The sequence below is a fragment of the Mixophyes fleayi genome, chromosome 10 (assembly GCF_038048845.1).
Source record: "Mixophyes fleayi isolate aMixFle1 chromosome 10, aMixFle1.hap1, whole genome shotgun sequence".
NCBI lineage: Eukaryota > Metazoa > Chordata > Amphibia > Anura > Limnodynastidae > Mixophyes > Mixophyes fleayi.
Genome location: NC_134411.1, coordinates 40,990,735 through 41,134,090, shown reverse-complemented (window position 1 = coordinate 41,134,090; position 143,356 = coordinate 40,990,735). Strand labels below are relative to the sequence as shown.

The 143,356-nt window shown below is 41.6% G+C and overlaps 1 protein-coding gene, 4 long non-coding RNA genes and 32 other non-coding genes across 38 annotated transcripts; 36 read left to right on the top strand and 1 right to left on the bottom strand.

Moving 5' to 3' along the window:
* Window positions 1-7,813: 7,813 nt before the first annotated feature.
* On the bottom strand, window positions 7,814-18,988 carry SLC3A2 (solute carrier family 3 member 2). 2 transcript variants are annotated; one of them, XM_075188539.1, is made up of 10 exons: window positions 18,808-18,988; window positions 14,998-15,435; window positions 13,617-13,790; window positions 13,227-13,330; window positions 12,974-13,045; window positions 12,818-12,882; window positions 11,900-12,080; window positions 10,355-10,495; window positions 10,049-10,156; window positions 7,814-8,619 (listed from the first exon to the last, which is right to left on the bottom strand). In XM_075188539.1, the coding sequence occupies exons 2-10, from the start codon at window positions 15,431-15,433 to the stop codon at window positions 8,272-8,274; spliced, it is 1,629 nt and encodes a 542-aa protein (XP_075044640.1). In that variant the 5' UTR covers window positions 15,434-15,435; window positions 18,808-18,988; the 3' UTR covers window positions 7,814-8,271. The 2 variants fall into 2 exon arrangements, with proteins under 2 accessions (XP_075044640.1, XP_075044639.1); XM_075188538.1 differs by lacking the exon at window positions 18,808-18,988 and adding an exon at window positions 15,680-15,788.
* Window positions 18,989-44,480: 25,492 nt separating this feature from the next.
* LOC142104722 (small nucleolar RNA U25) lies at window positions 44,481-44,546 on the top strand. The gene has a single exon (XR_012679663.1). It is a non-coding gene; the product is annotated as a small nucleolar RNA U25 (small nucleolar RNA).
* A 501-nt stretch (window positions 44,547-45,047) lies between these two features.
* On the top strand, window positions 45,048-45,117 carry LOC142104675 (small nucleolar RNA SNORD26). Its single transcript, XR_012679622.1, has one exon. It is a non-coding gene; the product is annotated as a small nucleolar RNA SNORD26 (small nucleolar RNA).
* A 1,225-nt stretch (window positions 45,118-46,342) lies between these two features.
* LOC142104674 (small nucleolar RNA SNORD27) lies at window positions 46,343-46,413 on the top strand. The gene has a single exon (XR_012679621.1). It is a non-coding gene; the product is annotated as a small nucleolar RNA SNORD27 (small nucleolar RNA).
* A 447-nt stretch (window positions 46,414-46,860) lies between these two features.
* On the top strand, window positions 46,861-46,940 carry LOC142104738 (small nucleolar RNA SNORD28). Its single transcript, XR_012679670.1, has one exon. It is a non-coding gene; the product is annotated as a small nucleolar RNA SNORD28 (small nucleolar RNA).
* A 173-nt stretch (window positions 46,941-47,113) lies between these two features.
* Window positions 47,114-47,240, top strand: LOC142104703 (small nucleolar RNA SNORD22). The gene has a single exon (XR_012679646.1). It is a non-coding gene; the product is annotated as a small nucleolar RNA SNORD22 (small nucleolar RNA).
* Window positions 47,241-47,557: 317 nt separating this feature from the next.
* Window positions 47,558-47,627, top strand: LOC142104687 (small nucleolar RNA SNORD31). The gene has a single exon (XR_012679633.1). It is a non-coding gene; the product is annotated as a small nucleolar RNA SNORD31 (small nucleolar RNA).
* Window positions 47,628-47,778: 151 nt separating this feature from the next.
* Window positions 47,779-47,844, top strand: LOC142104737 (small nucleolar RNA SNORD29). The gene has a single exon (XR_012679669.1). It is a non-coding gene; the product is annotated as a small nucleolar RNA SNORD29 (small nucleolar RNA).
* A 182-nt stretch (window positions 47,845-48,026) lies between these two features.
* LOC142104682 (small nucleolar RNA SNORD30) lies at window positions 48,027-48,100 on the top strand. Its single transcript, XR_012679628.1, has one exon. It is a non-coding gene; the product is annotated as a small nucleolar RNA SNORD30 (small nucleolar RNA).
* Window positions 48,101-48,694: 594 nt separating this feature from the next.
* LOC142104694 (small nucleolar RNA SNORD31) lies at window positions 48,695-48,763 on the top strand. Its single transcript, XR_012679639.1, has one exon. It is a non-coding gene; the product is annotated as a small nucleolar RNA SNORD31 (small nucleolar RNA).
* A 9,129-nt stretch (window positions 48,764-57,892) lies between these two features.
* Window positions 57,893-63,236, top strand: LOC142103463 (uncharacterized). Its single transcript, XR_012679363.1, has 3 exons — window positions 57,893-57,953; window positions 62,955-63,004; window positions 63,185-63,236. It is a non-coding gene; the product is annotated as an uncharacterized LOC142103463 (long non-coding RNA).
* Window positions 63,047-63,117, top strand: LOC142104673 (small nucleolar RNA SNORD27). The gene has a single exon (XR_012679620.1). It is a non-coding gene; the product is annotated as a small nucleolar RNA SNORD27 (small nucleolar RNA).
* A 615-nt stretch (window positions 63,237-63,851) lies between the features above and the next one.
* Window positions 63,852-63,978, top strand: LOC142104701 (small nucleolar RNA SNORD22). The gene has a single exon (XR_012679645.1). It is a non-coding gene; the product is annotated as a small nucleolar RNA SNORD22 (small nucleolar RNA).
* Window positions 63,979-64,294: 316 nt separating this feature from the next.
* Window positions 64,295-64,364, top strand: LOC142104686 (small nucleolar RNA SNORD31). The gene has a single exon (XR_012679632.1). It is a non-coding gene; the product is annotated as a small nucleolar RNA SNORD31 (small nucleolar RNA).
* A 151-nt stretch (window positions 64,365-64,515) lies between these two features.
* On the top strand, window positions 64,516-64,581 carry LOC142104736 (small nucleolar RNA SNORD29). The gene has a single exon (XR_012679668.1). It is a non-coding gene; the product is annotated as a small nucleolar RNA SNORD29 (small nucleolar RNA).
* Window positions 64,582-64,763: 182 nt separating this feature from the next.
* LOC142104681 (small nucleolar RNA SNORD30) lies at window positions 64,764-64,837 on the top strand. Its single transcript, XR_012679627.1, has one exon. It is a non-coding gene; the product is annotated as a small nucleolar RNA SNORD30 (small nucleolar RNA).
* Window positions 64,838-65,433: 596 nt separating this feature from the next.
* Window positions 65,434-65,502, top strand: LOC142104693 (small nucleolar RNA SNORD31). The gene has a single exon (XR_012679638.1). It is a non-coding gene; the product is annotated as a small nucleolar RNA SNORD31 (small nucleolar RNA).
* A 9,100-nt stretch (window positions 65,503-74,602) lies between these two features.
* On the top strand, window positions 74,603-79,967 carry LOC142104079 (uncharacterized). The gene is made up of 3 exons (XR_012679507.1): window positions 74,603-74,687; window positions 79,686-79,735; window positions 79,916-79,967. It is a non-coding gene; the product is annotated as an uncharacterized LOC142104079 (long non-coding RNA).
* Window positions 79,968-80,582: 615 nt separating this feature from the next.
* LOC142104700 (small nucleolar RNA SNORD22) lies at window positions 80,583-80,709 on the top strand. The gene has a single exon (XR_012679644.1). It is a non-coding gene; the product is annotated as a small nucleolar RNA SNORD22 (small nucleolar RNA).
* A 316-nt stretch (window positions 80,710-81,025) lies between these two features.
* Window positions 81,026-81,095, top strand: LOC142104685 (small nucleolar RNA SNORD31). Its single transcript, XR_012679631.1, has one exon. It is a non-coding gene; the product is annotated as a small nucleolar RNA SNORD31 (small nucleolar RNA).
* Window positions 81,096-81,246: 151 nt separating this feature from the next.
* LOC142104735 (small nucleolar RNA SNORD29) lies at window positions 81,247-81,312 on the top strand. Its single transcript, XR_012679667.1, has one exon. It is a non-coding gene; the product is annotated as a small nucleolar RNA SNORD29 (small nucleolar RNA).
* Window positions 81,313-81,494: 182 nt separating this feature from the next.
* LOC142104680 (small nucleolar RNA SNORD30) lies at window positions 81,495-81,568 on the top strand. Its single transcript, XR_012679626.1, has one exon. It is a non-coding gene; the product is annotated as a small nucleolar RNA SNORD30 (small nucleolar RNA).
* A 596-nt stretch (window positions 81,569-82,164) lies between these two features.
* LOC142104692 (small nucleolar RNA SNORD31) lies at window positions 82,165-82,233 on the top strand. The gene has a single exon (XR_012679636.1). It is a non-coding gene; the product is annotated as a small nucleolar RNA SNORD31 (small nucleolar RNA).
* A 9,100-nt stretch (window positions 82,234-91,333) lies between these two features.
* On the top strand, window positions 91,334-96,698 carry LOC142103462 (uncharacterized). The gene is made up of 3 exons (XR_012679362.1): window positions 91,334-91,418; window positions 96,417-96,466; window positions 96,647-96,698. It is a non-coding gene; the product is annotated as an uncharacterized LOC142103462 (long non-coding RNA).
* Window positions 96,699-97,206: 508 nt separating this feature from the next.
* On the top strand, window positions 97,207-99,233 carry LOC142103461 (uncharacterized). Its single transcript, XR_012679361.1, has 7 exons — window positions 97,207-97,250; window positions 97,670-97,698; window positions 97,897-97,935; window positions 98,107-98,183; window positions 98,391-98,427; window positions 98,755-98,785; window positions 99,085-99,233. It is a non-coding gene; the product is annotated as an uncharacterized LOC142103461 (long non-coding RNA).
* Window positions 97,314-97,440, top strand: LOC142104698 (small nucleolar RNA SNORD22). Its single transcript, XR_012679643.1, has one exon. It is a non-coding gene; the product is annotated as a small nucleolar RNA SNORD22 (small nucleolar RNA).
* Window positions 97,757-97,826, top strand: LOC142104684 (small nucleolar RNA SNORD31). The gene has a single exon (XR_012679630.1). It is a non-coding gene; the product is annotated as a small nucleolar RNA SNORD31 (small nucleolar RNA).
* On the top strand, window positions 97,978-98,043 carry LOC142104733 (small nucleolar RNA SNORD29). Its single transcript, XR_012679666.1, has one exon. It is a non-coding gene; the product is annotated as a small nucleolar RNA SNORD29 (small nucleolar RNA).
* LOC142104679 (small nucleolar RNA SNORD30) lies at window positions 98,226-98,299 on the top strand. The gene has a single exon (XR_012679625.1). It is a non-coding gene; the product is annotated as a small nucleolar RNA SNORD30 (small nucleolar RNA).
* On the top strand, window positions 98,896-98,964 carry LOC142104691 (small nucleolar RNA SNORD31). The gene has a single exon (XR_012679635.1). It is a non-coding gene; the product is annotated as a small nucleolar RNA SNORD31 (small nucleolar RNA).
* Window positions 99,234-113,239: 14,006 nt separating the features above from the next.
* On the top strand, window positions 113,240-113,310 carry LOC142104739 (small nucleolar RNA SNORD27). The gene has a single exon (XR_012679671.1). It is a non-coding gene; the product is annotated as a small nucleolar RNA SNORD27 (small nucleolar RNA).
* A 734-nt stretch (window positions 113,311-114,044) lies between these two features.
* Window positions 114,045-114,171, top strand: LOC142104697 (small nucleolar RNA SNORD22). Its single transcript, XR_012679642.1, has one exon. It is a non-coding gene; the product is annotated as a small nucleolar RNA SNORD22 (small nucleolar RNA).
* Window positions 114,172-114,490: 319 nt separating this feature from the next.
* Window positions 114,491-114,560, top strand: LOC142104683 (small nucleolar RNA SNORD31). The gene has a single exon (XR_012679629.1). It is a non-coding gene; the product is annotated as a small nucleolar RNA SNORD31 (small nucleolar RNA).
* A 151-nt stretch (window positions 114,561-114,711) lies between these two features.
* On the top strand, window positions 114,712-114,777 carry LOC142104732 (small nucleolar RNA SNORD29). Its single transcript, XR_012679665.1, has one exon. It is a non-coding gene; the product is annotated as a small nucleolar RNA SNORD29 (small nucleolar RNA).
* A 178-nt stretch (window positions 114,778-114,955) lies between these two features.
* On the top strand, window positions 114,956-115,029 carry LOC142104677 (small nucleolar RNA SNORD30). Its single transcript, XR_012679624.1, has one exon. It is a non-coding gene; the product is annotated as a small nucleolar RNA SNORD30 (small nucleolar RNA).
* A 602-nt stretch (window positions 115,030-115,631) lies between these two features.
* On the top strand, window positions 115,632-115,700 carry LOC142104689 (small nucleolar RNA SNORD31). Its single transcript, XR_012679634.1, has one exon. It is a non-coding gene; the product is annotated as a small nucleolar RNA SNORD31 (small nucleolar RNA).
* A 14,754-nt stretch (window positions 115,701-130,454) lies between these two features.
* LOC142104696 (small nucleolar RNA SNORD31) lies at window positions 130,455-130,523 on the top strand. The gene has a single exon (XR_012679641.1). It is a non-coding gene; the product is annotated as a small nucleolar RNA SNORD31 (small nucleolar RNA).
* Window positions 130,524-143,356: the final 12,833 nt, after the last annotated feature.

Below are 143,356 nucleotides of genomic sequence, written 5' to 3'. Positions count from 1 at the left end.
GTGGGTGTCCCAAACTTCTGACCAACATTTTTTGGTTATCCAACTTAACCAACAAGTCCATGGCCCAATATAAAAAAGTCTTATTGAAGCAACATAACAGTGCTGCGAAGGTCTCCTCTCCACCATCTATAAAAGAGTGGCTTGAGGAGCTGGATTATTATGAGCATGGATGAATTGCTTCTATCCACCAGAGATAAATTTTATGAATACTGCACAATATGGTGTGATTGGATAGAGTTAAAAGACACTACTCTACAACAGAAAGTAAAAGTGGTGATACCCATATAAACGCACCAAAACAACACATCCACAATACCGTCTTTGCACTAAGTTTTTTTTGCCACTAATCCCTGATTCCATGCTCATACTTTTTCTATTCCCTCTCACCCTCCCCCTTCCACAGTTTTTATTATAATTTCTTTACACTGGTATAAGTGTTTTTCTATATCTACACTCACTGTGCAGACTTTTCACTGTTTTGTTTCTATATTACAGTGATTTGCTGCTGATTGTATTATTTTCCAATATTTACAAAAATGTTCTTGTGTTGCAAAGTGGTATGTCAATTAAAATTGATATTGAAAAAAATAATGACATTTAAAATTATTAGCTCATTTTCATGATATTGTACATATCACTGAGCGTCTTTTGCTTAGAGGATATTTGTTGCCAAGTCACAGTTTGTGTGGCAACACTGCAGCCATTTTCTGCAGAGTCACTCTATTTCCTGTTTAGATTTGTTATTTTTGCATCAGTGAGAGCCAAGCATCAGCTGCAGTTTAGTTAAGGCCATGGATCAATATGGACCAGCTTTAAACTACCTCATGGGCAAATTTCTTTGACTTAGTGAGGCCAAAATAAATTAAGGTATTTGTATTGGCCCATAAATATGAGAACTTCTGAAGGACGAAAACACTTTGTTCAGATCATCCGGGATGATGAGAAAATGGCTTTGGACGCATTCAAATATTTAGCAACCAGCTTTTTGGGGAATAACAGGGCAGATAACTATAAACATCTTGTGAGTAGCCAACTGCTATCTTATAAAAAATTAGGCTGCTACATGTCCTGAAAAAAGAGAATTTTTATACTTACGATAAATCCCTTTCTCTGATTTCTTCTGGGAGACACTACTACCATGCAGGTCCATCTTAACAACATTATGGGCTCCCGGGCAAAGGAGTGCACCGGGGCCCCTAGATATAGATATATAGATGTATACAGATACAGATATAGATATAGATATAGATATATAGAGATAGATATAGAGATAGATAGATGTACTTGCTCAGTGACCCTTGAAGGTTTTTTTTGCAGGTTTTTTTCTTTTGCAGGATTATTTATTCTCATTAAGAGCCTATGGGGCCCCCAGGCAACTGCCCATCGTGCCCAATGGAAAAGATGGCCCTGCTACCATGGGATTGTAGCTGGGGAGTGTGGAGTTGGCACTTAATTAGTTAATCTGTGGCTGCTGACAGACCCCTCTCCTCTGCAACCCCCTGTATCTAGTCAGTGTAATTCTAAAGCCCTCAAGGAAAGGAAGTCGAACAACCAAGAAGCAAACACCAGAAGAACAAAAGGGAGGGAATACAGTGTCCCCCAGATGGAATCAGAGAAAGGGATTTATCGTAAGTATAAAAATCCTCTTTTCTCCTTCCTCCTATCTGGGGGACACTGCTACCATGGGGATGTACCAAAGCAGCTCCCCTAAGGGAGGGACCGTCCTGGAAGCCCAGCTTGTAGCACGCTACAGCCGAAGCTAGCATTTGAGGACACGAACCCACTGAACTGATAAAATTGATGAATGTGTGGACCGAGGACCATGTGGCTGCTCGGCATAGCTGATCAGCCGAGGCCCCATTACGCGCAGCCAAGGAAACCCCCACAGACCTGGTGGAGTGTGCGGTAATGTGGGTAGGCACAGTCCGGTTAGCCTTATGATACGTCTGTTTTATTGTAAAGGTAAGCCATCTAACAATGGTTTGCTTAGAAGCTGGCCATCCTGTTCTTTGGGTATCAATTAGGACAAAAAGAGGGTCCGTACGTCGAATATACGAAGTTCTTTAGACATAAATACGTAATGCCCTGACCTCATCTAAATATAAGGAGGAACCTGCGGAAGCATCCTGGAACACTGGAACCACTATTTCTTGATTAATGTGAAATCCGGAAACTACTTTCGGTTGAAAGGAAGGGACAGTCCGAAGCACCGCCCTGTCATCAGGGAAGACCTGCAGGAAAGAGCCCCAAGCTCTGACACTTGTCTAGCCGATGCTATGGACAGAGGGAACACCACCATCTATGTCAGAAATCTACGGTCCGCTGACTGTAAGGGTTCAAAGGCACTTCCTGAAGCATAAATAGTACCAAATTCAGATCCCAGGGTTCCGCGGGAGGAACAAAGGAAGGTTGAATGTGCAGGACCGAAGAAGCAGATCTGAGGGGGCTTCGATCAGCAAGTTGTCGAGATAGGGCACTATGTTCACCCCCATAGAACGGAGACGGGCAGCCATTACTGCCATGATTTTTGTAAATACTTTGGGCACTGTGGCTAGGCCAAAAGGAAGTGCCCTGAATTGGTAATGGTCCACTCCTACTGTGAAGCGGAGCAATAGTTGGTGCCCTTCCCAGATAGGTACATGAAGATATGCGTCCCGAATTCTCTCCCCTCCAATCCATTTATAACTGAACAAACAGACTCCATTTGAAACCTGTCTATTTTTAGGTATAGATTGAGACTTTAAGTTCAAAATTGGATGGAAGGGACTGTCCAGCTTGGAGGCCAGAAAAAGGTTTTAATAGAATCCCTGTTGTCTCTGATACTCTGGGACCGGGCAGTTTACTACTTGACTTAAAAAATCTATGATATATCCCCTTGCCATGATCCCCTGAATCCAGGGATCTGGAGAGGATTTTATCCACTGTTCTGTGAAGTTGCAGATGACCCCCTACTCCTGCGGCCGCGAGAAGAGGTGGGTGTAAGTCAGACTGCCGGTTTTCCCGGGAGCCTGACCTGATGCCTGCTACCAGATGAGGACCTTCTTCTATGGGAGAGATCTCTAAACCCAGAAGACCTACCTCTACTTGTCTGACCTCTAAAAGCGTGGGCCTCCCCGAAAGGGCTGGTGAAAAGAGCTAAACCTTGGTGTACGAGGCTTTAACACATTAACGGGAAAAGGAAAGTACTGTTCCCCCGTCGCCTGGCAGATAATGTTATCTAACTTTGGTCCAAAAGGTACCGACCCCAAATAAGGAAGAGCCTCCAAGGTCCTTTTAGATTCTGCGTCAGCTTCCCAGGACCGAAGTCAGAGTTCTTCTAGCTGCCACCACTGCAGTTGACATAGAAGATGACAAGGATGCTGCGTTCTGCGCTGCCTCATACAGATACCCTGAAGCATCCTTCAGGTGTAAAGCCAGGAGAAGAAGGTCCGAATCCTGCAATCCCTTTGCCAGTTGGTCAGCCCAAGTTTCCATCGCCTTAACAACCCATGCAGAAGACAGCATGGGTCTAAAGGAGGCTCCCGCTAATCCATAAATGGATTTTAAAAAACCTTCCACTTTACGATCAGTGACATCCTGAACACTGGTGGTGGCTGGCACTGGAAGTGTAGTGTGGCGCACCAGTCGTGCCACCGGTGTATCCACTCTAGGAACCCGTTACGAAACTAACCTCTCCTTGCTCCAGCGTTGCTCCATCGGAAGCCGCACTTCCAGGTTCGGTGGTCACATGACCGCAACTCAGGGCGGGAAATTTGAATTCCCCAAAACTATTTAAATCTCGCTCTGACACTCGGTGAGTGTCAGAGCAACTTACCTGTTTCCTCGTGGATTCCTGTGCTTCCAGTCAGCCTTCTGTGTATTTATTCTGCCTCTCCAGCCCGTGTACCGACCCAGCCTTTCTGACTGTGAGCCTGTCCGCTGATTTTGTACTATGTTGCCTCTCTGTTTACCGACCCGGCTTGCTGACCTCTCTTCTGATTCTGGTGATCCTGTGTCCTGATCCGGCCTGTCTGACTACGCTTTCTCCTGGCTCCTACTCCACTACATCTTGGTGAACCTGAGGACAGCGACCTGCGACTCCTGGAAGCGAAGCCCATCCCGCCTTGCAGCGGTTATTGGTGAACACCGGGGATATCGTTAGACTCCGCCCCTCAGGTAAGCCAATGCCAATCAAGATTAGTATTATCATCAAGTAAATCTGTTACAGAACCTGTTCTCAGCGTGCTAGGTCATCAGGCTGCAATGGGTACAGGGGCATAAACCTACGTGGTACCACCATTTTACGATCGGGCTGTGACCAGGCCGATTCAACAATCTCCCTTAATTTAGAAGGAGAAAAATAAATCATGGGTTTTTTAACCTTTTTGAATAACCCCTTGTTAACTGGTCTAGGCTCGTCAATGTCTACAAGGTCTAAAGCCCGCCATACTGCCTGAACTAGATCCTCGATACCCTGGTTTCTGTTTGAGTCATCCAGGCCTAAGACCCGTGTCTGGAAATCTGACTCATGCTGAAGTTCCCCGTCCTCCTCTGATAAAGCCTCAGAGTCAGAGACGGAGAAGAGAGGATGGCTCACTCTGTGTCTCTTGTTTCTAGACCCGATGATCCTGGGTAGTCTAAAAACCGGTTTAACTTATCTATACCGCTAACCAAGGCACTGGACCAAGCTGGTCCCCCCTGGGAAAGGCCTGAAGGAGTTAATGAGGATGGAAGGCCACTTGGACCTACCCCTGCATTCTCCTCTTGTTGAGACAATAATGCCATCTGGGCTACTCCTACTAATGAGGTAAAGGGGTGTTTCGCCACTGAAGTACCTTTCGGGCGGCTTAAAAGCTGAACCAGACAGTCTACAGACTGTTGTAAAGACATTGCCCACCTCGGTTCCTCCATGGCTATAGGAGCTGAAACCTGAGACTGCGTGGCCTGGGACCCCGCCTCACAACCCACGCAGAGGACCCCCGGGTCCTGTTGTCCCACCGGTAATTTTATTTCACATTTTGAACAAACAAAATTTAGCTTTGGTAGATTTTCCCTTATCAGACATATTACTGAAAAGGAACAATACCGGATAGAAAGTATAGTATACAATCACATACAGAGTGACCCCTTAGAATACCACTGATCCCTTACAAAGTCACTAGTAGTATCTCAGATTTTTCTTTTTTTATAATCAAATTATATATGTATACATTTTAGTGAGTAGAAAACAATATATTCAATTATGTAACTACAACACTATCTCCTGTAAAACACAATATACCTCCTCTTTTATAGCAAGTACAGTGTAATATAAATAAAGAATAATATTTAGCCTATCGAGGCTAATGTATAGCAGAAATAAAAAAGAAATAAGTCAGCACAACTCCTTGGGCACTTAGACCCCTCTCCTCTGCAACCTCCTGTAGTTAGTCCTGTAGTCTGTCAGCAGCCACAGATGAACTAGTTAAGTGCCAACTCCACACTCCCCAGCTACAACCCCATGGTAGCAGTGTCCCCCAGATAGGATGAAGAAAAATACACTTCCTACCGTATGTTTTTATGTTCTCGATTGTATTTGTTACATTGTGTTGCATTTTCTACCTTAATAAAATGTATTTTAAAAAAACAAAACAAATACAGTTCCTTCCTTCTCATCTGGGCTTTTTACCAGACAACTGTGTTGCAGTGAGTGAAGAGCATGGCAGGAGATTCCAGCTGTACATCCCAGCGAGAAGAAATATCAAGGCAAATGGAACTGTACAATGCTAGCAGACTATTCCTGGACTGTCACAAAAGATGCTCCAGATATGGAATACAAACAACAGGTGAAGAAGAAGCCTAAGCTTTGAGTCAAGTGGGAGAATGAGATATTTTTGAAAAACGTGAGCCAAATACTTGTCTTTTATAAAAACTAACAGATATTGCAATAAAATACTATTTTTGTTTTTTCATTTTAAAATATTATTTTTAAAAACTATGTTTGGATCCTGTTTATTTGTCCCCTTGCAGGTTCATGTACCTTAAATAACACTATAAGATAGAGTGGATACTTTTGCTACTTTAGAACTCAACAAACCAAAATCAATAAAGGAAAAACAAATTCATCAAGGAAACAAAAACAAAGAAATTGTTGTTGACCAGTGCAATCTGTGTCAGCGACACACCATCAAACAGGAACATAGTTCATTGCTGAATTATCAAGAGATCAGAATCATTTCTAGTGCTATTGGCGTTCCTCTTCATTACATCACTGCATTGGGTGATACTTCCTTAGGGCAAGATCAGTTTAATCCAAAGGTTAATTTCTCCTCTTCTGACTAACCCTCATACAACCATTTAATACTGCATGTGTGTGGCCTCAGTCTACTGTTGAGGCAGTCCTTTATACACATTTGTACATGTCCCTGAACATACTCTTGGAAAAATTCTCTTTGGCATCTTCCCATCTGTCTTTCTCTAGGATCTAGTCACCCGTGGGCCCCAACTGTTATTGAATAAGTTAGAAATGCGAGTGAAGCTCAGCGGGTCATAAAGCAGAGATTAAGACTGAACCTGCATTATGTGACCTCCTCTGCACATAGCAGGGAGGTTGCTCAGCACCACCAGCATATCTAAGATCAGAGCAGGAGGGAAGTGCCTCTGCCTGTACTGTTGGGTCTCCTTTCTTCTTCTGTGGTAAAGAGCTCCGCGATTCCTGCTTATGGCAATAAAGTTGGCGGTCACTGGTTCTCCCACTGACAGGTCTGAACTTTGAAATGTGGGGAAAGGAGGTTCGGGTGTTTTAGGGCAAATGGGAGATATGAAAGGTGTTCCGGGGTAAATGTAGATCTAAAGAGCATATGGGGTGTTTACTGGTGAGTGGGGGGCTTGAGTGACATGTGAAGAAATATGAATGGTGGAAGGAATAGATGTGGGATCTATTCAGATTTTCCTACAGCCTATGCCCCAGGAATTTAACAGGAAATTCAAAACAAAAATCTCCTTTTTTTTTTTATTGTGTGCACCTTAAACTAGCAAAATACAGCACCAAAAGATATCCTGGTGTTCTGCAATATATTCCCAAAGATAGCAGAGATCAATTTCTGGATCCAAAAGAGCAGTCTATTGTATAGCTTGTACATGTATACACAAGAATGTTACAAGGTGTAAGTTTTCTCAGTAAACAGATCTATGACATAAATATGAGACAATATATTCCAACATGTGCTGCAATCATTTTTTCTTCAGTTTTCCTTAAAAAAAAAAAAAAGCAGCAGTGACTTCAGTCAGTTTGAGTTATTTTTTTATCTATTTTCTCAGTGAGACAAGGGAGGGGAAATTGCTTAAAATAGATGTTAGTTTTGCCTCTTTAGTAAACCCCTCACATACTAGGAGACCTCAGTGGTGTCCTCCCCTTGTAACGCCCTCCATTATCTCAACCTTCATTAAGAGAAGAGGAAAAGAATTGTCAGTGCAACATAAACAGACTGGGTAGGAGATTCAATTGCCTGAGCTTGAGGATGAATTTGGTAACTGAATATGCATGATCCAATCTGGTCACTGAAAACACCAGAACTTTGCTGTCAAGTGTGGCACAGTGGAGTCTCAGATTGTGTTGCTCATATTGGGTAGGGTTTGGGAGATTTTGATAGTATATATTTTATTGCATCACAAGTTATGATAAAAGTGGAACATGACATTAGAGACAATAAAATCCTTGCTTATTTATGAAATATACATCCAGTGCACATGAGTATCAGTATGCATACGAATGTAATGTCTGCACTAGGGTCTTGGAAATACATTTACTGTACTGTAAATAAACAGTATAATAATCACACACCACAACATCAGGTCACATGTACACTACGTTTATTAAAAGGAATATTTTCTGACCAGAATGCTTTGCTCCCTTTTACTATTCCCTCCCCAAACACCCAGATACCAGCAGCAGAAACTCTATATTAAACACTTGAGCGGTAAAATACTAGATTATTTGTATGATATCATCACACATACACAACAGTGTGTGCATAATTTTTAGAGCATTTACTGTTCATAACAAAAAACCAAACAAACCCAAAGCACACTTCACTTATTGCTGTTAACGCGTTTAAGGAACTTCTTGCGTGATATGTCTGGACATTAATGATGGCGTCAGTGCACATTAACTCTTTCACTGCTATGGCGGGATGAAAGAGAGGGAGGAGTGAAAAGGTTTTGGTGAGGGCTAACACTGTGCCTCTTGGCATAAAAAAAACGTATGGCCAGAATATGGAATGTGAAAGTGACTCTCCCCTAATGGTGGGTCGGCTAACCGCTGTAAGGGTATTTCAGTAGTAAGGCTTCCCCTGCCACTAATTTTAGGTTCTTTAGGGAAATACTGCTCCCCTCCTTTCGTTCTGGGTTTGAACCCAACACCACAGAACACTGCTCTGGCAGGTTCTCCTTAACTATGGTCACCTCTGCTTCTTTCTCTGGGTGCAAGTTCATTACAGACACAAATCTTTCATTTTGGTCCCAGCTGCGCTCAAAAGCCAGTGATGTGTCAGCGTGGTGTAGTAATGTGAAATTGCCATGGAGAAGTGACCGCTCTTTTCCACGTAGCTCACTCAATCGTTTATAGAGACTGAGTAAGGAATTCTTATCATCTTCCTGATCCTAAAGATTAAAACAGAGATTAAACATATAAAGACAAAATGTATTTTGTCATATTAGAAAGCCTGTTTTACAAATGTTCTACTTTACAATTCAAAAAGATTAAAACAAAGCAAACTTGGGTTTAATCTTTAGTTATGCACTAAATAGTTTTTGGATTCTGAAACTTGGTTGCTAAGTAGAGCAAAGGTCGTTGGCAGGAGCTGCTTAGACAGGATTTTCTGAGAACAATAAAATCAGCTGAGTCAGGAGGCGATAAAGTCCTCAGGGAATGGAATGCCAAAGGCCTATAAAACTGGTTGGTTGGCAGATTTCAGTTAGGGGGCGAAGAGCACTGATCGTACAAAGATACAGACAATTGTAGGGAATAAAGGTCAGAAATGCAACAATTTTAATCACATACTAGTTTAAATCAATTTCATATTAAAATAACATTTTAAATCCCGCACAGATTAATAGTATCAGCAACTTTCAACTGTTTACTTTGCTCGACATTAGTTCAGTTCCTTTTGTGAAAATAAAACTTCTTGTTGTGCCTTTACTCTGATAGGGTGGGGATCCCTCCTACTCCACAAAAGGCAGAGTATACAAGTCATTCTCTTTTTGTGATTGATTTTAAACAGACATAAGTCAGCATATAACCTGTACAGAACAGAGCATTTTGCTACATGCATAGGGATTAGTGATGCCGACACTGATACACCTGTGTTATCAGAAAAACTGAAGAGGAGAAAAGATTTCGGTTGAAGCACAACGCTCTGCTCATTCTGCTTGTGTAGAGCCGGCTCTCTCTTTCAATTTCAACCAAACTTGTACCAAGATGAAAAATCCAGATGTTCTGAGCACATTTATGTGCATTAGAACAGCCGCATAATGACCACATACATAGTCATTTCCCAACCACACCTACCATTAGGTACAGAGCAGTCTTTTTTTTCATTTGCATTCAATTAGGTCATACAAATTGCAGTGTGCATGGGCACATGAAGAGTAATATTATTATTCTCCATTCCAGTATCTTGTTATGATAACAATCTTAGATTTAAGCTTTTAGTTTACAGTTTGGAGAAATTGTGATACAAACTATAGAGATCTGACAAAGGGCATAAACAAAAAGCAACTTAATTGAAATCTTTGCTTGACTCTTGGGGGGGGGGGGTATTCAATTGTTGCTCGGGGCGCAGCCGGAACGAGCGCGTTAAAACTATTACCGTTTATACGGTAATTACTCGCTCAATTTCAGCTCGCAGCTCCCTGAGCAGTGAGCTGAAATTGAGCGAGTAAATTACCGTATGAACGGTAATTACGTGCAATATTACCGTATAAACGGTAATAGTTTTAACGCGCTCGTTCCGGCTGCGCCCCGAGCAACAATTGAATACCCCCCTTTGAATAACATACAATTCTTCACTCTACTGGAACCCAATCTCACCTTAAATGTGATATTGTTGAGGTTATCGCGTACGGGTAATTCAGCATTAGAAAATCCATAGTTCTTCGTATTATCCCACTGCATATATGGGATACTGGACAATGCAGGCTGTGGAGTAAACAAAATGTAAGTGACAGTGTGTAGAATAGTCTAAAGTTGCTGAGGACAGAGCTAATCTTCGTGTATATTTCTAATTTAGCACAAATTAGTTCTTGCTTGGGCCTGTTTATTGCTGCCATCTAATTTAATCCCGTGTAAGTGGGATATTATGTTAATAAAACCTAAAGCTGTAGATAGATCACTTACCTGCCCGGGCAGGTCTTTAAGTCCAATCTCATCTCCATACAAAGTTAAAGGTGTGCCCCGAAGAGTGAAGAGTAGCAGTTGATAGACACGCAACAACTTCTCATGCACCACAGAAGCCATGTGACCGAAACGCGGTCTGACCTGTAGGAACAAAAATATTACATATAGTCACTAAAAATGATGGCTACACTTTAAATCTTTAATCTATATGCTATATGTTAAGACGCCGAAACGGGAAGATCGGAAACCTTACACAATATTTATACCCAATACAATAAAGATTAGTTGGCATTGTTTCTCATTCTTTCCCCACAATCTTCTCTCAAAAACCGTTATCGGGTTTATTCAGATGTAATAAATGTCTCACTATACAATAATTTAGTGTGTGACCAAGTGACAAGGGATCTGTGTGACATATAGGGGCGGCATAGTGGCTTAGTGGTTAGCACTTCTGCCTCACAGCACTGGGGTCAGAAGATTGATTCCCAATGATGGCCTTATCTGTTTGGCTTTTGCATGTTCTCCCTGTGTTTGCGTGGGTTTCCTCTGGGTGCTCCGGTTTCCTCCCACACTTCCAGAACATACTTGTAGGTTAATTGGCTGCTATCACATTGTGTATGTATGTGTGCGAGAGAAAGAAAGTGTGTGTGTAATTTCGACTGTAACCCCCAATGGGGCACGAACTGATGTGAGCGAACTCTCTGTACAGCACTGTGGAATGCTATATAAATAGCTGTTGCTGATGAGGATATAGGTATGCTCTTTGTAGCACGGCCAGATTTGAGATACAACTGAAATATGACACAGTTTGCTCATTGCCTGCATTGAAGGACAGCATAGCTTCCTTTGTGGCTTGCCTGGAATCACCTCATACTGAAAAAGGAGAAGATGTCAATCCAGAACTGTCACAGACTGATTCACACCCTGCTAAGGGTTTACTCCATCATAGACAGTCCTTAGGAAGAGGAGTGTTAAACTCTTCTTATAACTATCTTTCAATAAAGCTTTGGGCCTATGATTCCCCCCCTCCCTAACCTTCTTCCCATTTCACCATCACATCACTTGATCTTTGTTGAAAATGTCCAGTTTATGTGATGAATGAATAGTGCAGTACATGATGTAGAGTATAGGACAGTGATGGCTAGCTAACCTGTGACACTCCAGGTGTTGTGAAACTACAAGCCCCAGCATGCTTTGCCAGTTATCAGATAGTTATCTGCTGGCAAAGCATGCTGGGGCTTGTAGTTTCACAACACCTGGAGTGTCACAGGTTAGCCAACACTGGTATAGGATGTCACATCACATGCCATATGTCCTGTATTGTACTAGAATGTTTGACCGATTGATGTTCGATGTTTCGGCTGCGGTGCATTCAAGTACAATTGTATTGTCTTAAACGGTTTGTTTTTTGCATGCCAATAAAGTATCATTTTTTTATTTTTTTTTAAATCACAAATCAATTCCCTTGCGCTAGGCACAATTAAGAAAAGAACATTTTTGAAGTTACTGTCCTTCCCAGAACTTTCCCTCTGGAGCTGTACTTACCGCCCACAGTATCCTGTCCTGCTCACTAGCAGGCTGTTGGTACTGCTTGATTCGCTCCCCTAGAGATTCAACACTTTCATTGTTAATCAAATAGCGTGTGGTTAACATGCCGGTAGTAGTATCATTGAGGATCGTCAGCACGCTGTCACTGTGAGGATCATTAGCAGAGGCAAGCAGCACCCTATTGTGAGAGTCAATTGAAAGGTAAGGGTTAAAACAAACACCAACATTTGTTTTAAAAAGGTAGATTACAGTGTGTGTGTGTATGCATATAAATATATAACAAGTTATACAGTAGTTTGGTGTTGTAAAAAAAAACAAAACAAACAAAACAAGTGTCAACTGTATGCAAGAAGCAGAAAATATTTGAGTCTTTTGTCCTATTTATAGGTCTTTTGCTTTGTTTTTTTTATTATTTTTGCAGTGCAAGTTAGTTTTATCATGTAGTGTGCATGTTTTAATTTTACAATATAGACTAACGTTTAAGAATGAACTATTCTATTGCTACTATGGCACTGCAAACTATATCTTGTAAGACAGCAGCAAATGGCACATGGAGCAGTCATTAAAGCTGCACGGCCACACCTAGTATAAGATTTTACCAAGGTGCCCCTGCCTGTTGCTGGATCTCCAGGGGCTGCTCTGTGCAGTCTCTTCTCCAGACCCCCCCCCCCCCCCCCCCCGGACAAAAACCCGGAGAAGGGGGGTGGGCAGGAAATTGGGCCTCTGACTGGTCCTCCAGCTCACATCCCAATCGCCACCATTTAAGTTGGTTGACCTAATGGTTTGTAATACAGTCCCAGGTAGGGGGAGGGGCACCTTAATAAAAATATTTTATACTGGTAGTTTTAAATGGAAAAAAAGGATATTGCAGGATGCATATTGTAATATACAGTATGAGGTCTGCATACTACTCACCTTTCTTTCCCATCGGAGCTGTGGTTAGCAGTGATATTTCTGAATTCTGCAAGGAGCTCATCTGGCTATAATGTCAGAGAAGGAATAATAAGTTATAACACTTATAAGAAGCTTGTTAAAACAAAAGAAAACGTGAAGTACTGAAATACCACTTACATTATGCATATTCTCAATCCCATTAAAATAAATTCCTCCAATACCAAAATCTAGCCAAAAATGCATGGCGTCCTGCAGAAAAGAACATTGAATAGTGTTACTTCATAAACTCATGTAATCTGTCAACAACAAACACCATTAATTTGTTTCACAATGTATAACTTCTCTTAATGACTATTGTTTAAACACAGGGCCACCGATTGAAAGTAACTTATCTTTCCTTAAGAAACTCACAAATAATAATGCTCATTACCTTTACTTGCTCTAGCAGCGCACTCTCTAGTGCCGTCTCATTCTTGCTAAACCAGACGTTTTCACCATGGTAATTTGGAGTGAGGTCTAAAATGATCTGAATGCCTGAAGAAGGAAAATAGGTCAGTTTTCTCCAATGACACAGCTGCTTCCAGCAGTGTACAACTATGTTTTGTGAATCAACATAAACAATGCAATTTAAAGTGTAGCTGTCACCTTCACACAGTGTAGGCAGCCATTTTGTGGGCGGAACCAAACCCCAGGCTATCAGCTCGCTAACAACTGGTAACATCTCAGGGGATGTCACTTGTTCCAAGTAAAAGAACATAGCACAGAACCTGAATAGACAATAGGCTTACTTAATAATATGATACACAATCAAGGCACTTACTCTTCTTGCGAGCGGCTTCTAAAAGATTTTTGAAATTGTCAATTGTCCCATAATTTTCATCAATTTCCTTAAGTTTAATTTCTGAAGGATTGTCTATAGCAGAGACATGCAAGGGCCCAATCACCAGACCCTTCACTTTCAGGCTGCTGAGTTCATCCAGTCTTTGTTGTATTCCTGAAAAATAGAAGAATGTAAGATCAAGAGCAGTTAAAAAGACTGGTTACACTTTTGTTATTATCCTCAACCCCCAAATGTACACATGTGCCTTTTACAACTTCACAAACTACAATGAAAAACTAACATGCAAGGACAGCATGCAAACAAGTGCAGCATTCTTATACCCCCTTCACTGTATATCTTATGACCTAAGGAAACAAAGGATTTACTTGGATATAAGAAAAGACTAGTCTGGGCAATGTCTAATGCTATGCTAAAAGGCATTAAAGAAGTAACAGGCCTATACTTAAAATACTAGGATGACACTTAAGGAAAAACAATAAACACAAATCATCAGTATGAATATGATAAGTACATTAGTAGTAGACAATGAAATACTGTAAACCCAGTTTCAGTATCAATGGAAATAGGACATTATTTTTTTCTCCAACTCATATTTTAGATAGATACATTGTCATGGAGGTGGAAAACAAGCCAGATATCTCCAATTTTCAACCTTTTATAAAATGGTCTCTTTATAAAATCAAACAAAATAGAAGTAATGTGGGATTTTTTTCATCTACTCATAAAGGATCATAATGTCTCTCTATGTTAAGCAATAATATCTGATAATGAGATGTTTATTTCATTAAACTACATTTTTACCAATAAATTATTATTGTGCTAGTCAGATTTGATCCTCTCAATTCACAGCATAAACAGTCCCATGACTATAACAAACAATGCCTGAAAGCTAAATACACAAAGAAATATGGCTATAAAGATATTAATCTTTTATGAGTAATTACACACATGTAAATTTATTATGTAGCTTGTTGGCTGTACTTTTAGGGATTTCCACTGCATTATTAGCTGCACAAAAGAGCTGATGCAATCAGAATTCAGACCAGCTCAGACTAGTACAGAACAGCTTCCTGTGTGATGCAGGTCTTCTGATGCAATCCTGTGATGCTGTGTCATTCATAGATCAGCACAAAATTAGGACAGTCTTACTTACTAGTGCAAATGTGGGTAAAGGGCTAAATGTAATGAAGTGAAGCAGTGACAGACATGTACAGGGTTCAAAAATGTGCTCATAAGCTTACACTCATCAAACTTTTACTAGCTGACATAAATAAAAAGGGCTTCATGTTACATGCACCTACAGTACACATCAATCTGCCCACACTTCAAATGGGATCATAAATTTTCTTTTCATACTTACCAGCAATGTCACCAATTCCATTATTGTCGGAGTCTTGGAAGGACTCAGGGACTCCAAGCAGGTAAAGAGGTCCCTTATTCCACCACTCCATTGCAGGCAATGGATGACAGCGAGGGGCTTGGACAATGATTACCACCGCTCCTGCTAGCATACCTGCCCATCCTAACCAGAAGAGAACAAGCAGAGCCCAACGGACTCTTACCCAGCCTGGGGTGCCTGCCACCTTCAGAAGCTCTTCTTTGGACAGTCCAGTGAACTTCTGAGCCCGGCTTCCAATTTCATCATCTTCATCCTCCAGCTTTACTTTAACTACACCATTCTTCTCACCTCCTCCTCCAACTGGAAGGTCCTCTGCCTCAGCAGCCATGGGCTGCTTCTCTGGGTCAATTTCATTCAACTCAACGTCTTTCATATCTAGAGCTGTATCTTGCGTCATGTCTAAAGGAACATCACAAATCAATAGGGTTAAAGTAAGAACAAAAAATACAGACTAATAAAAAGCCATAATAATAAATTATACATATTTGTTTAAATAAATGGTGAATATATACTAAGTGTAAATTGTATATCTTAATGATAAGCAGTCCTGTAAAGAGTCATAAGAGTAAGAATCTAGAGTACATCTATGTGCACATTTTTCCCAGATATCTGATTACAACAAACACATCTATAGCTGTCTCACCAGTCTCTGTGTATTCAGGGGAAAGCAGTCAGGTAGTGTTTGCTAGCTCTGCATGTCAGAGACTGTTAAATAGATCCTGTGTCCCTCCCCTTTAGTGCAGGGACTGCCTCCTTATTCTCTTAAGGAGGAACTGTAACCCACTTTGTTGCTACAGTGTATTTATTGAAAGCAAAAATAAAAGGATTGACATAAAACAATCTTACTGATTAAAAATATGGACATATTTTTGTGTAATAGTTCTTTATTAGGTTTTAACAAACAACAACAACAAAAATACAGAAAGAAATGTCAAAATAGCAGCAGAGAAACAAAGGACAATGAAAGTTTGTAAAGAATGGAACATATAGTCAATATCACAGTCATTAGACAGACGTCCCAGCACTGAAGCAACTTAGTAAAACACTGTAGAAGAAACTTATAGTCATCTACCATGCATAAAGAAATAACTAGCAGGGAAATACTTTTAATGGGTATCACAAAATCTAAAACAGAAAAATATCTCTGTAGAGAATTGATATTTGTTACTGTAGACATGGGGGCACTAGAAAAAAACATTTTAATTGTACCAAAACAAAACATCTGTTAAGTGGTGATGCTAATAGTGGAAGTGTCATTTAACATACACTATGTGAAAAGGTACTTAAAATTTAGATACATTTTAGCTTGAAAATTACAATATATTATATTCATTATTAGAAATGTATCAGGTTAGTGAATTTTGGAAATTGCAATTAGTCTACCACAAACCTATACATGTTTAGGTGCTAACACATGTGATAAAACACCCACAGTAGGCTCCCTTGTAATGTAGACATAAGTTGTCAGAAGGATACATGACACAGACATACACAACTTGAGCTAGCTGGATGTAATTACTAGTTCAACTTTATTATAGTTAAGAAACCTAAGTGTCAATCTATAAAACGAGAGTAAAGTTTGTTTATACAGATGCAACTCTGCTATTAAAGCTTCCTACACAGCTGTTAATTTAGTTTTTAAAGCTCCGATAGTCCAAAACATTAAGTTATAGAATGGATCTGTGCAAACACACTTTGACATGCGGTCACTTCACATTCAAAAGCTCAACACTTAATGAAATACAACGATGTTCAAAGGGAATTCTTAGAAATAGTGTTTCCCAAACTCAGTCCTCAGGTACCCCCTCCTAACAGTGCATGTTTTCCATCTCTCCTTGCTGGAGCACAGGTGCATTCATTACTGACCAACACATTATAACAAATCTAAAGGTGTTATAATTATAATGTGTCGTCAGTAATGAATAAACCTGTGCTCCAGCAAGGAGAGATGGAAAACATGCACTGTTAGGGGGTCCTTGAGGACTGGGTTTGGGAAACACTGGCTTAGAACATAAAAGCCTATGTTGCAGAGAAGATTGCACCATAGGGTTGCATAGATTTCAATGAATATACCATTTACACCCGGCTGCATTGAGTTATAGTTATTTGTTTACTACATTGTCTTGTAATACCATGTACTGTTTTGTTGTTTGACCTATGTACAACGCTGCAGACCATTTGTGGGGCCCTATAAATAAAGGAAAATAATAATAAACTGAGGTGCACTACTTCTAACACACTGGTAAAGCAACGACAAAGTACAAGGTTTTGTCTATGCTTTTCACTAATGTTGTTTTTCAATGCCTGTGTGCATGAGCCCTTAGGGATTAGTGCTGGGAACTGGCACATAAAACACATTTCTATTTGGTAACTTGCTGGTAACAAGAAAAACAAAACTCATATCCCCCTGGAGGAAGAGATACAAATCAAAACCTGTTTGTTCAATATTTACTTCGATTCAATCCTTGAACAGTAATTATGTAGCAGGGACTGTGTAGATTACAGATAAGCCTTAACTACAATGCTGTGTTCAAAGGCAAATAATTTATCTCTGAGTACAAAGTTACCCTAAGAGCTGCCAAGTATATTGTTTGTAAGGAGAATAGAAGAGCTGTAAATGTGGGAGAAATGTTTACAGGGCATTGGAATGAAAATTGTAAAACTATAACAAGATTAACCACAAAGAAATAATAATTCCCCCTAATCCCACCAGGAATGCACATTTATTTTGGGAGTGGAAAAAAGTGAATTGCAAACTCACTTCATTATATTTCAGTCCCATACTATTACCTTTTCTGGGAGATCTGTTAATATTATTTGTAGATAGTGTGAACTTTATACACATTATAGTGCACAGCAACTACAAAACAAAGATACAGTAAGGTTTATAATGTGGGGGTGGAAATTTTAAGTAAAAAATATCAGTATCGGGGAGGTCCTATAGCTTAGTCAGCAGTGTCTGAACAAAATGTATAATATGTAGTATAATATTTATACGTAGTCTGTGCATTTGTTGAGTACAGCAGGATATGTTAGAATCTGCATTAGAGTATCTACCATGAGGTCATGTATAAACAAGTTTTTTTTTTTTAATCGTTTTATTTACAAGAAAGGGTGGGATACAGAAAGGAAAAAGGAGACATTTGGTATTTACATTGAAAATTATACATGACCTCAAGAATTATAAACAAGTTTTTGTCTGTGCTGGGAGTCTGCCAGCAAACACAGTAAACATGTTCCTGGGATGAACTCAGGAATCAGATTGCAGGGCAATGATCTATAATAAGGCGTAGTACTAGGAAAGTGCTTACTGATGGAAAATACTGTGTATGGAGAAATGTGTTCTGTCTGTAATAGAAAGGTTACCTGACTACAGCCCTTATTAATAGAGGCTTATTTGCACCCAGTAGGTGTTTGAATGACTTAATTAGCGGTGTTCTGCCATAAAATGGGTTACAACCCTCGACAGAGTGCTGCTTCTCAGCTCAAACAAGCATTGTGCAGCGATGCAAAGATCTTTAGGAGAAACGGGGGTCCTGTGTGTTATGTTCCTTAATGTGGGAAGTGGGGACCTAATCATGTGAGCACATAACCAACACGGTGGGGGGAGAGAGAGAGGGGGAAGTCGGGGGCCTGTTAAGGAGGCTCTCGCTGAACACAGGGTGGAAACAAACACAAGACTGGGCCGATCCTGCTGTGCTGTACGACATCCAGGAATTCACATAAGAGCAGATGCAGGAACACAGTAACATGTCTGCCCTGTGGAGTTACCTTCCTGGGATTGATAGAACAGAATGTGCAGACACACAGACCGCCGCAGCCCGTCCAGGGGGGAAGAGGAGGACGGACACTCGTGTTGTCAGTAATGATAGACTAGGACAATGCACTCTCCGTGGAAGACACGGACCCACGCGTATCATTACGTGAACAGTCGCTCTCCTATTTGCAGGATCTCCCGCCCTGTCTCATATCACCACGCCTGGTGTAGACCCCTCTCTGGTAAGAAGTCCTGTGATTAGCACAGCGCACAAAATGGCCGGGTCTGTGCACGAAATGGCGGCGTCATGTGTTATAACTTCGCAACACTGCATATCATCAGTTTTAGCAAGTGCTACTTTTCGAAAGTAAAACAGGATACAAAAATGTGGCTAATAAATTATAAACAAACGTTATGTTCTATTTGTGCACTACATCCAAACATAACACCTAACACCCAGTACATAGCTCCCAACATGTCCGAGCATGGTATCACGGTGCTCCCTGCCACACTTACCACCTGACCTCCCCTTGGTAACAAAAGTTGGCGAGTATAAATCAAATTTGTAGGTCTATCATCATCTATTTATTTATATACCACCACTAATTCGGCAGCGCTGTACAGAGAACTCATTCACATCAGTCCTTGCTCCATTGGAGCTTACAGTCTAAATCCCCTAACATACACACACCCAGACCAAGAGAGACTAAGGGCAATTTAATAGCAGACAACCTACCAGTGTAACCTACTATGTTTTAGGAGTGTGAGAGGAAACCAGAGCACTCGGAGGTATGGAATTGAATAACTGATGACAGTTATTCACTTTTCACTTCCATAGCAGATAAGCCTTATTTTTATTGTACTTTGGTACGCGGTCATTTCACTTACTACCTTCATTTACACAGGTTTTTTTTTTATTTACACTATGTTTGGCGCTTTTGCCTTCTGTTTTTGTTGTTAAGTTTTGCATCTGCAATTAGGTACTATAAGATGTGAAGTAGCCTATTGTATGTGTTGTTTATCTTATAGTATGCACGTTTTTATTTCAAGCGCAGTTTAGTCTATTCACTGTTTTTTCATATATATATATATATATATATATAATTATTATTATTATCTTTGACTTATAGGGCGCCACAAAGGGTCCGCAGCGCCGTACATTACATATACAGAAAACAGAACCAAGACACAACATGATACAAAAATATATACAAACACAGGTGACCGGGTAAAGTAAATCAGATTATATCTGACAGATAGTGAAAGGGATGGTAGAAATCAGCAAGAAGAAGGCCAAAGCTTAAGAAAACAGGGCTAGCGAAGCAGGCCAAGAGGTACAGAGGGTGAATGAGCAGTAGAAGGAGCACACAAGGAAAGAGGGCCCTGCTCATGAGAGCTTACATCCTAAAGGGAAGGGGGAGACACAAATAGGGTGGTACTAACTGGGGAAGAGAGCCAGGACAAGGAAGTTAGGAGGAGGACTGATAGACTTGAATAAAGAAATGAGTCTTAAGAGCACGCTTGAAGCCTTTGAGAGTAGATGCTAACCTGATGGAACGTGGAAGATCGTTCCACAGCAGGGGAGCAGCCTGGGAGAAGTCCTGAAGACGAGAGTGAGAGGAGGTGATCAGTGCAGTAGTGAGGCGGCGGCCACAGGCAGAGCGGAGGGGGCGGGTAGGAGTGTAGGTAGAGATGAGATTTGAGATGTAGAGAGGGGAAGATTGACTAAGAGCTTTAAAAGTGAGGGTGAGGAGTTTAAATTTAATTCTGTAGGGTATGGGGAGCCAATGTAGTGACTGTTGGAGGGAGACTGCAGATACAGAGCAGCGGGAGAGAAAAATGAGGCGGGCAGCAGCATTGAGGATAGACTTAAGAGGATAGACTTAAGAGGATCAAGGCGAGAATCAGGTAGGCCAGAGATATGAAGGTTACAGTAGTCAAAGCGAGAGATAACAAGCAAGTAAACAAGGGTTTTCGTGGCTTCCGTGGTGAGAATGGGACGTATCTTAGATATATTCCGAAGGTGGAAGTAGCAGGATTTTGAGAGTGACAGAATGTGAGGCTTAAATGAGAGGGAGGAATCAAGGATGACCCCAAGGCATCGGACTTGGGGGTCAGAAACTAGGGTAGAGTTATTAACAGAAATAGAGAGGGGGGTGGAGGTGGGAGAGTCCTGGCAGGGGGGAAGACTATAAGCTCGGTCTTGGAAATATTTAGTTTAAGGAAGCGTTGGGACATCCAAGATGAGATGGCCGAGAGACAGGAGAAGATACGAGACAGAAGGGAAGGGGAGAGTTCAGGGGATGAAAGATAAATTTGGGTATCATCAGCATAGAGGTGGTACTGGAGGCCAAAGGAGCTGATGAGGACACCAAGGGAGGAGGTGTAGAGGGAGAAAAGCAGGGGGTCAGGAACGGAGCCTTGAGGAACACCAACAGGTAGGGGAAGAGGGGGTGATGTAGAGACTGAGAAGGAGCGGTTGGTGAGGTAAGAGATAAACCAGGAGAGGACAGTGTTACATAGGCCTATAGATTTGAGAGTTTGCAAAAGGAGTGCGTGGTCAACGGTATTGAAGGCAGCAGAGAGGTCAAGAAGGATAAGAAGGGAGTAGTGTTTATTGGATTTAGCGAGAAGGTCATTAGTGACCTTAGTGAGGGCAGTTTCAGTGGAGTGGAGGGGGCGAAAACCAGATTGGAGCGGGTCAAGGAGTGAGTGAGAGGAAAGATAGGAGGTGAGACGGTTGTAGACAACCCGTTCAAGGAGTTTGGAGGCAAAAGGAAGAAGCGAAATAGGGCAGTAATTAGAGGGACGGGATCAAGGGACAGTTTCTTGAGTATGGGGGAGACAAGAGCATGTTTAAACGAGGAGGGGAAGATTCCAGAGAAGAGGGAGAGGTTGAGGAGGTGTGCAAGGTGGGAGCAGGCTTCGAGAGAGAGGGAGCGGAGGAGGTGGGAGGGGATTGGGTCCTGTGTGCAAGTGGAGGGGGGAGAGGGAGAGAGAAGGGTATGGACTTCATCTGCAGATACCAGAGTGAAGGAAGAGAAGGAGGGTGAGCTAGTAGGAGGGGAGGGGAGAAAGGAGATAGCAGCAGCAGAGGAGGGTGAGAAGGGGGACAGAATGGGTATGGAGAGGGTGGGGTAAGAAGGGACTGCTGGGAGATGTCATGACGTATAGACTCAATCTTGGAGGTGAAGTGGGTAGCAAAGTCGACAGCAGAGAGCGTGGGTGGGAGTGGGAGAGGGGGAGGGGAGAGGAGGGAGTTGAAGGTTGCAAAAAGCCGACGGGGGTTGGAGGATTGGGAAGAAATGAGAGCTTTAAAGATTGATTGTATAGAGAGGGTTAGGGCTGAACTGTAAGAGGCAAGCATGAACTTGAAGTGGAGGAAGTCAGCATGAGTGCGTGACTTTCTCCAAAGCCGTTCTGCACTGCGGGAGCATTTTTGAAGATAGTGGGTAAGTTTAGTGTGCCACGGTTGCTGCGGGGACCGGCGAAGCTTGATGGTGACAGCCGGGGCGACAGAGTCAAGTGCAGTGGAAAGAGTGTGATTGTAAAAGGAGACAGCCTCGTCGGGGCAAGAAAGAGTGGTGATGGGGGAGAGGAGCGAGCCCAGGGAGGAAAAGAAACTGGTAGGATCAACTGTGTCAAGATTACGCCTGGTGAGAGTAACCTTGGGGGACGGGGATGATGAGAGGGGTGGAGAGATGCTAAAAGAGAGGAGATGGTGGTCTGAGAGAGGAAAAGGTGAACTAATGAAGTCAGAGACAGTACCGAGGTGTGGAAAAAAACAGATCTAGCGAGTGGCCACTGCGGTGGGAGGGAGAGGAGGTCCATTGAGAGAGACCAAGGGAGGAGGAGAGGGAGAGAAGTTTGGCGGCAGCAGGGTGTGAGGGATTGTCTATAGGGATATTAAAGTCCCCCAAGATGAGGGAGTGAAGGTCAGAGGAGAGAAAGTGAGGGAGCCAGGTGGCAAAGTCATCAAGAAATTGGGAGACAGGACCAGGAGGACGGTAGATAACAGCAACACAGAGGTGGACTGGGTGGAATAGGCGGATAGAGTGTACCTCAAAGGAGGAAAAAGAGAGGGAGGGTTCAGGGAAAAGAACCCGAAAAGAACAGCAGGAGGAGAGAAGTATGCCAACGCCACCACCTTGCCGTTCCCCAGGTCTGGGTGTGTGGGAAAAGGACAAGCCTCCGAAAGAGAGAGCAGCTGGAGAGGTAGTGTCCTCAGGGGATAGCCAGGTTTCAGTGATGGCAAGCAGGTTGAAGGATCTAGAGATAAAGAGATCATGGATAGAGGTCAATTTGTTACAGACTGATCTGGCATTCCAGAGACCACAGGATAGTGGAAGGGAAAGAAGAGGAGAGATGTGGATGAGATTGTTGGGTTTGCTCGTCTGCAAGGGTTAGTATGATAAGGAGCGAGGGGAATGACAGGAAGAGAGGGTTGGAATTGGACGAGATGCAGAAATAAGAGGGGATTTGTCAGCAGACGGGAGACGAGGGGCAGGGGAGCAAGAGGTAGGGGAGGAGTGGAGATGGCGCAGATAAGGGGGTTTATGAATGGGAGAGGCAGAAGGTAGGAGTGACGTGAGGGAGAAGATTAGCTGGGGGGAAAGAGAGGGAGGTGGTAGGTAGGAGCAGACTGACGCTGAGAGAAGAGCAGCGAAGGGGACAAGAGGGAAAGGGTGTGAGTGGGGAAAGGGAGGAGAAGGGAAGAGAGGGCAGCATGTTAGATCAGGGGCCCAGAGGCACAGAAGAGAGGAGTGAAATAGGGAGGGGGATGGGAAGTGAGAGGGGGGAGTGAGGAGGAGGAAGAATATGGAATGGTTGGAAATAGAAAGCAGGGGGATAGAGGGAGAGGACCAGGGCCAGACTGGCCATCTGGCACTTCTGGCAAATGCCAGAAGGGCCGATGGCCGGATGGGCCGGTTACTAGCTGGCCGGCCCCATCGCTCAGCACACAGACTGTCATGCCAGAATTCGGCATGACAGTCTGTGTGCTGAGCGGTGGGGTCGGCACTACACTTACTTCCTGGTGTGGCCGTGCCTCCCCTCCTCCCCTCTCTTCTATGAATGGCTCTGGAGATGTCACATGGGACAAGCACCATGTGTTAGGAGAGACTACACAGCGCGCCGCGGAGAGCACAAGGTAAGAGGGAGGGGGGTTAGTTTGTGTGACAGGGGATCTATATAAGTGACAGGGTAGCTATATGAGTGACAGGGGAGCTATATGAGTGACAGGGGATCTATATAAGTGACAGGGGATCTATATGTGTGACAGGGGATCTATATAAGTGACAGGGGATCTATATGTGTGACAGGGGATCTATATGAGTGACAGGGGATCTATATGTGTGACAGGGGATCTAAATGTGTGACAGGGGAGCTATTTGTGTGACAGGGGATCTATATGAGTGACAGGGGATCTATATGTGTGACAGTGGAGCTATTTGTGTGACAGTGGAGCTATTTGTGTGACAGGGGAGCTATTTGTGTGACAGGGGATCTATATGTGTGACAGGGGATCTATATAAGTGACAGGGGATCTATATGTGTGACAGGGGATCTATATGAGTGACAGGGGATCTATATGTGTGACAGGGGATCTATATGTGTGACAGTGGAGCTATTTGTGTGACAGTGGAGCTATTTGTGTGACAGGGGAGCTATTTGTGTGACAGGGGATCTATATGAGTGACGGGATCTATATGTGTGACAGGGGATCTATATGTGTGACAGTGGAGCGATTTGTGTGACAGTGGAGCTATTTGTGTGACAGTGGAGCTATTTGTGTGACAGGGGAGCTATTTGTGTGACAGGGGAGCTATTTGTGTGACAGTGGAGCTATTTGTGTGACAGGGGAGCTATTTGTATGACAGGAGAGCTATATGTGTGACAGGGGATCTATATAAGTGACAGGGGATTTATATGAGTGACAGGGGATCTATATGTGTGACAGTGTGTATGGGTAGCTCTTAATATAATATGGCAGGTAGGCTGTTAATCTAATAGGGAATTGCAGGTGGGGGCTAATTATTGGGTGCTATTCTATTTGTGGGGTGATGGTGGGGGCAATTTAATAGTGGGGCCTATCAATTTCAGATGGGGTGATTGCATTTTTAATTTAATGCCGGGGTGCTTTGGAGAGAGGGAAATAGTTTTATTTATTAAATGGGAATACTATTTAATGTCAGGGCTAGTTGGAGGGAAATAGATGTATTTATCAAATGTAAAATACTAGTATTTTAATGTTGTGGCTGCAGTGACGCCTAATTTTAAAACATGGATGCTATATTGATTTAACACCAGGGCTAAATTTCAACTGCTCATTTTTTTCTCCAAATAGAGCATCCAACATTCCAGGATCCAGACAAGCAGCAACTGATCTAAAGACACCAGCAGCCACAAGTGGTGACCATGACAAAACAGGTAGGAGAGACCAGGACAGTCTGCCAACTGTTCTGAATTTGGTGGGTGACTGTCCCACTTAGTCAGGATTTGGTCTGACTACAAGGACAGTTGGGAGATATGTCCTGCTTCACACTGTACTGCTTGTTAAGGCAGAACTGCGTCCACCTAACAGTAGTGCACACAGTATTGCCTTTGTATTTGTCAAAAATTTGTCTAATAGCCAAATTACATCATAGGAGCCCCCCTGACTTAAGTACCCGGGCCCCCCGAGCCTTAATCCAGTTGGTCAGCAGGAGGATCATTCCCTGCTCATTCTACAGGAATGTCAGCAGCATCAGAAGCATAGATAAGTACAGTGGGCTGGGGGTGTCATAATGTATCTGGGGGGGTGGTGTAATGTGGATGGGGAGGGCCTGATAAATGTAATGTTTTATTATAATGTATGTATCAACGCACCATTTTGACCACGCCCCCAACATAATGTAGCTACGCCCTTGGCGGCACCGCCACTGCACTGCGGCACACATTTTTTTTCCCTGCTAGTCAACAGAGGTGGGCCTGTGCGCTTTAAATGCCAGGGCTGATTTTTAGTCCCAGTCCGGCCCTGCAGAGGACAGAAGTGAGAGAGGAGTAAATCATGATAACGCTAGAGAAGGTGTGGAATAGACAGTAGAAAGAATTCAGAAATCAAGAATGGTAACGGCTTACAAGTGGAGTGAGGAAATGGTGAGAGCACAAGAGGTTAGTAAAATGAAAGAATGCAAAGGTAGAAGGAGAGAAAAGAGGGAGAAGAGATGTAAAGTACGAGTCAGGAAAAAAGAAGCAGAAAGGACAGCAGAGATACCAGATTGGGTGTGTTTAGAAAAAACAGTTAAATGAGACAGTGACATCAGGCATGATTGGAAGGCAATAGTATAACATATGGCATAATACAAGGTGCACTGAGCTGGTTATACAAGTCCACAGGACAAAAGGGAGCCAGTTCAAAGTTCACGCTAAGTTGAGCAACAATGTGGCTTAAAGTGGGAATCCAAGCAGCATAAGAGGAATCACCAAGTGATAATACTACAGCAGGCCTGAATAAGTGTGAGAAACAGTTCAGCAGGGAGAGTCCAGGCAGTTAACAATCCAGGTGGTGAAGGATATCAGAGCTCAGGGCTGATTGTTGAATGTTGTCCTCATGTACCAGTGTTAGCAGGTAAAAGCTTCCCCTCCTGTTCATCTCTTGTATATCTCTAACTGTACTAGTTAATACACTTGGAAGAATTTCACTAGCTAACAGCCTAACACTGCTGTTTAAATAGGTTCAAATAGCCATGTGACCACTTTCATGAGTTAACCCCCACTAATCACACACTACAAACAAAGTAATAAAATTCTTAAACAAACAAATAGAGGGTAACCATACCATATAACTACAATCTGCACATATGATCTTTTACAGATAGCTTGAGCAGTGCTAGAAAATATATATATATATATATATATATATATATATATATATATATATATATATATTTATTTATTTATTTATAATACAAAAAGAGACAGGGGGCGCCACACATAGTGTATTACAAGTGATAAGCAGTGTAAAAATATCTCCACAGATAGGAAATCCCCGTACCAGATATTCAGTTTATTAGAGCCAATATAGAGATCTTTCTGACCGTACTAGGGATCCACATCAAGTCTGGATATCGGGAAGTCCCTCCAGTCATGAACCAATTGGCAAGTGAGGATCTGCGAACTCAAATATAGCCACAATAGTGTGATACCATAGAAAAAGTTTAATAGCTGCATATAGTAAAATCAATGCCCGTACATTAAGCACAATAAAAACAAGCTTATCTGTCCTCTAGCACAATCAAAGATATTGAGGGTAACAGCAAACACCTCAGACATCCAGCAGTGAGCACAGGAACCAGGTAACTCCCCGACGCGTTTCGTCTTATAAGTAAGACTTTATCAAGGAGTAATGAATCCAGCATGACCACGGACTCCTATATACTCGAGTCCTCCTGTTGAAAGGCCAATACAAGCACAATATCGTAATGTGTGCGGTGATCTATAACTCCCGATACATCACATCTGGCGCTTCACTTCCGGTATAGCGATTAATAGATAAACATCTAATCTTAGTCACATAGATTTCTCCACATAAATGGACATACAAAGACGTCTAAAAACTAAAACATCATAAGAAACCAATCCAAACACGAGACCGGAGTGTGGGCGATGATCTCTATGTCCCAATACATCACATCCGGTTCGTCTCTTCCAATATATCGATTAAAGATAAATAATCTTAATCACAGTAACTTCTCAGCATGGATTTATATAGATAGAAGCCTAAAAACTACACATCATAAACGATATAGAGGCTCTATATCATGAACAATAAGTTAAAGAATGACATCACATCACTATTTAATACAGAGTCCGTCTAACTAGTCAATATGAATACAAGATGAGCTAGAATTCTATAAACACATCGAAGCAATCCCAAATCACAAGTGAGATGTAAATACATAGCATATCTGAACAAGAAAATTTATTACAGCATACACCAAATAAGGTAAGTATAAGCTAGCACCCCTAAAAATGGGTGAATGGACCATATTATATACATATATTAATACCCAAAACAGTGGGCTCCAAAAAGGATATTAAACTCTATCGAATACATAGAGATACCTAGACTAAAGATCACTAATATATTAGTGACAAAGACCTATCTGATTATTCCATAATAGATACCTAAAAGAGAAAACAGCGTTACTACACATGAATTACCACATCCTTAGACCAAAAACAAAGCCATTTCAAATGCTTCGTTAATCTTTTGCACAGTCACAGATTAGGAAGGTGATGGGTCTATATGAATCACAGTGTCAGGTTCTTCTCTGGCTTATGCATGACAATTATTAAAGCCTCTAGCATAGAGTCAGGCCAAGTAGAGAGCTTGTTTGATTGGTGTAGAAGTTTACCTCGCCCGATATGCCTCCATTGTTTTACTTACCTTGCTATTGCCTTTCTCTCTTTTGTATTCCTCTTTTCCGGTCTTGTCTTCCTGTCTTCTTTCTTCTCCGGCCCGCTGCTGCTCTCTCCACGCCCCGACATTCAGTAGGAGCAGAGAGGAGGAGAGACTGCCGGGAGCAGCCGCGTGATCACGTGACTTTTTTTTTTTTTTTAAATCTGTTTCCGGCCACAATGAGGACTAACCGAGGAGGAGAGAGGAGCATCGCGCTGGAGAAGAAAGAACTTTTTATTTTTTTAATCTGTTTCCAGCCGCAATTTGTTTTATTATGCCAGCGGACAAAGGGGGGTGGCAGGCAGCCCTGGGGGGGCCCTCTGGGCCCTAGGCCCTACAGAATCCTGTTCAAGCTCCTCTCTCTCACATACAAGGCCCTCGCCAACTCCACTGCTCCCTACATCTCGAACCTCATCTCTATTCACGCTCCATTCCGCCCTCTCCGATCTGCCAATGACCGTCGCCTTTCCTCCCCTCTGATCACCTCCTCCCATGCGCGTGTCCAAGACTTCTCCCGCGCTGCCCCCCTTCACTGGAACAAGCTCCCTCCCTCCATCAGAACATCCCCTAATCTGTCCAGTTTCAAACGGGCTCTAAAAACCCACCTCTTTCTCAAAGCCTTCCAGTCTCCCACTTAACTTCCTACCTTTTTCTGCCTCTTCCCCCTCCCCTGACTCTGCCCCCGTTCCCCCTTCTCCCCCTCTCATCCCTGTGTCTCTCTGTCTGTCTACCCCTCCCCTTAGATTGTACGCTCCCTTGAGCAGGGCCATCTCTCCTCCTGTTTCCTTCACTTCTAACTCTGCTCTCCAGCTACCTTTTCCCCCACCCCTCTGGGGGTCTCCCCGTCATCCGTGCCCTTCCTCTTGGGCTCCAGCGCTTGCTGGTCTTCCCTCCCCCTCTCTCTAGCTGTGCTTTGAGCTTACTGAGTTACTGTGCTTATTGTTTCCTGTACCGTGCTGTCCCACCTTGTATTGTACTTGTTTGTCCCTGTACGGCGCTACGGACACTTTGTGGCGCCCTATAAATAAAAATGAATAATAATAATAATAATAATAGGCAGTTGCTTAGGTTGCCTAGTGGTAAATCCGGCCCTGGTTCCAAACGCCTCACTACAAGTCATGTGTGCCCCACTAATCTTGCCAGCCAACTGCACAGTGTTCTCCTGCAAACCAAAGGCAGCACCAGCCGCAGGGTCATGACCCTATGGACGTCACACACCATCGGGTCTGCACCAGAATCCGACCTAGCGAACAGAGCTCACGCACCACGAAGCTTCACATAACATCGGGTCTGCAACAGAGCCCGACCTAGAGATGGGGGGTGCACCTCCCTCGCCACCAGCAAACCAGACGGAGGGCAAACTCCAAAACCAGCAGACGGGAATGGGAAGGAGGGAAGCTTTTTCTGGATCCAAGTGAGCAAAATCATTCCTCCATGGAACTTTATAACCTTTCCTTTAACCCTTCCCCTCATGTTACCCACGTTGGGCTTCACTGGTTTTGTTAACCCTTAGTGAGGTCCAAACTAGTTATGTACACAAACCTCAGCTTTTCTTACCCTCTGGCTTATTCCAACCCTCAGTTCTACAGAAATCCACTGGCAATTGACAGGGCAACTTTCAGAGCTCAGTACTGCATACAATTTTTTAGGGGATGTGAAATCCTTGTGAAAATTCCACTTTAAATGAAAGCCGATTAAAAGAAATCCTGCAAGGGCATTACAAGGTCAGTATTAATAATCCCCAATAATTCTTCCAAGGTGTTCTTTAGCTAAGCTGTGTTATAGTGGATAAAAATTGTGTTGCTACATAAGAAACTACTGTCCCTTACTAAATGGCAATGTTGGATCTGACATAGCATTTTATCTTAAAGTGATTTTACCAGTGTACCAGTAATTATCCCACCTGTTTTCCAGACGGAAATCCTGAAAACATGACCTGTTGGTAGCCCTTGAGGTCTGAAGTTGTGCACCCCTGCTCTAAGGGTTTCTTGTATTTTTAAAATGTGGGCAGGCAACATCAGATACCTGTTAGGGCTTTGAATAGTTTAAGTTCCAAAGAAACCCTGCTGGTGACTTTCAGTTATCCAGGACTTGACATTCTTAAATAATTTTGAATAAATGCAGTACTAGTGTGTTGCAGCCATAATTATGCAGCAACTGTAGAGGGAATAGTAGTTAATAGGAAAATAGAGAGTTCCTCAATATCGGAGTAAGGGGAGAGGTGCATTTAGAATTTGCCATTCATTTTTTGTCCAGTGCTTCTAGTGTGCACTTGATTGTCAGCTGAGACTGGCCTATAAGACCTTGGTACCCAATGGGAAGAAGCTGAGACAAAACTCATGCAAAAAGGAATATTCTATAACCATCTATTTCTTAAGCAATGCATTACAGAGCTCCACCATGATATGGCTGGGTTGGACTACCTGACAATACTTATAGACAACTGGAGTTTGTTTATTTATTAACCCTTATAAAATGTATGTGAGCTCATTGCAATCCAACTGTTTGGCATTGTTTTGTATTAAAGGCAGTTAAAGAAAATCACGATTTAGGATAGTGTCACAGTGATAGGGATTTCACATGGTGAACTCCACTTTTCAATGTTTAATTTTTTTTATTATTTTGGAGACCAACTGGCCTGCATTGTATGTCTCTACACTTTAAACAAGATGTAAATGGGGGCAGTCAAATAAATTAGAGGACCACCACTGCTGTTCCGGCACCAGAACGGACACAGTGGGGTAGAGTATTCTCTGGGTCATGAGGGAAGGGTGCAACAGCAGAAATCTGTATCACAATTATGTATGCCTCCATATACTATATGATGGCTATGGAGTTATATGGGCATATTGGATACAAGGAAGCATATTGGCTATCTAGTCATGCTGTTACGGTGCTGGCAGCTGCCAGGAAAGAACCACTTGACTCGAGTGGCTATCAAGGACACACTACGTCCGGCCAAGCCGCTTAGTCGTGAGAGGACTGGTCGTATATAATATATACCATTCTGGCGTTGAGAATGGTATATATTATAGTGTTTTATTTGTATCTTATATTCACACTATAAAGACTTACCGTATATACTCGAGTATAAGCCGAGTTTTTCAGCACATTTTTTGTGCTGAAAAAGCCTCCCCTCGGCTTATACTCGAGTGATGCTCGGGGTGATCTAAGTGAGCGGCATTCCTAGTGGGGAGAGAAGGTGCCGTACCGAGAGCAATGCAGGATGCAGCAGAGCGTGACCTCTGACATCACGTCACACTGCGCAGAGCCACGTCAGGAACAGATGCTGCCCGGCAAAAACACAGATCGGAGCCACCAGCGGGGAAACTACCCAACACTCAGTGCCAGCTCACACACCGCCCGGACAGGACACCGCTGCCCGCCTGACCTCACAGCCATATCAACATCGCTCCTGCTCAGACCGGTCAGCGTCTACCCAACCTACCCGGGACCGCGCACAAGACCCCTGGCATCCACCATAATGGTAGTTTGACCACCATCAGAAGGTAATTGCATACTTTTGTCACATCTGAACGGGATACACATTCACCATTACAGCCCCTACTGTGCATTCCAGGCTGCCAAAGTTAATACAGGCAGAAGCACTATTTACATCCATCTACCAGCGGCACGGACACTCTTATCAGTGCAATACCTACAGCATCCATTAGAAATACTGCTCTGCATGCTGAACACTGTAACATTTACCTCTGTTTAACACTGTGCCATATTTATACTGTCTACTGTTTATATTTGCTTTATACTGTACGAATCCAATACATCTATACTCATTCATTAATCAACCTACTGATGCATCAATCATAATTAATTAATTTTATTGGTATCAATTTTTATTTTTGAAATTTACCAGTAGCTGCTGCATTTCCCACCTTAGGCTTATACTCGAGTCAATAAGTTTTCCCAGTTTTTTGCGGTAAAATTAGGTACCTCGGCTTATATTCGGGTCGACTTATACTCGAGTATATACGGTAATCATATAAATAGAATAATAAAATATGTTAAAAACCTAAACACCAAGCAGGACTAGTTACAGTGGGCCTGATTCATTCAGGAAAGTTAGGCAAAAAAATTGAGTACATTTTGTTACTCAAGTTTTCTGGACAAAACCATGTTGCAATGCAAAGGGTGTAAATGAGTTTATTATTTTGCACATAAGGAAAATACTGGCTGTTGTAGCATACAAATACTTGATAGCTTATTTGCATACTGAAATTTAAAGTTGATCTAGGACATGTTCTATCCCAACTATAAATCTGCTATCAAATTTAAAATTTACCTCCCCTTCCAATGCAAAATGGATTTGCCTTACTTGCTTAACTTTCCTTAATGAATCAGGACCAGTGTAGCTAGAGCAGAAGTAATAAGTATTAAGACAGGAGGGAGGAGGGCCCTACTCGTAAGGGCTTACATACTAAAGGGATGGCAAACAGACATCAGGCACAGGAGGGAGTCAGAGGGGAGGATCAGATGCAAGAGGAAGAGGGACGTGAGAAGAGCAAGCATGGTTTAATGGATGGCTGGTAGGCTTTGCCCGTCTGAAGGTGCACAGGCTAGGGGACAGTCAGGTAGAGTGAGGGAGGTCGTTCCAGTGGAGGGGTGCAGCCTGGGAGAAATCTTGATTTCTGGCGTGGGATGAAGTGGTCAGAGTGGAGGAGAGGCGAAGGTCGTTGGCCAATCGCAGGGAACGGGCGGGAGTGTGACTGTGGTGTGTCGTCTCAGATAAATCAATAGTCTGTTAAGCAAGGAAACTAGATAACAGACTAGAAACAAGATAACAAGACAATTAATGTATTGTCCAAGTAAAGTAAGTGGCCAGCTTTACTGATAAATCAAACCTTAAACCGCTGAATGATGTTGTAGTCTTGAAGTCTGATAGCTGTTAGTTTTCACTCACAGTGTACTGACAGCTTCTCCAAATAACAAACACCTGACCGTTCTTGTGATGTGCAATCTGATAACTGATGTCTCGATCTGCAGTATGCTAATGCCCCTCTCTCCTCTCACTAACGCGTTTCGTCCTTTATGGGGATTTTTTAAAAGCATTGTAGAAGCTACAATAGTGATGAACATATCAAAGTCAAGAGATTGGAGAAGGAAGTAATATAGTGGGTGACGAAGTCGAGGCCGAACGATTGGAGAATGTAGAATTGTGATGTACAGTGAAACAAAACAAGTCTTCTTCAAAGCAGAAAAATCCAAAACAAAACTTTGCTCCTGCAAAGATTTGGTAGAACTGGGGGATTTAATAAAGGCTAAAAATTGATCAGATAAATTGTTCTGATGTTGTGACTTGACCATTTCACTGAAGGATTGATTGCAGATTATGGAAAGCTCTGCAGTAGCCCAGGTGAGGAAACTCGTTAGGTTGCTGTTCTTAGCAGAGTGCTGTTAACATGATTTGAGATAAGGTGTTTGTAGCTGTCCTTGTGAACTGATTACTAACAGTTATCTGGAAATAGTGTTGTGAATCCTCACACATGATCATACTTCCCAAGTTTTTCAGCATGGTTTTGATACACGGGGGCATGGCCACGTCACATTGGGAGTGCCACATTCCACCGGGGGGGGGGGGGGGGGGGTTATTGTGTCCAGTGCTTCTTAAGTGTTGGGCCTCTCCAGTCCCTAACCTAAAAACACCCCATCAAAGCCACACCATACCTGCACTAGTATGCTTGGCATTTAAGTGGCATCCGTTAGCGAGATAACTCCTCACAACTGTCCCGGAATCAGTACAAAAGTCAAAGTCCTCAAATCAGGACTAAATCGGGTGAGTTGGAAAAGTGTGCATGCATGGCTATATGGGAATATGTGGCCATTTTTACCATATATTAGCTATGTGGTGGCATTTTGGCTACATGGGAGTATGTAAGGTTGCATGAAGGCATTTGAAGGGACAATCATGTGTAATGTATGCAGAATTTCTTTTGCCCTGCACATTACGGGCCTGAGTTATTAAGGAGAGCAATTAATAAAAAGGAGTAGCTTTGCACCTGGGCAAAACCATGTTGCAGATGGAGAGGTAAATTTAAAATGTTGGGACAGATTTATAGTTGGGATAGGGCATGTCCTAAATCAACTTTAAATTTCAGTGTAAAAATAAAGCTATCAAATATTTATGTGCACTTATTTGAAAAAAAAATTGCAGTATTTTAACATGTGCAAAGTAATAAACTAATTTGCACCACTTGCATTGTAACATGGTTTTTCCTGGATAACATTTGCGCCTTTCTTTTGCCTTACTTTCCTTAATGACTCAGGCCCTACATATCTACTTTTTTATATACATAATTTTTAACCATAATACACATGCTGAGAATTCACTTCTATTCTGGCGCCACTTTGTTCAGGTAGCTGATGTCTTCCACGTCTTCTGGACATGCTCAGTAATTCAGACACACTGGGGCGAGATATTTGCCCTTATCTACACTGTTTTAAAAACCACTGTTGCTCTAGACCCCGCTTTTCTTCATGTATACCTGACTTCCATTCCTAAACAAGACCAATATCTCTTGGGGCACATATTCATAGCCACTAGAGCAACAATAGCCTAAAACTGGAAGTCCCCGCCTCCCCTACTATTACACGAATCATTTCCAATATTCGGTACAGCTTTGAGATGGAAACAATAGCATGCCCTATTCCACATCTGCATCAGCTGCCATTATGAGATGATTTAGGTGGCATGAATATGGCACATACGGCCCTGGGGCACCCCGGACTCCCCACCATCCCCCTCTCTAGCAGCCCTCATAGAATTCCCCTAACCCAACGAACAGACTACATCCTCCGCCACCCCTGCCAGGCTGGGAGTATTTTCAGATTGTCAAAATGAAGGTTAATGTGTTCTAATGTATACTTGCACTCTTCTGTATGTATATTGCTTATTTTATGAGCCTTGCTTCAACTGAGTGACTCCTCCCCTCCACGTGGGGGTCCCCAATGTCATCCTCCTTGTCTGATTTCCCCTCTTTTTTCTGTACCCCATATATTTTTGAAGTTTCAATAAAAATATTGATGAGAAAAAAAAAAGAATTCACTTCTATGCTGCAATGTCTTTCATAAAACCATGCATGTTAGGTATGTATTTTATTATATATGCATTATATTAATCTTTCTGTGACATCATTGTAATGTGACATTTAGTGCACGGTAATATTTTACAGCATCATTTTGGCCATATGCAGTTACCAGTGAACTTCTAATTAGGGATGTGCACCGGCGACTTTTGAGGTCTCGTGTTTTGTGTTTTGGATCCGGATTTTCGTTATTTTTGAGGTTCGGATTTGTCTCGCAAAACACTTGAGGAAAGGTCTCGGTTCGGATTTAAGGTATTGGATTCGGATTTTTTTTGAAAAAAACATAAAAAGTTTAAAAATCAAGTTTTTGGGCTTATTTTCACTCCTAGGCTATTATTAACCTCAATAACATTCAATAACAAGCATTTCCACTAATTTACAGTGTATTCTGAACACCTCACAATATAGTTATTAGTCCAAAACGTTGCAACAAGGTATCTTTCTGGACTGCGTAGAGGAGTGGGTCACCACAATATATTATAAACCCTGAACTTTTATGATTCGCACCAATAATTGTACCTGGACTGCGTAGAGGAGTGGGTCACCACAATATATATTAAAAACCCTGAACTTTTATGATTCGCACCAATAATTGTACCTGGACTGCGTAGAGGAGTGGGTCACCACAATATCTTAAAAACCCTGAACTTTTATGATTCGCACCAATAATTGTACCTGGACTGCGTAGAGGAGTGGGTCACCACAATATCTTAAAAACCCTGAACTTTTATGATTCGCACCAATAATTGTACCTGGACTGCGTAGAGGAGTGGGTCACCACAATATATATTAAAAACCCTGAACTTTTATGATTCGCACCAATAATTGTACCTGGACTGCGTAGAGGAGTGGGTCACCACAATATCTTAAAAACCCTGAACTTTTATGATTCGCACCAATAATTGTACCTGGACTGCGTAGAGGAGTGGGTCACCACAATATCTTAAAAACCCTGAACTTTTATGATTCGCACCAATAATTGTACCTGGACTGCGTAGAGGAGTGGGTCACCACAATATCTTAAAAACCCTGAACTTTTATGATTCGCACCAATAATTGTACCTGGACTGCGTAGAGGAGTGGGTCACCACAATATCTTAAAAACCCTGAACTTTTATGATTCGCACCAATAATTGTACCTGGACTGCGTAGAGGAGTGGGCACTGGGCACCACAATAAAATATATAAAAAACCTTCAACAGATCTGCATTACACTACACATACGGCTGCTCCTCCATCCTCTCCATCATATACATGTTGGAGTTTTAGCGTGTGACAACCTCTTGTTTTTGATAATGTCAGTGCATTTTGAATATTTTTCAATTTGCCCCACACCACTGAATGTACTTTATCTATGATACGCAATACGCATCTATCTATCTTGACTGCGTAGTGTGGTGGCCCCGGTACACAATTTGGTACCGAGGCCACAATATAATTAAAAAACCCTCCACGTGTCTGAATTCCACCAAACAAGTATCTGGACTGCATAGTGGGGTGGCCCCGGTACCCAATTTGATACCGGGGCCACAATACCTCCTCCAAACATGGTACAGACAATTCGTCATTGAGAGACCCCAGACAGACAGGGTCGAAGTGTTATTGTTTGACTTTGTAAACCCAAAAAAATGTCCCTGTTGCACATAGTCGTGCAATGAAGACTGACTTTTTCATTTAAAGGCACGATCTTTAAAGTGTAGTGTTTGTAAGTCTAAGTCATATTATACTTTTGGTAAAATTGGTTTATTTTGTTCCTCTTTATGGTAATTAATTAGTAATAGAATTAAAGTAGGAAATAGAATTAAAGTATGAAATAGAATTAAAGTAGGAAATAGAATTAAAGTATGAAATAGAATTAAAGTAGGAAATAGAGTGGTATAGAGTTGTAGTGTGGTATAGATAGAGTGGTCCACACAATATAATAATAAAACCCTCAACTGGTCTGAATTCCACCAAACAAGTATCTGGACTGCGTAGTGGGGTGGCCCCGGTACACAATTTGGTACCGGGGCCACAATACCTCCTCCAAACATGGTACAGACAATTCGTCATTGAGAGACCCCAGACAGACAGGGTCGAAGTGTTATTGTTTGACTTTGTAAACCCAAAAAAATGTCCCTGTTGCACATAGTCGTGCAATGAAGACTGACTTTTTCATTTAAAGGCACGATCTTTAAAGTGTAGTGTTTGTAAGTCTAAGTCATATTATACTTTTGGTAAAATTGGTTTATTTTGTTCCTCTTTATGGTAATTAATTAGTAATAGAATTAAAGTAGGAAATAGAATTAAAGTATGAAATAGAATTAAAGTAGGAAATAGAATTAAAGTATGAAATAGAATTAAAGTAGGAAATAGAGTGGTATAGAGTTGTAGTGTGGTATAGATAGAGTGGTCCACACAATATAATAATAAAACCCTCAACTGGTCTGAATTCCACCAAACAAGTATCTGGACTGCGTAGTGGGGTGGCCCCGGTACACAATTTGGTACCGAGGCCACAATATAATTAAAAAAATGGGCATCAACTGTCACCGTTGTTTAATATCTGATACACCTAAATATGAACTGCACAGTGGAGTGGCCCCGGTAGTAAATTTGGTGCCGGGGCCACAATACCTCCTCCAACTTCCAAGTGTAGTGTTTATAAAGACACACAGCGTCGAAGTGTTATTATTAGTTGACTTTCTTAACCCTAAAATTGTCCCTGTTGCAAATATTCGTGCAATGGACAGTTACTTTTCTATTGAAAGACTCAAGCTTTCAAGTGTAGTGTTTATAAAATATAAACAACAATACAGTAGTTTTAGAGCACGTCAATACCTCTTGTTTTAAATTATGACACGGCATTTTACTTTTGGTTTAATTTCTTGAATTTTTTTACATTTGGTTTTACTTTTTGAATATGGCAAACGACTGTTGCTTGGTCATATAATGCAAAAAAAAAAGTTCCAAGATGGAATTGTCCTTGGGCCCTCACACCCACCCTTATGTTGTTGAAATAGGACATGCACACTTTAACAAACCAATCATTTCAGTGACAGGGCCTACCAAACAACTTTGGCTGAAATGATTGGTTTGTTTGGGCCCCCACACCAAAAAAGCTATTCATCTCTCCCTGTACAGACTAAACAGGCTCTACTGAGGCAAGATGTCGTCCTCATCCTCAACCTCTGATTCCTCTCCCCCTACAGTGTGTACTTCCTCCTCATCACACATTATCAATTCGTCCCCGCTGGACTCCACAACCACAGGTCCCTCTGTAGTATCTGGAGGGCAGTGCTGTACTTCATTGAGGAATTGATTATTCATTTTTATAAACATCATTTTTTCAACGTTGTGAGGAAGCAACCTCCTTCGCCGCTCACTGACCAGGTTCCCCGCTGCACTAAAAACTCTTTCCGAGTACACACTGGAGGGGGGACAACTCAGGTAAAATAGAGCCAGTTTGTACAGGGGCTTCCAAACTGCCTTTTTTTCCTGCCAGTAACAATATGGACTGTCTGACATGTCTACTTGGATGGTGTCAGCAAAGTAATCATCCACAATTTTTTCTATTGTGACAGCATCCAATGCAGCGAGAGTAGACATGTCTGCAATGGTTGGCAGGTCCTTCAGTCCGGACCAGATGTTATCAGCATCCCCGCCAGTGCCTCTTTTGGGAAAACTGAGCTTTTTCCTCGCAGCCATAGATGTGGAAGAAAATGAGGGTGGAGCTGTTGGCATGTCACGGTCCTCTTCAGAGGACAATCTCCTGACCAGCAGGTCTTTGCACCGCTGTAGACTTGTGTCCGCCGGAAACAGAGACACAACATACGCTTTAAACCGAGGATCGAGCACGGTGGCCAGAATGTATTCCTCTGACTTTAAAAGAGTGACCACCCTCGGATCCTGGCAAAGCGTACGAAGGGCTACATCCACAAGAGCTACATGCTTGGTGTAATCGCAATGGCTTACCAGCTCCTCCCTCACTTTCTCCAGCTGCTTCTGCAACAGCCTGATCAGGGGAATGACCTGACTCAAGCTGGCAGTGTCGGAACTGACTTCTCGTGTGGCAAGTTCAAATGGCTGCAGAACCTTGCACAACACGGAAATCAGTCTCCACTGCGCTTGACTGAGGCGCATCCCCACTCCTTTGCCTATGTCGTAGGTGGCTGTGTAGGCCTGAATGGCCTTTTGCTGCTCCTCCATCCTCTGCAGCATATAGAGGGTGGAGTTCCAGCGCGTCACAACCTCTTGTTTGAGGTGATGGCAGGGCAGGTTCATGCTTTTTTGATGTGCCTCTAGTCTGCGGTAGGCACTGGCTGAATGCCGAAAGTGTCCAGCAATTTTGCGCGCCACCGCAAGCATCTCCTGCACACCCCTGTCACTCTTGAGGTAATGCTGCACCACCAAATTAATGGTGTGGGCAAAACATGGGACGTGCTGGAAATTGCCCATATTTAATGCCCGCACAATGTTACTGGCATTGTCTGACACCACAAATCCCCATGAGAGTCTAAGTGGGGTAAGCCACTGGGAGATAATTTCCCTCATTTTCTCTAATATGTTGTCAGCGTTGTGCCTCTTATTAAAGCCTGTAATGCACAATGTTGCCTGCCTTTGCATGAGCAGCCATTTTGTAGATGCTGCTACTGATGCAGCTGTTGCTGTTGCTGCGGAAGGGGATGCATCTACCCAGTGGGCTGTCACAGTCATATAGTCCTTCGTTTGCCCAGAACCACTTGTCCACATGTCCGTGGTTAAGTGGACAGTGGGTACAACCGCATTTTTAAGAGCACTGAGGACACTTGATCGTACTTCTCTGTACATTTTTGGTATCGCCTGCCTAGTGAAGTGGAATCTCGAGGGGATTTGGTACCGGGGACACAATACCTCCATCAACCCTCTAAATCCCACTCCACTGATGGCGGACACCGGGCGCACGTCTAACACCAACATTGCAGTTACAGCCGCAGTTATACGCTTTGCAATAGGGTGACTACTATCGTATTTGGTGGTCATGGCAAACGACTGTTGGACGGTCAATTGTTTTGTGAAAGACTTAGCGGTCTTACGACTTCCCCTCTGGGAAGATGACCGACTAACAGCAGCAACAGCAGCAGTGGCAGTAGTAGGCGTACCGCTGCAGGATTCCTCGGATGAATCCCGTATTGAGGAGGACTCAGTCTGGCTGCTGACTTGGGCTGCAGGACTGAATCTGATGGAGATTGTGGAGGAAGTTGACGAGGAGGGTGTTGCTGGTGTGTATCCAACTGGACCACGGGATTTAGGTGTCCCTGTACCGATGAGGGTCCTAGCCCCAGTTCCTGAACTAACCACTGAACTATGAAGGTTATTCAGGTGACGTATAAGGGAGGATGTTCCTAGGTGGGCAAGATCCTTACCCCTGCTTATTTGAGCTTTACATAAGCTACATATTGCCATACATTGGTTGTCTGGATTTGGATAAAAATAACTCCAGACCGAAGAGGTGCATTTTTTGGTCTTCTGACCAGGCATGACGATGGGCTTTTTCATCCCATGGACATCAGCTGTTTCCCCCCCTGGTGCCTCATTTACAATAACCACATCACTATCCTCATCATCAAGTTCCTCCACAGCGCCAGCTACATCATCAATAGCCTCCTCCCGAGCCACCTCTTCCCGTACAGTGATGGGAAGGTCAGGCTTGACAACCACCAACACCCTTGGACTCGCCTTGGGGATTTGTAATAATTTCTCTTTAGAAGGCAGAGTTGTTTGCTGTTTTGTTGCTGACAGCATAACTCTCTTCAATTTTTTGTAGGGGGGGGGAGGAGGAGGAGGGCTAAGATCCGTGGGTGAAGCTGAACCACTAGTCATGAACACGGGCCAGGGCCTAAGCCGTTCCTTGCCACTCCGTGTCGTAAATGGCATATTGGCAACTTTACGTTTCTCCTCAGATGATTTTAAGTTTCTCTTTTTGCTACTTTTTCTTAACTTGGGCTTTTTGGATTTTACATGCCCGGTACTACGAGATTGGGCATCGGGCTTGGAAGACGACGTTGATGGCATTTCATCGTCTATGTCATGACTAGTGGCAGCAGCTTCAGCATTAGGAGGAAGTGGGTCTTGATCTTTCCCTACTTTATCCTCCAAATTTTTGGTCTCCATTATATGTAGCACAAGATACTGCAGAATGTGTGAACTTGGTAATATTGCAGTACCAATGGACTTATACTGCTGGATTGGTTTTGCAAATTTGGTTATAATTATTATATATTTTTTTTTTTTTTAATTTTTTATTTTTTTTTACTTTTTTTTTATTTTTAAAAAACTTGGGAATAGTGGGGAAATAACTATGCCCTTAGAAGCACAGAGCACAGGACACAGCACCACTGGACTGAACAGGACACGGCACAGGACCCAGCAGCACTACGGAACTCAGCAGGATAGAGCACAGGACACAGCACCACTGGACTGATACTGCAGAATGTGTGAACTTGGTAATATTGCAGTACCAATGGACTTATAATGCTGGATTGGTTTTGCAAATTTGGTTATAATTATTATATATATTTTTTTTTTTTAAATTTTTTATTTTTTTTTACTTTTTTTTTATTTTTAAAAAACTTGGGAATAGTGGGGAAATAACTATGCCCTTAGAAGCACAGAGCACAGGACACAGCACCACTGGACTGAACAGGACACGGCACAGGACCCAGCAGCACTACGGAACTCAGCAGGACAGAGCACAGGACACAGCACCACTGGACTGATACTGCAGAATGTGTGAACTTGGTAATATTGCAGTACCAATGGACTTATAATGCTGGATTGGTTTTGCAAATTTGGTTATAATTATTATATATATTTTTTTTTTAAAAATTTTTTATTTTTTTTTACTTTTTTTTTATTTTTAAAAAACTTGGGAATAGTGGGGAAATAACTATGCCCTTAGAAGCACAGAGCACAGGACACAGCACCACTGGACTGAACAGGACACGGCACAGGACCCAGCAGCACTACGGAACTCAGCAGGACAGAGCACAGGACACAGCACCACTGGACTGATACTGCAGAATGTGTGAACTTGGTAATATTGCAGTACCAATGGACTTATAATGCTGGATTGGTTTTGCAAATTTGGTTATAATTATTATATATTTTTTTTTTTTTTAAATTTTTATTTTTTTTTACTTTTTTTTTATTTTTTAAAAACTTGGGAATAATGGGGAAATAACTATGCCCTTAGAAGCACAGAGCACAGGACACAACACCACTGGACTGAACAGGACACGGCACAGGACCCAGCAGCACTACGGAACTCAGCAGGACAGAGCACAGGACACAGCACCACTGGACTGATACTGCAGAATGTGTAAACTTTGTAATATTGCAGTACCAATGGGCTTATACTGCAGGATTGGTTGTGCAAATTTTGTGGTAATTAAAAAATATTAAAGTAGTTTTTGGTATTTTTTAAAAAAACTTTTTTTTATTTTTTTAAACACAGGGGAATATTGGGGAAATAACTATGCCCTTAGAAGCACAGAGCACAGGACACAGCACCACTGGACTGAACAGGACACAGCACAGGACCCAGCAGCACCACTGACCTCAGAAGGACAGAGCACAGCACACAGCACCACTGGACTGATACTGCAGAACACAGCACAGCACAGAACTAAACAGCACAGAACTAAACAGCACAGAACTAAACAGCACAGAACTAAACAGCACAGAACTAAACAGCACAGAGGACCACCTAACACACCCTCCCTCTACCCTGATCAATGCCCGAGTGAAGATGGCGGCGACTAGCGGGGAATTTATAGGATCCGAGTATCGCGAGATCCGACAACGGGATTATGAGTCAGAGCCTCAGTTTCACTTTTGAATTTGGCGCCAATACCCGGATCTGTCTCGGATCCGACTCGGATCCGCAACGTTCGGGTGGGCTCGGATTTCATAAATCCGAGTGCGCTCATCCCTACTTCTAATTATTTGCACTAGCAGCATGTTCATCAACTAGTTTGCTCTAATAGATACTTGCCAACTCTCGGAAACAAGTTTCCGGGAGAGGGGCGTGACTGGAGGGCGGAACGAGGCCAAACGTGTCATTTTGGTCCCGCCCCCCACAAAAACGTAATTTACGTTGCGGGGGGCGGGGCCAAAATAACGCGATTGGCCTCGTCCCCTCCAAAATGGCGTCAATCACTGAGAATCGCGTCATTTGACACGATTCTCTGTGAAATCCAGGTTGCGGGAGAAATGCCAACGAGCCCGGGAGACTGAACCGAAGAGTTGGCAAGTATGCTCTAATGTAATACATTAATTTCATACAGTGCCAATGTAAAATGTGTATCCTTTACTTTCATGTGTGCCATGCTAACTTGCTCACAAACACAGACATGAATCCTTTGAATTTTTATTATGTAAAAATACAATTTTCGACAAGTAATTAATCTTCAGACAATTACAATAATAAACTAAGAGGGAAATTCGGAAGCAGATAAGTTTATAATGTCTGGAAGGGAGGTCATGTTCGAGAATCCGTGTTGTTTCCTCTTTATAAATTCCAGGTTAACAGCTAAAGACTATTTGGTGTAGTAGTTAATCTGGAATGATCACTATTTTCGTCTGACAAGAATTATTGACAGCGATACTCCAGTCGAACTAATATAGCATATTATACCTACAGCTTAGTCACCCACTCACTTTTACCTACAAGTATGGTATTACTTATTGTCGCTTTTAATTAATGTCTTCGTGACAATAAAGTGTATTGAAAAAAAAACAACGTAAATTGGCGCGGTTATCTAGGAGCGCATGCGCAGATAAATTCCCAGAACGCATTGCGATATCTTGCGCTATAAAAACCCCTGTTTCGGCAGCAATCGGCCATTTCGATCTCCTGGTCTTCTGAGCGGGTGAGTTGTAATCTGCTGCCATCCTAATGATCGGACTGTCTGGGGGAGTGTCTGAATATCATGCTTGTGCTGTGTGATAGTACACAGACATGTGGTTATACTGGTGTGGGTGATGCATGTTTATTTCTGCTATTTATTGTGCAGTGACCCGCATGTGTCTCACATGCTCTCACTTGTTAGTAGGCGCTGCTTGGCGAAGATTTATTATGTGCAGCTCGGGAAATATCTAAAGCTTATGTGTATATATTATACTGTGTCTATGATGAGACTTCACAGACCTGTTCTGAAATATGTGAGGACAGCTAATGTCTCTGAGCCGCCAGCTTATCAATGCTCCCTGTAATATGGAAGGCTGAAAACGTTTTAGAAAACTAGATTATTGATTATAGCAAACTTTTCACTGATCTATATTAGTGACTTAATGTTTTATTTATGTAACCATGTAATGTGTTTATTCCATAGGTGCAAATTATGCCTGGCCATGCTGGTAAGTGTTTACTTTATTTAGTGAAGTTGTGGTTGGAAGCCTTTAAATATTGTGTTTTTAGAATGGCTTTTTTTTATTGGTTAGGTACTGAATTTATAATACAAAGCTTCCTACTGAGATCTTCTCAGGCCCAGAACCAATAAGTGTGCATCCATCAGTAAAGACAGGATTATGATGTTTTGTCTTTACTGATAAATCTTCCCTACTACTAACTGCTGTAGTATGGAAAGTTGTCTTTTGATTATGCACAAACCTGCATATATTTTGCCTTGTTCAATACCCATCTGGCAATAGGTGACCAATTAAGACCTTAATTGATTATATTGTACATGTGCCACAAAGATGATACTTGGAACTCTCTCTTCCTGAGTTGACAGTGGAGATAACCTCACTGGCTGAGTGGCAATTGTACTTTCAATTCTTCCTTGACTCTTAAGGTGACTCTTAACCAAACTTTTTGATCTTTACTTAAAATATGAACTTGCATTGTTTGCTTTCTGTAGCTGTCTTGTGTGGCCTACATGCCAGTGGCAAGGTGCCTCATTAATTGCATGAGGTGTAAACCAGGGTTCTGTTCATAGTGGTTTTAGTCTGAAACTGCTGCTAACAGAATCGTAGTGCAGCCTCTCGGTAATTTGGCTTGATAGTAGCTCCAACTAATTGTAATATGTGGAGCATGGAGGAATGCAGCTGAGCTTCCGTTGAGCAGTGTCTTGATTAGAAGAATCCTATAGCCCCCCTTGTTTGTTCAAGTTATGTAGCGACTTCTCTTTATAGGCCTCACTTTGTCTTGTATGTTCACACAAGCTAATTTAACCACCCAATTTCTTTGCTATCAGACTGCACCAGGGCCTTCCACTGGAAACCCATTACTGCATAAGCTTTTAGTGTTATCTATGGAATTTGGATGGTATTGGTGGCTGCACTAATCAATCCTTGCATAATATCAAATCTGGTTGGAGCCTTAGGCATACCTCAGGCCTTGCTGACTTAGCTGGTATGGCTTGAACCCTGTCTGGCCTGAATGATGGATTGCATTTTAATAAGGGACATTTATAAAGTGACACAGGGGAGCAAATGATTTGTAGAATGGTGTCGGTTGTAATGTTTTTCATGGTAATATAGATATTAATTCCTAAATTTTCTAAGTTTATCACACCCTTCACTGACTGCTGGGAGGTGGGAAGTGTAGCATTACTATTTCAAAGACAGTTTGTGTCTGTGTAAACACTATCCTACAACATGACTATTGCTCATCTATAATGTGAATGCTAAATTCTAAAAAGAATGTTCAAGACCTGTAGATGGTGTCTTCTATAAATGTGGTGTAACTTTGACATCGCATGTACCTTTTACAGCATCTAGACACTTATAAATGTCCCCCATTTTATGAGTATGTTCTGTCAACCTGCTCTAAATGTATTGCAGCTTTCTGTGGTTTAATTTGTCAGTTTATAGCCTATAGTACACAAACTTGCCAAAATGGTAAATGGCTAAGATGTCGTCTTGCCATATACTAATTTAAATGTTCTTCTAGGATCTCAACCTGTGGTCTTCAAAGGTTGTGGCTAACTACTAAAGATGCAGGTGAGTAATAATCTGATACACCATATGTAGCCTTTGTGCCTCCATCAATGATGATCAATAACAGACAAGCATATGTCTGATTTAGTAGTGATGCTAACTTATACTCTGAGATAATAGGCTGCACTTTCTAAGCATTCACTATGTTCTAGAGACTTGACAGTAACCAGCTTCTCTTTCTAGGGTGTTCGTCAATCCCATTCAAAGCATGTTGGAAACCATACTCATATGGGTAAGTGTCCTGCAACTTAAACAAAATGTAGGCAAAACTTGCTATTTGCATCTAATCTTAGACCTGTCCTTCTGGCTGGGGCGAACAGCTAGAATCTGGGTAGTAGCTGCTTTAACTTTGCTATTGGTTACTGCACAGGCCACCTGAAGGAGTTGTTAAAGGTTTTACTGCCCACTAAAATATCCTTTCTAGCATGAATATGTGCAGCCAGGCAGTCACAGGATATTTCATTAAGGTTTCATTGTCATACTTGGGTGTACAAAAAAAAACATGGTTGTTACAAAGGAGATGGGCTGGAAGACAATACTTCCAACAAGTTCAGAATTGCTGCTCCAAATGATGACCTAATGAAGTCTCGTTCGTCTGATACTCCTTGAAGAATACACATAGCATGGTGGAGTTCTGATGGAGCATGACATACAACATGTACAATGTGTCTTTATTTTTCTAAAGCTAATAGTAATTTGTCTTCCAGGTGAAACATGGCAGAGGCTGAGGAGGCAGTCTGCAAATTGACAATGGTAAGTAGTCTAGTACTTATCCACAAGACTCAGGCCACAGCTCTTCACCTCTGTAGCCTCTTGCCCTAATGATGATCAACCCACATGTCTTACTTGCTGTATGGTGCCAGAGCCTGTAAAGGTGAACCCACTGGTACCTTCAGTAGGGAAAGAAAGACGACATGTTCCAGCAGGAACAGTCTGACAGGGCATCTGTCTGTATTAAGTGCACCACTTAACTGATATGTGCACCAGCCTTTCTATTCCACCTTATCAAACTGCACTGAATGGGAAAACTCGGTGGCACATTGTGAATCCAGTACCTCTGTTTCAGTGCCAGAGAGATGGCATAAATGACTATAAACTTCAAAATGAACACACTATTACAAATGAGCATGATTTTGTAGCCATAGTCTATACTAAAATGTAATCTTTTTCACAGCACAATGGAAATCTGGACAATATACCAGGTAAAGTGAGATGATTAAATCTTTTTTTCTCCTTATAAAAAAAAGCATGTGTTTGTTCAGAACTAGTGATGATTTGTTTACCGCCCCAGTCTGATGATTCGTGACTGAGTGGTATATTCTGAGGTTCTGACTGTGCAGTTATATCCATAGCTACAATAATGTTCTGCTCTGTCCTAAATATCTCTCCTATTCCTGCAGGTGTTTTTGCACAGCATGTAAAGTCACCTCTACATCCAGGTAGGTACCATAGTATTTGAGGCCTTTGTACTTTGCTTTGATCTGCAATGATGAGTCAAACTAGCTCACTTTGAAAGAACAATGAAAAGCATAGAACTCCTGAGCAGAAGCTGTTCTTGGTTCTAGAGCTCTTTCTTTCTCTTGGGTTCTAACTAGTATATTTATTTGCAGGATATTCATAGATGACTTGTGATCCTTAAACCATCACATTCCTGTTTATCTTGGATCTACACTGAAGGGTGTCAAAGGTGAGTTGCATAAAACTTTCCCTCTTAATTCTGCCCTCCCACTGACATGATGAATTTATCTTATGGAATCTCGTTCGTCTGAATAGCTCTGATGAGAAATCTTATTACTGATGGTTTGGAGGGTTGAGTGTATGGCAGGAAGAGAAACTATTGTATATTTTGGGAGACCTATGGATGTCTGTACTGATGCATATCCATTTCTTCTAGGGCACAGACACGTAAAGATCAGGATTGTAAAATTATGGTAGGTATTTGTCTAGTCTGCTATAGAAAGTGATATTTAAAATGGGTCTAATGCATATGAACATGTGCTTAACATGCTGTGGTTTCTAAAGCCAGTTTTTGTTTGAATTGTGTAGTTGCATTTTACCAGTTTCTATAGTGTGGAAATGTAGATTATGTAACTTTAAAGGGGACTTCAGTGATGAATCATCCACTATACCCTGAGCTGGCACTTGTGTTGGCTGTGACAAGGATCGTCGCTATCCTGATGAGATCCCCTCTAGGCACAGCAACAAACCTGTTTTGTGGGACTTTTTTTTTATATATATTTTTTATTCTACCCCCAGCTTGTATGAAGTCAACACGCAAGAAATGCAGGTGAGACTTTACCAAATGTCTTAAAATAGATCTGTGTAGTGGCTGAAAAATGGTCTATGCCATATGACCTGTAACTCTATACTGGTTCACTAATTGTAAGAGACCTCATCCTGAGCTGTGATGATTATACTACCGCCCCAGTCTGATGTCTATGACTGAGTGGTATCTTCTGAGCTGGTATAGTTTCTGAGGAAGCTTCTTTGGAAAGCTTTATTACTGTAACCCCCTGAAAATCTTTACCTCTATGTAGACATGTGTTCAGTCTTCAAACATGAATTCCGTTGTGATCTTCCTTGCAGCATCCAACTGACTTCAATGACTACAGCATTTGGAGATTGCCAAATATGGATCAGCCCAGGGGTGACCTGGTCAGACATGTGAGCTTGTGATGCACACCAGAGCCTTCAATGGTGAAGATGAGGACTTATTCCACATGAATCTGTCTCGTGAGGCTTAAAATTAGCCTTAAATCTTTTCTGAATTTGGTTGTGAGCTTTGTAGAACAAGAACATTATGTAACTGGCAACACAATAAAGCTACTAATAGTGAAGTTTTGTGGTTCTTTCAAAAGCTAATTTGCATCAAGCACTTCAGTGTGTTTCTACAATCTGACAAACTCTTCTATACTAAACAGAAGCATTTCTGGAATCAGTCTTTAAGAGAATTTTATGATTGTTAAAATGGCCAAGCATTCTAATTAGTCAAATGGTTAAACAAGGTATCCGTTTGGTTAGTGCACACAGGTTCTTTCAACACTCATACTATTTTATGCTGTAACATTACTGTTGTATGAACATCAATACAATACTTTCAGGCATTTGTTAATAATACTGCTGTTCCTGTACCTTAGACTTGTGGTTTTATATATTATATGACATCTCTGCCAGTAACTGTCCCAAAGGCTAAAATCCTTGATAACTGCTGGTCTAATTTTGTATAAACTCCAGTAGCTACAGCATAGTCAGATTACAGCACTGGGGTGGGTGGATTACTACTTCCCTAGACAGTAAAGCTTTCTATATGGTGACAGTAGGTAGGTGCTACACAAATGGGAACATGCAGTAGCTTAATTTTGATTGGAAAATGTTATGTGCATGTTTGATAAATAAAACCTATAGTTTAAAACATTGTGCTGAACCCAGAGGGATCCACAGGTTTTTCAATCCAGGAAAAAACAGACAAAATGTATCCATTTGCTGAGTTGTGGGTGGTTAAAGAATACATGTACATGATAAGAACACTTCAGAGTAAGTGGATGCTCCATAACAAACCCCCAACATGGTAATTGCACCAGCAGTTATAGTTTTTAGCACAACATGAGGTCTGCAGCACCATACAGAGGAAAATCAAGACCGTACTTGTTATACAATACACTAAACCAGTGGTTCCCAAACTGCACCTGGGGTGCCTTGGAAATCTCACGGGTGCCTTGGCCAGTGGTAAGCAAGGCAGGGGACTACTTGGTAACTATTTTGGCTTAGGGGTGCCTTGAAAAAATTTGAGACCCCAAGGGTGCCTTGAATTGAAAATTTGGAATACACTGCACTAAACAAAACTCCACCATACAGCTACAGGAGTGCAAGAGGTATATTCAGTGCAGGCTGAAACCTGTGCGTATTGGCATGGGCACAACTAACACCTTTAGGGGCATATTCAATTCTCGGCAAACACAGAATCTTGCAGTCTGCATTATTACCGTTATGTTAATGCGTGGAAAAAGTTAATACAGAATAGTTTTTACGCTGCGCAGGAACGGAAGAATTGAATATGCTCTTTAGAGTTGCCAAAAGGTGCAAAGACAATAGAGTGGAGTAAATGGGAAGAGAACCTACACATGAAGGTGGTGTGCAGTGTTACTGGTGAGCAAAAGTTATAGGGAATGGACCTCTTCTCACTAGTTTACAGTCAAAAACCTTAGACAAACTGACACATGGTACACTAATGTAAGGGGATCTGAGGGCAAGAGTGGGAGAGATAGATGGTGAGGTATACTACTTGGTTAAGTGGATAATTGGTAGGCTTTTCTGAACAGGTGTATTTTCAATGACTGTTGTCACAATGGGCAAAGAAATTGACTTTGGTCTGTTGATTTCTAAGAGTGGTGGCTGAGCTCCACTGTTCAAGAGGCAAAGTTTAATATTGCAGGGAAGGTTACATATCACTATATAGATTACAGTGCAATTTTGATCTGTAAGTGGTTTTGAGATTCATTTAACAATAGATCCACAAGTAGGGGGATAAATCAATCAGAAATGAATATTTCATATTGAGCAGACCACTTCAATACCATCTTTGTCCTTTCAGTTTGCCATTTTGCACTGTAGACCTATGTTTCACAAAGTTTAGTCTATGAATAGCCATGGTATGATGAATGTCAATTCATTCTATGGTGTGTAGGGTAGGATGCTTCACAGTAAAGGGTCTCCAAGTGGACAACAAAGTGAATTCCCTAACACATTACCTAAAACCACTTTCGTCATTGTGACACACAAGTAGCAATGAATGATGTTGTCATACAGATAAAGGTTGCCACAAAAGGTCACATATGGTACCAGCACACTTATACATTTGTGTTCTTGATCCTCCCCCCAACTTTAATCTTATGGATTTGTGTAAGACCTGGTTAAAAAAAAGTACACATTTAATACTTTTGTACTCTGGTGAACCAGCCGACTATATTTTATTAAAGTTCCCTGAGGTGGCACTAATTGTGTAAAAGTATCCAAGTGAAAAATCATTGTAAGTGAAGATTTAAGAAGAAATTCAGAAAATAACCTGAGAGCTTCAACAATGATAAATCCTTCAATGAAGGGATACTCCATATTATTCAGCCATAACTTCATAGTCTTTGAGAGCAAGGACAGAATTCTGAAACGCGTGATCATTCTGAGGGTGGCGTTAGTTGTAATTCAAGCTAGTGGAAAAATACCAGTAGTTAATTTTGTAGGTAATCAGAACAAGCATTTTATTATATAATAGTATATCATATAAATACAGCTAAATTATACCACTTTCATACTGCCGCCCCTGCAATATCCCGGGTTTTTGCAGGTGCTCGGAGCGTCCCAGCTCAGAAACACCATTCATACTGCACCTCGGACCTGGGAATTTCCCGGGTTGACCCCATTCATACTGCACATGTGTGCCCTGGCAATTTGCGAGTCATCACCAGAGCAGTTTTCATTGGCTGAAAAATGAAGACTGGATGCTGCTCCAGTGTTTAAATCCTGGCAGAAAATCAATCTCTCTCTCCCTCCTTTTCTGTGCAACCCGGGTTTTTCCATTCATAGTGCAGGCGACCCGGGAATTACCCCTCGATAAATCCTGGGTTTTTAGACCGGGGATTTTTCACTTGTACCATTCATACTGCACCAAGACCCAGCTCGTTTTAGCTCGACCCAGGAAAAATCTGGGATTTTGGTGCAGTATAAATGGGGTATAAGTAGATTATATTGCAGGATTCTCATCTCTGCCAACTTGTGGATTTATTTAATGGTCCTAATAAGAGGATTAGCCTTCAGTTCCAACATTATCTGGCAAAAAAAAAGTTAAAAAAAAATAAATCGGCTCTTGTTCTGATTTACTATAAATCTGGTATCTTGGAGGAGAAATGAGAGTATTGAAAGAGCAAGTAAAGTCACTACTTGAAATTATTATATATACAAAGATTGGATTACTGAGCTGAATAACATACATGATTACAAAAAGTAATGTTTAAACCCTACCAGATAGTGTGTACTAGGAAATGCATTAAGATATTTTACAGAGGCTATTTATCCCCTTCTTGAAGCCATTTAACTGAATTGTAGGGATGCATCTTCTTATCACTGTCCGTAGGGCTGCTCAACAATAAAAACATTCTGGATCCAAGTCAACTATGCAGTTATACACCGATTAAAACTTTGTACCCCTTTCACCAGACTGGGCCATTCTTGAGATTCCCAACATAGAAGAGTTCACATAAGTTAGTAGAATGCTGTTATTATTTCAGCAGGAGCAAAAATATTAATTCTAAACTATATCTATCCCAGCCGGCCACCACACTATTAAAAAAACAAACTTATTTTTAAGATGAGGTGGCTGAAAACACTTCACAAAGAACCCAGAGTCCAAAACTTTATTTGAAGTTTGGAAGAGCTTCATCAAAACATTCCCCATCTGTATTAAAATTACAAATAAATGCAAAATTAAAACACATGAATGTATAACCCAATATAAGAATTCACATTACTTAGAGTTAGGACAACCCTATTAGCAAAAGCTAAGGTGTGCTGTGGGATTTTTTAGGTAATATAGATTATAATTTCCGCTGGGGCAGGGACTGATGTGAATGACTAAATATTTCCTGTAAAGGACGTTGTCACAGGAGTAGGACTTTAGTAGATTTTTTTTTTAATCAACAAATTAAGTTTCCTCCTAGGAGTTTAAATAGAAGCGAGAATAGGCCCCTGACGGAGCACCGACATCATCAATGACTCAATGTAAAAACTCCAGATCATCATAGATTTAAGCAAAAAAATGTGCATTTCCATCATACCAATAAAAGGGAGTCCACACTGGATTAAGGCCCTACCAAGCTTGAAGCTGAAAATGGCAATCAGACAGTTTATAGTACACCAAAATATGGTTTGTGGGTTTAGTTTTACACAGTCAGTAAAATTTATAGGGTGAAAAATGCAAATTCAAAGAGCTATATCAAAATATAGCACATCTCAATTTAACTAGTATAGAATGAGGAGTCCCATCATATGATGACCACTATCATACTTGGCAACTCTCCCGGAATGTCCGGGAGACTCCCAAAATTCGGCTAGGTCTCCCGGGCGAGCAGGCAAATATCCCGCATATGGCATCTTGCTCCTCAAAATGACTCGATTCGCGGTGAATCGCATCATTTTGGCCCCGCCCTCCGGGACAAAAACGTCATTTTGTCACGGGGCGGAACCAAAATGACGCAAATTACCGCGCCCCACCCCTCCCGTCCTCCAACCACGCCCCCCCCCCTGCCTGAGATCTCCCGAAATTAACTTAAAAAAGGTGGGCAAGTATGATCAATATACTGTGCAAAGTCCATTCTGATTGTTGTTATTAACTGGGTGCTTGTAATGATACAACGTAGTCCACAATAGGTGAAGGTAATACCAGCTTATTGAAGCACAAACACATTGTGGTAGAACATGAAGGATCAATGCAATAAACCAACACAATCCAGGAGTAGCAGGTTATAATTAGAACACAGCCCAGGTTTAACAGACTATGGTTGTGGCTGGATAGAAATAAACAGCCCCTGAACATAAATGGATAAGAGGTAATATGCATGAACAAGGAAGAAAGTGCTTGATCCCGTCCCCCGATTCCTCATTGTGCCTTTTGTCTGTTTTCACTCCCTTTAGGTTGTAAGTTCGTATGAGGATGTCCCACTTGCCTGCTGTCTCAATACTTATTTCTTCTGCTCCAGTTACACTGGTACTGGCTTTGCTTGGAGCTTTTGAAGTCTTAATAGTACTTGTTTATTGTTCTGTGCTGTTAAACCTTGTATGGTCTACTTTCTGTTTGTAATCTGTACGGCGCTGCGGAAATCTTGTGGCGCCTTAGAAATAAATGATAATAACAGCAGCACCTGGTGACACAGAGGTACTGCAGGCCTGATATAGAATAAGAACAGAGTCCTAACACTGATGACTTATATGGAGCCCTATCATGAGAAATGTCTAATTCTGGTAACCTGCTTTAAATATAGAGTCATATTCTGGTTACCTTTCTACATTGTAGGGTATCATCTTTTATCATCCTTTTATTCCCATGTCTGAATGTGCAATGAGGTTCTTACCTGGATTTCCACAGCTAGAGTTGTAGATATATAAAGATGTTTTCTGTACACCTTAGTTCTATGAAAACCAACACAATTTTATTTTTTTGCAGGAAAATCTTGAAATAGCCTATGAATAGTGTAAAAAAGCAAATTAAAAACAATTATAAAGTGGTTAAGGTGTTTTTAACCAGGCCATAAGTCACTGCAATTGTGTAAGCCCAACACCCACACTTCATCACCGCAGTACTCCATGGCCCAACTCAACTCCACTACATCCAATAGATCAGTGCTTCTCAGCTAGGACCCCAAGCGTCCATGTGTCTTTGTGCAACAAGCACGAAAGAAACAGTTCACAGTAAAATTTATATTATATCTGAGAATCAAGGAACCAAACATACAGTCCCAGGGCACAAATTGTGAACCTGTTATAGACCAACAAAATAAATCTGCTGCTGCAATTCTGCCATCATCCTTGATGGTCATTCTGATCATCCGCCTCTCTCCTACTCTGTGCTCCTTTAAACGTGCACTCAAAACTCACCTCTTTCTCAAAGCCTACCAACCATCCACTTAACCCCCATCTCCTCCGCTCATTCTCCCCTCTCTCCCATTCCCTCAACTGGCTCCTCTTGTGCCTGGTCTGTTTAACCCTCCCTTAGGATGTAAGCTCGTATGAGCAGGGCCCTCTTCCCTCCTGTCTCCTTACCCGTTCTTCTGCTCCGTGTCTATTGCATCTGCCTGCCTGGAGTTTCTGAAGTATTGGTACTTTTGTTTATTGTTCTGTACTGTTATACCCTGTATAGTCTACTGTTTGTACTATGTGCGGCGCTGCGGAACCCTTGTGGCGCCTAACAAATAAATGATAATAATAATAATAATAATAATCAGAGACGCAGTTTAGGAAGTTAGTGGGTATGTGTGCAAAGTAGTCCCTCTATCCTCATATGAGACAAGGGAAGAATGGTGGGTGAAAATATGTGACAAGGGGAGAATGGGGAGGGCATATGTGCCATAAGCTCTGCCCACTCATGCACGGTAACATTTGCTCTGCCACCATTCTCCCCTTATCACGAGTGACCCAAACCCTCGTTCCAGGTTCCTAAATGCTGTGGTTTCTGCTGGAGGAGGAATCTGGTCTTTGCAGCAGCTCCCACCTCTGCTTCTCCATGTGGGAAGGAACTTGATGTAGAGCGCTAGTGACTCCAACTGATGATGTCACTGGTACTCTGCACAGACTGCCCACATAGAGCAGCAGCATGCGATGTGTAGTGCAGTGCAGCACATTGACCCTGCCTCCACTGGGTCCTGTCTTACAGCTTTCAATACCTGCTACTGCTGGTGTCTTAACTCTTTTGCTTCGTCGCTAGATTCTGGAAAGTTGCGTCCCACTTTGGAAGAGAAACATATACAATTCCCTCCCTAGAAAGCCGAGTGGCGACTGAATATCGTAGGCCTCCGTCTCCCCAACCAGCTCCAACATTAAATCATTAGTACCCACATTTCATGAAAAGATCTCCAACTTGTCATTAAATTATTCGCCTCCACATTTAATATAAATACCACAGATTGTATTATTACCCCTTACAATATATTAAAATACCCGATCAACTTCACATTACATTAATAGCCTCCACATTTAATAAACAGAAACTCATTATTAAATTAATAGTTCCCACTTGCTGATACATTACATGAATAGCACTCACATAACAATAATACTCCCCACTATATTACATTAATGCCCTTATCTAAATTACATTGTTAGTCCCACATTGTATTACTAGCCCCACCAACTCCCACATTATATAAATACCATCCCCCCTCTCCCACACAGAGTAATACCCCATCTAAATTATAGACATACCCTCCACCATGCACATTACATTAATACACCTCCACACCTACCTGATCTACAGAGCTTGAGTGCTCGGAGAGGCTTCTATATCTGCTTCTTGCACGATCATATGTGTCGAAGAGTGGAGTGGCGGATGGCCCACATAGAGAGGTGGGAAGGGGAGGAAACTTAAAATGAGAAACTAAGAGTAAATAGAGAGAGGAAGGAGAGAGGCGGAGAGGAAGATCAGGAGCGGAGTCAGCAGGGTCACCAGAAGGATAAGCCACCTGCCCTCACTGGCTGTGCACCCTGTCTGTAAGCCAAACATCCTGCCCTAGGCCAACAGACAGGTTACTGAAACAAATAGGGAGGGTCTACTAGGCCAGGAGACAAATTCTCTCCTATAACCATGTATCCCTATAACCATTTACCATAGTCAGGTTATGGCCACTACTGACCTGGGCCCTTTCCCCCCTTGACAGTACATCTGTAGATGCAGGTTGAGCACAGAACCTAAAGGTCCAGCTCTGGGTCTCTTTACTCATGGAGCCAGAGAAACAGATAACATCTAAATGCGCTACTGAAAAATGGAATGAGTGTTTGCAATGCTGTTCAAGAGAATACAGGGTGTCCCTCCCTATGCTATAAAAATATAGAAAAAAAGAGAAGGTTCTGGCGCTCTGCTGTTAGTATGTTCTAGTGTTCAAAAGAATACATCACATATGCTAGTACATGTTATAAATGTTCTGATTTTATCCCAGAACAGATAGAGTATATGATCAAATAAAACATATATAAAAAGCTGGTACCACACATGTAGTCACTTAGTGCTCAATGAAGAAAAAACCATAATCATAAAATCAAACATAAAAGTATCACCCTAACCAGCATAAAAACATTCCTGGAGGACAGTTCAGACGATTAAGAAGAAACTGCTCCAGAATTGAAGATTATGTTGAGCAAGCCACAAACATGAAGGAAAGATTTGTTGATAGAAATCGGTGGTAGTCGTTTATACAATTACCACAATTATGACACCCCCAAGACCTACAAATAAAAAATGAATGTATTAAAAATCCAGGCTTTTTTTTTTTTAACACAAATGAATTCAGCTTGGGTTATTATATTATATCATAGTGAAATAATTGACATCTTCAAATTCAGGACACATTGTGATGGGTCATGCAGGGGTTAATATCAAAACCGTAACAATCAGTTTTCACAGTTAACCAGTTGTGGAATGGTACAATGACTTTTATATGAACTTTCTAACAGCAATAAAAGGATAACTCCATCCAAAATGAAAATAAAAATAGTCAGGGAGTCAGGTAATATAAATAATAGAAGATTAAAGGGCTGGGAACATACAATGCTAGTAGGAATTTGAAAAACACCCGTTGTTGCAGGAAAGGGGACTTGGACCATTACAGCCTTCTGGAGACCAGCCAGAAGAGAGGAAAATAAACTGGTTTTATTTATCTTACCCAACTCCACTTACAACTACATTTCTAGTCTTTGGGTGGAGTTATATGCATTGGGGTATATTGCCCTTCCCTTCAGTACCAAAGCTATAACGAATCAGCTTCCACTGACACCTATAAAGTTCCTATCTGTTCCTTCTCTTTAGTTCGCTATGTCCAGCTGGTTGGAGGGAGCAGAGGTAATGATTCCATTATGCTCTAAATACTGCTGGTTAATTGCTGGCTGTGGAGAATGGAGTCAGGTGAGTGGTCATGAATGCTGTATATGTGCTGTGCTGAAACATGGTTAGAGAACACTATTATTACCTAGTGCTGTAATTGTGGTTCTGTCTATAGAGGGTACAACTTTCTGGAATGGTTTTAGAATAATATTTGGATCTGAAAATGATCTACATTGATGTAAGTTGTACTTAAATTAGTGATATTTGGCTTCAATAACTTAATGTTTCCCAAGACTAATGTCCTTGACTTTCAAGGTTCTTGCAAATTTACTCTTTACCAAATTCCCCCAGCTCTACAGTTCCCAATGCAGAAATTTACATGTCAATTTTCCTTTTAAAAGACCATGTAAATTAGTAATTGACATGTAAATGACTGATCTGGGAGATTTTATCAAAATCCATCTTTTAATAGATCACTCCCTCACTGGATGCCTTATCTAATATCTACCTATGGCTAGGTAAGAGTCCATGTCCCCAACCCTTATTATTCTAAGCACAACCTGATGTCCTCTGTAGCCTCCCACAACCTCCTCTCGTCACTCTTAAAGCTAAAGTTTGACCAGTGAGTTGCTGTGTCTTTTGTCTGTCCATGTTAAACAGTGACTTGTTCTATATTATGCAGAAATTTGGCCAAATAAAATGCTAGGCAAGCAAAATGAAACATCTCATCTAAATGAGATGAAAATTAAAAAAATTGCTTTATACTTAAATGCACTTTTTAGTATTGTTTCTTGTGTGGAAAGTCAGCTGTCTTTAACAAGTTATGTATATGCAAATTATGAACCCTTTGTGTAGCTCTCTGCCTATGAAGAGTAGCTAGTGCAGGAACTTTTGCAATGCTAGAAGATGTAATGAAACTCTCATATTCCTGATCTTTTGCTATTCGTAAATGGATAAGAAAGTGCAAACTGCACCACAGGCTAAGCAGTGGAGAAACCAGATGCAAGTGGTCATTTAGTTCAGCTGACTGTAATACAACTAATGGGCCACTTGATCAATAGCAGCAATCGGTGTTCCTGCAAACGTTATTTTAAATAGAATTCTAGTTGTAACACATCAAGCAGGGTTCTGTTCACCTTTTAGTGGACATTAATTTGTTATAATGTGTTTAGCTTGTAACCAGCATTACAGAATATGTTGATGTAGAACATAACCACATGGCATTATCTGAGTAAGTGCTAATACTGCATTCTTATAAATATTCTGCCTCTTAACAGAATGTGACCACTTAAGCTCCAGATGAAGAAAAGGGCATGTACTTTTTATTAATTTTTTATTTTTAAGCGCCACAAGTGTCTGCAGCGCTGTACAGGAACAAACAGTAGGACAGGACAAAGTATAACATTACAGTACAATAAACAAGCATCACAATAGCTCTGAGTACAGCTAAGGAAAGAATGAGGGAAAGTCAGTACAGCAGGAAACATGGTGCGCCCACAAGTGTGGGCGCAGCAACAGGTTAAGAGATTTAGAAAAGAAGCAATGAAAGGCAGGAGGGTGGGCAGGAGGCTAAAGAAGGTGGTGGGAAGAGTAGCTGAGGAGCAGAGTAATACTTGGTGGAAACAGGAGGAGCGGAGAGGGGACCCTGCTCAGAGGAGCTTACAATCTAAGGGAAAAGGCGGACAAAATGAAGACATGGGGACAGGGTCGAACAGAGCCATAAGGAGGAAGGAGGGAGAGGTAGTGACAGGTGGGTAGTTGGGTAGATGACTGAAAGACTGTTAAGAAGAGGTGGGATTATAGAGCCCCAAGACTCCTACACAAATGGCATTAACTATAGTTTAACACTCATTGTTAATTCTGACGGGATCCTCCTAACCTGCAGCAGTGGAGAGCTGCCAATATTTTGCATGTGGGAGGCAATTTCAATAAAGTGGTCCAACAAGCTATGCACTAATAAGTCCATGTACAGTGGTTGGTGTTGCTGCCTCACAGCTTTTGGATTATGGGTTCAATTCTGACCTGGGTCCTATCTGTGTGGAAATTGTTCTACCTGTGTTTGCTCTGGTTTCCTCCCACTGTCCAAAAAATATACAGGTAGGTTAATTGGCTTCTGACAAACTGGGCCCTAGTGTAAGCTCCATAGATCAACGAATAAAGAAAATGTTTACATAGACTCTGTACAGTATTGCTTAATATGATCCTATATAAATGATAGAAATATTGTTGCTCTACACCAGTGGTGGCCAACCTGTGACTCTAGAGCCACATGTGGCTCTTTGAGCTTTGAAATGTGGCTTATGGCCAGCAGCATCAATGAAGTATAGTTGTCCAGGCACTGGTTGGGGTAGATTGGAAAATATTCAACTGCTAAACTGACTGAGAGCAGATGCATTCTGCGTCTTGTGCAGAGGGGTCAGTGTCAGACAGTCCAATCAGGGAAGGAAGAGGACAGTGTAGTGTGCTCTTCCTGCTTCCTCTATGTAGGCAAGTAAGTGGCATGTGACATCTGATAGCATGTGAAGAGGCTGATGGGCATGTAAGGAGATGTGATGGAATGTGTGTAGGTCTGTAGGCATGTGGGGAGGGTTGACTGGCATGTATGGAGCATATGGGAAGATCTGATGGCATATATGGGGGATTTGGGTATAGCTGATGGCATGTGGGGAAGTTAATGGGCATGTGGGGAGATCTAGTAGTAGGTGGGGAGGATTTTGTGATTCTAAATATTGTCTGATATCTTGTGTTTTTTTGTTTAGCAAGATATTGTAAATAGTTATATTTTCAATGTATGTGTGTATTGTATGTTTGTGCATGTTTATAGTGGATATATGTATATGGACACATAAAAGGTAAAGTTGGCTCTTTGCAGGACCTATAGATATTTTTTGGCTCTTGGCCACCCCTGCTCTACAGCTACACATCTAATTTAGTGGTAGTCATATTGCTGATGACTAATATGCAGACACCATTAAGAGACAAAAAACCCAGTAGAAACCTAGCAGGGCTGACCTGCAGGAAATATCGACGTTTACACTCTGTGACATGTATTGCAGCCAGACAGATGACATTCCTATATGTAACCATGCAGACTTAATAAAATGGCAGCAGTGCAATTGACACTGAAAAATGGCAGCATTCACACTGACAACGTAAATGAGAAATAAACACCCGGGAGCCAAGTGACGCATAGACCAGTCTCAAGATGGTTTGTTTCATGTCTGGCCTCATCCATCGGTCATCACATTCCAATCTGTAGCCATTCAAAGTAATGCCACCACAGATCTCCCTGTCACCTGCATCTCTAAACCTGTGCCAGTTTGAGAAGAGGGGTGACTTGGGGTTGTGTATTCTGAAAAACTGGGGCTGTGTTGTATGCTTGTCTGTTATGTATTATATGAAGTTCAACTGGGCTAAATTATGTAATTGGGCTGTATATTTGTACTATATGCTGGTCCACTGGACTGTAATATCCTGTTCAATCAGGTTTATTACCAGATCTATTAAAAGAATACAGTGCAAAGGGATTTCAGTATGTGCTGATTCAGGAGGGCTCTGAATAAGATATGGGACTCTGACAACATATGATTAACTCCTCATTTTCAAGAGCATAAGTCATTCTTACAGTGGCACATACCTGTTACAGAGCAGGTGAGACTGGTGCCTGTTTCTATAGTAAACCTTGCTGACTATCTTTGTCTGTTGCATAGTCATACCCACTATTGTGCATAATTACACCCTCAGTTTCCATAGTGCACCACAGGTGTCTGGGTGATGGAAATCTCAAACTCTGCTGTGAGCCAGAATACCTCAAAACTGCACTAATCAATCCTTGCATAATATCTATGGTTGGAGCCCTAGGCAAACCTTAGGCCTTGCATTTTAAAATGAAGGGACATTTATAAAGTGATACATGGGAGCAAATGTTTTGTAGAATGGTGTCAGTCTTGTAATGTTTTTCATGGTAACATAGATATTGATGATTATTCATGATTTTTATAAGTTTATCAGACCTGTCATTGACTGCTGGGAGGGGCGAGTGTAATATAGTTGTTGTATATTACGAGCGGAGTGCGCCTATCTATTTAGGCACTGATCAGTCAAAATCTCTGAATAGCAGTGACCCGATGTACAAGCAGATAGCGATGTGAGAGCAGATGCTAACTATACACTGTCTATGCAATATATACTATATAACACTACTGGATATCGGTGTTCAATATATTTGGGCATCTATCCTACTTCACACAACATACCTTTTTAAAGTATCTTTATCATAGGTAAGATTTATAATATATTATCCATTGCTGCCACCTAGAGTCCGTTCTTGTGCAATAGAATCACAGGCTACTTAATAAGTGCAACATTGTTACCTTGTGTATAATAGTCAAGGGTAATCAAAAGAGATACCTTGAATCTTATGAATACACCAACGACATTTTAGGGACTACTTGTTGGCAGCCTTCTGCTTATTTAGGCAATTTTTCACCATCTATGATTCAGGCTACCTCACCTGCATGTACAATTCAATAATGGGATACTTTCACTAGTTTATTCAGGCCTGCATGACATTATATATGCTAGGTCAGCCCTACCACCGGGTTGTTATATTTTAAAATTTCTTTATTCAATACTTTATTTTTAATATTTCGCCTTTTTTCATCCTGGTTGTTTGTTCACTAATATTTTTAACAAATATTAATAGAACTTAATGTGTTAATGTAACCATTTGTTCATACCTGGAGTGCTTATTTGGTCATATCTTTTTCTTTTGGATTTATATAATGAGTTTTGCCCTGGGCACCAACTCACGATATACACAATTTAGTTTGGTTTGATAGGGAGGTTGGTAATTACCTTGTGTGGAGCCTTTATCCTTTCCCCACATTTCCCTTCTCTTTCCCTTGTATATACTTATAAATGTCCCCCAGTTTACGAGCATATTCTGTCAACCTGCTCTAAATGTATTGCAGCTTTTTATGGTTTAATTTGTCAGTTTATAGCCTATAGTACACAAACCTACCAAAATGGTAAATGGCTAAGATGTCTTCTTGCCATATACTAATTTAAATGTTCTTCTAGGATCTCAACATGTGGTCTTCAAAGACTGTGGCTAACTACTAAAGATGCAGGTGAGTAATAATCTGATGCACCATATGTAGCCTTTGTGCCTCCATCAATGATGATCAATAACAGACAAGCATATGTCTGATTTAGTAGTGATGCTAACTTATACTCTGAGATAATAGGCTGCACTTTCTAAGCATTCACTATGTTCTAGAGACTTGACAGTAACCAGCTTCTCTTTCTAGGGTGTTCGTCAATCCCATTCAAAGCATGTTGGAAACAATACTCATTATATGGTAAGTGTCCTGCAACTTAAACAAATTGTAGGCAAAACTTGCTATTTGCATCTAATCTTTGACCTGTCCTTCTGGCTGGGGTGAACGGCTAGAATCTGGGCAGTAGCTGCTTTAACTTTGCTATTGGTTACTGTGCGGGCAGCACAGGCCACCTGAAGGAGCATTGTTAAACGTTTTGCTGCCCACTAAACTTCCCTTTCTAGCATGAATATGTGCAGCCAGGCAGTCACAGGATATATTAATGAAGGGTTCATTGTCCTACTTGGGTGTACAACACCTAAAGTATTAAAAATGCCAAAAACATGGTTGTTACAAAGCAGATGGGCTGGAAGACAATACTTCCAACAAGTTCATTAGGTCATCATTTGGAGCAGGAATTCTGAAGTCTCGTTCGTCTGATACTCCTTGAAGAATACTCATAGCATGGTGGAGTTCTGATGGAGCATGACATACAACATGTACAATGTGTCTTTATTCTTCTAAAGCTAATAGTAATTTGTCTTCAAGGTGAAACGTGGCAGAGGCTGAGGAGGCAGTCGGCAAATTGACAATGGTAAGTAGTCTAGTACTTATCCACAAGACTCAGGCCACAGCTCTTCACCTCTGTAGCCTCTTGCCCTAATGATGATCAACCCACATGTCTTACTTGCTGTATGGTGCCAGAGCCTGTAAAGGTGAACCCACTGGTACCTTCAGTAGGGAAAGAAAGACGACATGTTCCAGCAGGAACAGTCTGACAGGGCATCTGTCTGTATTAAGTGCACCACTTAACTGATATGTGCACCAGCCTTTCTATTCCACCTTATCAAACTGCACTGAATGGGAAACCTTAGTGGCACAGTGAATCCAGTACTTCTGTTTCAGTGCCAGAGAGATGGCAAAAATGACTATAAACTTCAAAATGAACACACTATTACAAATGAGCATGATTTTGTAGCCATAGTCTATACTAAAATGTAATCTTTTTCACAGGCACAATGGAAATCTGGACAATATACCAGGTAAAGTGAGATGATTAAATCTTTTTTTCTCCTTATAAAAAAAAGCATGTGTTTGTTCAGAACTAGTGATGATTTGTTTACCGCCCCAGTCTGATGATTCGTGACTGAGTGGTATATTCTGAGGTTCTGACTGTGCAGTTATATCCATAGCTACAATAATGTTCTGCTCTGTCCTAAATATCTCTCCTATTCCTGCAGGTGTTTTTGCACAGCATGTAAAGTCACCTCTACATCCAGGTAGGTACCATAGTATTTGAGGCCTTTGTACTTTGCTTTGATCTGCAATGATGAGTCAAACTAGCTCACTTTGAAAGAACAATGAAAAGCATAGAACTCCTGAGCAGAAGCTGTTCTTGGTTCTAGAGCTCTTTCTTTCTCTCGGGTTCTAACTAGTATATTTATTTGCAGGATATTCATAGATGACTTGTGATCCTTAAACCATCACATTCCTGTTTATCTTGGATCTACACTGAAGGGTGTCAAAGGTGAGTTGCATAAAACTTTCCCTCTTAATTCTGCCCTCCCACTGACATGATGAATTTATCTTATGGAATCTCGTTCGTCTGAATAGCTCTGATGAGAAATCTTATTACTGATGGTTTGGAGGGTTGAGTGTATGGCAGGAAGAGAAACTATTGTATATTTTGGGAGACCTATGGATGTCTGTACTGATGCATATCCATTTCTTCTAGGGCACAGACACGTAAAGATCAGGATTGTAAAATTATGGTAGGTATTTGTCTAGTCTGCTATAGAAAGTGATATTTAAAATGGGTCTAATGCATATGAACATGAGCTTAACATTCTGTGGTTTCTAAAGCCAGTTTTTGTTTGAATTGTGTAGGTGCATTTTACCAGTTTCTATAGTGTGGAAATGTAGATTATGTAACTTTAAAGGGGACTTCAGTGATGAATCATCCACTATACCCTGAGCTGGCACTTGTGTTGGCTGTGACAAGGATCGTCGCTATCCTGATGAGATCCCCTCTAGGCACAGCAACAAACCTGTTTTGTGGGACTTTTTTTTTTAATATATATTTTTTATTCTACCCCCAGCTTGTATGAAGTCAACACGCAAGAAATGCAGGTGAGACTTTACCAAATGTCTTAAAATAGATCTGTGTAGTGGCTGAAAAATGGTCTATGCCATATGACCTGTAACTCTATACTGGTTCTCTAATTGTAAGAGACCTCATCCTGAGCTGTGATGATTATACTACCGCCCCAGTCTGATGTCTATGACTGAGTGGTATCTTCTGAGCTGGTATAGTTTCTGAGGAAGCTTCTTTGGAAAGCTTTATTACTGTAACCCCCTGAAAATCTTTACCTCTATGTAGACATGTGTTCAGTCTTCAAACATGAATTCCGTTGTGATCTTCCTTGCAGCATCCAACTGACTTCAATGACTACAGCATTTGGAGATTGCCAAATATGGATCAGCCCAGGGGTGACCTGGTCAGACATGTGAGCTTGTGATGCACACCAGAGCCTTCAATGGTGAAGATGAGGGCTTATTCCACATGAACCTGTCTCGTGAGGCTTAAAATTAGCCTTTAATCTTTTCTGAATTTGGTTGTGAGCTTTGTAGAACAAGAACATTATGTAACTGGCAACACAATAAAGCTACTAATAGTGAAGTTTTGTGGTTCTTTCAAAAGCTAATTTGCATCAAGCACTTCAGTGTGTTTCTACAATCTGACAAACTCTTCTATACTAAACAGAAGCATTTCTGGAATCAGTCTTTAAGAGAATTTTATGATTGTTAAAATGGCCAAGCATTCTAATTAGTCAAATGGTTAAACAAGGTATCCGTTTGGTTAGTGCACACAGGTTCTTTCAACACTCATACTATTTTATGCTGTAACATTACTGTTGTATGAACATCAATACAATACTTTCAGGCATTTGTTAATAATACTGCTGTTCCTGTACCTTAGACTTGTGGTTTTATATATTATATGACATCTCTGCCAGTAACTGTCCCAAAGGCTAAAATCCTTGATAACTGCTGGTCTAATTTTGTATAAACTCCAGTAGCTACAGCATAGTCAGATTAACAGCACTGGGGTGGGTGGATTACTACTTCCCTAGACAGTAAAGCTTTCTATATGGTGACAGTAGGTAGGTGCTACACAAATGGGAACATGCAGTAGCTTAATTTTGATTGGAAAATGTTATGTGCATGTTTGATAAATAAAACCTATAGTTTAAAACATTGTGCTGAACCCAGAGGGATCCACAGGTTTTTCAATCCAGGAAAAAACAGACAAAATGTATCCATTTGCTGAGTTGTGGGTGGTTAAAGAATACATGTACATGATAAGAACACTTCAGAGTAAGTGGATGCTCCATAACAAACCCCCAACATGGTAATTGCACCAGCAGTTATAGTTTTTAGCACAACATGAGGTCTGCAGCACCATACAGAGGAAAATCAAGACTGTACTTGTTATACAATACACTAAACCAGTGGTTCCCAAACTGCACCTGGGGTGCCTTGGAAATCTCACAGGTGCCTTGGCCAGTGGTAAGCAAGGCAGGGGACTACTTGGTAACTATTTTGGCTTAGGGGTGCCTTGAAAAAATTTGAGACCCCAAGGGTGCCTTGAATTGAAAATTTGGAATACACTGCACTAAACAAAACTCCACCATACAGCTACAGGAGTGCAAGAGGTATATTCAGTGCAGGCTGAAACCTGTGCGTATTAGCATGGGCACAACTAACACCTTTAGGGGCATATTCAATTCTCGGCAAACACAGAATCTTGCAGTCTGCATTATTACCGTTATGTTAATGCGTGGAAAAAGTTAATACAGAATAGTTTTTACGCTGCGCAGGAACGGAAGAATTGAATATGCCCTTTAGAGTTGCCAAAAGGTGCAAAGACAATAGAGTGGAGTAAATGGGAAGAGAACCTACACATGAAGGTGGTGTGCAGTGTTACTGGTGAGCAAAAGTTATAGGGAATGGACCTCTTCTCACTAGTTTACAGTCAAAAACCTTAGACAAACTGACACATGGTACACTAATGTAAGGGGATCTGAGGGCAAGAGTGGGAGAGATAGATGGTGAGGTATACTACTTGGTTAAGTGGATAATTGGTAGGCTTTTCTGAACAGGTGTATTTTCAATGACTGTTGTCACAATGGGCAAAGAAATTGACTTTGGTCTGTTGATTTCTAAGAGTGGTGGCTGAGCTCCACTGTTCAAGAGGCAAAGTTTAATATTGCAGGGAAGGTTACATATCACTATATAGATTACAGTGCAATTTTGATCTGTAAGTGGTTTTGAGATTCATTTAACAATAGATCCACAAGTAGGGGGATAAATCAATCAGAAATGAATATTTCATATTGAGCAGACCACTTCAATACCATCTTTGTCCTTTCAGTTTGCCATTTTGCACTGTAGACCTATGTTTCACAAAGTTTAGTCTATGAATAGCCATGGTATGATGAATGTCAATTCATTCTATGGTGTGTAGGGTAGGATGCTTCACAGTAAAGGGTCTCCAAGTGGACAACAAAGTGAATTCCCTAACACATTACCTAAAACCACTTTCGTCATTGTGACACACAAGTAGCAATGAATGATGTTGTCATACAGATAAAGGTTGCCACAAAAGGTCACATATGGTACCAGCACACTTATACATTTGTGTTCTTGATCCTCCCCCCAACTTTAATCTTATGGATTTGTGTAAGACCTGGTTAAAAAAAAGTACACATTTAATACTTTTGTACTCTGGTGAACCAGCCGACTATATTTTATTAAAGTTCCCTGAGGTGGCACTAATTGTGTAAAAGTATCCAAGTGAAAAATCATTGTAAGTGAAGATTTAAGAAGAAATTCAGAAAATAACCTGAGAGCTTCAACAATGATAAATCCTTCAATGAAGGGATACTCCATATTATTCAGCCATAACTTCATAGTCTTTGAGAGCAAGGACAGAATTCTGAAACGCGTGATCATTCTGAGGGTGGCGTTAGTTGTAATTCAAGCTAGTGGAAAAATACCAGTAGTTAATTTTGTAGGTAATCAGAACAAGCATTTTATTATATAATAGTATATCATATAAATACAGCTAAATTATACCACTTTCATACTGCCGCCCCTGCAATATCCCGGGTTTTTGCAGGTGCTCGGAGCGTCCCAGCTCAGAAACACCATTCATACTGCACCTCGGACCTGGGAATTTCCCGGGTTGACCCCATTCATACTGCACATGTGTGCCCTGGCAATTTGCGAGTCATCACCAGAGCAGTTTTCATTGGCTGAAAAATGAAGACTGGATGCTGCTCCAGTGTTTAAATCCTGGCAGAAAATCAATCTCTCTCTCCCTCCTTTTCTGTGCAACCCGGGTTTTTCCATTCATAGTGCAGGCGACCCGGGAATTACCCCTCGATAAATCCCGGGTTTTTAGACCGGGGATTTTTCACTTGTACCATTCATACTGCACCAAGACCCAGCTCGTTTTAGCTCGACCCAGGAAAAACCTGGGATTTTGGTGCAGTATAAATGGGGTATAAGTAGATTATATTGCAGGATTCTCATCTCTGCCAACTTGTGGAATTATTTAATGGTCCTAATAAGAGGATTAGCCTTCAGTTCCAACATTATCTGGCAAAAAAAAAGTTAAAAAAAAATAAATCGGCTCTTGTTCTGATTTACTATAAATCTGGTATCTTGGAGGAGAAATGAGAGTATTGAAAGAGCAAGTAAAGTCACTACTTGAAATTATTATATATACAAAGATTGGATTACTGAGCTGAATAACATACATGATTACAAAAAGTAATGTTTAAACCCTACCAGATAGTGTGTACTAGGAAATGCATTAAGATATTTTACAGAGGCTATTTATCCCCTTCTTGAAGCCATTTAACTGAATTGTAGGGATGCATCTTCTTATCACTGTCCGTAGGGCTGCTCAACAATAAAAACATTCTGGATCCAAGTCAACTATGCAGTTATACACCGATTAAAACTTTGTACCCCTTTCACCAGACTGGGCCATTCTTGAGATTCCCAACATAGAAGAGTTCACATAAGTTAGTAGAATGCTGTTATTATTTCAGCAGGAGCAAAAATATTAATTCTAAACTATATCTATCCCAGCCGGCCACCACACTATTAAAAAAACAAACTTATTTTTAAGATGAGGTGGCTGAAAACACTTCACAAAGAACCCAGAGTCCAAAACTTTATTTGAAGTTTGGAAGAGCTTCATCAAAACATTCCCCATCTGTATTAAAATTACAAATAAATGCAAAATTAAAACACATGAATGTATAACCCAATATAAGAATTCACATTACTTAGAGTTAGGACAACCCTATTAGCAAAAGCTAAGGTGTGCTGTGGGATTTTTTAGGTAATATAGATTATAATTTCCGCTGGGGCAGGGACTGATGTGAATGACTAAATATTTCCTGTAAAGGACGTTGTCACAGGAGTAGGACTTTAGTAGATTTTTTTTTTTAATCAACAAATTAAGTTTCCTCCTAGGAGTTTAAATAGAAGCGAGAATAGGCCCCTGACAGAGCACCGACATCATCAATGACTCAATGTAAAAACTCCAGATCATCATAGATTTAAGCAAAAAAATGTGCATTTCCATCATACCAATAAAAGGGAGTCCACACTGGATTAAGGCCCTATCAAGCTTGAAGCTGAAAATGGCAATCAGACAGTTTATAGTACACCAAAATATGGTTTGTGGGTTTAGTTTTACACAGTCAGTAAAATTTATAGGGTGAAAAATGCAAATTCAAAGAGCTATATCAAAATATAGCACATCTCAATTTAACTAGTATAGAATGAGGAGTCCCATCATATGATGACCACTATCATACTTGGCAACTCTCCCGGAATGTCCGGGAGACTCCCAAAATTCGGGTAGGTCTCCCGGGCAAGCAGGCAAATATCCCGCATATGGCATCTTGCTCCTCAAAATGACTCGATTCGCGGTGAATCGCATCATTTTGGCCCCGCCCTCCGGGACAAAAACGTCATTTTGTCACGGGGCGGAACCAAAATGACGCAAATTACCGCGCCCCACCCCTCCCGTCCTCCAACCACGCCCCCCCCCCTGCCTGAGATCTCCCGAAATTAACTTAAAAAAGGTGGGCAAGTATGATCAATATACTGTGCAAAGTCCATTCTGATTGTTGTTATTAACTGGGTGCTTGTAATGATACAACGTAGTCCACAATAGGTGAAGGTAATACCAGCTTATTGAAGCACAAACACATTGTGGTAGAACATGAAGGATCAATGCAATAAACCAACACAATCCAGGAGTAGCAGGTTATAATTAGAACACAGCCCAGGTTTAACAGACTATGGTTGTGGCTGGATAGAAATAAACAGCCCCTGAACATAAATGGATAAGAGGTAATATGCATGAACAAGGAAGAAAGTGCTTGATCCCGTCCCCCGATTCCTCATTGTGCCTTTTGTCTGTTTTCACTCCCTTTAGGTTGTAAGTTCGTATGAGGATGTCCCACTTGCCTGCTGTCTCAATACTTATTTCTTCTGCTCCAGTTACACTGGTACTGGCTTTGCTTGGAGCTTTTGAAGTCTTAATAGTACTTGTTTATTGTTCTGTGCTGTTAAACCTTGTATGGTCTACTTTCTGTTTGTAATCTGTACGGCGCTGCGGAAATCTTGTGGCGCCTTAGAAATAAATGATAATAACAGCAGCACCTGGTGACACAGAGGTACTGCAGGCCTGATATAGAATAAGAACAGAGTCCTAACACTGATGACTTATATGGAGCCCTATCATGAGAAATGTCTAATTCTGGTAACCTGCTTTAAATATAGAGTCATATTCTGGTTACCTTTCTACATTGTAGGGTATCATCTTTTATCATCCTTTTATTCCCATGTCTGAATGTGCAATGAGGTTCTTACCTGGATTTCCACAGCTAGAGTTGTAGATATATAAAGATGTTTTCTGTACACCTTAGTTCTATGAAAACCAACACAATTTTATTTTTTTGCAGGAAAATCTTGAAATAGCCTATGAATAGTGTAAAAAAGCAAATTAAAAACAATTATAAAGTGGTTAAGGTGTTTTTAACCAGGCCATAAGTCACTGCAATTGTGTAAGCCCAACACCCACACTTCATCACCGCAGTACTCCATGGCCCAACTCAACTCCACTACATCCAATAGATCAGTGCTTCTCAGCTAGGACCCCAAGTGTCCATGTGTCTTTGTGCTACAAGCACGAAAGAAACAGTTCACAGTAAAATTTATATTATATCTGAGAATCAAGGAACCAAACATACAGTCCCAGGGCACAAATTGTGAACCTGTTATAGACCAACAAAATAAATCTGCTGCTGCAATTCTGCCATCATCCTTGATGGTCATTCTGATCATCCGCCTCTCTCCTACTCTGTGCTCCTTTAAACGTGCACTCAAAACTCACCTCTTTCTCAAAGCCTACCAACCATCCACTTAACCCCCATCTCCTCCACTCATTCTCCCCTCTCTCCCATTCCCTCAACTGGCTCCTCTTGTGCCTGGTCTGTTTAACCCTCCCTTAGGATGTAAGCTCGTATGAGCAGGGCCCTCTTCCCTCCTGTCTCCTTACCCGTTCTTCTGCTTCGTGTCTATTGCATCTGCCTGCCTGGAGTTTCTGAAGTATTGGTACTTTTGTTTATTGTTCTGTACTGTTATACCCTGTATAGTCTACTGTTTGTACTATGTGCGGCGCTGCGGAACCCTTGTGGCGCCTAACAAATGATAATAATAATAATAATAATCAGAGACGCAGTTTAGGAAGTTAGTGGGTATGTGTGCAAAGTAGTCCCTCTATCCTCATATGAGACAAGGGAAGAATGGTGGGTGAAAATATGTGACAAGGGGAGAATGGGGAGGGCATATGTGCCATAAGCTCTGCCCACTCATGCACGGTAACATTTGCTCTGCCACCATTCTCCCCTTATCACGAGTGACCCAAACCCTCGTTCCAGGTTCCTAAATGCTGTGGTTTCTGCTGGAGGAAGAATCTGGTCTTTGCAGCAGCTCCCACCTCTGCTTCTCCATGTGGGAAGGAACTTGATGTAGAGCGCTAGTGACTCCAACTGATGATGTCACTGGTACTCTGCACAGACTGCCCACATAGAGCAGCAGCATGCGATGTGTAGTGCAGTGCAGCACATTGACCCTGCCTCCACTGGGTCCTGTCTTACAGCTTTCAATACCTGCTACTGCTGGTGTCTTAACTCTTTTGCTTCGTCGCTAGATTCTGGAAAGTTGCGTCCCACTTTGGAAGAGAAACATATACAATTCCCTCCCTAGAAAGCCGAGTGGCGACTGAATATCGTAGGCCTCCGTCTCCCCAACCAGCTCCAACATTAAATCATTAGTACCCACATTTCATGAAAAGATCTCCAACTTGTCATTAAATTATTCGCCTCCACATTTAATATAAATACCACAGATTGTATTATTACCCCTTACAATATATTAAAATACCCGATCAACTTCACATTACATTAATAGCCTCCACATTTAATAAACAGAAACTCATTATTAAATTAATAGTTCCCACTTGCTGATACATTACATGAATAGCACTCACATAACAATAATACTCCCCACTATATTACATTAATGCCCTTATCTAAATTACATTGTTAGTCCCACATTGTATTACTAGCCCCACCAACTCCCACATTATATAAATACCATCCCCCCTCTCCCACACAGAGTAATACCCCATCTAAATTATAGACATACCCTCCACCATGCACATTACATTAATACACCTCCACACCTACCTGATCTACAGAGCTTGAGTGCTCGGAGAGGCTTCTATATCTGCTTCTTGCACGATCATATGTGTCGAAGAGTGGAGTGGCGGATGGCCCACATAGAGAGGTGGGAAGGGGAGGAAACTTAAAATGAGAAACTAAGAGTAAATAGAGAGAGGAAGGAGAGAGGCGGAGAGGAAGATCGGGAGCGGAGTCAGCAGGGTCACCAGAAGGATAAGCCACCTGCCCTCACTGGCTGTGCACCCTGTCTGTAAGCCAAACATCCTGCCCTAGGCCAACAGACAGGTTACTGAAACAAATAGGGAGGGTCTACTAGGCCAGGAGACAAATTCTCTCCTATAACCATGTATCCCTATAACCATTTACCATAGTCAGGTTATGGCCACTACTGACCTGGGCCCTTTCCCCCCTTGACAGTACATCTGTAGATGCAGGTTGAGCACAGAACCTAAAGGTCCAGCTCTGGGTCTCTTTACTCATGGAGCCAGAGAAACAGATAACATCTAAATGCGCTACTGAAAAATGGAATGAGTGTTTGCAATGCTGTTCAAGAGAATACAGGGTGTCCCTCCCTATGCTATAAAAATATAGAAAAAAAGAGAAGGTTCTGGCGCTCTGCTGTTAGTATGTTCTAGTGTTCAAAAGAATACATCACATATGCTAGTACATGTTATAAATGTTCTGATTTTATCCCAGAACAGATAGAGTATATGATCAAATAAAACATATATAAAAAGCTGGTACCACACATGTAGTCACTTAGTGCTCAATGAAGAAAAAACCATAATCATAAAATCAAACATAAAAGTATCACCCTAACCAGCATAAAAACATTCCTGGAGGACAGTTCAGACGATTAAGAAGAAACTGCTCCAGAATTGAAGATTATGTTGAGCAAGCCACAAACATGAAGGAAAGATTTGTTGATAGAAATCGGTGGTAGTCGTTTATACAATTACCACAATTATGACACCCCCAAGACCTACAAATAAAAAATGAATGTATTAAAAATCCAGGCTTTTTTTTTTTTAACACAAATGAATTCAGCTTGGGTTATTATATTATATCATAGTGAAATAATTGACATCTTCAAATTCAGGACACATTGTGATGGGTCATGCAGGGGTTAATATCAAAACCGTAACAATCAGTTTTCACAGTTAACCAGTTGTGGAATGGTACAATGACTTTTATATGAACTTTCTAACAGCAATAAAAGGATAACTCCATCCAAAATGAAAATAAAAATAGTCAGGGAGTCAGGTAATATAAATAATAGAAGATTAAAGGGCTGGGAACATACAATGCTAGTAGGAATTTGAAAAACACCCGTTGTTGCAGGAAAGGGGACTTGGACCATTACAGCCTTCTGGAGACCAGCCAGAAGAGAGGAAAATAAACTGGTTTTATTTATCTTACCCAACTCCACTTACAACTACATTTCTAGTCTTTGGGTGGAGTTATATGCATTGGGGTATATTGCCCTTCCCTTCAGTACCAAAGCTATAACGAATCAGCTTCCACTGACACCTATAAAGTTCCTATCTGTTCCTTCTCTTTAGTTCGCTATGTCCAGCTGGTTGGAGGGAGCAGAGGTAATGATTCCATTATGCTCTAAATACTGCTGGTTAATTGCTGGCTGTGGAGAATGGAGTCAGGTGAGTGGTCATGAATGCTGTATATGTGCTGTGCTGAAACATGGTTAGAGAACACTATTATTACCTAGTGCTGTAATTGTGGTTCTGTCTATAGAGGGTACAACTTTCTGGAATGGTTTTAGAATAATATTTGGATCTGAAAATGATCTACATTGATGTAAGTTGTACTTAAATTAGTGATATTTGGCTTCAATAACTTAATGTTTCCCAAGACTAATGTCCTTGACTTTCAAGGTTCTTGCAAATTTACTCTTTACCAAATTCCCCCAGCTCTACAGTTCCCAATGCAGAAATTTACATGTCAATTTTCCTTTTAAAAGACCATGTAAATTAGTAATTGACATGTAAATGACTGATCTGGGAGATTTTATCAAAATCCATCTTTTAATAGATCACTCCCTCACTGGATGCCTTATCTAATATCTACCTATGGCTAGGTAAGAGTCCATGTCCCCAACCCTTATTATTCTAAGCACAACCTGATGTCCTCTGTAGCCTCCCACAACCTCCTCTCGTCACTCTTAAAGCTAAAGTTTGACCAGTGAGTTGCTGTGTCTTTTGTCTGTCCATGTTAAACAGTGACTTGTTCTATATTATGCAGAAATTTGGCCAAATAAAATGCTAGGCAAGCAAAATGAAACATCTCATCTAAATGAGATGAAAATTAAAAAAATTGCTTTATACTTAAATGCACTTTTTAGTATTGTTTCTTGTGTGGAAAGTCAGCTGTCTTTAACAAGTTATGTATATGCAAATTATGAACCCTTTGTGTAGCTCTCTGCCTATGAAGAGTAGCTAGTGCAGGAACTTTTGCAATGCTAGAAGATGTAATGAAACTCTCATATTCCTGATCTTTTGCTATTCGTAAATGGATAAGAAAGTGCAAACTGCACCACAGGCTAAGCAGTGGAGAAACCAGATGCAAGTGGTCATTTAGTTCAGCTGACTGTAATACAACTAATGGGCCACTTGATCAATAGCAGCAATCAGTGTTCCTGCAAACGTTATTTTAAATAGAATTCTAGTTGTAACACATCAAGCAGGGTTCTGTTCACCTTTTAGTGGACATTAATTTGTTATAATGTGTTTAGCTTGTAACCAGCATTACAGAATATGTTGATGTAGAACATAACCACATGGCATTATCTGAGTAAGTGCTAATACTGCATTCTTATAAATATTCTGCCTCTTAACAGAATGTGACCACTTAAGCTCCAGATGAAGAAAAGGGCATGTACTTTTTATTAATTTTTTATTTTTAAGCGCCACAAGTGTCTGCAGCGCTGTACAGGAACAAACAGTAGGACAGGACAAAGTATAACATTACAGTACAATAAACAAGCATCACAATAGCTCTGAGTACAGCTAAGGAAAGAATGAGGGAAAGTCAGTACAGCAGGAAACATGGTGCGCCCACAAGTGTGGGCGCAGCAACAGGTTAAGAGATTTAGAAAAGAAGCAATGAAAGGCAGGAGGGTGGGCAGGAGGCTAAAGAAGGTGGTGGGAAGAGTAGCTGAGGAGCAGAGTAATACTTGGTGGAAACAGGAGGAGCGGAGAGGGGACCCTGCTCAGAGGAGCTTACAATCTAAGGGGAAAGGCGGACAAAATGAAGACATGGGGACAGGGTCGAACAGAGCCATAAGGAGGAAGGAGGGAGAGGTAGTGACAGGTGGGTAGTTGGGTAGATGACTGAAAGACTGTTAAGAAGAGGTGGGATTATAGAGCCCCAAGACTCCTACACAAATGGCATTAACTATAGTTTAACACTCATTGTTAATTCTGACGGGATCCTCCTAACCTGCAGCAGTGGAGAGCTGCCAATATTTTGCATGTGGGAGGCAATTTCAATAAAGTGGTCCAACAAGCTATGCACTAATAAGTCTATGTACAGTGGTTGGTGTTGCTGCCTCACAGCTTTTGGATTATGGGTTCAATTCTGACCTGGGTCCTATCTGTGTGGAAATTGTTCTACCTGTGTTTGCTCTGGTTTCCTCCCACTGTCCAAAAAATATACAGGTAGGTTAATTGGCTTCTGACAAACTGGGCCCTAGTGTAAGCTCCATAGATCAACGAATAAAGAAAATGTTTACATAGACTCTGTACAGTATTGCTTAATATGATCCTATATAAATGATAGAAATATTGTTGCTCTACACCAGTGGTGGCCAACCTGTGACTCTAGAGCCACATGTGGCTCTTTGAGCTTTGAAATGTGGCTTATGGCCAGCAGCATCAATGAAGTATAGTTGTCCAGGCACTGGTTGGGGTAGATTGGAAAATATTCAACTGCTAAACTGACTGAGAGCAGATGCATTCTGCGTCTTGTGCAGAGAGGTCAGTGTCAGACAGTCCAATCAGGGAAGGAAGAGGACAGTGTAGTGTGCTCTTCCTGCTTCCTCTATGTAGGCAAGTAAGTGGCATGTGACATCTGATAGCATGTGAAGAGGCTGATGGGCATGTAAGGAGATGTGATGGAATGTGTGTAGGTCTGTAGGCATGTGGGGAGGGTTGACTGGCATGTATGGAGCATATGGGAAGATCTGATGGCATATATGGGGGATTTGGGTATAGCTGATGGCATGTGGGGAAGTTAATGGGCATGTGGGGAGATCTAGTAGTAGGTGGGGAGGATTTTGTGATTCTAAATATTGTCTGATATCTTGTGTTTTTTTGTTTAGCAAGATATTGTAAATAGTTATATTTTCAATGTATGTGTGTATTGTATGTTTGTGCATGTTTATAGTGGATATATGTATATGGACACATAAAAGGTAAAGTTGGCTCTTTGCAGGACCTATAGATATTTTTTGGCTCTTGGCCACCCCTGCTCTACAGCTACACATCTAATTTAGTGGTAGTCATATTGCTGATGACTAATATGCAGACACCATTAAGAGACAAAAAACCCAGTAGAAACCTAGCAGGGCTGACCTGCAGGAAATATCGACGTTTACACTCTGTGACATGTATTGCAGCCAGACAGATGACATTCCTATATGTAACCATGCAGACTTAATAAAATGGCAGCAGTGCAATTGACACTGAAAAATGGCAGCATTCACACTGACAACGTAAATGAGAAATAAACACCCGGGAGCCAAGTGACGCATAGACCAGTCTCAAGATGGTTTGTTTCATGTCTGGCCTCATCCATCGGTCATCACATTCCAATCTGTAGCCATTCAAAGTAATGCCACCACAGATCTCCCTGTCACCTGCATCTCTAAACCTGTGCCAGTTTGAGAAGAGGGGTGACTTGGGGTTGTGTATTCTGAAAAACTGGGGCTGTGTTGTATGCTTGTCTGTTATGTATTATATGAAGTTCAACTGGGCTAAATTATGTAATTGGGCTGTATATTTGTACTATATGCTGGTCCACTGGACTGTAATATCCTGTTCAATCAGGTTTATTACCAGATCTATTAAAAGAATACAGTGCAAAGGGATTTCAGTATGTGCTGATTCAGGAGGGCTCTGAATAAGATATGGGACTCTGACAACATATGATTAACTCCTCATTTTCAAGAGCATAAGTCATTCTTACAGTGGCACATACCTGTTACAGAGCAGGTGAGACTGGTGCCTGTTTCTATAGTAAACCTTGCTGACTATCTTTGTCTGTTGCATAGTCATACCCACTATTGTGCATAATTACACCCTCAGTTTCCATAGTGCACCACAGGTGTCTGGGTGATGGAAATCTCAAACTCTGCTGTGAGCCAGAATACCTCAAAACTGCACTAATCAATCCTTGCATAATATCTATGGTTGGAGCCCTAGGCAAACCTTAGGCCTTGCATTTTAAAATGAAGGGACATTTATAAAGTGATACATGGGAGCAAATGTTTTGTAGAATGGTGTCAGTCTTGTAATGTTTTTCATGGTAACATAGATATTGATGATTATTCATGATTTTTATAAGTTTATCAGACCTGTCATTGACTGCTGGGAGGGGCGAGTGTAATATAGTTGTTGTATATTACGAGCGGAGTGCGCCTATCTATTTAGGCACTGATCAGTCAAAATCTCTGAATAGCAGTGACCCGATGTACAAGCAGATAGCGATGTGAGAGCAGATGCTAACTATACACTGTCTATGCAATATATACTATATAACACTACTGGATATCGGTGTTCAATATATTTGGGCATCTATCCTACTTCACACAACATACCCTTTTAAAGTATCTTTATCATAGGTAAGATTTATAATATATTATCCATTGCTGCCACCTAGAGTCCGTTCTTGTGCAATAGAATCACAGGCTACTTAATAAGTGCAACATTGTTACCTTGTGTATAATAGTCAAGGGTAATCAAAAGAGATACCTTGAATCTTATGAATACACCAACGACATTTTAGGGACTACTTGTTGGCAGCCTTCTGCTTATTTAGGCAATTTTTCACCATCTATGATTCAGGCTACCTCACCTGCATGTACAATTCAATAATGGGATACTTTCACTAGTTTATTCAGGCCTGCATGACATTATATATGCTAGGTCAGCCCTACCACCGGGTTGTTATATTTTAAAATTTCTTTATTCAATACTTTATTTTTAATATTTCGCCTTTTTTCATCCTGGTTGTTTGTTCACTAATATTTTTAACAAATATTAATAGAACTTAATGTGTTAATGTAACCATTTGTTCATACCTGGAGTGCTTATTTGGTCATATCTTTTTCTTTTGGATTTATATAATGAGTTTTGCCCTGGGCACCAACTCACGATATACACAATTTAGTTTGGTTTGATAGGGAGGTTGGTAATTACCTTGTGTGGAGCCTTTATCCTTTCCCCACATTTCCCTTCTCTTTCCCTTGTATATACTTATAAATGTCCCCCAGTTTACGAGCATATTCTGTCAACCTGCTCTAAATGTATTGCAGCTTTTTATGGTTTAATTTGTCAGTTTATAGCCTATAGTACACAAACCTACCAAAATGGTAAATGGCTAAGATGTCTTCTTGCCATATACTAATTTAAATGTTCTAGGATCTCAACCTGTGGTCTTCAAAGACTGTGGCTAACTACTAAAGATGCAGGTGAGTAATAATCTGATGCACCATATGTAGCCTTTGTGCCTCCATCAATGATGATCAATAACAGACAAGCATATGTCTGATTTAGTAGTGATGCTAATTTATACTCTGAGATAATAGGCTGCACTTTCTAAGCATTCACTATGTTCTAGAGACTTGACAGTAACCAGCTTCTCTTTCTAGGGTGTTCGTCAATCCCATTCAAAGCATGTTGGAAACAATACTCATTATATGGTAAGTGTCCTGCAACTTAAACAAATTGTAGGCAAAACTTGCTATTTGCATCTAATCTTTGACCTGTCCTTCTGGCTGGGGTGAACGGCTAGAATCTGGGCAGTAGCTGCTTTAACTTTGCTATTGGTTACTGTGCGGGCAGCACAGGCCACCTGAAGGAGCATTGTTAAACGTTTTGCTGCCCACTAAACTTCCCTTTCTAGCATGAATATGTGCAGCCAGGCAGTCACAGGATATATTAATGAAGGGTTCATTGTCCTACTTGGGTGTACAACACCTAAAGTATTAAAAATGCCAAAAACATGGTTGTTACAAAGCAGATGGGCTGGAAGACAATACTTCCAACAAGTTCATTAGGTCATCATTTGGAGCAGGAATTCTGAAGTCTCGTTCGTCTGATACTCCTTGAAGAATACTCATAGCATGGTGGAGTTCTGATGGAGCATGACATACAACATGTACAATGTGTCTTTATTCTTCTAAAGCTAATAGTAATTTGTCTTCAAGGTGAAACGTGGCAGAGGCTGAGGAGGCAGTCGGCAAATTGACAATGGTAAGTAGTCTAGTACTTATCCACAAGACTCAGGCCACAGCTCTTCACCTCTGTAGCCTCTTGCCCTAATGATGATCAACCCACATGTCTTACTTGCTGTATGGTGCCAGAGCCTGTAAAGGTGAACCCACTGGTACCTTCAGTAGGGAAAGAAAGACGACATGTTCCAGCAGGAACAGTCTGACAGGGCATCTGTCTGTATTAAGTGCACCACTTAACTGATATGTGCACCAGCCTTTCTATTCCACCTTATCAAACTGCACTGAATGGGAAACCTTAGTGGCACAGTGAATCCAGTACTTCTGTTTCAGTGCCAGAGAGATGGCAAAAATGACTATAAACTTCAAAATGAACACACTATTACAAATGAGCATGATTTTGTAGCCATAGTCTATACTAAAATGTAATCTTTTTCACAGGCACAATGGAAATCTGGACAATATACCAGGTAAAGTGAGATGATTAAATCTTTTTTTCTCCTTATAAAAAAAAGCATGTGTTTGTTCAGAACTAGTGATGATTTGTTTACCGCCCCAGTCTGATGATTCGTGACTGAGTGGTATATTCTGAGGTTCTGACTGTGCAGTTATATCCATAGCTACAATAATGTTCTGCTCTGTCCTAAATATCTCTCCTATTCCTGCAGGTGTTTTTGCACAGCATGTAAAGTCACCTCTACATCCAGGTAGGTACCATAGTATTTGAGGCCTTTGTACTTTGCTTTGATCTGCAATGATGAGTCAAACTAGCTCACTTTGAAAGAACAATGAAAAGCATAGAACTCCTGAGCAGAAGCTGTTCTTGGTTCTAGAGCTCTTTCTTTCTCTCGGGTTCTAACTAGTATATTTATTTGCAGGATATTCATAGATGGTTTAAGGATCACAAGTCATCACATTCCTGTTTATCTTGGATCTACACTGAAGGGTGTCAAAGGTGAGTTGCATAAAACTTTCCCTCTTAATTCTGCCCTCCCACTGACATGATGAATTTATCTTATGGAATCTCGTTCGTCTGAATAGCTCTGATGAGAAATCTTATTACTGATGGTTTGGAGGGTTGAGTGTATGGCAGGAAGAGAAACTATTGTATATTTTGGGAGACCTATGGATGTCTGTACTGATGCATATCCATTTCTTCTAGGGCACAGACACGTAAAGATCAGGATTGTAAAATTATGGTAGGTATTTGTCTAGTCTGCTATAGAAAGTGATATTTAAAATGGGTCTAATGCATATGAACATGAGCTTAACATTCTGTGGTTTCTAAAGCCAGTTTTTGTTTGAATTGTGTAGGTGCATTTTACCAGTTTCTATAGTGTGGAAATGTAGATTATGTAACTTTAAAGGGGACTTCAGTGATGAATCATCCACTATACCCTGAGCTGGCACTTGTGTTGGCTGTGACAAGGATCGTCGCTATCCTGATGAGATCCCCTCTAGGCACAGCAACAAACCTGTTTTGTGGGACTTTTTTTTTTAATATATATTTTTTATTCTACCCCCAGCTTGTATGAAGTCAACACGCAAGAAATGCAGGTGAGACTTTACCAAATGTCTTAAAATAGATCTGTGTAGTGGCTGAAAAATGGTCTATGCCATATGACCTGTAACTCTATACTGGTTCTCTAATTGTAAGAGACCTCATCCTGAGCTGTGATGATTATACTACCGCCCCAGTCTGATGTCTATGACTGAGTGGTATCTTCTGAGCTGGTATAGTTTCTGAGGAAGCTTCTTTGGAAAGCTTTATTACTGTAACCCCCTGAAAATCTTTACCTCTATGTAGACATGTGTTCAGTCTTCAAACATGAATTCCGTTGTGATCTTCCTTGCAGCATCCAACTGACTTCAATGACTACAGCATTTGGAGATTGCCAAATATGGATCAGCCCAGGGGTGACCTGGTCAGACATGTGAGCTTGTGATGCACACCAGAGCCTTCAATGGTGAAGATGAGGGCTTATTCCACATGAACCTGTCTCGTGAGGCTTAAAATTAGCCTTTAATCTTTTCTGAATTTGGTTGTGAGCTTTGTAGAACAAGAACATTATGTAACTGGCAACACAATAAAGCTACTAATAGTGAAGTTTTGTGGTTCTTTCAAAAGCTAATTTGCATCAAGCACTTCAGTGTGTTTCTACAATCTGACAAACTCTTCTATACTAAACAGAAGCATTTCTGGAATCAGTCTTTAAGAGAATTTTATGATTGTTAAAATGGCCAAGCATTCTAATTAGTCAAATGGTTAAACAAGGTATCCGTTTGGTTAGTGCACACAGGTTCTTTCAACACTCATACTATTTTATGCTGTAACATTACTGTTGTATGAACATCAATACAATACTTTCAGGCATTTGTTAATAATACTGCTGTTCCTGTACCTTAGACTTGTGGTTTTATATATTATATGACATCTCTGCCAGTAACTGTCCCAAAGGCTAAAATCCTTGATAACTGCTGGTCTAATTTTGTATAAACTCCAGTAGCTACAGCATAGTCAGATTAACAGCACTGGGGTGGGTGGATTACTACTTCCCTAGACAGTAAAGCTTTCTATATGGTGACAGTAGGTAGGTGCTACACAAATGGGAACATGCAGTAGCTTAATTTTGATTGGAAAATGTTATGTGCATGTTTGATAAATAAAACCTATAGTTTAAAACATTGTGCTGAACCCAGAGGGATCCACAGGTTTTTCAATCCAGGAAAAAACAGACAAAATGTATCCATTTGCTGAGTTGTGGGTGGTTAAAGAATACATGTACATGATAAGAACACTTCAGAGTAAGTGGATGCTCCATAACAAACCCCCAACATGGTAATTGCACCAGCAGTTATAGTTTTTAGCACAACATGAGGTCTGCAGCACCATACAGAGGAAAATCAAGACTGTACTTGTTATACAATACACTAAACCAGTGGTTCCCAAACTGCACCTGGGGTGCCTTGGAAATCTCACAGGTGCCTTGGCCAGTGGTAAGCAAGGCAGGGGACTACTTGGTAACTATTTTGGCTTAGGGGTGCCTTGAAAAAATTTGAGACCCCAAGGGTGCCTTGAATTGAAAATTTGGAATACACTGCACTAAACAAAACTCCACCATACAGCTACAGGAGTGCAAGAGGTATATTCAGTGCAGGCTGAAACCTGTGCGTATTAGCATGGGCACAACTAACACCTTTAGGGGCATATTCAATTCTCGGCAAACACAGAATCTTGCAGTCTGCATTATTACCGTTATGTTAATGCGTGGAAAAAGTTAATACAGAATAGTTTTTACGCTGCGCAGGAACGGAAGAATTGAATATGCCCTTTAGAGTTGCCAAAAGGTGCAAAGACAATAGAGTGGAGTAAATGGGAAGAGAACCTACACATGAAGGTGGTGTGCAGTGTTACTGGTGAGCAAAAGTTATAGGGAATGGACCTCTTCTCACTAGTTTACAGTCAAAAACCTTAGACAAACTGACACATGGTACACTAATGTAAGGGGATCTGAGGGCAAGAGTGGGAGAGATAGATGGTGAGGTATACTACTTGGTTAAGTGGATAATTGGTAGGCTTTTCTGAACAGGTGTATTTTCAATGACTGTTGTCACAATGGGCAAAGAAATTGACTTTGGTCTGTTGATTTCTAAGAGTGGTGGCTGAGCTCCACTGTTCAAGAGGCAAAGTTTAATATTGCAGGGAAGGTTACATATCACTATATAGATTACAGTGCAATTTTGATCTGTAAGTGGTTTTGAGATTCATTTAACAATAGATCCACAAGTAGGGGGATAAATCAATCAGAAATGAATATTTCATATTGAGCAGACCACTTCAATACCATCTTTGTCCTTTCAGTTTGCCATTTTGCACTGTAGACCTATGTTTCACAAAGTTTAGTCTATGAATAGCCATGGTATGATGAATGTCAATTCATTCTATGGTGTGTAGGGTAGGATGCTTCACAGTAAAGGGTCTCCAAGTGGACAACAAAGTGAATTCCCTAACACATTACCTAAAACCACTTTCGTCATTGTGACACACAAGTAGCAATGAATGATGTTGTCATACAGATAAAGGTTGCCACAAAAGGTCACATATGGTACCAGCACACTTATACATTTGTGTTCTTGATCCTCCCCCCAACTTTAATCTTATGGATTTGTGTAAGACCTGGTTAAAAAAAAGTACACATTTAATACTTTTGTACTCTGGTGAACCAGCCGACTATATTTTATTAAAGTTCCCTGAGGTGGCACTAATTGTGTAAAAGTATCCAAGTGAAAAATCATTGTAAGTGAAGATTTAAGAAGAAATTCAGAAAATAACCTGAGAGCTTCAACAATGATAAATCCTTCAATGAAGGGATACTCCATATTATTCAGCCATAACTTCATAGTCTTTGAGAGCAAGGACAGAATTCTGAAACGCGTGATCATTCTGAGGGTGGCGTTAGTTGTAATTCAAGCTAGTGGAAAAATACCAGTAGTTAATTTTGTAGGTAATCAGAACAAGCATTTTATTATATAATAGTATATCATATAAATACAGCTAAATTATACCACTTTCATACTGCCGCCCCTGCAATATCCCGGGTTTTTGCAGGTGCTCGGAGCGTCCCAGCTCAGAAACACCATTCATACTGCACCTCGGACCTGGGAATTTCCCGGGTTGACCCCATTCATACTGCACATGTGTGCCCTGGCAATTTGCGAGTCATCACCAGAGCAGTTTTCATTGGCTGAAAAATGAAGACTGGATGCTGCTCCAGTGTTTAAATCCTGGCAGAAAATCAATCTCTCTCTCCCTCCTTTTCTGTGCAACCCGGGTTTTTCCATTCATAGTGCAGGCGACCCGGGAATTACCCCTCGATAAATCCCGGGTTTTTAGACCGGGGATTTTTCACTTGTACCATTCATACTGCACCAAGACCCAGCTCGTTTTAGCTCGACCCAGGAAAAACCTGGGATTTTGGTGCAGTATAAATGGGGTATAAGTAGATTATATTGCAGGATTCTCATCTCTGCCAACTTGTGGAATTATTTAATGGTCCTAATAAGAGGATTAGCCTTCAGTTCCAACATTATCTGGCAAAAAAAAAGTTAAAAAAAAATAAATCGGCTCTTGTTCTGATTTACTATAAATCTGGTATCTTGGAGGAGAAATGAGAGTATTGAAAGAGCAAGTAAAGTCACTACTTGAAATTATTATATATACAAAGATTGGATTACTGAGCTGAATAACATACATGATTACAAAAAGTAATGTTTAAACCCTACCAGATAGTGTGTACTAGGAAATGCATTAAGATATTTTACAGAGGCTATTTATCCCCTTCTTGAAGCCATTTAACTGAATTGTAGGGATGCATCTTCTTATCACTGTCCGTAGGGCTGCTCAACAATAAAAACATTCTGGATCCAAGTCAACTATGCAGTTATACACCGATTAAAACTTTGTACCCCTTTCACCAGACTGGGCCATTCTTGAGATTCCCAACATAGAAGAGTTCACATAAGTTAGTAGAATGCTGTTATTATTTCAGCAGGAGCAAAAATATTAATTCTAAACTATATCTATCCCAGCCGGCCACCACACTATTAAAAAAACAAACTTATTTTTAAGATGAGGTGGCTGAAAACACTTCACAAAGAACCCAGAGTCCAAAACTTTATTTGAAGTTTGGAAGAGCTTCATCAAAACATTCCCCATCTGTATTAAAATTACAAATAAATGCAAAATTAAAACACATGAATGTATAACCCAATATAAGAATTCACATTACTTAGAGTTAGGACAACCCTATTAGCAAAAGCTAAGGTGTGCTGTGGGATTTTTTAGGTAATATAGATTATAATTTCCGCTGGGGCAGGGACTGATGTGAATGACTAAATATTTCCTGTAAAGGACGTTGTCACAGGAGTAGGACTTTAGTAGATTTTTTTTTTTAATCAACAAATTAAGTTTCCTCCTAGGAGTTTAAATAGAAGCGAGAATAGGCCCCTGACAGAGCACCGACATCATCAATGACTCAATGTAAAAACTCCAGATCATCATAGATTTAAGCAAAAAAATGTGCATTTCCATCATACCAATAAAAGGGAGTCCACACTGGATTAAGGCCCTATCAAGCTTGAAGCTGAAAATGGCAATCAGACAGTTTATAGTACACCAAAATATGGTTTGTGGGTTTAGTTTTACACAGTCAGTAAAATTTATAGGGTGAAAAATGCAAATTCAAAGAGCTATATCAAAATATAGCACATCTCAATTTAACTAGTATAGAATGAGGAGTCCCATCATATGATGACCACTATCATACTTGGCAACTCTCCCGGAATGTCCGGGAGACTCCCAAAATTCGGGTAGGTCTCCCGGGCAAGCAGGCAAATATCCCGCATATGGCATCTTGCTCCTCAAAATGACTCGATTCGCGGTGAATCGCATCATTTTGGCCCCGCCCTCCGGGACAAAAACGTCATTTTGTCACGGGGCGGAACCAAAATGACGCAAATTACCGCGCCCCACCCCTCCCGTCCTCCAACCACGCCCCCCCCCCTGCCTGAGATCTCCCGAAATTAACTTAAAAAAGGTGGGCAAGTATGATCAATATACTGTGCAAAGTCCATTCTGATTGTTGTTATTAACTGGGTGCTTGTAATGATACAACGTAGTCCACAATAGGTGAAGGTAATACCAGCTTATTGAAGCACAAACACATTGTGGTAGAACATGAAGGATCAATGCAATAAACCAACACAATCCAGGAGTAGCAGGTTATAATTAGAACACAGCCCAGGTTTAACAGACTATGGTTGTGGCTGGATAGAAATAAACAGCCCCTGAACATAAATGGATAAGAGGTAATATGCATGAACAAGGAAGAAAGTGCTTGATCCCGTCCCCCGATTCCTCATTGTGCCTTTTGTCTGTTTTCACTCCCTTTAGGTTGTAAGTTCGTATGAGGATGTCCCACTTGCCTGCTGTCTCAATACTTATTTCTTCTGCTCCAGTTACACTGGTACTGGCTTTGCTTGGAGCTTTTGAAGTCTTAATAGTACTTGTTTATTGTTCTGTGCTGTTAAACCTTGTATGGTCTACTTTCTGTTTGTAATCTGTACGGCGCTGCGGAAATCTTGTGGCGCCTTAGAAATAAATGATAATAACAGCAGCACCTGGTGACACAGAGGTACTGCAGGCCTGATATAGAATAAGAACAGAGTCCTAACACTGATGACTTATATGGAGCCCTATCATGAGAAATGTCTAATTCTGGTAACCTGCTTTAAATATAGAGTCATATTCTGGTTACCTTTCTACATTGTAGGGTATCATCTTTTATCATCCTTTTATTCCCATGTCTGAATGTGCAATGAGGTTCTTACCTGGATTTCCACAGCTAGAGTTGTAGATATATAAAGATGTTTTCTGTACACCTTAGTTCTATGAAAACCAACACAATTTTATTTTTTTGCAGGAAAATCTTGAAATAGCCTATGAATAGTGTAAAAAAGCAAATTAAAAACAATTATAAAGTGGTTAAGGTGTTTTTAACCAGGCCATAAGTCACTGCAATTGTGTAAGCCCAACACCCACACTTCATCACCGCAGTACTCCATGGCCCAACTCAACTCCACTACATCCAATAGATCAGTGCTTCTCAGCTAGGACCCCAAGTGTCCATGTGTCTTTGTGCTACAAGCACGAAAGAAACAGTTCACAGTAAAATTTATATTATATCTGAGAATCAAGGAACCAAACATACAGTCCCAGGGCACAAATTGTGAACCTGTTATAGACCAACAAAATAAATCTGCTGCTGCAATTCTGCCATCATCCTTGATGGTCATTCTGATCATCCGCCTCTCTCCTACTCTGTGCTCCTTTAAACGTGCACTCAAAACTCACCTCTTTCTCAAAGCCTACCAACCATCCACTTAACCCCCATCTCCTCCACTCATTCTCCCCTCTCTCCCATTCCCTCAACTGGCTCCTCTTGTGCCTGGTCTGTTTAACCCTCCCTTAGGATGTAAGCTCGTATGAGCAGGGCCCTCTTCCCTCCTGTCTCCTTACCCGTTCTTCTGCTTCGTGTCTATTGCATCTGCCTGCCTGGAGTTTCTGAAGTATTGGTACTTTTGTTTATTGTTCTGTACTGTTATACCCTGTATAGTCTACTGTTTGTACTATGTGCGGCGCTGCGGAACCCTTGTGGCGCCTAACAAATGATAATAATAATAATAATAATCAGAGACGCAGTTTAGGAAGTTAGTGGGTATGTGTGCAAAGTAGTCCCTCTATCCTCATATGAGACAAGGGAAGAATGGTGGGTGAAAATATGTGACAAGGGGAGAATGGGGAGGGCATATGTGCCATAAGCTCTGCCCACTCATGCACGGTAACATTTGCTCTGCCACCATTCTCCCCTTATCACGAGTGACCCAAACCCTCGTTCCAGGTTCCTAAATGCTGTGGTTTCTGCTGGAGGAAGAATCTGGTCTTTGCAGCAGCTCCCACCTCTGCTTCTCCATGTGGGAAGGAACTTGATGTAGAGCGCTAGTGACTCCAACTGATGATGTCACTGGTACTCTGCACAGACTGCCCACATAGAGCAGCAGCATGCGATGTGTAGTGCAGTGCAGCACATTGACCCTGCCTCCACTGGGTCCTGTCTTACAGCTTTCAATACCTGCTACTGCTGGTGTCTTAACTCTTTTGCTTCGTCGCTAGATTCTGGAAAGTTGCGTCCCACTTTGGAAGAGAAACATATACAATTCCCTCCCTAGAAAGCCGAGTGGCGACTGAATATCGTAGGCCTCCGTCTCCCCAACCAGCTCCAACATTAAATCATTAGTACCCACATTTCATGAAAAGATCTCCAACTTGTCATTAAATTATTCGCCTCCACATTTAATATAAATACCACAGATTGTATTATTACCCCTTACAATATATTAAAATACCCGATCAACTTCACATTACATTAATAGCCTCCACATTTAATAAACAGAAACTCATTATTAAATTAATAGTTCCCACTTGCTGATACATTACATGAATAGCACTCACATAACAATAATACTCCCCACTATATTACATTAATGCCCTTATCTAAATTACATTGTTAGTCCCACATTGTATTACTAGCCCCACCAACTCCCACATTATATAAATACCATCCCCCCTCTCCCACACAGAGTAATACCCCATCTAAATTATAGACATACCCTCCACCATGCACATTACATTAATACACCTCCACACCTACCTGATCTACAGAGCTTGAGTGCTCGGAGAGGCTTCTATATCTGCTTCTTGCACGATCATATGTGTCGAAGAGTGGAGTGGCGGATGGCCCACATAGAGAGGTGGGAAGGGGAGGAAACTTAAAATGAGAAACTAAGAGTAAATAGAGAGAGGAAGGAGAGAGGCGGAGAGGAAGATCAGGAGCGGAGTCAGCAGGGTCACCAGAAGGATAAGCCACCTGCCCTCACTGGCTGTGCACCCTGTCTGTAAGCCAAACATCCTGCCCTAGGCCAACAGACAGGTTACTGAAACAAATAGGGAGGGTCTACTAGGCCAGGAGACAAATTCTCTCCTATAACCATGTATCCCTATAACCATTTACCATAGTCAGGTTATGGCCACTACTGACCTGGGCCCTTTCCCCCCTTGACAGTACATCTGTAGATGCAGGTTGAGCACAGAACCTAAAGGTCCAGCTCTGGGTCTCTTTACTCATGGAGCCAGAGAAACAGATAACATCTAAATGCGCTACTGAAAAATGGAATGAGTGTTTGCAATGCTGTTCAAGAGAATACAGGGTGTCCCTCCCTATGCTATAAAAATATAGAAAAAAAGAGAAGGTTCTGGCGCTCTGCTGTTAGTATGTTCTAGTGTTCAAAAGAATACATCACATATGCTAGTACATGTTATAAATGTTCTGATTTTATCCCAGAACAGATAGAGTATATGATCAAATAAAACATATATAAAAAGCTGGTACCACACATGTAGTCACTTAGTGCTCAATGAAGAAAAAACCATAATCATAAAATCAAACATAAAAGTATCACCCTAACCAGCATAAAAACATTCCTGGAGGACAGTTCAGACGATTAAGAAGAAACTGCTCCAGAATTGAAGATTATGTTGAGCAAGCCACAAACATGAAGGAAAGATTTGTTGATAGAAATCGGTGGTAGTCGTTTATACAATTACCACAATTATGACACCCCCAAGACCTACAAATAAAAAATGAATGTATTAAAAATCCAGGCTTTTTTTTTTTTAACACAAATGAATTCAGCTTGGGTTATTATATTATATCATAGTGAAATAATTGACATCTTCAAATTCAGGACACATTGTGATGGGTCATGCAGGGGTTAATATCAAAACCGTAACAATCAGTTTTCACAGTTAACCAGTTGTGGAATGGTACAATGACTTTTATATGAACTTTCTAACAGCAATAAAAGGATAACTCCATCCAAAATGAAAATAAAAATAGTCAGGGAGTCAGGTAATATAAATAATAGAAGATTAAAGGGCTGGGAACATACAATGCTAGTAGGAATTTGAAAAACACCCGTTGTTGCAGGAAAGGGGACTTGGACCATTACAGCCTTCTGGAGACCAGCCAGAAGAGAGGAAAATAAACTGGTTTTATTTATCTTACCCAACTCCACTTACAACTACATTTCTAGTCTTTGGGTGGAGTTATATGCATTGGGGTATATTGCCCTTCCCTTCAGTACCAAAGCTATAACGAATCAGCTTCCACTGACACCTATAAAGTTCCTATCTGTTCCTTCTCTTTAGTTCGCTATGTCCAGCTGGTTGGAGGGAGCAGAGGTAATGATTCCATTATGCTCTAAATACTGCTGGTTAATTGCTGGCTGTGGAGAATGGAGTCAGGTGAGTGGTCATGAATGCTGTATATGTGCTGTGCTGAAACATGGTTAGAGAACACTATTATTACCTAGTGCTGTAATTGTGGTTCTGTCTATAGAGGGTACAACTTTCTGGAATGGTTTTAGAATAATATTTGGATCTGAAAATGATCTACATTGATGTAAGTTGTACTTAAATTAGTGATATTTGGCTTCAATAACTTAATGTTTCCCAAGACTAATGTCCTTGACTTTCAAGGTTCTTGCAAATTTACTCTTTACCAAATTCCCCCAGCTCTACAGTTCCCAATGCAGAAATTTACATGTCAATTTTCCTTTTAAAAGACCATGTAAATTAGTAATTGACATGTAAATGACTGATCTGGGAGATTTTATCAAAATCCATCTTTTAATAGATCACTCCCTCACTGGATGCCTTATCTAATATCTACCTATGGCTAGGTAAGAGTCCATGTCCCCAACCCTTATTATTCTAAGCACAACCTGATGTCCTCTGTAGCCTCCCACAACCTCCTCTCGTCACTCTTAAAGCTAAAGTTTGACCAGTGAGTTGCTGTGTCTTTTGTCTGTCCATGTTAAACAGTGACTTGTTCTATATTATGCAGAAATTTGGCCAAATAAAATGCTAGGCAAGCAAAATGAAACATCTCATCTAAATGAGATGAAAATTAAAAAAATTGCTTTATACTTAAATGCACTTTTTAGTATTGTTTCTTGTGTGGAAAGTCAGCTGTCTTTAACAAGTTATGTATATGCAAATTATGAACCCTTTGTGTAGCTCTCTGCCTATGAAGAGTAGCTAGTGCAGGAACTTTTGCAATGCTAGAAGATGTAATGAAACTCTCATATTCCTGATCTTTTGCTATTCGTAAATGGATAAGAAAGTGCAAACTGCACCACAGGCTAAGCAGTGGAGAAACCAGATGCAAGTGGTCATTTAGTTCAGCTGACTGTAATACAACTAATGGGCCACTTGATCAATAGCAGCAATCAGTGTTCCTGCAAACGTTATTTTAAATAGAATTCTAGTTGTAACACATCAAGCAGGGTTCTGTTCACCTTTTAGTGGACATTAATTTGTTATAATGTGTTTAGCTTGTAACCAGCATTACAGAATATGTTGATGTAGAACATAACCACATGGCATTATCTGAGTAAGTGCTAATACTGCATTCTTATAAATATTCTGCCTCTTAACAGAATGTGACCACTTAAGCTCCAGATGAAGAAAAGGGCATGTACTTTTTATTAATTTTTTATTTTTAAGCGCCACAAGTGTCTGCAGCGCTGTACAGGAACAAACAGTAGGACAGGACAAAGTATAACATTACAGTACAATAAACAAGCATCACAATAGCTCTGAGTACAGCTAAGGAAAGAATGAGGGAAAGTCAGTACAGCAGGAAACATGGTGCGCCCACAAGTGTGGGCGCAGCAACAGGTTAAGAGATTTAGAAAAGAAGCAATGAAAGGCAGGAGGGTGGGCAGGAGGCTAAAGAAGGTGGTGGGAAGAGTAGCTGAGGAGCAGAGTAATACTTGGTGGAAACAGGAGGAGCGGAGAGGGGACCCTGCTCAGAGGAGCTTACAATCTAAGGGGAAAGGCGGACAAAATGAAGACATGGGGACAGGGTCGAACAGAGCCATAAGGAGGAAGGAGGGAGAGGTAGTGACAGGTGGGTAGTTGGGTAGATGACTGAAAGACTGTTAAGAAGAGGTGGGATTATAGAGCCCCAAGACTCCTACACAAATGGCATTAACTATAGTTTAACACTCATTGTTAATTCTGACGGGATCCTCCTAACCTGCAGCAGTGGAGAGCTGCCAATATTTTGCATGTGGGAGGCAATTTCAATAAAGTGGTCCAACAAGCTATGCACTAATAAGTCTATGTACAGTGGTTGGTGTTGCTGCCTCACAGCTTTTGGATTATGGGTTCAATTCTGACCTGGGTCCTATCTGTGTGGAAATTGTTCTACCTGTGTTTGCTCTGGTTTCCTCCCACTGTCCAAAAAATATACAGGTAGGTTAATTGGCTTCTGACAAACTGGGCCCTAGTGTAAGCTCCATAGATCAACGAATAAAGAAAATGTTTACATAGACTCTGTACAGTATTGCTTAATATGATCCTATATAAATGATAGAAATATTGTTGCTCTACACCAGTGGTGGCCAACCTGTGACTCTAGAGCCACATGTGGCTCTTTGAGCTTTGAAATGTGGCTTATGGCCAGCAGCATCAATGAAGTATAGTTGTCCAGGCACTGGTTGGGGTAGATTGGAAAATATTCAACTGCTAAACTGACTGAGAGCAGATGCATTCTGCGTCTTGTGCAGAGAGGTCAGTGTCAGACAGTCCAATCAGGGAAGGAAGAGGACAGTGTAGTGTGCTCTTCCTGCTTCCTCTATGTAGGCAAGTAAGTGGCATGTGACATCTGATAGCATGTGAAGAGGCTGATGGGCATGTAAGGAGATGTGATGGAATGTGTGTAGGTCTGTAGGCATGTGGGGAGGGTTGACTGGCATGTATGGAGCATATGGGAAGATCTGATGGCATATATGGGGGATTTGGGTATAGCTGATGGCATGTGGGGAAGTTAATGGGCATGTGGGGAGATCTAGTAGTAGGTGGGGAGGATTTTGTGATTCTAAATATTGTCTGATATCTTGTGTTTTTTTGTTTAGCAAGATATTGTAAATAGTTATATTTTCAATGTATGTGTGTATTGTATGTTTGTGCATGTTTATAGTGGATATATGTATATGGACACATAAAAGGTAAAGTTGGCTCTTTGCAGGACCTATAGATATTTTTTGGCTCTTGGCCACCCCTGCTCTACAGCTACACATCTAATTTAGTGGTAGTCATATTGCTGATGACTAATATGCAGACACCATTAAGAGACAAAAAACCCAGTAGAAACCTAGCAGGGCTGACCTGCAGGAAATATCGACGTTTACACTCTGTGACATGTATTGCAGCCAGACAGATGACATTCCTATATGTAACCATGCAGACTTAATAAAATGGCAGCAGTGCAATTGACACTGAAAAATGGCAGCATTCACACTGACAACGTAAATGAGAAATAAACACCCGGGAGCCAAGTGACGCATAGACCAGTCTCAAGATGGTTTGTTTCATGTCTGGCCTCATCCATCGGTCATCACATTCCAATCTGTAGCCATTCAAAGTAATGCCACCACAGATCTCCCTGTCACCTGCATCTCTAAACCTGTGCCAGTTTGAGAAGAGGGGTGACTTGGGGTTGTGTATTCTGAAAAACTGGGGCTGTGTTGTATGCTTGTCTGTTATGTATTATATGAAGTTCAACTGGGCTAAATTATGTAATTGGGCTGTATATTTGTACTATATGCTGGTCCACTGGACTGTAATATCCTGTTCAATCAGGTTTATTACCAGATCTATTAAAAGAATACAGTGCAAAGGGATTTCAGTATGTGCTGATTCAGGAGGGCTCTGAATAAGATATGGGACTCTGACAACATATGATTAACTCCTCATTTTCAAGAGCATAAGTCATTCTTACAGTGGCACATACCTGTTACAGAGCAGGTGAGACTGGTGCCTGTTTCTATAGTAAACCTTGCTGACTATCTTTGTCTGTTGCATAGTCATACCCACTATTGTGCATAATTACACCCTCAGTTTCCATAGTGCACCACAGGTGTCTGGGTGATGGAAATCTCAAACTCTGCTGTGAGCCAGAATACCTCAAAACTGCACTAATCAATCCTTGCATAATATCTATGGTTGGAGCCCTAGGCAAACCTTAGGCCTTGCATTTTAAAATGAAGGGACATTTATAAAGTGATACATGGGAGCAAATGTTTTGTAGAATGGTGTCAGTCTTGTAATGTTTTTCATGGTAACATAGATATTGATGATTATTCATGATTTTTATAAGTTTATCAGACCTGTCATTGACTGCTGGGAGGGGCGAGTGTAATATAGTTGTTGTATATTACGAGCGGAGTGCGCCTATCTATTTAGGCACTGATCAGTCAAAATCTCTGAATAGCAGTGACCCGATGTACAAGCAGATAGCGATGTGAGAGCAGATGCTAACTATACACTGTCTATGCAATATATACTATATAACACTACTGGATATCGGTGTTCAATATATTTGGGCATCTATCCTACTTCACACAACATACCCTTTTAAAGTATCTTTATCATAGGTAAGATTTATAATATATTATCCATTGCTGCCACCTAGAGTCCGTTCTTGTGCAATAGAATCACAGGCTACTTAATAAGTGCAACATTGTTACCTTGTGTATAATAGTCAAGGGTAATCAAAAGAGATACCTTGAATCTTATGAATACACCAACGACATTTTAGGGACTACTTGTTGGCAGCCTTCTGCTTATTTAGGCAATTTTTCACCATCTATGATTCAGGCTACCTCACCTGCATGTACAATTCAATAATGGGATACTTTCACTAGTTTATTCAGGCCTGCATGACATTATATATGCTAGGTCAGCCCTACCACCGGGTTGTTATATTTTAAAATTTCTTTATTCAATACTTTATTTTTAATATTTCGCCTTTTTTCATCCTGGTTGTTTGTTCACTAATATTTTTAACAAATATTAATAGAACTTAATGTGTTAATGTAACCATTTGTTCATACCTGGAGTGCTTATTTGGTCATATCTTTTTCTTTTGGATTTATATAATGAGTTTTGCCCTGGGCACCAACTCACGATATACACAATTTAGTTTGGTTTGATAGGGAGGTTGGTAATTACCTTGTGTGGAGCCTTTATCCTTTCCCCACATTTCCCTTCTCTTTCCCTTGTATATACTTATAAATGTCCCCCAGTTTACGAGCATATTCTGTCAACCTGCTCTAAATGTATTGCAGCTTTTTATGGTTTAATTTGTCAGTTTATAGCCTATAGTACACAAACCTACCAAAATGGTAAATGGCTAAGATGTCTTCTTGCCATATACTAATTTAAATGTTCTAGGATCTCAACCTGTGGTCTTCAAAGACTGTGGCTAACTACTAAAGATGCAGGTGAGTAATAATCTGATGCACCATATGTAGCCTTTGTGCCTCCATCAATGATGATCAATAACAGACAAGCATATGTCTGATTTAGTAGTGATGCTAATTTATACTCTGAGATAATAGGCTGCACTTTCTAAGCATTCACTATGTTCTAGAGACTTGACAGTAACCAGCTTCTCTTTCTAGGGTGTTCGTCAATCCCATTCAAAGCATGTTGGAAACAATACTCATTATATGGTAAGTGTCCTGCAACTTAAACAAATTGTAGGCAAAACTTGCTATTTGCATCTAATCTTTGACCTGTCCTTCTGGCTGGGGTGAACGGCTAGAATCTGGGCAGTAGCTGCTTTAACTTTGCTATTGGTTACTGTGCGGGCAGCACAGGCCACCTGAAGGAGCATTGTTAAACGTTTTGCTGCCCACTAAACTTCCCTTTCTAGCATGAATATGTGCAGCCAGGCAGTCACAGGATATATTAATGAAGGGTTCATTGTCCTACTTGGGTGTACAACACCTAAAGTATTAAAAATGCCAAAAACATGGTTGTTACAAAGCAGATGGGCTGGAAGACAATACTTCCAACAAGTTCATTAGGTCATCATTTGGAGCAGGAATTCTGAAGTCTCGTTCGTCTGATACTCCTTGAAGAATACTCATAGCATGGTGGAGTTCTGATGGAGCATGACATACAACATGTACAATGTGTCTTTATTCTTCTAAAGCTAATAGTAATTTGTCTTCAAGGTGAAACGTGGCAGAGGCTGAGGAGGCAGTCGGCAAATTGACAATGGTAAGTAGTCTAGTACTTATCCACAAGACTCAGGCCACAGCTCTTCACCTCTGTAGCCTCTTGCCCTAATGATGATCAACCCACATGTCTTACTTGCTGTATGGTGCCAGAGCCTGTAAAGGTGAACCCACTGGTACCTTCAGTAGGGAAAGAAAGACGACATGTTCCAGCAGGAACAGTCTGACAGGGCATCTGTCTGTATTAAGTGCACCACTTAACTGATATGTGCACCAGCCTTTCTATTCCACCTTATCAAACTGCACTGAATGGGAAACCTTAGTGGCACAGTGAATCCAGTACTTCTGTTTCAGTGCCAGAGAGATGGCAAAAATGACTATAAACTTCAAAATGAACACACTATTACAAATGAGCATGATTTTGTAGCCATAGTCTATACTAAAATGTAATCTTTTTCACAGGCACAATGGAAATCTGGACAATATACCAGGTAAAGTGAGATGATTAAATCTTTTTTTCTCCTTATAAAAAAAAGCATGTGTTTGTTCAGAACTAGTGATGATTTGTTTACCGCCCCAGTCTGATGATTCGTGACTGAGTGGTATATTCTGAGGTTCTGACTGTGCAGTTATATCCATAGCTACAATAATGTTCTGCTCTGTCCTAAATATCTCTCCTATTCCTGCAGGTGTTTTTGCACAGCATGTAAAGTCACCTCTACATCCAGGTAGGTACCATAGTATTTGAGGCCTTTGTACTTTGCTTTGATCTGCAATGATGAGTCAAACTAGCTCACTTTGAAAGAACAATGAAAAGCATAGAACTCCTGAGCAGAAGCTGTTCTTGGTTCTAGAGCTCTTTCTTTCTCTCGGGTTCTAACTAGTATATTTATTTGCAGGATATTCATAGATGACTTGTGATCCTTAAACCATCACATTCCTGTTTATCTTGGATCTACACTGAAGGGTGTCAAAGGTGAGTTGCATAAAACTTTCCCTCTTAATTCTGCCCTCCCACTGACATGATGAATTTATCTTATGGAATCTCGTTCGTCTGAATAGCTCTGATGAGAAATCTTATTACTGATGGTTTGGAGGGTTGAGTGTATGGCAGGAAGAGAAACTATTGTATATTTTGGGAGACCTATGGATGTCTGTACTGATGCATATCCATTTCTTCTAGGGCACAGACACGTAAAGATCAGGATTGTAAAATTATGGTAGGTATTTGTCTAGTCTGCTATAGAAAGTGATATTTAAAATGGGTCTAATGCATATGAACATGAGCTTAACATTCTGTGGTTTCTAAAGCCAGTTTTTGTTTGAATTGTGTAGGTGCATTTTACCAGTTTCTATAGTGTGGAAATGTAGATTATGTAACTTTAAAGGGGACTTCAGTGATGAATCATCCACTATACCCTGAGCTGGCACTTGTGTTGGCTGTGACAAGGATCGTCGCTATCCTGATGAGATCCCCTCTAGGCACAGCAACAAACCTGTTTTGTGGGACTTTTTTTTTTAATATATATTTTTTATTCTACCCCCAGCTTGTATGAAGTCAACACGCAAGAAATGCAGGTGAGACTTTACCAAATGTCTTAAAATAGATCTGTGTAGTGGCTGAAAAATGGTCTATGCCATATGACCTGTAACTCTATACTGGTTCTCTAATTGTAAGAGACCTCATCCTGAGCTGTGATGATTATACTACCGCCCCAGTCTGATGTCTATGACTGAGTGGTATCTTCTGAGCTGGTATAGTTTCTGAGGAAGCTTCTTTGGAAAGCTTTATTACTGTAACCCCCTGAAAATCTTTACCTCTATGTAGACATGTGTTCAGTCTTCAAACATGAATTCCGTTGTGATCTTCCTTGCAGCATCCAACTGACTTCAATGACTACAGCATTTGGAGATTGCCAAATATGGATCAGCCCAGGGGTGACCTGGTCAGACATGTGAGCTTGTGATGCACACCAGAGCCTTCAATGGTGAAGATGAGGGCTTATTCCACATGAACCTGTCTCGTGAGGCTTAAAATTAGCCTTTAATCTTTTCTGAATTTGGTTGTGAGCTTTGTAGAACAAGAACATTATGTAACTGGCAACACAATAAAGCTACTAATAGTGAAGTTTTGTGGTTCTTTCAAAAGCTAATTTGCATCAAGCACTTCAGTGTGTTTCTACAATCTGACAAACTCTTCTATACTAAACAGAAGCATTTCTGGAATCAGTCTTTAAGAGAATTTTATGATTGTTAAAATGGCCAAGCATTCTAATTAGTCAAATGGTTAAACAAGGTATCCGTTTGGTTAGTGCACACAGGTTCTTTCAACACTCATACTATTTTATGCTGTAACATTACTGTTGTATGAACATCAATACAATACTTTCAGGCATTTGTTAATAATACTGCTGTTCCTGTACCTTAGACTTGTGGTTTTATATATTATATGACATCTCTGCCAGTAACTGTCCCAAAGGCTAAAATCCTTGATAACTGCTGGTCTAATTTTGTATAAACTCCAGTAGCTACAGCATAGTCAGATTAACAGCACTGGGGTGGGTGGATTACTACTTCCCTAGACAGTAAAGCTTTCTATATGGTGACAGTAGGTAGGTGCTACACAAATGGGAACATGCAGTAGCTTAATTTTGATTGGAAAATGTTATGTGCATGTTTGATAAATAAAACCTATAGTTTAAAACATTGTGCTGAACCCAGAGGGATCCACAGGTTTTTCAATCCAGGAAAAAACAGACAAAATGTATCCATTTGCTGAGTTGTGGGTGGTTAAAGAATACATGTACATGATAAGAACACTTCAGAGTAAGTGGATGCTCCATAACAAACCCCCAACATGGTAATTGCACCAGCAGTTATAGTTTTTAGCACAACATGAGGTCTGCAGCACCATACAGAGGAAAATCAAGACTGTACTTGTTATACAATACACTAAACCAGTGGTTCCCAAACTGCACCTGGGGTGCCTTGGAAATCTCACAGGTGCCTTGGCCAGTGGTAAGCAAGGCAGGGGACTACTTGGTAACTATTTTGGCTTAGGGGTGCCTTGAAAAAATTTGAGACCCCAAGGGTGCCTTGAATTGAAAATTTGGAATACACTGCACTAAACAAAACTCCACCATACAGCTACAGGAGTGCAAGAGGTATATTCAGTGCAGGCTGAAACCTGTGCGTATTAGCATGGGCACAACTAACACCTTTAGGGGCATATTCAATTCTCGGCAAACACAGAATCTTGCAGTCTGCATTATTACCGTTATGTTAATGCGTGGAAAAAGTTAATACAGAATAGTTTTTACGCTGCGCAGGAACGGAAGAATTGAATATGCCCTTTAGAGTTGCCAAAAGGTGCAAAGACAATAGAGTGGAGTAAATGGGAAGAGAACCTAAACATGAAGGTGGTGTGCAGTGTTACTGGTGAGCAAAAGTTATAGGGAATGGACCTCTTCTCACTAGTTTACAGTCAAAAACCTTAGACAAACTGACACATGGTACACTAATGTAAGGGGATCTGAGGGCAAGAGTGGGAGAGATAGATGGTGAGGTATACTACTTGGTTAAGTGGATAATTGGTAGGCTTTTCTGAACAGGTGTATTTTCAATGACTGTTGTCACAATGGGCAAAGAAATTGACTTTGGTCTGTTGATTTCTAAGAGTGGTGGCTGAGCTCCACTGTTCAAGAGGCAAAGTTTAATATTGCAGGGAAGGTTACATATCACTATATAGATTACAGTGCAATTTTGATCTGTAAGTGGTTTTGAGATTCATTTAACAATAGATCCACAAGTAGGGGGATAAATCAATCAGAAATGAATATTTCATATTGAGCAGACCACTTCAATACCATCTTTGTCCTTTCAGTTTGCCATTTTGCACTGTAGACCTATGTTTCACAAAGTTTAGTCTATGAATAGCCATGGTATGATGAATGTCAATTCATTCTATGGTGTGTAGGGTAGGATGCTTCACAGTAAAGGGTCTCCAAGTGGACAACAAAGTGAATTCCCTAACACATTACCTAAAACCACTTTAGTCATTGTGACACACAAGTAGCAATGAATGATGTTGTCATACAGATAAAGGTTGCCACAAAAGGTCACATATGGTACCAGCACACTTATACATTTGTGTTCTTGATCCTCCCCCCAACTTTAATCTTATGGATTTGTGTAAGACCTGGTTAAAAAAAAGTACACATTTAATACTTTTGTACTCTGGTGAACCAGCCGACTATATTTTATTAAAGTTCCCTGAGGTGGCACTAATTGTGTAAAAGTATCCAAGTGAAAAATCATTGTAAGTGAAGATTTAAGAAGAAATTCAGAAAATAACCTGAGAGCTTCAACAATGATAAATCCTTCAATGAAGGGATACTCCATATTATTCAGCCATAACTTCATAGTCTTTGAGAGCAAGGACAGAATTCTGAAACGCGTGATCATTCTGAGGGTGGCGTTAGTTGTAATTCAAGCTAGTGGAAAAATACCAGTAGTTAATTTTGTAGGTAATCAGAACAAGCATTTTATTATATAATAGTATATCATATAAATACAGCTAAATTATACCACTTTCATACTGCCGCCCCTGCAATATCCCGGGTTTTTGCAGGTGCTCGGAGCGTCCCAGCTCAGAAACACCATTCATACTGCACCTCGGACCTGGGAATTTCCCGGGTTGACCCCATTCATACTGCACATGTGTGCCCTGGCAATTTGCGAGTCATCACCAGAGCAGTTTTCATTGGCTGAAAAATGAAGACTGGATGCTGCTCCAGTGTTTAAATCCTGGCAGAAAATCAATCTCTCTCTCCCTCCTTTTCTGTGCAACCCGGGTTTTTCCATTCATAGTGCAGGCGACCCGGGAATTACCCCTCGATAAATCCCGGGTTTTTAGACCGGGGATTTTTCACTTGTACCATTCATACTGCACCAAGACCCAGCTCGTTTTAGCTCGACCCAGGAAAAACCTGGGATTTTGGTGCAGTATAAATGGGGTATAAGTAGATTATATTGCAGGATTCTCATCTCTGCCAACTTGTGGAATTATTTAATGGTCCTAATAAGAGGATTAGCCTTCAGTTCCAACATTATCTGGCAAAAAAAAAGTTAAAAAAAAATAAATCGGCTCTTGTTCTGATTTACTATAAATCTGGTATCTTGGAGGAGAAATGAGAGTATTGAAAGAGCAAGTAAAGTCACTACTTGAAATTATTATATATACAAAGATTGGATTACTGAGCTGAATAACATACATGATTACAAAAAGTAATGTTTAAACCCTACCAGATAGTGTGTACTAGGAAATGCATTAAGATATTTTACAGAGGCTATTTATCCCCTTCTTGAAGCCATTTAACTGAATTGTAGGGATGCATCTTCTTATCACTGTCCGTAGGGCTGCTCAACAATAAAAACATTCTGGATCCAAGTCAACTATGCAGTTATACACCGATTAAAACTTTGTACCCCTTTCACCAGACTGGGCCATTCTTGAGATTCCCAACATAGAAGAGTTCACATAAGTTAGTAGAATGCTGTTATTATTTCAGCAGGAGCAAAAATATTAATTCTAAACTATATCTATCCCAGCCGGCCACCACACTATTAAAAAAACAAACTTATTTTTAAGATGAGGTGGCTGAAAACACTTCACAAAGAACCCAGAGTCCAAAACTTTATTTGAAGTTTGGAAGAGCTTCATCAAAACATTCCCCATCTGTATTAAAATTACAAATAAATGCAAAATTAAAACACATGAATGTATAACCCAATATAAGAATTCACATTACTTAGAGTTAGGACAACCCTATTAGCAAAAGCTAAGGTGTGCTGTGGGATTTTTTAGGTAATATAGATTATAATTTCCGCTGGGGCAGGGACTGATGTGAATGACTAAATATTTCCTGTAAAGGACGTTGTCACAGGAGTAGGACTTTAGTAGATTTTTTTTTTTAATCAACAAATTAAGTTTCCTCCTAGGAGTTTAAATAGAAGCGAGAATAGGCCCCTGACAGAGCACCGACATCATCAATGACTCAATGTAAAAACTCCAGATCATCATAGATTTAAGCAAAAAAATGTGCATTTCCATCATACCAATAAAAGGGAGTCCACACTGGATTAAGGCCCTATCAAGCTTGAAGCTGAAAATGGCAATCAGACAGTTTATAGTACACCAAAATATGGTTTGTGGGTTTAGTTTTACACAGTCAGTAAAATTTATAGGGTGAAAAATGCAAATTCAAAGAGCTATATCAAAATATAGCACATCTCAATTTAACTAGTATAGAATGAGGAGTCCCATCATATGATGACCACTATCATACTTGGCAACTCTCCCGGAATGTCCGGGAGACTCCCAAAATTCGGGTAGGTCTCCCGGGCAAGCAGGCAAATATCCCGCATATGGCATCTTGCTCCTCAAAATGACTCGATTCGCGGTGAATCGCATCATTTTGGCCCCGCCCTCCGGGACAAAAACGTCATTTTGTCACGGGGCGGAACCAAAATGACGCAAATTACCGCGCCCCACCCCTCCCGTCCTCCAACCACGCCCCCCCCCCTGCCTGAGATCTCCCGAAATTAACTTAAAAAAGGTGGGCAAGTATGATCAATATACTGTGCAAAGTCCATTCTGATTGTTGTTATTAACTGGGTGCTTGTAATGATACAACGTAGTCCACAATAGGTGAAGGTAATACCAGCTTATTGAAGCACAAACACATTGTGGTAGAACATGAAGGATCAATGCAATAAACCAACACAATCCAGGAGTAGCAGGTTATAATTAGAACACAGCCCAGGTTTAACAGACTATGGTTGTGGCTGGATAGAAATAAACAGCCCCTGAACATAAATGGATAAGAGGTAATATGCATGAACAAGGAAGAAAGTGCTTGATCCCGTCCCCCGATTCCTCATTGTGCCTTTTGTCTGTTTTCACTCCCTTTAGGTTGTAAGTTCGTATGAGGATGTCCCACTTGCCTGCTGTCTCAATACTTATTTCTTCTGCTCCAGTTACACTGGTACTGGCTTTGCTTGGAGCTTTTGAAGTCTTAATAGTACTTGTTTATTGTTCTGTGCTGTTAAACCTTGTATGGTCTACTTTCTGTTTGTAATCTGTACGGCGCTGCGGAAATCTTGTGGCGCCTTAGAAATAAATGATAATAACAGCAGCACCTGGTGACACAGAGGTACTGCAGGCCTGATATAGAATAAGAACAGAGTCCTAACACTGATGACTTATATGGAGCCCTATCATGAGAAATGTCTAATTCTGGTAACCTGCTTTAAATATAGAGTCATATTCTGGTTACCTTTCTACATTGTAGGGTATCATCTTTTATCATCCTTTTATTCCCATGTCTGAATGTGCAATGAGGTTCTTACCTGGATTTCCACAGCTAGAGTTGTAGATATATAAAGATGTTTTCTGTACACCTTAGTTCTATGAAAACCAACACAATTTTATTTTTTTGCAGGAAAATCTTGAAATAGCCTATGAATAGTGTAAAAAAGCAAATTAAAAACAATTATAAAGTGGTTAAGGTGTTTTTAACCAGGCCATAAGTCACTGCAATTGTGTAAGCCCAACACCCACACTTCATCACCGCAGTACTCCATGGCCCAACTCAACTCCACTACATCCAATAGATCAGTGCTTCTCAGCTAGGACCCCAAGTGTCCATGTGTCTTTGTGCTACAAGCACGAAAGAAACAGTTCACAGTAAAATTTATATTATATCTGAGAATCAAGGAACCAAACATACAGTCCCAGGGCACAAATTGTGAACCTGTTATAGACCAACAAAATAAATCTGCTGCTGCAATTCTGCCATCATCCTTGATGGTCATTCTGATCATCCGCCTCTCTCCTACTCTGTGCTCCTTTAAACGTGCACTCAAAACTCACCTCTTTCTCAAAGCCTACCAACCATCCACTTAACCCCCATCTCCTCCACTCATTCTCCCCTCTCTCCCATTCCCTCAACTGGCTCCTCTTGTGCCTGGTCTGTTTAACCCTCCCTTAGGATGTAAGCTCGTATGAGCAGGGCCCTCTTCCCTCCTGTCTCCTTACCCGTTCTTCTGCTTCGTGTCTATTGCATCTGCCTGCCTGGAGTTTCTGAAGTATTGGTACTTTTGTTTATTGTTCTGTACTGTTATACCCTGTATAGTCTACTGTTTGTACTATGTGCGGCGCTGCGGAACCCTTGTGGCGCCTAACAAATGATAATAATAATAATAATAATCAGAGACGCAGTTTAGGAAGTTAGTGGGTATGTGTGCAAAGTAGTCCCTCTATCCTCATATGAGACAAGGGAAGAATGGTGGGTGAAAATATGTGACAAGGGGAGAATGGGGAGGGCATATGTGCCATAAGCTCTGCCCACTCATGCACGGTAACATTTGCTCTGCCACCATTCTCCCCTTATCACGAGTGACCCAAACCCTCGTTCCAGGTTCCTAAATGCTGTGGTTTCTGCTGGAGGAAGAATCTGGTCTTTGCAGCAGCTCCCACCTCTGCTTCTCCATGTGGGAAGGAACTTGATGTAGAGCGCTAGTGACTCCAACTGATGATGTCACTGGTACTCTGCACAGACTGCCCACATAGAGCAGCAGCATGCGATGTGTAGTGCAGTGCAGCACATTGACCCTGCCTCCACTGGGTCCTGTCTTACAGCTTTCAATACCTGCTACTGCTGGTGTCTTAACTCTTTTGCTTCGTCGCTAGATTCTGGAAAGTTGCGTCCCACTTTGGAAGAGAAACATATACAATTCCCTCCCTAGAAAGCCGAGTGGCGACTGAATATCGTAGGCCTCCGTCTCCCCAACCAGCTCCAACATTAAATCATTAGTACCCACATTTCATGAAAAGATCTCCAACTTGTCATTAAATTATTCGCCTCCACATTTAATATAAATACCACAGATTGTATTATTACCCCTTACAATATATTAAAATACCCGATCAACTTCACATTACATTAATAGCCTCCACATTTAATAAACAGAAACTCATTATTAAATTAATAGTTCCCACTTGCTGATACATTACATGAATAGCACTCACATAACAATAATACTCCCCACTATATTACATTAATGCCCTTATCTAAATTACATTGTTAGTCCCACATTGTATTACTAGCCCCACCAACTCCCACATTATATAAATACCATCCCCCCTCTCCCACACAGAGTAATACCCCATCTAAATTATAGACATACCCTCCACCATGCACATTACATTAATACACCTCCACACCTACCTGATCTACAGAGCTTGAGTGCTCGGAGAGGCTTCTATATCTGCTTCTTGCACGATCATATGTGTCGAAGAGTGGAGTGGCGGATGGCCCACATAGAGAGGTGGGAAGGGGAGGAAACTTAAAATGAGAAACTAAGAGTAAATAGAGAGAGGAAGGAGAGAGGCGGAGAGGAAGATCAGGAGCGGAGTCAGCAGGGTCACCAGAAGGATAAGCCACCTGCCCTCACTGGCTGTGCACCCTGTCTGTAAGCCAAACATCCTGCCCTAGGCCAACAGACAGGTTACTGAAACAAATAGGGAGGGTCTACTAGGCCAGGAGACAAATTCTCTCCTATAACCATGTATCCCTATAACCATTTACCATAGTCAGGTTATGGCCACTACTGACCTGGGCCCTTTCCCCCCTTGACAGTACATCTGTAGATGCAGGTTGAGCACAGAACCTAAAGGTCCAGCTCTGGGTCTCTTTACTCATGGAGCCAGAGAAACAGATAACATCTAAATGCGCTACTGAAAAATGGAATGAGTGTTTGCAATGCTGTTCAAGAGAATACAGGGTGTCCCTCCCTATGCTATAAAAATATAGAAAAAAAGAGAAGGTTCTGGCGCTCTGCTGTTAGTATGTTCTAGTGTTCAAAAGAATACATCACATATGCTAGTACATGTTATAAATGTTCTGATTTTATCCCAGAACAGATAGAGTATATGATCAAATAAAACATATATAAAAAGCTGGTACCACACATGTAGTCACTTAGTGCTCAATGAAGAAAAAACCATAATCATAAAATCAAACATAAAAGTATCACCCTAACCAGCATAAAAACATTCCTGGAGGACAGTTCAGACGATTAAGAAGAAACTGCTCCAGAATTGAAGATTATGTTGAGCAAGCCACAAACATGAAGGAAAGATTTGTTGATAGAAATCGGTGGTAGTCGTTTATACAATTACCACAATTATGACACCCCCAAGACCTACAAATAAAAAATGAATGTATTAAAAATCCAGGCTTTTTTTTTTTTAACACAAATGAATTCAGCTTGGGTTATTATATTATATCATAGTGAAATAATTGACATCTTCAAATTCAGGACACATTGTGATGGGTCATGCAGGGGTTAATATCAAAACCGTAACAATCAGTTTTCACAGTTAACCAGTTGTGGAATGGTACAATGACTTTTATATGAACTTTCTAACAGCAATAAAAGGATAACTCCATCCAAAATGAAAATAAAAATAGTCAGGGAGTCAGGTAATATAAATAATAGAAGATTAAAGGGCTGGGAACATACAATGCTAGTAGGAATTTGAAAAACACCCGTTGTTGCAGGAAAGGGGACTTGGACCATTACAGCCTTCTGGAGACCAGCCAGAAGAGAGGAAAATAAACTGGTTTTATTTATCTTACCCAACTCCACTTACAACTACATTTCTAGTCTTTGGGTGGAGTTATATGCATTGGGGTATATTGCCCTTCCCTTCAGTACCAAAGCTATAACGAATCAGCTTCCACTGACACCTATAAAGTTCCTATCTGTTCCTTCTCTTTAGTTCGCTATGTCCAGCTGGTTGGAGGGAGCAGAGGTAATGATTCCATTATGCTCTAAATACTGCTGGTTAATTGCTGGCTGTGGAGAATGGAGTCAGGTGAGTGGTCATGAATGCTGTATATGTGCTGTGCTGAAACATGGTTAGAGAACACTATTATTACCTAGTGCTGTAATTGTGGTTCTGTCTATAGAGGGTACAACTTTCTGGAATGGTTTTAGAATAATATTTGGATCTGAAAATGATCTACATTGATGTAAGTTGTACTTAAATTAGTGATATTTGGCTTCAATAACTTAATGTTTCCCAAGACTAATGTCCTTGACTTTCAAGGTTCTTGCAAATTTACTCTTTACCAAATTCCCCCAGCTCTACAGTTCCCAATGCAGAAATTTACATGTCAATTTTCCTTTTAAAAGACCATGTAAATTAGTAATTGACATGTAAATGACTGATCTGGGAGATTTTATCAAAATCCATCTTTTAATAGATCACTCCCTCACTGGATGCCTTATCTAATATCTACCTATGGCTAGGTAAGAGTCCATGTCCCCAACCCTTATTATTCTAAGCACAACCTGATGTCCTCTGTAGCCTCCCACAACCTCCTCTCGTCACTCTTAAAGCTAAAGTTTGACCAGTGAGTTGCTGTGTCTTTTGTCTGTCCATGTTAAACAGTGACTTGTTCTATATTATGCAGAAATTTGGCCAAATAAAATGCTAGGCAAGCAAAATGAAACATCTCATCTAAATGAGATGAAAATTAAAAAAATTGCTTTATACTTAAATGCACTTTTTAGTATTGTTTCTTGTGTGGAAAGTCAGCTGTCTTTAACAAGTTATGTATATGCAAATTATGAACCCTTTGTGTAGCTCTCTGCCTATGAAGAGTAGCTAGTGCAGGAACTTTTGCAATGCTAGAAGATGTAATGAAACTCTCATATTCCTGATCTTTTGCTATTCGTAAATGGATAAGAAAGTGCAAACTGCACCACAGGCTAAGCAGTGGAGAAACCAGATGCAAGTGGTCATTTAGTTCAGCTGACTGTAATACAACTAATGGGCCACTTGATCAATAGCAGCAATCAGTGTTCCTGCAAACGTTATTTTAAATAGAATTCTAGTTGTAACACATCAAGCAGGGTTCTGTTCACCTTTTAGTGGACATTAATTTGTTATAATGTGTTTAGCTTGTAACCAGCATTACAGAATATGTTGATGTAGAACATAACCACATGGCATTATCTGAGTAAGTGCTAATACTGCATTCTTATAAATATTCTGCCTCTTAACAGAATGTGACCACTTAAGCTCCAGATGAAGAAAAGGGCATGTACTTTTTATTAATTTTTTATTTTTAAGCGCCACAAGTGTCTGCAGCGCTGTACAGGAACAAACAGTAGGACAGGACAAAGTATAACATTACAGTACAATAAACAAGCATCACAATAGCTCTGAGTACAGCTAAGGAAAGAATGAGGGAAAGTCAGTACAGCAGGAAACATGGTGCGCCCACAAGTGTGGGCGCAGCAACAGGTTAAGAGATTTAGAAAAGAAGCAATGAAAGGCAGGAGGGTGGGCAGGAGGCTAAAGAAGGTGGTGGGAAGAGTAGCTGAGGAGCAGAGTAATACTTGGTGGAAACAGGAGGAGCGGAGAGGGGACCCTGCTCAGAGGAGCTTACAATCTAAGGGGAAAGGCGGACAAAATGAAGACATGGGGACAGGGTCGAACAGAGCCATAAGGAGGAAGGAGGGAGAGGTAGTGACAGGTGGGTAGTTGGGTAGATGACTGAAAGACTGTTAAGAAGAGGTGGGATTATAGAGCCCCAAGACTCCTACACAAATGGCATTAACTATAGTTTAACACTCATTGTTAATTCTGACGGGATCCTCCTAACCTGCAGCAGTGGAGAGCTGCCAATATTTTGCATGTGGGAGGCAATTTCAATAAAGTGGTCCAACAAGCTATGCACTAATAAGTCTATGTACAGTGGTTGGTGTTGCTGCCTCACAGCTTTTGGATTATGGGTTCAATTCTGACCTGGGTCCTATCTGTGTGGAAATTGTTCTACCTGTGTTTGCTCTGGTTTCCTCCCACTGTCCAAAAAATATACAGGTAGGTTAATTGGCTTCTGACAAACTGGGCCCTAGTGTAAGCTCCATAGATCAACGAATAAAGAAAATGTTTACATAGACTCTGTACAGTATTGCTTAATATGATCCTATATAAATGATAGAAATATTGTTGCTCTACACCAGTGGTGGCCAACCTGTGACTCTAGAGCCACATGTGGCTCTTTGAGCTTTGAAATGTGGCTTATGGCCAGCAGCATCAATGAAGTATAGTTGTCCAGGCACTGGTTGGGGTAGATTGGAAAATATTCAACTGCTAAACTGACTGAGAGCAGATGCATTCTGCGTCTTGTGCAGAGAGGTCAGTGTCAGACAGTCCAATCAGGGAAGGAAGAGGACAGTGTAGTGTGCTCTTCCTGCTTCCTCTATGTAGGCAAGTAAGTGGCATGTGACATCTGATAGCATGTGAAGAGGCTGATGGGCATGTAAGGAGATGTGATGGAATGTGTGTAGGTCTGTAGGCATGTGGGGAGGGTTGACTGGCATGTATGGAGCATATGGGAAGATCTGATGGCATATATGGGGGATTTGGGTATAGCTGATGGCATGTGGGGAAGTTAATGGGCATGTGGGGAGATCTAGTAGTAGGTGGGGAGGATTTTGTGATTCTAAATATTGTCTGATATCTTGTGTTTTTTTGTTTAGCAAGATATTGTAAATAGTTATATTTTCAATGTATGTGTGTATTGTATGTTTGTGCATGTTTATAGTGGATATATGTATATGGACACATAAAAGGTAAAGTTGGCTCTTTGCAGGACCTATAGATATTTTTTGGCTCTTGGCCACCCCTGCTCTACAGCTACACATCTAATTTAGTGGTAGTCATATTGCTGATGACTAATATGCAGACACCATTAAGAGACAAAAAACCCAGTAGAAACCTAGCAGGGCTGACCTGCAGGAAATATCGACGTTTACACTCTGTGACATGTATTGCAGCCAGACAGATGACATTCCTATATGTAACCATGCAGACTTAATAAAATGGCAGCAGTGCAATTGACACTGAAAAATGGCAGCATTCACACTGACAACGTAAATGAGAAATAAACACCCGGGAGCCAAGTGACGCATAGACCAGTCTCAAGATGGTTTGTTTCATGTCTGGCCTCATCCATCGGTCATCACATTCCAATCTGTAGCCATTCAAAGTAATGCCACCACAGATCTCCCTGTCACCTGCATCTCTAAACCTGTGCCAGTTTGAGAAGAGGGGTGACTTGGGGTTGTGTATTCTGAAAAACTGGGGCTGTGTTGTATGCTTGTCTGTTATGTATTATATGAAGTTCAACTGGGCTAAATTATGTAATTGGGCTGTATATTTGTACTATATGCTGGTCCACTGGACTGTAATATCCTGTTCAATCAGGTTTATTACCAGATCTATTAAAAGAATACAGTGCAAAGGGATTTCAGTATGTGCTGATTCAGGAGGGCTCTGAATAAGATATGGGACTCTGACAACATATGATTAACTCCTCATTTTCAAGAGCATAAGTCATTCTTACAGTGGCACATACCTGTTACAGAGCAGGTGAGACTGGTGCCTGTTTCTATAGTAAACCTTGCTGACTATCTTTGTCTGTTGCATAGTCATACCCACTATTGTGCATAATTACACCCTCAGTTTCCATAGTGCACCACAGGTGTCTGGGTGATGGAAATCTCAAACTCTGCTGTGAGCCAGAATACCTCAAAACTGCACTAATCAATCCTTGCATAATATCTATGGTTGGAGCCCTAGGCAAACCTTAGGCCTTGCATTTTAAAATGAAGGGACATTTATAAAGTGATACATGGGAGCAAATGTTTTGTAGAATGGTGTCAGTCTTGTAATGTTTTTCATGGTAACATAGATATTGATGATTATTCATGATTTTTATAAGTTTATCAGACCTGTCATTGACTGCTGGGAGGGGCGAGTGTAATATAGTTGTTGTATATTACGAGCGGAGTGCGCCTATCTATTTAGGCACTGATCAGTCAAAATCTCTGAATAGCAGTGACCCGATGTACAAGCAGATAGCGATGTGAGAGCAGATGCTAACTATACACTGTCTATGCAATATATACTATATAACACTACTGGATATCGGTGTTCAATATATTTGGGCATCTATCCTACTTCACACAACATACCTTTTTAAAGTATCTTTATCATAGGTAAGATTTATAATATATTATCCATTGCTGCCACCTAGAGTCCGTTCTTGTGCAATAGAATCACAGGCTACTTAATAAGTGCAACATTGTTACCTTGTGTATAATAGTCAAGGGTATTCAAAAGAGATACCTTGAATCTTATGAATACACCAACGACATTTTAGGGACTACTTGTTGGCAGCCTTCTGCTTATTTAGGCAATTTTTCACCATCTATGATTCAGGCTACCTCACCTGCATGTACAATTCAATAATGGGATACTTTCACTAGTTTATTCAGGCCTGCATGACATTATATATGCTAGGTCAGCCCTACCACCGGGTTGTTTTATTTTAAAATTTCTTTATTCAATACTTTATTTTTAATTCGCCTTTTTTCATCCTGGTTGTTTGTTCACTAATATTTTTAACGAATATTAATAGAACTTAATGTGTTAATGTAACCATTTGTTCATACCTGGAGTGCTTATTTGGTCATATCTTTTTCTTTTGGATTTATATAATGAGTTTTGCCCTGGGCACCCACTCACGATATACACAATTTAGTTTGGTTTGATAGGGAGGTTGGTAATTACCTTGTGTGGAGCCTTTATCCTTTCCCCACATTTCCCTTCTCTTTCCCTTGTATATACTTATAAATGTCCCCCAGTTTACGAGCATATTCTGTCAACCTGCTCTAAATGTATTGCAGCTTTTTATGGTTTAATTTGTCAGTTTATAGCCTATAGTACACAAACCTACCAAAATGGTAAATGGCTAAGATGTCTTCTTGCCATATACTAATTTAAATGTTCTTCTAGGATCTCAACCTGTGGTCTTCAAAGATTGTGGCTAACTACTTAAGATGCAGGTGAGTAATAATCTGATGCACCATATGTAGCCTTTGTGCCTCCATCAATGATGATCAATAACAGACAAGCATATGTCTGATTTAGTAGTGATGCTAACTTATACTCTGAGATAATAGGCTGCACTTTCTAAGCATTCACTATGTTCTAGAGACTTGACAGTAACCAGCTTCTCTTTCTAGGGTGTTCGTCAATCCCATTCAAAGCATGTTGGAAACAATACTCATTATATGGTAAGTGTCCTGCAACTTAAACAAAATGTAGGCAAAACTTGCTATTTGCATCTAATCTTTGACCTGTCCTTCTGGCTGGGGTGAACGGCTAGAATCTGGGCAGTAGCTGCTTTAACTTTGCTATTGGTTACTGTGCGGGCAGCACAGGCCACCTGAAGGAGCATTGTTAAACGTTTTGCTGCCCACTAAACTTCCCTTTCTAGCATGAATATGTGCAGCCAGGCAGTCACAGGATATATTAATGAAGGGTTCATTGTCCTACTTGGGTGTACAACACCTAAAGTATTAAAAATGCCAAAAACATGGTTGTTACAAAGCAGATGGGCTGGAAGACAATACTTCCCACAAGTTCATTAGGTCATCATTTGGAGCAGGAATTCTGAAGTCTCGTTCGTCTGATACTCCTTGAAGAATACACATAGCATGGTGGAGTTCTGATGGAGCATGACATACAACATGTACAATGTGTCTTTATTTTTCTAAAGCTAATAGTAATTTGTCTTCAAGGTGAAACGTGGCAGAGGCTGAGGAGGCAGTCGGCAAATTGACAATGGTAAGTAGTCTAGTACTTATCCACAAGACTCAGGCCACAGCTCTTCACCTCTGTAGCCTCTTGCCCTAATGATGATCAACCCACATGTCTTACTTGCTGTATGGTGCCAGAGCCTGTAAAGGTGAACCCACTGGTACCTTCAGTAGGGAAAGAAAGACGACATGTTCCAGCAGGAACAGTCTGACAGGGCATCTGTCTGTATTAAGTGCACCACTTAACTGATATGTGCACCAGCCTTTCTATTCCACCTTATCAAACTGCACTGAATGGGAAACCTTAGTGGCACAGTGAATCCAGTACTTCTGTTTCAGTGCCAGAGAGATGGCAAAAATGACTATAAACTTCAAAATGAACACACTATTACAAATGAGCATGATTTTGTAGCCATAGTCTATACTAAAATGTAATCTTTTTCACAGGCACAATGGAAATCTGGACAATATACCAGGTAAAGTGAGATGATTAAATCTTTTTTTCTCCTTATAAAAAAAAAAAGCATGTGTTTGTTCAGAACTAGTGATGATTTGTTTACCGCCCCAGTCTGATGATTCGTGACTGAGTGGTATATTCTGAGGTTCTGACTGTGCAGTTATATCCATAGCTACAATAATGTTCTGCTCTGTCCTAAATATCTCTCCTATTCCTGCAGGTGTTTTTGCACAGCATGTAAAGCCACCTCTACATCCAGGTAGGTACCATAGTATTTGAGGTCTTTGTACTTTGCTTTCATCTGCAATGATGAGTCAAACTAGCTCACTTTGAAAGAACAATGAAAAGCATAGAACTCCTGAGCAGAAGCTGTTCTTGGTTCTAGAGCTCTTTCTCTTGGGTTCTAACTAGTATATTTATTTGCAGGATATTCATAGATGGTTTAAGGATCACAAGTCATCACATTCCTGTTTATCTTGGATCTACACTGAAGGGTGTCAAAGGTGAGTTGCATAAAACTTTCCCTCTTAATTCTGCCCTCCCACTGACATGATGAATTTATCTTATGGAATCTCGTTCGTCTGAATAGCTCTGATGAGAAATCTTATTACTGATGGTTTGGAGGGTTGAGTGTATGGCAGGAAGAGAAACTATTGTATATTTTGGGAGACCTATGGATGTCTGTACTGATGCATATCCATTTCTTCTAGGGCACAGACACGTAAAGATCAGGATTGTAAAATTATGGTAGGTATTTGTCTAGTCTGCTATAGAAAGTGATATTTAAAAAGGGCCTAATGCATATGAACATGAGCTGAACATGCTGTGGTTTCTAAAGCCAGTTTTTGTTTGAATTGTGTAGTTGCATTTTACCAGTTTCTATAGTGTGGAAATGTAGATTATGTAACTTTAAAGGGGACTTCAGTGATGAATCATCCACTATACCCTGAGCTGGCACTTGTGTTGGCTGTGACAAGGATCGTCGCTATCCTGATGAGATCCCCTCTAGGCACAGTAACAAACCTGTTTTATGTGGGACTTTTTTTTTTTTAATATATTTTTTTTTTATTCTACCCCCAGCTTGTATGAAGTCAACATGCAAGAAATGCAGGTGAGACTTTACCAAATGTCTTAAAATAGATCTGTGTAGTGGCTGAAAAATGGTCTATGCCATATGACCTGTAACTCTATACTGGTTCTCTAATTGTAAGAGACCTCATCCTGAGCTGTGATGATTATACTACCGCCCCAGTCTGATGTCTATGACTGAGTGGTATCTTCTGAGCTGGTATTTTTCTGAGGAAAGTTGTTTGGAAAGCTTTATTACTGTAACCCCCTGAAAATCTTTACTTCTTTGTAGACATGTGTTCAGTCTTCAAACATGAATTTCATTGTGGCCTTCTTTGCAGCATCCAACTGATCTCAATGACTACAGCATTTGGAGATTGCCAAATATGGATCAGCCCAAGGGTGACCTGGTCAGACATGTGAGCTTGTGATGCACACCAGAGCCTTCAATGGTGAAGATGAGGACTTATTCCACATGAATCTGTCTCGTGAGGCTTAAAATTAACCTTGAAAATCGTCTCTGAATTGGGTTGAGTGAGCCTTGTAGAACAAGAACATTATGTAACTGGCTGTTGACACAATAAAACTACTAATAGTGAATTTTTGTGGTTCTTTCTAATGCTAATATTTTCCATCAAGCACTTCAGTGTGTTTCTACAATCTGACAACTCCTATACTAAACGGAAGCATTTCTGGGATCCATCTTTAAGAATTCTATGACTTTTAAAATGGCTAAACATTCTAACTAGTCAAAGGGTTAAACAAGGTTTCCCTTCGGTTAGTGCACACAGGTTCTTTCAGCACTGTCAAACTATATTATGCTGTAAGATTACTGTTGTGTGAACATCAATACAATACTTTCAGGCATTGGTTAATAGTACGGCTGTTCCTGTAGCTGAACCTTAGAACTTGCGATTTTATATATTGTATAAAATCTCTGTGCAAATAAGTGTCCCAAAGGCTAAAACCCTTGATAACTGCTAGTGTAACTTTGTATAAACTTCAGTAGCTACAGCATAGTCAGATTACAGCACTGGGATGGGTGGATTACTTCTTCCCTAGACAGTAAAGATTTTTATATGGTGAGTTACTATATGCTACACAAATGTGAACATGTAGAAGTATGATCATATAGGTTACTTCAGAAACTCTTGACAAGCTGGTAACAGCTTGCAGCAGCTGAGGTATGACAGCTATGTGTTTGATTTAGGTACTAGTGTACAGGGCTGGATTAAACCGAGGGCTTTCTGGGCTTTTTTTTTAAAACAAATCTGTGTGGCGCCGGCTTTCTTAATCAGAGCTCCGACTGTCCGGTTAGGGAGGCTGCCAGGCAGCTAACAGCAAATGTGATGCTGTTAGCTGCCTGCTGTCACTGTAGGTGCGTGTGTGGTGCACAGTATTTTTCTTAGTGAGGAGATCTCGTGAGAGTGAGACTGACTCATGGTCTCGCTTTCACAAGATCTCACGAAGGAAATTACTGTGCACCGCGCACGCACCTACAGTGACTGAATGCCTGCTGCAGTGAAGAGAGAATGGTGATGTGGACCACAAGTAATTAGGAGGTAAGCACAGGGGGAGGGGGTGGTAGAGGAGTAGCGGGGAGCAGAGCTAATACATTATTACTAGGGGTGGAGATAATAATGAATGGTGTGGGGCATCATGAATAGCAAAAAGGAAAAAATATAGATTATGGCTTTAGCCTGGGGACATTAAAAAAATGGGGGTCTCTAGTACCCCTAGCCCAGGGGTCTACAGTGTCTTAATCCAGTGTGTGCATACACACACACACACACACACACACACACCGGGGGTTGTGCCATAGTTTGACTCCACAGCTATGTGTAAGCATGTTAAACAGGGTGCCTGGGGCTACATGCTTTGCTCTGGCCCCCTGAGCCTATTATCTCAGCCCTTGTGCTTTTCTCCTATGCCAACCCAATTCCCAGTAAGAGCCAAGTGTATGACAAGAGCAGGGGGTATAAATACAGCCTTAACCTGCAGCTTGGGAGATAAGCACTCAGGCAATAAGTTTGGTAGTTTGCATACCAAGTGATTTTACACTGCAGCCCTGGTACTGTACAGATCATCAGATACAAGAAACACATCTGCCAACTCTGCATTCCTGGTATTCTCTTCATCATAACATGCCTGCTAACGGCATGGAGAAGCCCATTGGCACTGGCAAGCTCTGCACAGACCAAGGCTAAACGTAAGAGTGTCAGTGAACATAGAAAGGTAAATATCCATCTCATGCTTATTACATGGTCCACTCAATCAAGAACTCAAGATAAACTGGCAACATATCATCAGCAGCTATTTATATAGCGCCACTAATTCCGCAGCGCTGTACAGAGAACTCAGTCCCTGCCCCATTGGAGCTTACAGTCTAAAGTCCCTGACAGAGAGATACTAGGGTCCATTTGTTAGCTGGCAATTAACCTACCAGTATGTTTTTGGAGTAGGGGAGGAAACCGGAGGACCTGGAGGAAACCCACACAAACACGGGGAGAACATACAAACTTCACACTTCCATGGTTGAGAATTGAACTTATGACCCTAGTACTGTGAGGCAGAAATGCTAACCACTAAGCCACAGTGTTGTACTCATCTGTCATGCCTCTATTTTGCAGCCCTCCAAACCTATCACTGAGAAGCGCTGGAGTGCTTTACCCACATCTGCCTGTCCCTTTTCTAACAGCTGCCTGCAGTGTGTATGAAAGACAGTTGTGAGTGCATAAACACTGCAGAATTGGTACAACATTGTTCCATTGTTGAATGAGCTTTTAATTCAGTTTTAAAAATCTTGTTCAACGATATGATGTAGTGTATACCCAGCCTAAGCGTTTATAAATAATGGATACAGAGCCCACCCAAAAGAAGCCGAAAAGCTGGGATGTGCCAAATGGATGATCACAGAAAAGGATGATCGGAATGATTGCCCGCAGTAAATTTTTCTGCCATTAGATGGCACTGACTAAAGATGCTCACTGACCCTCGTGTTTTGGTTTTGGATCTGGATTACCTTCGTGTTTTGGTTTTTCCAAAACCGCCCTTGCGTGTTTTGGTTTTGTTTTGCTATTTTGTACAAAATTCATTTTTTTGGACTAAAATAACATAATTTAGGTATTATTTTGTACCTACATTATTATTAACATCACTAACACTAATTTCCAGTCATTTCCATTCAATTTTGACCATCTCACAGGTCACAATATGCTTTTCATAGACTTCCAGCCAAATAGTGCAGCGATCCGTCTGGATGGTAAGCGACAGAGCAATGACTCAAACACACGGTAGTTTCTACCACATCTAGGAAACATTGCAACGAGCTCTTCATGTGTTTATTGGATAAGTGAGGTAATTATACAGGTAATACCATAGTTGCCAACTCCGGGAGAGGGGGGGCGTGACTGGAGGGCGGGAGGGGGCGCGTCATTCCCCCCCCCCCCCGCGAAAACGTAATTTGCGTCGCGGGGGGCGGGGCCAAAATGGCGCGATTGGCCTCGTCCCGCCCCCTCTCGCCCTCCAAAATGACGTGATTCACAGAGAATCGCAGGATGCGGGAGAAATGCCATCTCCCCCGGGAGCCCGGGAGACTGACCGGACTTTCCGGGAGAGTTGGCAAGTATGGGTAATACATGGCAACAATCGATCGCTTCACCTGTTTCTTGGATAAGTGAGGTAATTCTACAGCTAATAAATGTCAACGAGCGCTGACCCCACCCGGGATGTGTGCTTTTATCAGAAACACACCAATCCGGGTGCCACACAACGCACTAAAAGAGCTATTGAAATCCATAGCAAAAAGGCAGTTGGGTGTCTAACTGTATATTACACCCTACACTTATAGTGAAATAGAAAAAAAAACAGCCTGCAAAGACTGTATGATAAATAGAAATGCCCAAAGCAGCTTTTGTGTTTGGGTCTAGATTACACCCTTCTCTGATAGTGAAAGTTTTAAAAAGATGTTTTCGTCATCATCTTCAGCATCATCCTCACCCTCATCAGTGTGTACATCATCATCACAGACTATTAATTCATCTCCGCTGGAATCCACCATAAGAAAAGTGTCAAAACTTGGATGTATTTGTCGGTAAAGGCCTTCCTCGTGGAAGATGTAGTTCATTTTGATGAACATTATCTTTTCCACATTTTTATGAAGTAACCTCCTACGTCGATCACTGTCAAGGTTCTCGGCTGTGCTGAATACTCTTTCTGAGTACACGCTGGAGAGTGGGCAGCTTAGGTATTGCAAATCAAGTTTGTACATGGGTTTCCAAATGGATTGTTTTTCCTCCCAGTATGGAAAGAGACTGTCTGACATTTCCATATCAATTAACTCTTGAAAATAATCCTCCACCATCCTTTGCATGTTAATAGTAGGATTGGATGGAGTTATGGGCAAGGTCACACATCTTTTGGTAAAATCTTTCAAATCAACCCAGATGTTAAACTGTTGTGGTCTGCCACCTGCGTCATCCCTGCTTCTCTTTGGAAAGTGCAATTTTTTCAGAGCAGCAGCTGCCTGAGAAACTGAAGGAGGAGACGTCGTCAAGCCAAGGCCCAGTTCAGCGAACAACTTGCTGACCAATAGCTCCTTGCAACTGTTCAGATCTCGGTCATTTGGAAGAATAAAATCGATGTAGGTCTTAAACCTCGGATCAAGTACAGTTGCCAAAACGTAGTGATCCGAGTTCAAGATTTTAATAACTCTTGGATCATTGCAAAGCGAATTGAGTACTTGATCTACAAGACCAACATACTTTTCGGAATTGCTTTCTTTCATCGCCTCCTTCAGTTTGTCAAGCTGCTTTTCCAAAAGTCGAATTAAGGGAATTACTTGGCTCAAGCAGGCAGAGTCTAAACTCACTTCACATGTCACAACTTCAAATGGTTTCAGCACCTTGCACAGCACAGAAAGGATTATCCACTGTGCAAGACTGCAATACATTCCCCCTCCTTTCCCAAAGTCATGGGTTGTGCAATACGCCTGTATCGCTTTGCACTGTTCCTCCATCCTCTGAAGCATGTACAGGGTGGAATTCTACCTTGTTAACACCTCTTGCTTAAGTTGGTGGCAGGGCAAGTTAAATTGTTCTTGGAGCTGCTGCAATCTCCTACATGCTGTGGCAGAATGCGGGAAATGTCCCGAATTTTTACAAAATTGTTTCAAGAAGCTCTGCACCACCAATTTTATTGTGTGAGCAAAACAGGGAATGTGATTGAATTCACCCAGCTGTAATGCTCACACAGTATTGTTGACGTTATCAGAAATAACATATCCTGGGGGAGAGTCCAAGTGGTATAAGCCATGTATCAATGACATCCCTTAATTTTTGTAACAAATTATCAGCTGTATGCCTGTTAGTGAAGCCGGTTATACAAAGAGTAGCCTGCCTCTGACAAATGTTATGTAGTGGTGTACATGCTGCTGTTGTTTCTGCTTGTGAAGGCGAATGACCAACCCAGTGGGCTGTCACAGTCATATAATCTTTGGTTTGGCCACTTCCACTTGTCCACATATCTGTGGTTAAGTGTACAGTTGTTAGAATGGCATTTTTGAGCCCAGTTAGTAGATTTTTCCGAATGTTTTGGTACAGTTGTGGCATAGCTTTTCGTGAAAAATGGTGTCGAGATGGAATTTTGTAAAGGGGACACAACACATCAATTAACTGTGAAAAACCAGCTGCGTTTATAGTGGATATTGGATGCAGATCTAACAATAGCATAGTCGCCATGGTGTCTGTGATCCGCTTTGCGACTGGGTGACTGCTGTCATATTTGCTTCTTCTAGCAAAAGATTGTTTCACAGTTAATTGTTGTAAAGTACTATTGCTCTTCTTCTTGGGCTTCTTATGGGAGGAAGATTCCCCCTCAGCAGCAGCAACAGCAGCAGCAGTGGGACTAATGGTCAAATATTCTTCAGAGGATTCAATTATAGTGCAAGAGTCATCGAACCTTACCAAGTTGGATGCAGGGCTAACTCCGATCGCTACTGAGGATATTGAAGAGGACGGTGTTGTGGGTATAGATTGCAGCCGTCGAGATGTAGGTGAGAAAAGGGTCCTAGCTGATGATGGAGTGCTTGTTGTTATTTTTTCCCATAACTTTCAGCTTTTCCCAACACCTTGCCATGAACTCTTGTCAAATGGCGTAACATGGATGAGGTTCCAAGATGGTTAAGGTCCCTCCCTCGACTGACTGTGGCTTGACATATACTACAAATGGCTATACAACTTTTACCCAAATCCTGTTGTCAGGATTTGGGTAGAAATAATTCCACACATAAGAAGTGGCTTTTTTGGCCTTATGCCAAGGCATTACAATGGGCTTCTTCTTGTCATGTGCCAGAACTGCTTCCACTGGTGCAGGACTTACACAAACATCCTCATTCTCATCAACATCCTCATTAGCGCCCTTGTCGGCTACACAAATATCCCCCTCTTCCTCTTCCAATTCCAAAGTGGCATCCTCAATTGGTGTATCACCGGCTACACTCGGGCTGTTCAGGCAAACATCAGCAGAAATGCTGAAAGGGCCCTTCTTTATAAGTACACTATCAGAATGGTCACGATTACACATACCACTCGTGGATGGACTCTCCTCAGGAATTGGTGTCATTTCTGATTCTGAGCATACATTTTCCTCTAATGCCTTACTATTTTCTTGCAGCTCGGCTTTCACACGTAACAGTAGTTGTGCACCACTTTTGGACTGTAAATTACTTGGTCTTGCTTGGTCACGAGTGACCGTACAAGAAGAAGCCTCAGTAACAATTTTAGCAATTTTTTTTTTATTGGCAGTTAACTTTTCCTCTATTACAGCTCTTTTTCTCTTCAACATGGTAAAAGGTGTTTTTTTGTGTGATTTTTTTCCCTGACTTCAAAAGACTATGTACTTTTACATAGGCTTTACCAGATGACGTACAGGGAAGACTAACATCAGGACTGGTGGCAGCAGCTGCTTGCTGCTCCTGCTCATATATGGACTGCTGTGAATCCATTTTAATGAGACCCCAAACACTTATAGTGCAAATTCAGAAAGATATAGTGCTGGTATATTACAGTTTCAGCACCAGAAAATAGCTTTCTTAGAACAGGGGAATATGTGACACCCCAAACACTTGTAGTGCAAATTCAGAAAGATATAGTGCTGGTATATTACAATTTCAGCAGGCAGAAAATAGTTTCTTTAGAAGGAGAGAATATAGAGGAAAAATGCCTTCCTCTATACTCATCTCTTCCTGCTCTATTACTGCTCTCTTCCTACTCTATTCCTGGGACCTAACCCTTCTCTCTCCCTCTCTGGATCGCTGTGCAGGCGGCTATTTATTAATTCTAAAAATCACGAGAACCGAGATCCGACAACGTCACAATGACGTTTTTCCTCGTTTTGGTATCCGAATAGGTGGGAGAGTACCAGCTCGGTACTTGGATACCTGAAGTTTGAGCGGGTTCAGTTCTCGGGGAACCAAGCCCACCCATCTCTAATTTTAGGAGATTTATGGATGTCTGTACTGATACATGTCCATCTATTTTAAGGGGCAGAGACACATGACTACAAAGATCAGGATTGTGAAATGATGGTAGGTATTCAGTCTGCTGTAGAAAATTGCATTTAAAATGGGTCTGATGCATGAGAACATGAGCTTAACATGGTGTGGTGTCTAAAACCAGTTTTTGTTTGGAATTGTGCAGGTGCATTTTACCAAAGGGAACTCCAGTGATGAATCATCCCCTATACCCTGAGCTGGCACTTGTGTTGGCTGTGACAAGGATCATCCCTATACTGACGAAATCCCCTCTAGGCACAGTAACAAACCTGTTTTATATGGGACTTAAATATATTTTTGTATTTCCCCAGCTATTCAGACGCTATACAGGTCTATTCCATATGACTTCTAACACTGTATTGACTTCCCATTAAGTAAAAAATAACTAACCAGGGGGCGTGGCTTGGAGGCCATGTTGGTTGGACACATTTTCCGTGAGCTCCGTCCATTAAGCCCTTAAATTGTGGGAAAAAGACTCCCTGCTGTCTAAGCCTTGTTAAAAAACATCTTTTTTTAGACAGAGGAAGCGACAGGGGACCGATAGAGCCGTCCAAAAGAGCCTCCAGAGCAGGCCCGCGTGTACGTCGGATTGAAATTAAACCAGCGCTATCTACATCCACTGCTGTCCCCCTTGACTGGCTGGCTATACTCATGCGGCATTCCTCCCAGGCCACCTCTTAACTCCGCGGGCCTCTCCACTGCTACGAAATGCCCCGTACCTGGGTGCCTTGGCTGAAAAACTGGCGTGCAGCTGATCGATCCAGCGATATGGAGGGTCTGACTGGCGGACTGTTGCAGAGGTTCTGGGGTTCGGGTCCGGTCCTGGCTGGGACTTGTTCTGACCCGCGGTGTTTGGGTCCACTTCCAGTGGCATCCTCGGACTGTGGCAATAGAAGATCCTCAACTTCCGGTGGGGGGGGGGGGGGGGGGGGGGGGGGCGGAGCCTACCAGCAGCGCGATATCGCTGCCCGAAAATCTGCTGCCAAAGCCTGTTCTCAGCTGCAGGGCCTCAGCCTCAATTTTGGGGTGACGGACGCGACTTTGCCGCCGGACCTAGCTCATCCACCGGGCTTCTCTCCACTGCCTGTAATTGAGCACCAGCACTGGTCCCACTGGTCCCCCTACCACCAGGACCCACACTGTATGAAGTCGAGTGGTGCCTGAGGAGTGCTTGGATCCTGCTGTCCAGGGACTGCGACCGCCATTGTGTCCCTGTGGCGCCCTGTCTCCCGCCTTCCTCCCTCTCCAGGGAGGGCACACTATCTGGAGGACCCCTGATGAGCCACAGCGCAGTGAGTAGAATTACCCACTGTATCCTCTCTGACCAGCTGCGCGGTGAGGTCCGGGTAGCGGTGCCTACAGCCCCTTCACTACCTCTGTGGTGCCTGTGGCCCTGCTTACCCTCCTTTGGAGTCGCATTTCAAATTGCCACCAACCGACCTCATCTGCCTTGCCACCTAACAAGCTGCACTGCATAAGTCGGCTGCTCTGCTTTGCTTCGTTTATTTGTGGAGCTATACTGCCCTCTAGTGGCCGCTGAAACTCATTACAACTACTATACATTGCTGCAGCAATTATTTATATCTACTGTCTATCTGACAGACCATTGACTCTCCAAGTATCAAGTTCTGACACCCCTGAGGCCGGGAACTCTGCTATAGCGGAGGTCGGAGTTATGTCTACTTAGATCATGTGGATCTGTCCCCCATCCGTCTGCTCCATACTCAAACACCAGTGAATGGCTCCTTAGAGAGTTTGCATCCAACATGAATAAATCTGCAGGAAGAGGTCGCAAGCGTACAACAGGAGAGATTACTCAACATTTCTCCCGCCAAGACAAAGCTCCCACTTCATATCCTCCTTATTCACCCTTGGGGACCCCCGGTGAACAAGACCCTCCAACCACAACCACCCCCTCAACCAAGGCAGACTTTGCTGAATTATGGAACTTAATTGTGGAGCGCACGAACGCTTTCTCCGTGGATCTTCAGAAGGCTATAGGGGACCTTAAAGCAGAAATGGTTGTAATCTCCAAAAGAACCTCGGTTCTTGAAAACAAAATGGAGTCGTCACTCACATTTCAAAATGAAGCCTCAAAGGACCTGGATTTCTTGCGAAAGGAAAATGATCTCCTGAGAGATAAGCTGGAGGATGTGGAGAACAGGGAGCGCCGTAATAATCTCAGACTACGTAATATCCCTGAATCAGTCGAACCTAAAGATCTGGAGGAATATGTGAGTAGATTCTAATCCTCTCTGGACTTCGCATTATCCAATCACCCGATGCAGATCGAACGGGTACATAGGGCTCTGAGACCTCGCCCGAAGGATACTGATCTCCCTCGGGATGTGATACTGCGACTATTATCCTTCAAGACTAAAGAACTCATATCCAACGCAGTTAGGAACTCTTCCTACACTCTCTACGAAGGGTCCAGTATTCAAATATTCCAAGACTTCGCTCCCTCAACGATAGCCAAGAGGCGGGATCTCAGGGAGATAACACGCACCCTCAGAGAGAACGGCTACAAATATCACTGGGGGTTTCCTTTTCGCCTGATAATTGAAGTGGAGGGCCGTCAAGAGTCGATCCGTACTCCTAACGAAGGAAAAGACTTACTTCACAGGCTCCATCTCTTCCGCCTGGACAGGATAGTGGGAGGAGATTCCCAGAGCTCATCGCAACAACCTCCTTGATTTGTAAATTTGTCTCTTTAATTGAAGATACTTGAAGTAATATTGTGCTTTTATTTTTTGTGCTGTCTCACTCTTCAAATGCTTATATACTGTCTTAATTTCTTAACAAATGTTAACATATTCATGTTGGTTTCTTAAACACCTTAGATTTAGATGTTATTGGTTACATGTTTAGCCGATGTTTAATTTTACTATTTTATACACAGACGGGCGGGGGACACTTTCTGTCCTCTTAGCCACGCACCCGTTTACACTGGGATTTACCTAAACATTTATCTGGAAGTTTAAATATTTTACGCATTCCTGAACTCTGTGCCTTAGTTTAGACATTTGAGTAGGCATATTTTGCCTAGTTCTTAAGTTTACATAGGTTTTTAGGCACTATCCGAGTAGGTTTCTCCTTTGCCTCTGAGGCTCGAACCTACTCCCTTGCCTTTCTTCTCTAGTTACTCATACATTTTTTCTTTCCTCTACTTTCTTTTCCTTTCCTCTTCATTCCCTCCCCCCCACCTCCTTACCCCCTCGGTATTACAGCTTTGGAGACTACTTCTTTATTTTTGGTACTCCTCCTTAGAATACTGATCATGACCTTTACATCACTCTTCCTTAATGTTCAAGGGCTAAACACACCTCAAAAGCGCTCCATATTTTTCCATACGCTACACAAACTTAATGGTGATATAATTTTTTTGCAGGAAACTCATTTCAGGGCTGGTGGCCATCCCTCCTTGTCCTCAAGAAGATACTCTAATGCCTATTATTCCTCTCACTCTTCAAAGAAAAATGGAGTTGACATTCTTCTTCGCAATTCAGTGCCATTTGTCATGTCAGCAGTGAAGGACGACCCCGAATGCCGGTTCCTCTTCTTGTCTGGAAAGATTGACATAACCTTTGCTAACATCTAAATACAGGTCAGACAGCCTTCTTCACACACTTTATCTCGGAATTACATCAATTTCGTAAGGGTCTGCTTTTACTTGGAGGCGACTTTAATACTGTTATGCCCCTTCTTTTAGACAGACCTGCTTCTAGACATTCCTCCCCCCATCTTCACATACAAAACATCTGCAAAAACAAGTTACTGAAGCCGGCCTATTTGATGTATGGAGAGTGTTACATCCCTCATCAAGGGACTATCGTTTTACTCTTTTCCCCATCAAACTTATTCTCGGATTGATATGTTCATGGGTTGTACAAATATCTTCCAACATATAAAAAAGGCCGATATAGTTTCTAATACGTGGTCAGATCATTCTATATTATCCTTAACGGTTGACCTGTTTCAGAGTCCTCGGGGCAGAACCTCTTGGAAATTGAACGAGACTCTCCTTAAACTCCCTGTGTTTAAAGATCTAATATCTGACTCTATCACAAAATATTTTGAAACCAACTCAAATCCAGAAATCCAGATCATCACTATTTGGAAAGCTCACAAGGCTGTCATACGGGGAGATATCATTCAGTTCGCCTCTCGCAGAAAAAAAGAACGTAATGAGACTCTCAATAAACTTACGCTCCAACTTAAACATCTGGAAACAATACATAAGGAGTCTAGTACCCATTCAGTTTTGCAAGAGATACAAAAAACTAGAGACGAAATTCAGTTGATTCTCGCAGAGAGAACAGAACGCCAGCTTAGATGGCTTAATCAAACTTTTTTCGAGAAAGGGAACAAGGCTGATATGCTCCTGGCCAGGAGATTAAGAGCCAAGCGGGGCTCTCAAATGATCAACTCAAATAAAACTTTCCATAGCTACTATGAAAACTTGTACAAACTCCAAAAGGACCAAACCTCCCCGAGAGCTTCTCTTCAAACTATCAATACCTACTTGGACAAATGTTCATTACCCTCACTATCCTCCCTTCAGGTTTCTACCCTTAACGAGGCTGTTTCTAGTGAATAAGTAGTATTGGCATTAAAATCACAAAAGAATTCTAAGGCCCCTGGTCCCGATGGCTTCATGATGTTATTCTACAAAACATTCTCCAAAGAACTGGTACCCCACCTGACTCAGCTGTTTAACTACATTCTCATGGAGGGCAAATTTCATGCTGAATCCACTCGTTCCACCATAGTGGTGATGCCTAAGCCAAATAAAGACCCAACTTGTTGCCCTAGCTATCGCCCTATCTCATTAATCAATGCAGACATTAAACTTTTTGCCAAAATATTGGCGAATCATTTAAAAGCCTATATGCCAACTTTAGTCTTCCCAGACCAGGTTGGTTTTGTCCCCACTAGGCAGGCTCTAGATAACACTAGCACAATAGATATTATTGCCCATGTTAATCAGTTAATCAGAATAAGATTCCATCTGTTGTCCTGGCACTAGACGCCGAAAAGGCCTTTGACGGACTCTCGTGGTCTTTCATGTTTAGCACGTTAAGTCACTTCGGTTTAAACGGGGCCTTCTTATCGGCCATTCAGGCCCTATACCACCGCCCCTACTCATCGGTTTTGACCAACAGGCTTCAGTCCCAGGCTTTCTCTTTAGGCAACGGCACCAGACAAGAGTGTCCCTTATCTCCCCTGCTGTACGCCCTATGCATAGAACCTTTGGCTGCAGCTATTAGACGAAACTCGGACATCTCAGGGATACGAATTGGCCCCCGCCACTTTAAAATTTCGCTATTCGCCGATGACGTACTATTACCACTCTCAAACCCCCTTATTTTGCTTCCAAATCTTCTTGAAGAACTTAAGGAATACGGATTCTTATGAGACTATAAAATAAATAACTCTATTTCGGAAGCCCTTTCGCTCCAAGTCCCCAGAGTTACCAAAGTTATACTCGAATCCTCGTTCGACTTTCGATGGCGCCCTAAGGCAGTGCGCTATTTAGGGGTCCAGATCACGAAAGAATATAAACAGCTGTTCCATGCTAATTATACCCCCCTTTTAGACTCAGTAAAAAGGAACTTGATAAAATGGGACTGGCTCTTTGTCTCCTGGTTTGATAGAATTAATGCGATAAGGATGAATGTTTTGCCTAGAGTCTTATATCTTTTCCAGACATTACCCATACCAATCCCAGGCACTTTTCTAGCGAACTTACAAGCTCTTTGTAGCAAATTCATCTGCAAGACTTAAAAGTACTGTTTGGCTAAATCCACTCAGTCAGGGGGGTACGGATTACCGCTATTTGAGCGGTACTATCATGCAGTTAACCTTAGCCATATAATTTCCTGGCAGTCTGCTCCAGGAATTAAGAGATGGGTCGACCTGGAGAACGCTCAGACACCGGATCATAACTTGAACTCGCTACCCTGGCTCCCCAGAAATCAAAGGCCGGCCTCAGTTTACTCGCACCCCTCCATACAGTTTACACTCAACTTATGGGATAAGCTCCATAGAAAGTGGGAGCTCACCTCATTCCCTTCTCCACTTACCCTGCTGTGGCACCATCCAGATTTCCCGGCAGGAAACAGTCAGTCATTCTCATGCCCATGGCAAGAGACGGGAATTACTCAGTTTACCACATCCTAGGAGAATTTGCTCCCCAGACTTTTCCAGATATTAGAGAGAAAAGGGCCTTCCTTCGTCCTTGCAATTTGCTTACATACAAACCAGAGGCTTCATACAATCACTCTGCAGATCCTCTAAATTACGTAAGCCTACACCTTTCGAGAGGAGTTGTATGAATAGTTCAGAATCTCAAGGATTAATATCATTGGTTTTTCATACTTTTCTGGGTCCAAAGTCTGATCTTACTGAAACCTTTGAGGAGGCTTGGCTTCAGGACACCGGTAAAGTCTTGGATCAGGAGGGATGGTCCCGGCTCAGGATGAGAATCTCTAAAATCTCCATCAATACCTCAATACGAGAGAACACATTTAAAGTATACAATAGATGGTATCTTGTGCCTACAAGACTGCACATAATATATCCTGGTACCTCAGATCTATGTTGGAGAGGTGGAGAGGTGGGCTCACTCTACCACATTTGGTGGACGTGTCCTAGTATCTTTAATTTATGGTTACAGGTTGCTGACCTAATAACAAGAATTTTAGACATCAAGGTGTTGCCCGAGCCAATGGTTATGCTGTTATGTTCCGGGGTCAAAGCCCTAAATAAACAGGGAGACAGACTTGTACAACATATCTGTGCCGCTACTCGCCTGCAGATAGCGAAAGAATGTAAATCCCCCACCCACCAAACCTTCAAAGTGTAGTCTCTCGTGTGTGGTACATGGCCGCTATAGAATATATTACCAGTCTTCTTCACGACAAAATTCTAAACTTTCACAAGGTATGGGACTTTTGGTACTCTTACCATCAAGCAACAATGCGCGCCACCTGAAAAACTATTTTTCAGATATATTCATTAGATTTACCCCTCTCCCTCTTTACCCTTTCCCTTTCCTTCCTTCCTCCCTCCTTTACTTTTCTATCTCCCTTTGTAAAAAAAAGAAAAAACGAGAAAAAAAAACAGCAACTATATGGAGTTCCATAGTAGTAGAGTCCTTTATTGTTCATAGGTGGATCGGATCAACCTTTTAGTTCAATTTACATTTTTACAGGTTAATTCACTGTTAACTCATAGCAAAAAAATGTCTGCAATAATTTGTCTTATGATTGGTTCTTACTTTCTATATTCTTACTGACATGTCTTGAGTCCTCTACTCCAACACTTTTATCAACTACTGTTTGGAACTCATGTTTTTGCAAAAATAAAGAGATTTAAAAAAAATAAAAAAATAACTAACCAGACTAGTAAGAGACCTTGTCCTGAGCTGTGATGATTATACTACCGTCCCAGCCTGATGTCTATGACTGAGTGGTATCTTCTGAGCTGATATGATTTCAGAGGAAGGTTCTTTGTAAAGATTTATTACTTCTATAACCCCCTTTAAAATTTTTTTTTTAAAAAATGTATATATATATTAGGGATGTGCACCGGCGACTTTTGAGGTCTCGTGTTTTGTGTTTTGGATCCGGATTTTCGTTATTTTTGAAGTTCGGATTTGTCTCGCAAAACACTTGACGAAAGGTCTCGGTTCGGATTTAAGGTATTGGATTCGGATTTTTTTTGAAAAAAACATTAAAAGTTTAAAAATCAAGTTTTTGGGCTTATTTTCACTCCTAGGCTATTATTAACCTCAATAACATTCAATAACAAGCATTTCCACTAATTTACAGTGTATTCTGAACACCTCACAATATAGTTATTAGTCCAAAACGTTGCAAAAAGGTATCTTTCTGGACTGCGTAGAGGAGTGGGTCACCACAATATATATTAAAAACCCTGAACTTTTATGATTCGCACCAATAATTGTACCTGGACTGCGTAGAGGAGTGGGTCACCACAATATCTTAAAAACCCTGAACTTTTATGATTCGCACCAATAATTGTACCTGGACTGCGTAGAGGAGTGGGTCACCACAATATATTAAAAACCCTGAACTTTTATGATTCGCACCAATAATTGTACCTGGACTGCGTAGAGGAGTGGGTCACCACAATATATTAAAAACCCTGAACTTTTATGATTCGCACCAATAATTGTACCTGGACTGCGTAGAGGAGTGGGTCACCACAATATATTAAAAACCCTGAACTTTTATGATTCGCACCAATAATTGTACCTGGACTGCGTAGAGGAGTGGGTCACCACAATATCTTAAAAACCCTGAACTTTTATGATTCGCACCAATAATTGTACCTGGACTGCGTAGAGGAGTGGGTCACCACAATATCTTAAAAACCCTGAACTTTTATGATTCGCACCAATAATTGTACCTGGACTGCGTAGAGGAGTGGGTCACCACAATATCTTAAAAACCCTGAACTTTTATGATTCGCACCAATAATTGTACCTGGACTGCGTAGAGGAGTGGGTCACCACAATATATTAAAAACCCTGAACTTTTATGAATCGCACCAATAAATGTACCTGGACTGCGTAGAGGAGTGGGTCACCACAATATATATAATAAGAAAACCACCAACTTGTTTGATTCGCACCAATAAATGTACCTGGACTGCGTAGAGGAGTGGGTCACCACAATATATTAAAAACCCTGAACTTTTATGAATCGCACCAATAAATGTACCTGGACTGCGTAGAGGAGTGGGTCACCACAATATATATAATAAGAAAACCATCAACTTGTTTGATTCGCACCAATAAATGTACCTGGACTGCGTAGAGGAGTGGGTCACCACAATATATATAATAAGAAAACCATCAACTTGTTTGATTCGCACCAATAAATGTACCTGGACTGCGTAGAGGAGTGGGTCACCACAATATATTAAAAACCCTGAACTTTTATGAATCGCACCAATAAATGTACCTGGACTGCCTAGAGGAGTGGGCACTGGGCACCACAATAAAATATATAAAAAACCTTCAACAGGTCTGCATTACACTACACATACGGCTGCTCCTCCATCCTCTCCATCATATACATGTTGGAGTTTTAGCGTGTGACAACCTCTTGTTTTTGATAATGTCAGTGCATTTTGAATATTTTTCAATTTGCCCCACACCACTGAATGTACTTTATCTATGATACGCATCTATCTATCTTGACTGCGTAGTGTGGTGGCCCCGGTACACAATTTGGTACCGAGGCCACAATATAATTAAAAAACCCTCCACGTGTCAGAATTCTACCAAACAAGTATCTGGACTGCGTAGTGGGGTGGCCCCGGTACCCAATTTGATACCGGGGCCACAATAAAATAAATACACCCTCCACGTGTCAGAATTCCACCAAACAAGTATCTGGACTGCGTAGTGGGGTGGCCCCGGTACCCAATTTGATACCGGGGCCACAATGAAATAAATACACCCTCCACGTGTCAGAATTCCACCAAACAAGTATCTGGACTGCGTAGTGGGGTGGCCCCGGTACCCAACTTGATACCGGGGCCACAATACCTCCTCCAAACATGCTACAGACAATTCGTCATTGAGATCCCATCAAGTATGTTAAAGACAGACAGGGTCCAAGTGTTATTAGTTGACTTTGTAAAGAAAAAAACTGTCCCTGTTGCACATAGTCGTGCAATGAAGACTTACTTTTTCATTTAAAGGCACGATCTTTCAAGTGTAGTGTTTGTAAGTCTAAGTCATATTATACTTTTGGTAAAATTGGTTTTTTTTGTTCCTCTTTATGTTAATTAATTAGTAATAGAATTAAAGTAGGAAATAGAATTAAATAGAATTAAAGTAGGAAATAGAGTGGTATAGAGTTGTAGTGTGGTATAGATAGAGTGGTCCACACAATATAATAATAAAACCCTCAACTGGTCTGAATTCCACCAAACAAGTATCTTGACTGCGTAGTGTGGTGGCCCCGGTACACAATTTGGTACCGAGGCCACAATATAATTAAAAAACCCTCCATGTGTCGGAATTCCACCAAACAAGTATCTGGACTGCATAGTGGGGTGGCCCCGGTACCCAATTTGATACCGGGGCCACAATACCTCCTCCAAACATGCTCCAGACAATTCGTCATTGACAGACCCCAGACAGACAGGGTCGTAGTGTTATTGTTTGACTTTGTAAACCCAAAAAAATTTCCCTGTTGCACTTGCACATAGTCGTGCAATGAAGACTGACTTTTTCATTTAAAGGCACGATCTTTCAAGTGTAGTGTTTGTAAGTCTAAGTCATATTATACTTTTGGTAAAATTGGTTTTTTTTGTTCCTCTTTATGTTAATTAATTAGTAATAGAATTAAAGTAGGAAATAGAATTAAATAGAATTAAAGTAGGAAATAGAGTGGTATAGAGTTGTAGTGTGGTATAGATAGAGTGGTCCACACAATATAATAATAAAACCCTCAACTGGTCTGAATTCCACCAAACAAGTATCTTGACTGCGTAGTGTGGTGGCCCCGGTACACAATTTGGTACCGAGGCCACAATATAATTAAAAAACCCTCCACGTGTCGGAATTCCACCAAACAAGTATCTGGACTGCATAGTGGGGTGGCCCCGGTACCCAATTTGATACCGGGGCCACAATACCTCCTCCAAACATGCTCCAGACAATTCGTCATTGACAGACCCCAGACAGACAGGGTCGTAGTGTTATTGTTTGACTTTGTAAACCCAAAAAAATTTCCCTGTTGCACTTGCACATAGTCGTGCAATGAAGACTGACTTTTTCATTTAAAGGCACGATCTTTAAAGTGTCAGAAAGAGAGAGAAGACACAGGAGAGGAGAGTTGTAGCTGGGGACCTGGGGTGGAAGCTCCCAGGCTCCCCCAGCATTGCCTGGAAGTCTGAGCGTGGTGACTGAGCCAGGGCAAGGAATGTGTGCCCTGGATGAGGGGGAGAACTCCATGCCACTATAGTGAACCCAAGAGAGAGGGGGACACTGCACATGGAAGAGGCCCTGGAGTGAGGGCTGCTACAAGAGGCATGGTAGCTGTAGTGTCAGATCCTGAGGCTGAGAGTACACAGAGTGACGTGTCAGAGCACAGGAGACATTATCCCCGCAGAGGAGGGATGAGCTGCAGTTGAGAGGTCTGTTGTTGAAATAGGACATGCACACTTTAACAAACCAATCATTTCAGCGACAGGGCCTACCAAACAACTTTGACTGAAATGATTGGTTTGTTTGGGCCCCCACACCAAAAAAGCTATTCATCTCTCCCTGTACAGACTAAACAGGCTCTACTGAGGCAAGATGTCGTCCTCATCCTCAACCTCTGATTCCTCTCCCCCTACAGTGTGTACTTCCTCCTCATCACACATTATCAATTCGTCCCCGCTGGACTCCACAACCACAGGTCCCTCTGTAGTATCTGGAGGGCAGTGCTGTACTTCATTGAGGAATTGATTATTCATTTTTATAAACATCATTTTTTCAACGTTGTGAGGAAGCAACCTCCTTCGCCGCTCACTGACCAGGTTCCCCGCTGCACTAAAAACTCTTTCCGAGTACACACTGGAGGGGGGACAACTCAGGTAAAATAGAGCCAGTTTGTACAGGGGCTTCCAAACTGCCTTTTTTTCCTGCCAGTAACAATATGGACTGTCTGACATGTCTACTTGGATGGTGTCAGCAAAGTAATCCTCCACAATTTTTTCAATTGTGACAGCATCCAATGCAGCGAGAGTAGACATGTCTGCAATGGTTGGCAGGTCCTTCAGTCCGGACCAGATGTTATCAGCATCCCCGCCAGTGCCTCTTTTGGGAAAACTGAGCTTTTTCCTCGCAGCCATAGATGTGGAAGAAAATGAGGGTGGAGCTGTTGGCATGTCACGGTCCTCTTCAGAGGACAATCTCCTGACCAGCAGGTCTTTGCACCGCTGTAGATTTGTGTCCGCCGGAAACAGAGACACAACATACGCTTTAAACCGAGGATCGAGCACGGTGGCCAGAATGTATTCCTCTGACTTTAAAAGAGTGACCACCCTCGGATCCTGGCAAAGCGTACGAAGGGCTACATCCACAAGAGCTACATGCTTGCTGTAATCGCAATGGCTTACCAGCTCCTCCCTCACTTTCTCCAGCTGCTTCTGCAACAGCCTGATCAGGGGAATGACCTGACTCAAGCTGGCAGTGTCGGAACTGACTTCTCGTGTGGCAAGTTCAAATGGCTGCAGAACCTTGCACAACACGGAAATCAGTCTCCACTGCGCTTGACTCAGGCGCATCCCCACTCCTTTGCCTATGTCGTAGGTGGCTGTGTAGGCCTGAATGGCCTTTTGCTGCTCCTCCATCCTCTGCAGCATATAGAGGGTGGAGTTCCAGCGCGTCACAACCTCTTGTTTGAGGTGATGGCAGGGCAGGTTCAAGCTTTTTTGATGTGCCTCTAGTCTGCGGTAGGCACTGGCTGAATGCCGAAAGTGTCCAGCAATTTTGCGGGCCACCGCAAGCATCTCCTGCACACCCCTGTCACTCTTGAGGTAATGCTGCACCACCAAATTAATGGTGTGGGCAAAACATGGGACGTGCTGGAAATTGCCCATATTTAATGCCCGCACAATGTTACTGGCATTGTCTGACACCACAAATCCCCATGAGAGTCTAAGTGGGGTAAGCCACTGGGAGATAATTTCCCTCATTTTCTCTAATATGTTGTCAGCGTTGTGCCTCTTATTAAAGCCTGTAATGCACAATGTTGCCTGCCTTTGCATGAGCAGCCATTTTGTAGATGCTGCTACTGATGCAGCTGTTGCTGTTGCTGCGGAAGGGGATGCATCTACCCAGTGGGCTGTCACAGTCATATAGTCCTTCGTTTGCCCAGAACCACTTGTCCACATGTCCGTGGTTAAGTGGACAGTGGGTACAACCGCATTTTTAAGAGCACTGAGGACACTTGATCGTACTTCTCTGTACATTTTTGGTATCGCCTGCCTAGTGAAGTGGAATCTCGAGGGGATTTGGTACCGGGGACACAATACCTCCATCAACCCTCTAAATCCCACTCCACTGATGGCGGACACCGGGCGCACGTCTAACACCAACATTGCAGTTACAGCCGCAGTTATACGCTTTGCAATAGGGTGACTACTATCGTATTTGGTGGTCATGGCAAACGACTGTTGGACGGTCAATTGTTTGGTGAAAGACTTAGCGGTCTTACGACTTCCCCTCTGGGAAGATGACCGACTAACAGCAGCAACAGCAGCAGTGGCAGTAGTAGGCGTACCGCTGCAGGATTCCTCGGATGAATCCCGTATTGAGGAGGACTCAGTCTGGCTGGTGACTTGGGCTGCAGGACTGAATCTGATGGAGATTGTGGAGGAAGTTGACGAGGAGGGTGTTGCTGGTGTGTATCCAACTGGACCACGGGATTTAGGTGTCCCTGTACCGATGAGGGTCCTAGCCCCAGTTCCTGAACTAACCACTGAACTATGAAGGTTATTCAGGTGACGTATAAGGGAGGATGTTCCTAGGTGGGCAAGATCCTTACCCCTGCTTATTTGAGCTTTACATAAGCTACATATTGCCATACATTGGTTGTCTGGATTTGGATAAAAATAACTCCAGACCGAAGAGGTGCATTTTTTGGTCTTCTGACCAGGCATGACGATGGGCTTTTTCATCCCATGGACATCAGCTGTTTCCCCCCCTGGTGCCTCATTTACAATAACCACATCACCATCCTCATCATCAAGTTCCTCCACAGCGCCAGCTACATCATCAATAGCCTCCTCCCGAGCCACCTCTTCCCGTACAGTGATGGGAAGGTCAGGGTTGACAACCACCAACACCCTTGGACTCGCCTTGGGGATTTGTGATAATTTCTCTTTAGAAGGCAGAGTTGTTTGCTGTTTTGTTGCTGACAGCATAACTCTCTTCAATTTTTTGTAGGGGGGGGAGGAGGAGGAGGGCTAAGATCCGTGGGTGAAGCTGAACCACTAGTCATGAACACGGGCCAGGGCCTAAGCCGTTCCTTGCCACTCCGTGTCGTAAATGGCATATTGGCAACTTTACGTTTCTCCTCAGATGATTTTAAGTTTCTCTTTTTGCTACTTTTTCTTAACTTGGGCTTTTTGGATTTTACATGCCCGGTACTACGAGATTGGGCATCGGGCTTGGAAGACGACGTTGATGGCATTTCATCGTCTATGTCATGACTAGTGGCAGCAGCTTCAGCATTAGGAGGAAGTGGGTCTTGATCTTTCCCTACTTTATCCTCCAAATTTTTGGTCTCCATTATATGTAGCACAAGATACTGCAGAATGTGTGAACTTGGTAATATTGCAGTACCAATGGACTTATACTGCTGGATTGGTTTTGCAAATTTGGTTATAATTATTATATATATTTTTTTTTTTTTATTTTTTTTTTTTTTTTACTTTTTTTTTATTTTTAAAAAACTTGGGAATAGTGGGGAAATAACTATGCCCTTAGAAGCACAGAGCACAGGACACAGCACCACTGGACTGAACAGGACACGGCACAGGACCCAGCAGCACTACGGAACTCAGCAGGACAGAGCACAGGACACAGCACCACTGGACTGATACTGCAGAATGTGTGAACTTGGTAATATTGCAGTACCAATGGACTTATAATGCTGGATTGGTTTTGCAAATTTGGTTATAATTATTATATATTTTTTTTTTTTAAATTTTTTATTATTTTTTACTTTTTTTTTATTTTTTAAAAACTTGGGAATAGTGGGGAAATAACTATGCCCTTAGAAGCACAGAGCACAGGACACAGCACCACTGGACTGAACAGGACACGGCACAGGACCCAGCAGCACTACGGAACTCAGCAGGACAGAGCACAGGACACAGCACCACTGGACTGATACTGCAGAATGTGTGAACTTGGTAATATTGCAGTACCAATGGACTTATAATGCTGGATTGGTTTTGCAAATTTGGTTATAATTATTATATATTTATTTTTTTTTAAATTTTTTATTATTTTTTACTTTTTTTTTATTTTTTAGAAACTTGGGAATAGTGGGGAAATAACTATGCCCTTAGAAGCACAGAGCACAGGACACAGCACCACTGGACTGAACAGGACACAGCACAGGACCCAGCAGCACCACTGACCTCAGAAGGACAGAGCACAGCACACAGCACCACTGGACTGATACTGCAGAACACAGCACAGCACAGCACAGCACAGCACTAAACAGCACAGCACTAAACAGCACAGCACAGCACAGCACAGCACAGCACAGAACTAAACAGCACAGAACTAAACAGCACAGAACTAAACAGCACAGAACTAAACAGCACAGAGGACCACCTAACACACCCTCCCTCTACCCTGATCAATGCCCGAGTGAAGATGGCGGCGACTAGCGGGGAATTTATAGGATCCGAGTATCGCGAGATCCGACAACGGGATTATGAGTCAGAGCCTCAGTTTCACTTTTGAATTTGGCGCCAATACCCGGATCTGTCTCGGATCCGACTCGGATCCGCAACGTTCGGGTGGGCTCGGATTTCAGAAATCCGAGCGCGCTCATCCCTAATATATATATATATACTCACACACATGCGCAAACTGCTATACACATTCACAAATGCTCACAATGCCATATATACACACATACACACACACACACACACACATTGTAATACACAAACAATTCCACAGCTATATACAATGCCAGGCATATTACACCTCCCCCCCTCACGGGGCCTTTGTAAATACCTGCTGCCATCTGTTCTCTCCATTAGTGACAGGGCAGATCTGATATTAGCTCCGCACCCTCTCCCGATTGGCTTTGCTAACAAGTTAAAGGAGAAAAAAATATGCTGGTGGTCTGCAGTGTGGGCCTGGGCCCCCTGGAAAGCCTGGACACCGGTTATTTTACCCGCCCCACTCCTCTCGGCGCCTTTGCATACAGGCATATGTACGATTATGATTCAGTAGTCCTCTACCCTTTTGCCTTTTGCAGATTCTTCGGAAAATACCATGCAACTCACCAATAAAATTGTCTGCAGACTTAGATAGGTGGAATGAATGGAAGTACACGATTATCTATGACTCTCTTCCAGCTTAAACTACAGCAGTGGTTCCCAAACTTTCTCAGCTCGAGGCACCCTTAGGGTCACCATAATTTTTCCAAGGCACCCCATAGCAAAAATAATTACCAGGTAGTCCCGTTGTTTAAGTAGTTGGGTCAAAATGACGTAAGATGTATTTAGACCCCTTCACCATAACATTGTGTCCCTTTATCATATCTCTCTGTGTCCCCTTCTTCGCCATCTCACACCCTGTGTCCCCCTCTTCGCCATCTCACACCCTGTGTCCCCCTCTTCGCCATCTCACACCCTGTGTCCCCCTCTTTGCCATCTCACACCCTGTGTCCCCCTCTTCGCCATCTCACACCCTGTGTCCCCCTTTTCGCCATCTCACACTCTGTGTCCCTCTTCATCAGCTCACACTCTGACCACCCTTCAGCATCTCTCTCTGTCCCCCTTCTTCAGCATCTCTCTCTGTCCCCCTCCTTCAGTTTCTCTTTATCCCCCTCCTTCAGTGTCTCTCTGTCCCCCTCCTTCAGTGTCTCTCTGTCCCCCTCCTTCAGCGTCTCTCTGTCCCCCTCCTTCAGCGTCTCTCTGCCCTCCTCCTTCAGCGTCTCTCTGTCCCCCTCCTTCAGCGTCTCTCTGTCCCCCTCCTTCAGCGTCTCTCTCTGTCCCCCTCCTTCAGCGTCTCTCTCTGTCCCCCTCCTTCAGCGTCTCTCTCTGTCCCCCTCCTTCAGCGTCTCTCTCTGTCCCCCTCCTTCAGCGTCTCTCTCTGTCCCCCTCCTTAAGCATCTCTCTCACGCTGACCACTTTTGTCTGGCACGCCGATGCTGAAGCTGCTTCAGTAAAGCAGCCGATGATGGCCGAAACGGAGCTTCTGCGCATGCGCAGAAGCTCCGTTTCGGCCATCATCGGCTGCTTTACTGAAGCAGCTCCCACCCAGGTTTCTGGAGAAAGACAAGTCTACAAAGGTAAGTAAGAGCAGCAAATTGAGGGGCACATATACTTGGGGCACTGTATTTTTGGGGGCAACTGTGGCATACTTCATATTTCTGAGGGCAACTGTGGCATACTATGTGTTTCTGGGGGCAACTGTGACATACTATGTGTTTCTGGGGGGAACTGTGGCATACTTGGCATTTCTGGGGGCAACTGTGGCATGCTACGTATTTGTGGGGGCAACTGTGGCATACTACGTATTTCTGAGGGCAACTGTGGCATACTATGTGTTTCTGGGGGCAACTGTGGCATACTATGTGTTTCTGGGGCAACTGTGGTATACTATGTATTTGTGGGGGCAACTGTGGCATACTTTGTATTTGTGGGGGCAACTGTGGCATACTTTGTATTTGTGGGGGCAACTGTGGCATATTATATATTTCTGGGGGCAACTGTGGCATACTATGTATTTATGGGGGCAACTGTGGCATACTATGTATTTCTGGGGGCAACTGTGGCATACTTGGTATTTCTGGGGGCAACTGTGGCATGCTATGTATTTGTGGGGGCAACTGTGGCATACTACGTATTTCTGAGGGCAACTGTGGCATACTATGTGTTTCTGGGGGCAACTGTGGTATACTATGTATTTGTGGGGGCAACTGTGGCATACTACGTATTTATGAGGGCAACTGTGGCATACTATATATTTATGGGGGCAACTGTGGCATACTATGTGTTTCTGGGGGCAACTGTGGCATACTATGTGTTTCTGGGGGCAACTGTGGCATACTATGTGTTTCTGGGGGCAACTGTGGTATACTATGTATTTGTGGGGGCAACTGTGGCATACTTTGTATTTGTGGGGGCAACTGTGGCATATTATATATTTCTGGGGGCAACTGTGGCATACTATGTATTTATGGGGGCAACTGTGGCATACTTGGTATTTCTGGGGGCAACTGTGGCATGCTATGTATTTGTGGGGGCAACTGTGGCATGCTATGTATTTGTGGGGGCAACTGTGGCATACTACGTATTTCTGAGGGCAACTGTGGCATACTATGTGTTTCTGGGGGCAACTGTGGTATACTATGTATTTGTGGGGGCAACTGTGGCATACTACGTATTTATGAGGGCAACTGTGGCATACTATATATTTATGGGGGCAACTGTGGCATACTATGTGTTTCTGGGGGCAACTGTGGCATACTATGTGTTTCTGGGGCAACTGTGGCATACTATGTGTTTCTGGGGCAACTGTGGCATACTATGTGTTTCTGGGGCAACTGTGGCATACTATGTGTTTCTGGGGGCAACTGTGGCATACTATGTGTTTCTGGGGGCAACTGTGGCATACTATGTATTTCTGGGGGCAACTGTGGCATACTATGTATTTGTGGGGGCAACTGTGGCATACTATGTATTTCTGAGGGCAAGTGTAGCATACTATGTGTTTCTGGGGGCAACTGTGGCATACTATGTGTTTCTGGGGGCAACTGTGGCATACTATGTATTTGTGGGGGCAACTGTGGCATACTATGTATTTCTGAGGGCAAGTGTAGCATACTATGTGTTTCTGGGGGCAACTGTGGCATACTATGTTTTTCTGGGGGCAACTGTGGCATACTATGTATTTGTGGGGGCAACTGTGGCATACTACGTATTTCTGAGGGCAACTGTGGCATACTATGTGTTTCTGGGGGCAACTGTGGCATACTATGTGTTTCTGGGGCAACTGTGGTATACTATGTATTTGTGGGGGCAACTGTGGCATACTTTGTATTTCTGGGGGCAACTGTGGCATATTATATATTTCTGGCGGCAACTGTGGCATACTATATATTTCTGGGGGCAACTGTGGCATACTTTGTATTTCTGGGGGCAACTGTGGCATGCTATGTATTTGTGGGGGCAACTGTGGCATACTACGTATTTCTGAGGGCAAATGTGGCATACTATGTGTTTCTGGGGGCAACTGTGGCATACTATGTTTCTGGGGGCAACTGTGGTATACTATGTATTTATGAGGGCAACTGTGGCATACTACGTATTTATGAGGGCAACTGTGGCATACTATATATTTCTGGGGGCAACTGTGGCATACTTTGTATTTCTGGGGGCAACTGTGGCATACTATGTATTTATGGGGGCAACTGTGGCATACTATGTATTTCTGGGGGCAACTGTGGCATACTTGGTATTTCTGGGGGCAACTGTGGCATGCTATGTATTTGTGGGGGCAACTGTGGCATACTACGTATTTCTGAGGGCAACTGTGGCATACTATGTGTTTCTGGGGGCAACTGTGGTATACTATGTATTTGTGGGGGCAACTGTGGCATACTACGTATTTATGAGGGCAACTGTGGCATACTATATATTTATGGGGGCAACTGTGGCATACTATGTGTTTCTGGGGGCAACTGTGGCATACTATGTGTTTCTGGGGGCAACTGTGGCATACTATGTGTTTCTGGGGGCAACTGTGGTATACTATGTATTTGTGGGGGCAACTGTGGCATACTTTGTATTTGTGGGGGCAACTGTGGCATACTTTGTATTTGTGGGGGCAACTGTGGCATATTATATATTTCTGGGGGCAACTGTGGCATACTATGTATTTATGGGGGCAACTGTGGCATACTTGGTATTTCTGGGGGCAACTGTGGCATGCTATGTATTTGTGGGGGCAACTGTGGCATGCTATGTATTTGTGGGGGCAACTGTGGCATACTACGTATTTCTGAGGGCAACTGTGGCATACTATATATTTATGGGGGCAACTGTGGCATACTATGTGTTTCTGGGGGCAACTGTGGCATACTATGTGTTTCTGGGGCAACTGTGGCATACTATGTGTTTCTGGGGCAACTGTGGCATACTATGTGTTTCTGGGGCAACTGTGGCATACTATGTGTTTCTGGGGGCAACTGTGGCATACTATGTGTTTCTGGGGGCAACTGTGGCATACTATGTATTTCTGGGGGCAACTGTGGCATACTATGTATTTGTGGGGGCAACTGTGGCATACTATGTATTTCTGAGGGCAAGTGTAGCATACTATGTGTTTCTGGGGGCAACTGTGGCATACTATGTGTTTCTGGGGGCAACTGTGGCATACTATGTATTTGTGGGGGCAACTGTGGCATACTATGTATTTCTGAGGGCAAGTGTAGCATACTATGTGTTTCTGGGGGCAACTGTGGCATACTATGTGTTTCTGGGGGCAACTGTGGCATACTATGTATTTGTGGGGGCAACTGTGGCATACTACGTA

Excerpts from the sequence above, each read along its gene's own strand:
- SLC3A2 (XM_075188539.1), bottom strand. The coding sequence starts at position 15,433 with ATGACGCAAGATACAGCTCTAGATATGAAAGACGTTGAGTTGAATGAA. Across the intron at positions 13,046-13,226 it reads CGCTGCTAGAGCAAGTAAAG|GACGCCATGCATTTTTGGCT; the intron begins GTAATGAGCATT and ends TCTTTTCTGCAG. Across the intron at positions 12,883-12,973 it reads GGATTGAGAATATGCATAAT|CCAGATGAGCTCCTTGCAGA; the intron begins GTAAGTGGTATT and ends CTGACATTATAG.